We start from the raw sequence: 106,814 nt of genomic DNA, 5'->3' as shown, positions 1-106,814 counted from the left end.
CTGTCAAATAGCGCGATTAACCCTCAATTTTGGATCGTAAACAAAAATAATATTTTCGGAAAACGATTGCGGAAAAGAAGGAAGGATTTTAATACATAACAGAGAAGACCAAATATATCAGATGAGTATAAATTAATAACAAAAAATGAAAATTATTGTGAATTTATAAGGAAATATACTTTGTGGTTATTTTATTTCTGTTACAGGCTAAATCCTATTCTTCATGAGTTTAAATCGCAGGAAAGAAATACTTAAAGACCAATGAATGAAAAAGGACTGATTTATAAAGCATTTCTGTGTGGCCCAGTCATTTCTATAATTGTGACATAATGTTGTAATAGTGAATGTGTAAGCGATTACTGTGTATACAAAGAAATTTTATTACAAAATAATAATAATGTATGATAATATTTTTATTTCTATTATTATAAATTAAAGCTAGTTCAATTAAAATTTATTATTTTAATTTCTTCCTTAACCATACACAAATTCTATACGTACATTGTAATTACATATTCTTGTAGAATGTATCTTTAAGCTACCTTAACAAAATTGTAACTATTTTAAATCTACATGTCATAACTATTTGCTTCAATGATTTTTATTATTCAATGTGAGACAAATTGCGTAGAGGTTCTGCAAATTTCTTATGAGTCTGTCACATCCTTCGACATATTACCTTGTATGATATTTATATGCCTCCTTTGCACTATTTTCTTCTAGTCTATCGCATATAACAATAATTTTATTATCATTTTTAAATACACGGAGATAAGATGATTATGCTGATTTGTAATTAATTTTGTAAATATTGAAATGATTGTTAAACCATTGTTTTATTAAATTTGGAAAATGGGCATTTCAATGATGCTATTTAAATTGGGTCTCTCTTCTGTGAGATATGTTCTCATAATACTTAGATAGATAAAATTCCTTAAAAGTTATGTATATAATACTGAGTTCATCTTATTTTTTAGCTTCAAGTAGTTTTCCAGCAACGTGTTTGAATATACATTTTGAATATAGAATACTCTTATTTCCTTACTCTTATTATAATGTTGTCAAGGTTTAATAGAAAGATGTGTCAATCATCTGAAAATGAGAGGATATACACATGGCGACTGGATAAATTAAGGTTTTAGGAAAGATAAGTTTCATGAACAAATAGGAATAATAAAATAAGTATTGCATATTGGGAATGGATACCCAAATATGTAGCTGGAAAATATAATTTGAAGTTGAAAACAAGATGATCTCAGCAGTATACATAAACATATTGGTCGACAATATCCTCTCGAATGGAAGGAAAAGATATCATGTGGATGAGATGCCAAACATATTTAAGTACAATAAGTCCAGTGTCCATTCTTTAAATTTAATACAGCAATAGTTTATCAATCATCCTAATTATTATAGAAACAATTAGACAGTAGAATAAGCATATCTGAGCATATTTGAAAATATCTAGAGAATTATTGGTATAATGTGTTGAAAACTAGATGAAGGAAGAATCAAGGCAAATAAGTGTCATACGAGATGTAGAAGCATGTGACTGATCAATAAGAAATTAGCAGCACCTCTACACAATTTGTTTCACATTGAATAATAAAAATCATTGAAGCAAATAGTTATGACATGTAGATTTAAAATAGTTACAATTTTGTGAGGGTAGCTTAAAGATACATTCTACAAGAATATGTAATTACAATGTACGTATAGAATTTGTGTATGGTTAAGGAAGAAATTAAAATAATACATTTTAATTGAACTAGCTTTAATTTATAATAATAGGAATAAAAACATTATCATACATTATTATTATTTTGTAATAAAATTTCTTTGTATACACAGTAATCGCTTACACATTAACTATTACAATATTATGTCACAATTATAGAAATGACTGGGCCACACAGAAATGCTTTATAAATCAGTCCTTTTTCATTCATTGGTCTTTAAGTATTTCTTTCCTGCGATTTAAACTCATGAAGAATAGGATTTAGCCTGTAACAGAAATAAAATAACCACAAAGTATATTTCCTTATAAATTCACAATAATTTTAATTTTTTGTTATTAATTTATACTCATCTGATATATTTTGTCTTCTCTGTTATGTATTAAAATCCTTCCTTCTTTTCCGCAATCGTTTTCCGAAAATATTATTTTTGTTTACGATCCAAAATTGAGGGTTAATCGCGCTATTTGACAGCTACGGACGGACAAACTCCCGAGAAATCCCTTCACCTCTCTGATTCCTACTTCACCTCGCCTGACACGTGCACGTATGACAGCTACATCCCCTACATCCAGTACAGCGTTGCCAGCTCCTCAAATTTAAAAATTTATACGATTCGGTCGGTAATCTGCAATACCGACTTTTGACCAATGTGAAGTTAGCGTTTTTTGGCGAAAATATCATTTGGTCATATTATCATTTGGCCATTTTCTATACTACCCATTGTCGCCTGTAATGTCGGTACTGTCGGTAACCTACCGAATCCTACCGAATAAACGTACCTTTCATTTTTAAGAAAACTCTCAGTTCAATCTTAGTTAAGCGACGGAGTTAAGAACAATTGAAGTTAATATAAATTGTACTAAACCGAATCATTTAGCTGAGAATTGATATTTCACTGAGTTTTCTATTGAAAGGAAAACTAATAATATCGTTATAACTTAACAACGACCGAGATAGATGTCGCTAGAGGTTCAACGGTACTAATATAAAATTTATCCGACGAATAACTTTAATAAACCTTTGCTTTTATTCCTTGGACGCATTCCACCAAAAACTCACAATGCTCATAATAAATAATATATATCACATCAACTATAATATTGTGAGTGTTTTTTGCCTTAAGTGGGTCAAACCCCTTACGACAGCTGTCGATATGGTAGGGGTCCATTTTGCCAAAAATTTTTCAGAAACACGTGCACCTCTCTAGATAATTACATGAATATGGCAACATTTTGACAGCTCGGTACAGTCTGTTCAAAAAGGCAATCAAAACATTGAAATGGAAAGGTTAAATATATTGCACAGAAGAGTATAAGATGAAAAATACTAAATGTATTTTATATAGTACATTTCACAAAAACAAATGGAAAATATGTCAGATAAGTATTTTGTTAAATAAATGCGCTAATAATAAATACAATAAGGATGAAATACTTTGTTGGTGATACTTATTACAGATATAAGTCAGAAAGTATGTTAACTCAGAGTGATAAAATTCAGAAGGATTAGTTCTCTACAATAATTGAATATTGCACTAGAAACCTAAAGCGTAAAGGACTGAAGCACGAACAATACATTGGGGAACCTCTCAACACACTATCATGCTGTAAGATGTAAGCAATATAAAAGACATGATATGTATATAAATGCTGCTTTTTATAATATTTTATGATTGTTTTATTTAATAATATTAAGTTATTTTTGAAAATAGTAGGTAATATTTGCGTATCACTGCAGAGGAACTAATGAAAATATATTTTTTAATTGTATAAAATTACTAAACAGGTTTCGAAGCATCTCTAACAAATATGACTTTATTTTCAGGCAAGGAAAATCTGTACAAATTGCTTATTACTTTATAGACGAAGGTTGAGGAAATGATTTATAAATTAAACTAAATATCAATGGAATATGTAAGGAAGGGATGAAAAAACAGAACAACAAGAGTACATTACTGATATGCAAAGAAAGGATGAGCTTCCCAAGGCTGTTGGGTGATATATGTAGGAAAGCACAGATGTAAAGAAGAAATTAAGTACAAAACGATTGTGTAAGGAAAAGTAATCATCTTTGTGATATAAGATGCAAGAATCTATGTCACGTGCTACCTACCTTAATTATTAATTTCTTATTTTTATTTTATTCAAAATCATTTAATTATTCCTGAATATGGTATATAATATTTAAATTACATTAGAATAAGTGAACTTGATTTTTTCATAGTAGAAAATCATTTAGCAGACATCCAAAACATCTATAATATAAATAAGATTTATTTTTGGGCCAAGTCCAAACTAGATATGACTTACATAATGGGTGAAGACTAGGGGAAAGATTTGGGCATAAATATATGTATACAAAAGCAAGTTGAAGGACGAAAAAAGGCAGGAAAGAAAATGAATCATTTTCATGCAAGAATTTTAATAATAATTGATAAGGCTAAACAAAGTTGGATATAGAATAGGATGGGATAACACTTCTCTTTCTCTCTTAAGCAATTCATAAGGTAATGATTCCTCCTGCTTCTACTTTTATGTCTTTGCAAAGTTTAGAAATTGGAGCATTCTTCTGAATGAACTCATCTCGATCTAATTGTATAATTCAGATAATATAGTTATAAAAGAATAATTTTCATAATATTATTAAATATTGTAATTTCAACTATGCCCATACAGCACACTTGACTAAAAGTTGTCTTATAGACATCTTTTAGTCATCCAAATGACTAGAGGACATCTAAAGGATGTCTTTAAGTCACTAGGTGCTCTATGGGTGCTTACTTATTAGAAGATACAAAGCTTTAATTTTGTTCATAAAATTTTTATTTTTGTATAATGTCAGGTTTAGAAAATCAATATTATCTTTAATGTTGCTTTCATAAGCATTGTTAAGCCACAATTGGTACGATTTGTCATTTGATAAAATATTAGGTGATATTTCTGGTTGATCAAATTCTAATATTGATAATTTTATCAGTTTCTTCAAGTTAACTGAAATTATGGTAAGAATATACAATAAAAATTGTAACTGTTAATAATATATATTAAACTAAATATTTCTTCACAAATAATTCGAGATATTAAAATTACTGAAAAAATGGGACACTTAAGACATATTACACAATATATAAAGCAGAGATGAAACGGGAGATTGCTCATGCCACATGCCGCAATTATCACATAAGGATCTTGGATTGAGATTGAAAAGTTGATGGAGGCTTAGGCTTATACGTGGCTCTATAAAATAGCTAAAATGGTTTATTGTGTTTTTAAATTCGAACCAAAGAGAGAAATAGTAGAAATTTACTGAAGGTAAAATGATAAACAATTTTTAAAAAAGTAAGAAATATGTAAAATAATATAATTAACTATAAGTATAATTATAACTAAATGAAATTAATAAAAATATAATTTATTTCTCATGGTTAAATATTATAGCAATAATATTTTAATTTATCAAATAATTTGAACTTATATTTTACTTCCCTTGTTTAAATCTTATCATTTTTATGATTATTAATTTTATTTAGTTTTTATTATACTTATTTAATTATATTGCAGCGCATATTTCCATTAAAAATATATAATCATATTACCTTGAATGAATTTCCATTATTTCTCATCATCCATTAAATTAATTTAAAAGCATGATAAACCAATCTAGTTAGTCTTTAGCTACGAGCAAGCCTAAACCTTCCATCAACTTCTCAATCTCCATTCGAAATCGAATTGTGGTTAACGAGAAAAGTTTAGGATAAGAATATAGGGATTTTTTGTTATACGTTTCATGTCAGTTGTATCACTGCAGCTAGTACAATTCGAATCCAAAATCCGATTATTTCAACAACGCTCTGATGTACATATGTATCGATAGTTTTGATATTGGAGCATTTGTATCGATACTGTCCTATATCGAAGAGTAAAGTATCGATACAAAAATCGATGGTATCGTCATGAAAATATCGATACCGACCGACAAATATCGATACAATGGACGTTTATTTTCAGGGATTTGATTCAGATCTCGGATCAGACTTACCGCAGTGTCGCAACTTACGAAAAAAAAATACTATATCACCCTAGAGTAATCCGGATCTAGTGAGGAGGCTTTCGCGAGAGTGAATCCGGATCCAGATTTAAGTAAAGTAATTAGGGCCTATTCAGGTGTGGAAATTTTAGCTGTCATTAGTGGCATTATTCTAATCAACAAAAGGTAAATATTAAATTTCCAATTTGTTTTGCTAAAGATAAAGAAAGAAGTATAATAATCATTAATAATTTTCACTTTTTATATAATATATTAATTTTCTTACATAATTTCTCTTAATAACATATTATTTACAGATTAAACAATGGATTATATGAATTTATGGAATATTTTATTTAAAAATAATGAGGAGGAAGATGATGTATTATTATCTTCCTCCTCCTTATTTTCAAATAAAATATTCCATAAATTCATATAATCCATTGTTTAATCTGTAAATAATATGTTATTAAGAGAAATTATGTAAGAAAATTAATATATTATATAAAAAGTGAAAATTATTAATGATTATTATACTTCTTTCTTTATCTTTAGCAAAACAAATTGGAAATTTAATATTTACCTTTTGTTCATTAGAATAATGCCACTAATGACAGCTAAAATTTCCACATCTGAATAGGCCCTAATTACTCTACTTAAATCTGGATCCGGATTCACTCTCGCGAAAGCCTCCTCACTAGATCCGGATTAGTCTAGGGTCATCTAGTTTTTTTTTCGTAAGTTGCGACACTGCGGTAAGTTTCATCCGAGATCTGGATCTAATCCCTGAAAATAAACGTCCAATATCGCCATCACTAGCCGTGTCCCGAAGCAATCCTTGCCGGTAGGCGGCGCTTCGATCCCATCGTTTAGCTTCCAGGGCCGGTATTCATAGTCGTTACTTATATTTAAGACCGACTTAAGCATAGGTTATCTTTTTCTATTACTGTTAGGTGAAAAAGGACAATCGATACTTTAAGTCAGACTTAAATATAAGCAACGACTATGAATACCGGCCCAGATGATTATGCCCTCGCGCCATCTATCGAAACTGATGCGAAACAACACGGCAGAGCTTCGAATAGGGTAAAACAGATCTACATTAGATAATTTTATAATTTAAGAAAATATTTTTATTTTAGCGTAGAAAGATACACGAAAATAGCATTAATTTGTTAACATACGAAATTAATAAAATTATTATACATATACCCTACATTATTATTACAATATCCTTCTTAAATTTAAATATATGTCTTCCAGATGATTTGTTTGATATATATATATATATATATATATATATATATGCTAATCAGGTATATACGGGGACCAAATCTTGTGTAAAATGGTATTTAGCGGTACATCTGGTAAAAGTAAGGACGGTCCCCATAGCTTCAATAAGTCTGAAGGTATACAGGGTCTTTTCCTAACAGCGGAGCATAGGAGATTCGTGTTAGTTGACTATAGCACTCGGAAAGATGGAATCTGAGAGCGCTGATTGGTCAATATTACGTAGTACCAACAGATAATAGGCCGTTACCAATAGTTGGGTACAAAAAATGAGATTCATCCGCCATATTGGTGTGGAGAAATGTTTAAATGCTAATCCTAGCAGAAAGAGGTGTAAAAATGGAGAAATGTCAAATGGTAAGGTTACTAAAGTAAAAATTGAAAATAATTAATGGAAAGTATGAATATTCTTCATTGTCCTTCAAAGTATTCAATTTTTACTTTAGTAACGACAACATTTGACATTTTTCCATTTTACACATCTTTCTGCTACGATTAGCATGTAAACATTTCTCCACACCAAAATGGCAGATGAATCTCATTTTTCGTATCCAACTATTGGTAATGGCCTATTATATGTTGGTACTACGCAATATTGACCAATCAGCTCTCTCAGATTCCATCATTCCGAGTGCTATAGTCAACTAACACGAATCTCCTATGCTCCGCTGTTAGGAAAAGACCCTGTATACGAGGACGGTCCCCACAAATTTAAGTTTTTACCAGCCCTATCCAACTCCTTTATTATTTCGTGTCATTACTGACACCATTTTATTATTATGATTCCCTCCTATTTACTAGCGCCACCCGTGACAATCGAAAGAAGTACTCGAATAATGATAACAATTTTTAGTATTCGTGGAACTCTGTTCTTTTGTATGTATATTTCATATCATTATAATGACATGTTACAAAAATATGTAAAGTTAACGCTTCAGTACATGCAAAAGGTTTATTAACAATAATTAACAAAAACAGAATTGCATAATATATGGAAATACATATTAAGTTTTATAGAATTTGAAATGCTTCTTTTTTAGCTGGTTTTCTTTTAAACGGTTTTGATTAAGTGTAGCCACATTTTTCTGCATTCGCATCCTAATAAAAATGTTTATAATATTAAATAAAATTTCATGCGCATGCATATCACATGGAAAGATTAATAACCCTCTATTCAAAAAATATCTTCCATCCTGTTTTCATAAACAAAATCTGAATTAATATGCTTATCAAGAATTTTGTCTAATTCTTTAATAAAATTTTGGAAACCTATATTGTTGTCAAGAGAATGTTGACAAGTAGAACATTTAATATTTTTCTTTAAATTATTACAAATATGATCAACCCAACATTGAAATAAAGAATCATTTAAGTGAAAAAGAGAATAGTCGTGATCAGGAATATTATTCTCCACTTCCCAGTCTTCAGACTTTACAAATAACTGCATTTTCTCTTTTAATTGTTGATTGTAGTTATTATTATTGCTGTACGCATCCCTAAAAATGTCTTTTAATTCAGCCATAGTTAGGATAGATTTGGAGTGGACATCATTTTCAATAATACAATTTCCAGCTTTGGGAGGTTTTAATATTGTGTACAAGGAAAGGATTTTATACGTCTGCAGGAATGTAGGAGCGGTAGGATGATCATTACACCCGTTCGCTTGTCTTACTGACCCAAAAAATCGCTAAATAAATCAAGCAAGATTAATGTATAATTACCGGATTTTATAAGCATTATATATTTCCTATTCTTATTTTCTATTAAATAGTTAAAGGCAGACCTCAAGAGCATCCTGATTGATTTTCCCAGTTAATATACCATTAAAACCGATACTGGATAAATAATTTATTAAGTCTAAAGTCGAACGTAAAGTTGTTCTTAAACCTTCTGCTGTTTGTTTAGTAAGGAATAAAGTCTCTGATAAACTACCATTCTCAACATGTTCTTCCCACTCATCTAATTTTGTTAAAGATGACTGTATGTACTGTAAAATGTGAATCGTGATTTAAATCCATAAACTTTCTCTTAGCATTAATTTAACCTACCATAAAATCGTTGTCATGTGGCTGTATACCTATATATGGAGGTTTTCGATTCAAGACATCGAAAAGGTCATTCATCCACTGACAAAATTCAATAGTTTCAGTAGCATCTTTTAGTTCTGGCAAAAAGTGGGCATAAAATTCTAGAGCTTTGGCCATACTGCTACTTAATACCTAAAATATGATCGCTATTTAGGAAATAAATACACGTTAAGATGAAAATTCATACCTGCACTGCTAGGCGAACCCTCATTTTAGCAGAATTGTTTAAGTTAATATGGTTGATGGTGATTCTGGGACACAATCGGACTTTGGTAGAAACTGTCTGATCTTTTTCGTATACTAGACGAAAATGGTTCCATTGAATAAAGGGTTTCTGAGGATTTATCTAAAAATAAATAATATTAGACAATTATATACGTACAAATGATAATATTTGTGAATAAGCAATGAATAATATTCAATAAATGTTAACCTGCAGCATTCCATTATTGAATAATCTATTCCTAATAGTTTTTATTAAGTGAGGAGTATCAGAAAAAACGAAAACTTTTCTGGTTGTATCCACAGGGTGTTGAAAATGAGTTTTTAAATTATTTTTTTTTCCACTCACTCCCATTTCCGACCAAAATTTTCGATTTGTGGCAGCTCCGTCACTGATGACACCGTGAACTTTTGCGCCAGCTTTTTCAAGCAGGATTATTGACTTCACAATTAATTTTACGAGAGTTATACCATCTGTAGGACCTCTAGCTGCAAATACGCCAATTGGTTGTGTAAATAATCCTGATGCTGATTGAAACATAAAAACTAAGCCGTGGTTAGCTTGTTGATTTAATGAATGGGGTTCGCCTCCTTTGGGTTTGTCGTCACCAAAATCAATTAAGCCAACATAAGTGAGAGTTTTTGAATTAACTGCAATACTCTCCCTTATAGACATTTCGTCAAATAGCAAGTAGCCATGTTTATCTTGCTCCGGCTTATTTTTTAAAAAATTTTCAAAAACTTGGAAAAAATCAGTATCAAATCCACATTTGGTATTTATATTGGAAAGCTTTCTTAAAATAATACATAATAAAGATTTTACTATATCAGAATTTTTAAAAATATAGATGGAAAAAATTAAATATTAATAGTTACCTCTTAATTGTATTTATGCAAGGTAAAGGTAAAATATTATTATTTCATAAACAATTATAATTGGATGGAGAACGCATATGTAGTATCACGCATAACATCATCCAATCTTCTGAATACCGATGCCCATTAGAGAGCTTGCACTTTGATGATTTTAACATTTCTAAAACAGCGTTTTGCTGGAAAGTAGAAACATTAGAATTTTTTAAAGTATCAAGTATAGCCTTTTCATCAATTTGTGATATTTTTTTGTAACATTCTGCTATTGATTTAGATAATGTTTTATTTCTTGGCCGAAGATGCGTCATTCTTTTTCTGCAATATGATATTTGCTTTTGCAATTTACTATTTCTTCTTATCTTCATTTGTGTGGCATTTTCTATTACCTTGTTTTTACAAGATTTTTTATTTCGTTGTATTTTTCGTCTTAATAGCTTTTTTACTGTACTGCAAAACATGCATTGTACAGATTTATTTAACAATGTGCACTTTTTATGTCTAATTGTTTCATCGATGATACTGATAATAGCGCTATCAATGTTTTTCAAATTTTCTGGCAGTTTTACTCCACAACATATGTTTAGTGCATTGATACTTAAAATGGTGTTTTCTAACATTTGTAAATTCTTAACAAATTTTTCATCAACATAATCTATAATATTTAATGATACACCATTAATTAGTAGTTGCAATTCTAAGTTTGGAAGTACAAATATTTTTTTGGATTGAAAGACTTTGAACATTCCGTTTGATTGTTTGTACGTTGTTTTGAAAAATATAACACATTTAATGTCTTCGTATATTTGCTTAAACCAAGAAGCTGGTAGCCTTATTTCACAAGTTAAGATTTGATTGAAAGTACAGGTATTATCTTCGGTGTCTTTACATTTATTTGATGATTGTTCCAGTTGTTTTAATCTGAAATATTAAGATAATCAAACTTTTAGTGATTAGTGGTAAATAATATAACAATTAATAAATTCTACGTTAAAAATAGAAAGTTACCAGAAAGAGAATTTATTATAAGATCACACAACACGAGGATACAAAGATAATCTCAAAGAAATTAAAAATTGTATGAAGAAATAAGAAGACGAAAAATTGTGGAGTATGCGGGAAATTAAAAGGTTGAAACCATATATAATAAATAAATAGGATTTCAAAAAATAAAATTTAGAAAAAAGAAAGTAATTTATCATTGAATTTTCGTGCATCACCTGTTAAGAAGCAATTTCATCTTAATTTCTAAGTAAAAGCAGTAAACAAGCATAAATAATTAAGTAAACTTATAAATCCTATAGAACTACTTCTATATTATATTTCAGTGTGATTTTTAATTTAATTTCATTATACTTACAAGTCAACATCACTGGTTTCAATGTAAGTTTGACTTAAACCCTGTTTAATCTTAGCAATCGTAGGTAATGCTTCCATTACTTCCACTGTTTCCAATAATTGGACACTTTGTATATCACTAAAGTTATGTGTACTTTCTGCATATTCTATGCTTTTACTTTGTAAATCACAAAATTGTGAAACTTGCTGTGCCTATTGATTATTACAATTATATAAATTTAAATAAAGAAGTCAATGTAGAATAAACAACAAAAGTTTATATTATTTTCTTATTAGAATTACGTATGTAACTAATTGTACTGCTTACAGTATGTGATTCTTCATCTATTATTGTAGACTTTGTATATTGGGAGCATTCCATTTGAATACATAATTTTGGTACAGTATTTGGCTTTAACTGTAACCTTTTATAAGGAATCTAAAATCAAAAAGTAAATTCAACCCAATAATTAAAATTAATCCTTACATCTCTATATGAACATACAATTTCAAATAAAAAATCATTATATTTTATTTATATATAGCGAACAACTATTCATATTTACCTCTTGAACTACAGTTCCATCCAAACTTATGAATTTTTTACTTCGCAGTATGTCATCTTCTTCAAAATGTTTTTCACATATTCTGTGCCTACTATTTAATGTAAGATCTTTTCGATGAATTGCATTTTGCCATTTTTCTCTCAGTTGTAGATCACTCGGTACAGAAAAAAAGTGGACTTTTCCTTCACTGGGTTTATTCCCTTCCATACGTTGTTTGCACCCACGCACAATGCAATGAATCGTCATTGTCATTCCATAAAAAAACAGCAGACTATTAACGAATTATCTTGATATATATCATTTACTGTAGTTAGGTTATGACTGTATAATGACATCGGCACGATCGGTACCATCGATACATCCGCGTTTCTTTTTCGCGCTCTTTTTTGCCCTCTAAACCACTATAGACATCTAGCGGTTTAATGTCTGGTTGGAGTCAGAAACGGAAACATCGGCAGTATAACAGGTAACGTTCGTTTATACATTGCAGTGCGCTTTTACGGTACTGTGAAGTTTTTATGACGTAATGATTTTGATGTCATTTCCTACTGCGGGTACTGCAGCCAATGAGAACCGCTTAGTCGCAGATATTCAACATTTGAAAACTTCAATGTTTTTATAACTTTTTATGTCACTTCCTACTGCGAATACTGTGCCTGAAAAGGTAGTGTAGCTGCAGTACAGCAGACGACACCAGCCAAAACACGAGTAAAGGGCATTACATACACGGCAATACACGCAAATAAATGCCATCAACGCAGACCTTCTTATTAATGTGTATGTTGCCGCTCATTTTGATTTCTAGTTGTAGGCTACTCCAGTTAAATTCAGGTTAAAATGCTCAAATATATATGTTAACGGTCAGATGGCATATGATATAGGAAGTGATAAGAGAAAACTATCATGCAATATCGTTGTAGATTATTAAGTGAAGAGCGATGCCAAAGTAGTCCGTAGAGTACGGAATTGCCGGTAAGGAATTCTGTGGCTTCAAACCCCCCTGATAAGAATGATCTAGTCATTCTTAGGCTGCATTGACCCCGATAGGGAGCTAGCTCCATGGTATATGAGGGTCCCACGTTGCACGGGAAAGCCGAAAGGCGGGCCGTGGCACGTCACGGGTTATCGAACGAAATGGCATAAATGGAGCTCAATAGATGATATTGGAAAAAATGTATTGATCATAGTATAGTGTTCTCTTGTTTTTTCCTCCTTTATAAATTTAATCTAAATGCTCTTAGCAATAACATTAATGTGAATTTAGAAGTAGAGGGGACAATTTCATGGTCTCTTTCTTTGCAAATTTGTTTTATGTTACTAAGGTAACTGAGTTGTTATTTTAATAGTATGAAGATTGTATTAAGTTATGAATTGTAACGAGCGGACGTGTTGTCTATAACGTTAAATTAATTTGTTGAAAAGTTATTATAAAATTGTAAACTGCACGTTGTGATTAAGACTGTATTAAACTATTGTTATTATGCAAAGTGACCATTTATTTATGAATAATCATCAATTGTAACTTAATAAATAACAATATATGTATAAAAATACTTAAGTTTACGTTTCTTTATTTTTTGTTTAACGACGGTCTACTTAAGAAAATAAATTTCGCAAATTTTGAAGTCTTAGGGTATGAGCTTAGGGGGGATATATAAGTAAAATTTGCTTTTGACTACTTTTTTTCATTAATATGAACGACGGTGGGATGAAAGAAGGGTAAATAATTATATCTCGACTTCTGTTGACTGAAAAATATGTTTTTTATTTTTTATATTACTCAAAAAAATATCTAAAAATTTTATTTAAAAAGTTATAAATCAAAATGCGAAAAATTGGTATAAGTTAACTTATTTAATTTACAATCTCTTAAGCTAAAATGGTTTTGATTGGACAAATATTCATATGGTTTTTATACATCTAATAATTTACTAGAACAGTTTGATTAATTAAATTCTATAATTTTACGCAAATAGAGCATGGACATATGGCGGTTAAGTTGATTTTGTTCGATCACGTATACACATACAGTGCTTTTAACTATAGTGTAGTATATCATTTTCCATGTTAAATTACAGAGTGAAACTAGCCGAACCATACACGATTCAATTTCCCACTGTGTACATACTACTGACACCTCTTCAAATAACCAATTAATATACGAAGTTATAAATAAAATACGTATGATAATTGTCCAAAAGCTAAATGATATGGGTTACCATGGATTACCTATATACCATCTAGGCAAGAATGGTAACCGGACATTTGGCCTAAAAATTTTTTGGTCAGGCGCATCCACTCTACATAGTCACGTGAAAATGGCTAAAGTTCGCGCAGCCTATTAGCACCTCTAGCGGAGGATATTTTAATTAATATTCACAATCCGGCAACGTTGATATAAACTGTCAGATTGCATGTTATTGTTGTTTGGCGATAACAATAAATGTCAGGTCAGTAATAATTATTTAATTGAATTACAATTTTCTTAATGCAAAGGAAAACGATGCTTTGTGTAAAATATTTGTTGCAGGTTGCTGGTAAATTTTTCATTATTCTTTTAAATATATATATAGGAAAAGGAGGCACACGTAGAGCCACATTCAGATGAATTATTATTGTGCAATTGACATATTAAATATTAAAGTGATATCCCTTTTCGCTTAAAAAGATCTAGGAATTCAAAAATGCAATTGTAACAACTGCGGGCAAATACAAATGAACTATTTTGCCTTATATGTGTCCTTAACATTAACTATCTTAAAATTATATGAAGTAGATATGTTCAGCAGTACAAGCTGATATGCATTAAGGTAAACAACTTCGCATATTATTCAATATCCCTAGCATTTTACACAATATAATTATTACATGTAGTGTTTCCAATTTAGGTATTGTAAATGCAAGTAGTGATAAGCTAGTGGTAGAGTAAGAACCGTTGAGAGACTGCGAAGAAGCTGGATACTGTGATAAAAAGGCTTGAGTTCACAGAATAATTTTATCTTCAATCAATAGTTACTATGTGCATAATAAGCTTTTCAAATCCTGAATAGAGCGCACTGTTGAAATCATTGTTTAATCTAAGTCAAAAACTGCTTCTCATCATAGTAAGATCTTTGCCTAAATATTATGTTATATATCACTTCTTTAAATCAACAAATATAATATTTTATTTGCAGAATCATTGCAATGGTCACCTAATTAGGGGGACACTAACAAGATTGTTATCTTGAATGTATGTCAATAGCAGACTTGAAGGAACCCATAGATTTATTGAGTGCTGTGCCGTTAATTCCTGAAGCATGTGGACTGATGCTCATTATTAGTAGTCAGACATTTTCATTAAGACTACCTTAATGCAAATGACTCGTCATGAAGCAAGAAACAATTACAGAAAGGCCTAACTCGTCAATTATAAGGAAAGATTAATAAGTCCATCACTGATTCTTTCGATAAAGCTGAAACAGCTCTGTTGTAAGTAAATTATCACAACTTTATACAATAATTTTACCAATAATTTGCACTAAAAATTGCATATACTTATAGATCACCTTTAAAATGCAAAGTCGACTAAAATGACATTTATGAAGAGATACTCTCCAGTACTTGGTTTATGATGCTGTAGGTTTAATTTTGTATTTAACATATATTGTTTATGATCATTAAATTTTATTAGTATTAAACATTTACAAATACCTGGCAAGAGAATATTTTCTACAATATTTTTAAGCTACAAGTGACCGTCTGTATTCCTTAAATTATTGTACTGGAAAGTGTGTGCATACACAGGATGGCCGGCTAAATGTGTAGAAAAATACAAAAATGGATTAGTTTACAATTTGTCAGGAAGATTTGTCTGTTAAATTTTAAATCTAATCTCGCCTGAAGAATTTATTAAATTATTTAATTAAAGAAAAGCACATTTTTAATATATTTTTATTATTCATATAAATTTCTTGCAAACTTAACGGTTAATATATATATTTATTACCAACAATTTAAGTAACTAAGCATTCAAAATCAATATTTTATATTGCAGTTATTGCTTCAGTAAATATCTCCTGTATGACGCTACTGATGATAGCAGTAGATTATATACAGTTAAAATCAGTCATTATATATTAGTAATATTTTAAAGTATACAATTGCTTTTTTGTAAGTACAGAAATTGTTTACTGTTATATATATGTTGTAAGCTTAAATTATTTCATTTCACATGACTTTATTGAAAGTATTTTTTTTTTAATGTTTGAAGAAATGAATTTTATAGTCTCTCTATTGCTTGATATAAATGGCTGATTTATATTTGGTTGAACTACTTTTTGCGATACTTACACAGATGCTTTCAGAGCAATATAACTTGCCTTTCCGGTTTTATACTTATAATGAAATACTGACTTGTATTACTGTAAGGAGTTATATTTATTTTTTATATAGTTATAGGCATTTTTTAAATTTTAAAAGCCAACATCGTATTATTACAATTTAATAATACTATCCGTGAAATATTGAATGAACTTATTCAAAATGAGGATAGATATAAATATTTCAGTGTGTCTTAAATCGAATATTATTTTGTAGACTATGTATATATGTATATATATATCCTCATGTCTACTTTATTTCACTGAGAAAGGAAACAGCGCGTGTATACTTTGTTTATTGTAAATCCATTTTTTAAATAAATAATTTATATATAGAGAATTGTATAGGAATGTTGTATATAAATTTAAAGAGCAACTATGTCATGTTTTGGTGAAAGTGAATCCCCCCCCTCCCTCCTACATATTTATAATTTGGTTATTTAAATAATATAATCACTTTTGATCATGGATTGGAGAAGGAAATAAAAGTCAAACTAAAAGTAATTTTTATATAATTTCCTTGAATATAAGTAATTATGCATGATAAACCTGGTTCGCAAGCCCCACTAGGTTTATTTCCTTGAAAATATTTCTTACGCCAATTGGAAATTAGTTTATGAATTTTCAGAGCTTTTCATTTATAAATTGCTGCAAAAATGATCAAGTTTGCAAGCGGGATATTTAACGTTTCTATTTTTCCAAATACTATAGATTTGAAAAAACAAAAAGGAATTTTAAACGATGCATAAATAATTTTTTCGTCTTTGTTACAAAATCTTCCTACTTTAACTTCTATTAATATTTAACATTACTTCTTTACAAAATGTAAATTCCACGTTATACTAAAATAGTAAATGAATTTATTTCTATATATTTTTAAATAGTTCTATTTCCTATTATCGTACGTTTTTCTTTTGTGGTATGATTTGTATGGGTTAAATCAAATCTATTTCTTAATGTATTTCAAAGATTACTGTAGGAATATTACACATTTTTTAATATTATTTTCAAAAGAAATCATATTTGTTATAAAATATAATATGTAATTATATCATTACTACAAATGATGTTAATTTGTAAAATCAGTCTTCCTTTTCTGAAAAAGGTCAATTCTAAGATGATGTTAATTGGAATAATGCAAAAATTAATGAAAACATTAACAAAATTTAGTATAAGCCTTTAGCATAAATGTCATACAGTGTCTATTTAACTACGCCAAGAAGCTTTATCGGCATTTTTTTAAAGCTTTGGCGGTATCATCAAACAAGTCGTGCAGCACTTGTTCTCTGAAGCGGTTAAGATGAGAAAAACCAAAATGTAAACAATATCTACAATAAGTTTAATAATATACCAAAGGCATAGTTCCCAGTCTTCATTCAACATTCAGAAGGTGCACATAGAATATTTAGCCACAAAATGTCTCTTGAAAACGCAGACAATTTTCCAGACGAATATTCTTATCACAAGGTAAGATGTTATACTCAAAAGAATGGTGCTACCATAATGTAAGTAATATGTATAAATATCCTAACAACTATTCAAGTAATTTTTATTTGCAAACAGTTTTGTAAATTATATATTTATTATATTTTTAATAGATATTTTAGATGTAGCTTGAAAAATATATGCCCAGGTAGGGCAAAAATTGTCAAAAGAATGGGATGCGCGGACCAATTCACTGTCAGCAAAGCACACAATCATGTGGTTGATGAAAATAAAAAAATTTCAAAAACTTTTAAAGTACAAGTGAAAAAATTTGCACACTCTGCAAAAATAATGCCATCGACAAAAACAAGAGATATTTATAATCACTGTGCTTTACAGTTCGTATCTATAAATTTGCCCGATTTCAAACCTACGTTACAACAATTTTCTTTTCACATGCGTACATTCCTCTCACTTAACGTAGAAGCCCTGCAGCAGCCAAGGTAATTTCTTTTAGAAAACTTGACAAATCTATCAGAAGATGGAAGGGACAACAATATCCAACTGTAAAAATTAAATTACATGGCTTAGAACAAGTTCTTAAAACCAGTCAGTTTAGAAAATTTTTACGATTTAAGATTGGTGATGAAATACATAAGTTATCAATTTTACAATACGAGGAAGGTGATATTGTTCTCGTCTTTTTATTTGATAAAAGACTCATCCAACAAATTGGACATTTTTTAACAATTTATATAGACGGTACTTTTGAAACCACACCGAGGATAAAAGGACTTTATCAAATTATTACTTTAACCCTTTGCGGCACAGTGGCACGGTACGGTGCCACCTTTTTAAAAACAGTTTTTTACAATTTTGATGTAGTTTAAATTCAATTAAACCAATGCTTTTTGTTTTTTTATGATCGTGAGATGTTACACAATTAAAATCTATGCAAAAAAGGTATAAATTTGTTTGTTAATTTATTTGTAATAATCAATAAATTAAAAAAAGATCCTTTTTTTTTTAAAAAAAATCATTATTGAAGAAATGGGTAGCTATATTCGTAAGGAAAAAATGATACAGGGGTTTTCGGGGTCGCTGATTACGAATCTGATGTCAAAATTTAGAAATTCAAAATGGCGGATCCAAGATGGTGGACAAAAATTTCAATTATTACCGTATTTCAAAAAGAATTGGTATACAATAGTTTTCGGGGTCGCTGATTACGAATCTGATGTCAGAATTTAGAAATTCAAAATGGCGGATTCAAGATGGTGGACAAAAATTTAGATTATTACCGTATTTCAAAAAGAATTGGTATACAATAGTTTTCGGGGTCGCTGATTACGAATCTGATGTCAGAATTTAGAAATTCAAAATGGCGGATCCAAGATGGTGGACAAAAATTTAGATTATTACCGTATTTCAAAAAGAATTGGTATACAATAGTTTTCGGGGTCCCTGATTACGAATCTGATGTCAGAATGTAGAAATTCAAAATGGCGGATTCAAGATGGTGGACAAAAATTTAGATTATTTCCGTATTTCAAAAAAAATTGGTATACAACAATTTTCGGGGTCGCTGATTACGAATCTGAACTCAGATATTTGTGAAAAGTGATTTGGAATAATCAGAAATTCAGTATAGTAAAATAAATAAAGAAATCCGCTCTTAGCCTAACCCAGAGATACGAACGAGGACGTGGCGGTTATCATCTCCATTTTTTCCATTTTTTTTTTTTACTTTTTTCAGTATTTTTTTTTATTTTTATAATTTTTATTTTTATAATGTTTTTTATATTTATATAAATATTATTGTTTTTATTTTCAACATCATTTTCAAACAATTTCTCACAACTTTTTCATATTAATTTTTTTGTACTTATTCACGAATGATAGATCAAGAAGCAATTTCTGTCCGATTGTAGACATAAAGGTACATTGCACAAATTACACATCCAATGAGTCCGTGTATTATTTGTTTTTGAACTGCAATGTGTACATCGTCTCTTATTTTCAATATGTATAGGCATATGAGCTGATTGAAAACGCCTTTTTTCAATAGATACTTGTGGTTTTTGAGAACCGATAATTGAAGGCTGTCGCTTCCTTCCTTTTTTAGTTGGAACGGTTCTAGAAACTAATCCATCTACTAAATGTAGTCGAAACTTTTTCAAAGTCACAGACTTATCGGTATTTATTTTTTTATATATGATAAATGAATTTACAACCGCCACATCAATGAAATACCAAAATATTCTGTGCCACCATTTTTTAGATTTTCGATCAATTTTGTATGTGGATATCAAGCGGTCTGCGCTATCAACGAAACCCATGTATTTATTGTAATCAGAGCATATAACAGGACAATCTACTTTTACTAAAGTGCCATCTCTTTGCCTTCGATTTACAGTTGTGACTTCAGATGGATCATGGTAATTTGATAGAAAGTGTACACCTTTTTTATCCATCCACTTTATCCAACTAATACCAGTCTTGGATGTTCGAAAATCATATTGTCCACGTTCCATTTCTTTGTCAGATATTACAGATTTTGGTAGTCCAGCTCGATTAGACCGTACCGTTCCACAAGCGAATATGTTATCTTTCTTTAGTGAAATCAATAAGTCAACAGCAGTAAAAAAATTATCAAAATAGACGTGATGATTCTTGCCAACAAGTTCACGGGTCAGATCCTTGACAACGCGTGCTCCTAACTGTTTTTCACAACTTTCCGTTTTACCGGTATAGACTTGAAATTCACAAACGAAACTAGATTCATCTGCTCGAATCCAACATTTATATCCACGTTTTATCGGCTTAGCTGGTAAATATTGTTTTAGGCTACTACGACCTTTGAATTTTATCATAGACTCATCGATTGACTGATATTTACTTGGTTTCCAATATGTTTTGAAATTTTTTTCAAGACTATTTAGTAATGGCCTCAACTTATATAATTTATCGTAGTTCGGTTTACCTTTCTTAGGTTCTGTCCGATTATCAGAGATATGTAAATTACCTAAAATAAATCCAAAACGAACAACAGGCATCAATGATTGCATAAATGAATCATTCAATTTTGGATCAGATGACCAGTAATCACGATATGAAGGTAGTTTTTTTATTCCCATCATAATATTGATTCCTATAAAAATACGTAATTCATCTTTCGTTATCAATGTCGCATTAGGTTTATTGTTTTGTATATAAATATTTGTTTGTTGAACTATAATATCTAAAATATCTTCTGAAACAAGACATGAAAAAATTTCCAATGGAGATTTTACATTATCAGGGATATTTGGTCCAAAATCAGCTGTGAATGGTCCGCCTGTTCTCTCTTTTCCTTTTTTCGTCCATGTTTCATTGCCAGAATATTCTTGTTCATCTTCATCTAAATCATTCTCACTTTCATCCTCTTCTACATACTCATTTTCTACATCAATCAGATTATACTCATTCTCATCAATATCTGAGTCAGCAAGTCCATCTATAGACTCCCCATCACTAGGAATATCAGTAATTTCCATTTCAAAAGACAGATAATAAGCAATAATTTATTAACTTTAGGATTGAAGGAAGAAGAATAATAACACCACCAAAGGGCTGTGCACATCAAAATATCATCAATGAATTTTAAAAAGTGATACCAAATTTAGATACCCCAAATTATAAATGTATAATAAAAAATGAAAAGTATTTAAACCATCCCGTAACAGTTATATTGAGACACAAAAGATAAAAATAGACATAAAATTTGTATCAACAAGAAATCATAATTATGAAATTCTGAAAACAATACAATGAAAATAATACCCTCGGTAATACGCGGTAACTGAATAATAATAGTATATGATTCAGCATGTGTAATTTACTTGCATAGGTACGTGGAGAAAGCAACTACTTATAATATAGTAATACTAAATCTTCAATCAATAATTCAACATATTGCACTGAGTATTCTTATATACTTATATATCATTTACACAGTACCTATATACTTGGAAATGATTGTTTTGAGAAAAAATGAGGTAAAAACTATTTTCAATCACGAATTATCGAGGATCCATTGGATTAGCTACTCAAAACCCAGAAAAGAATATAAGCCACCCAAAATATCTGTCTCATACGTCCAAGTTCACCGCTACACTTCTGTAGAAATAAAATCGTTATTACAAGCATATGGGCACCACTAAAAATTCGAAATTACTAACTCCGATAGCTACATATCTAAACTTTGGAATGAATTATCGATCTAAAAAATCTCTGTACATTAGTTTTTACTGGAATTTGATATTATTTAAAAATTTTGTCCGTCAAATCTGATCGGCAATTTTGAATTTCTAACATTCTGACATCAGATTCGTAATAAGCGACCCCGAAAACTATTGTATACCAATTCTTTTTGAAATACGGTAATAATCTAAATTTTTGTCCACCATCTTGGATCCGCCATTTTGAATTTCTAAATTCTGACATCAGATTCGTAATCAGCGACCCCGAAAACTATTGTATACCAATTCTTTTTGAAATACGGTAATAATCTAAATTTTTGTCCACCATCTTGGATCCGCCATTTTGAATTTCTAAATTCTGACATCAGATTCGTAATCAGCGACCCCGAAAACTATTGTATACCAATTCTTTTTGAAATACGGTAATAATTGAAATTTTTGTCCACCATCTTGGATCCGCCATTTTGAATTTCTAAATTCTGACATCAGATTCGTAATCAGCGACCCCGAAAACTATTGTATACCAATTCTTTTTGAAATACGGTAATAATTGAAATTTTTGTCCACCATCTTGGATCCGCCATTTTGAATTTCTAAATTCTGACATCAGATTCGTAATCAGCGACCCCGAAAACTATTGTATACCAATTTTTACGAGAAACCGATTATGTAAAAAATGTGTGCCGCAAAGGGTTAATGGCCAATCATAATGGAAAGGTAACAATTTTTAGTTCTTGATTTAATTTTTACCACAGTACATATGCATATATGTATATTTTAATACTTTCGTTGACATATATTTTTTATTACAGGCGATTCCATTCTTGTGGGCAATAGCTAACAAAAAAACAGGCAATTTATACAATAAAATGTTCAGTTTTATTAAGCTGAAGATAGTACATTTGTCTCCAAATACAATTCACGTGGACTTCGAGAAAGCACTTCAAAATTCACTAAAATATCATTTTCCTTCTGCACAAATTGTTGGTTGCTACTTCCACTATATACATGTATGTATAATTTAACTTTTATTACAGTTTATTATTTTAAATAGTTTATATACTACTCGAAAGAAAAAGGGCATTACATTCTGAAGAGTAGAATAATCGATGTGTTTGAAATCTTTAGCTCTATGGTAGCGCTAGGCAAAATATGTGTCATAATTGGTCAAACTGATTCTACTGACCAATCATGATATAGCGCTACCTTAGAGCTTAGCATTTGGAACGCAACCAATGTTAGCTATAAAAGAGCTAAAACTTCGTATAAAGAAAAGCACTTAAAAATTTCCTATTCAATTAAGCATAAAATATCCTTTCTTCACCAAATGCTCGAAAAAAATTGTTTTCGACTTGCGTTGCAATTCTACGAAAATGATGATATATATTTTTATCTAATATTACAAAAATGAAAAGTGCAGGATTTTTTTCTATTAATATTTAAACTTTCTGCGATGTTACCATTTTTTAAACTTTGACACGAAGAAGAAAGTAATACCTATATTTAATTTTTGTTTAATCTTACACATCAGGAATAATAAAAAATCAAAATAGGAGCCGTTTCTAAAGTCGAGCTATCATACTTATAAATAAAATAATAATATTTTGCAATATTTTTCTCATGAAACTACACCTCTATAAAAATTATACACTATACCGAAAGATAATGAAAGTAGTTATGGATTAATTTCTTAAATATATAATATAATTTAAATTTTTTTAATTTTCAGAATATTCAAAAAAAAGCAAAGAAATTTTTAATTTTTACTAAATATTCAAAATCACCAAATTTGGAAAGAACGCGAATTTTATTAATAATGAGGCACATATATAATTTGCCGCTTCTTCCATCGTTTTTAATGGCCGAAGGACTTCAAATAATTATTGGACAAATAAAGAAATATGATTTATTTGAAATATTTGAAAGATTTATAAAATATATAGAAAATTATTGGATAAATAAAGTAGATGCTGATATACTATCAGTTTTTAATAGAGAAGAGCAAACGAATAATTTTATTGAAAGATATCATAGGAGCCTCAAAGAAATGTTTGGACCACATCCAGATATTTTCAAGTTTTTAGGTAAATATATAATATATATATATATATATGCTAAATGGCTAGTTTTTCTAATTCACACACACAAGCAATTTTATTTCAATATATTTATGTATATAATATTTTTTATGTTTATAGATAAATTGACACAACTCATATCCTTATATATAATTGAAAATATAAATAAAATTAACACTAAACACCAAAGAAAAAAAGCAAAGCAGTATGAGGATTCTATAAACAATTTGTGGCAAAGATCATTTAAAAATATTAATAACAAAAATGAAAGAAAAATCATTTTTGAATTTTTAAATTCCTCAGCTAATGCAAATAACAAATTAATGACAAAGATTGAATATATTCTAATGGTAAATTTTATTTTAAAAATAATATATTTCACTAATATAATTTATATATATATATATATACATGCATCATAACCATTTATTAATATGGTATATTTAGTAAGTGTGTATAATTGTTTTTTAACAGGATGAAGCCAATTAAATTAATTTTCAACTTCATACAGGAGATATTTACTGAAGCAATAACTGCAATATAAAATATTGATTTTGAATGCTTAGTTTACTTAAATTGTTGGTAATAAATATATATATTAACCGTTGAGTTTGCAAGAAATTTATATGAATAATAAAAATATATTAAAAATGTGCTTTTCTTTAATTAAATAATTTAATAAATTCTTCAGGCGAGATTAGATTTAAAATTTAACAGACAAATCTTCCTGACAAATTGTAAACTAATCCATTTTTGTATTTTTCTACACATTTAGCCGGCCATCCTGTGTATGCACACACTTTCCAGTACAATAATTTAAGGAATACAGACGGTCACTTGTAGCTTAAAAATATTGTAGAAAATATTCTCTTGCCAGGTATTTGTAAATGTTTAATACTAATAAAATTTAATGATCATAAACAATATATGTTAAATACAAAATTAAACCTACAGCATCATAAACCAAGTACTGGAGAGTATCTCTTCATAAATGTCATTTTAGTCGACTTTGCATTTTAAAGGTGATCTATAAGTATATGCAATTTTTAGTGAAAATTATTGGTAAAATTATTGTATAAAGTTGTGATAATTTACTTACAACAGAGCTGTTTCAGCTTTATCGAAAGAATCAGTGATGGACTTATTAATCTTTCCTTATAATTGACGAGTTAGGCCTTTCTGTAATTGTTTCTTGCTTCATGACGAGTCATTTGCATTAAGGTAGTCTTAATGAAAATGTCTGACTACTAATAATGAGCATCAGTCCACATGCTTCAGGAATCAACGGCACAGCACTCAATAAATCTATGGGTTCCTTCAAGTCTGCTATTGACATACGTTCAAGATAACAATCTTGTTAGTGTCCCCCTAATTAGGTGACCATTGCAATGATTCTGCAAATAAAATATTATATTTGTTGATTTAAAGAAGTGATATATAACATAATATTTAGGCAAAGATCTTACTATGATGAGAAGCAGTTTTTGACTTAGATTAAACAATGATTTCAACAGTGCGCTCTATTCAGGATTTGAAAAGCTTATTATGCACATAGTAACTATTGATTGAAGATAAAATTATTCTGTGAACTCAAGCCTTTTTATCACAGTATCCAGCTTCTTCGCAGTCTCTCAACGGTTCTTACTCTACCACTAGCTTATCACTACTTGCATTTACAATACCTAAATTGGAAACACTACATGTAATAATTATATTGTGTAAAATGCTAGGGATATTGAATAATATGCGAAGTTGTTTACCTTAATGCATATCAGCTTGTACTGCTGAACATATCTACTTCATATAATTTTAAGATAGTTAATGTTAAGGACACATATAAGGCAAAATAGTTCATTTGTATTTGCCCGCAGTTGTTACAATTGCATTTTTGAATTCCTAGATCTTTTTAAGCGAAAAGGGATATCACTTTAATATTTAATATGTCAATTGCACAATAATAATTCATCTGAATGTGGCTCTACGTGTGCCTCCTTTTCCTATATATATATTTAAAAGAATAATGAAAAATTTACCAGCAACCTGCAACAAATATTTTACACAAAGCATCGTTTTCCTTTGCATTAAGAAAATTGTAATTCAATTAAATAATTATTACTGACCTGACATTTATTGTTATCGCCAAACAACAATAACATGCAATCTGACAGTTTATATCAACGTTGCCGGATTGTGAATATTAATTAAAATATCCTCCGCTAGAGGTGCTAATAGGCTGCGCGAACTTTAGCCATTTTCACGTGACTATGTAGAGTGGATGCGCCTGACCAAAAAATTTTTAGGCCAAATGTCCGGTTACCGCAAGAATACCATGCATTTTAAAAAAACTGTGCTTACAAATTTATTCGCAAGATGGTGTGGAATACAGTTTATTTCAAACTATTTTCATTAAACAAATGTAAAGTCTTTTCCAATCGATCAGAATATCAGTATTCAAGATATTCAGTTAACGGGATCCATCACGTGTGCTTTACCGACAGTACAAGTCAATAAACAATTCGTTTAATAAAAGTCAAATGCGAAGCAAATTGCAAAAACGGGCTTCTTTATGACAAGGTGCCAATTATAACGAGTCAATCGAGCTTAAAAAAACTCAAATCGAATGAAGAATAACGCTGTACCACTGTCCCGCGTTCTTGAAGTGGAAATAACCAAACGTAACCTCTCTTCAAGAACGTGGCACAATGGTACAGGGTTATTTTTCAACTAATTTGAGTGTTTTTAAGTTCCTTTGACTCGTTAGGACTGGCACATTGTCCTACAAACCCACGATTGTTCAATACGCTTTGCATTTGAATTTTATTAAACTAATTGTTTATTGACTTGAACTGTCGATAAAGTAGGCGTGAGGGATCCCGTTAACTTATTAATTTCCCAAATTTTTCAGACTTTTTCAGTATTACTTTAACCACACTGAATACAAAAAATGTTATCAGTTTTTTTTTCAAGCAAAGTAAAAAAAAAGATCTATTCTAATGATCAATCCGAATTACTATAGACCTCTCCCCTTCTTCCTTTCTGATAGCTCACGTAAATACTCGATGTGATAAGCTGCTATTTCCCACCCCACGGTAACTGGCACTAAACTGCTGTCAACCATTCGAAAATACAGTATGCAGTACGCAATGCAGCACGCTTATTAAAAAAAGGAACGTTAATTGCAATACACTGTGATGACGTAGTACTGCCAGTACTGCCAGCACAAAAACGAACGCACCCTGTAACTTCCCAGCGATGATTGTCGGTATCGCTAACTACCGATAGTTGTCGCTTGCAGTAACGGAAAAGAAGCATTCCCAAAAAATAAACCTGAAAAAGGGTGACGGCGACACTTTAGTGTTAGTCACTTTACCACCCTTTAGAGGAACTTTTCGTCTACAAGGTTGGCAGCACTGAGAGCACAAAGAGTTTTATTCAAGTTATAGGATTAGGGATGGGCGATGTTAGAAAAAAGTATCGATGTTAACTAAATCGACTTTTGAATAAATCGATTTAAATCTATGTTTAAAATTTTATATTTTTCTCAATTATATATTGAATTATTATTATACAATACTTAGGATAATCAGATAAAAATAAAATAAATAAATAATTATTCATTAATTTTATTTACCATTATCATCGCGTGAACAAAACAAATATATTATTTTCATATAATATAGTATATGTATAAATACTATATAGTAATAATATCTGAAATACATTTGTTTTCCATTTCTATTCTGTGGAAATAATTAAATACAAAAATACTTACAAGTTATTGATGTAATCATTATTACAAATTAATATATACCTAGCCAGGCTCTGTACTGCTACATAGTCGATTTTCAAAAAAATATAATGGCCAAGTCAATGTATAGTTAACGAATTTAAAAATCACTTATTTATAATTTATGTAACGTGTATTATACATTTTGCTGCTAGGAGCCATTACGCTCCGCTTCACAAAACATCGAAGAGAAGGTATCTAAAAATCGATGTAAAGTCGATTAATCGGATTTAGAAAGATCGATTAATCGACTTTATATCGATTTTTAGATACCTTCTCTTCGATGTTTTGTGAAGCGGAGCGTAATGGCTCCTAGCAGCAAAATGTATAATACACGTTACATAAATTATAAATAAGTGATTTTTAAATTCGTTAACTATACATTGACTTGGCCATTATATTTTTTTGAAAATCGACTATGTAGCAGTACAGAGCCTGGCTAGGTATATATTAATTTGTAATAATGATTACATCAATAACTTGTAAGTATTTTTGTATTTAATTATTTCCACAGAATAGAAATGGAAAACAAATGTAATTCAGATATTATTACTATATAGTATTTATCCATATACTATATTATATGAAAATAATATATTTGTTTTGTTCACGCGATGATAATGGTAAATAAAATTAATGAATAATTATTTATTTATTTTATTTTTATCTGTTTATCCTAAGTGTTTTATAATAATAATTCAATATATAATTCAGAAAAATATAAAATTTTAAACATAGATTTAAATCGATTTATTCAAAAGTCGATTTATTAAACATCGATACTTTTTTCTAACATCGCCCATCCCTATAATCCACAGTGGGAAATTGAATCGTGTGTGCTTTTAACTATGGGTGCGTTCCGACTTCCGAGTCACGCATATGCGGGCAGTAAGCACTTAAATTCTATAATAAATGTGACATAAACTGTACATTCTATGCGCTTCATGCGTAATTTGGAATGCACCCTATAGTGTAGTATATCATTTTCCATGTTAAATTACAGGGTGAAACTAGCCGAACCACACACGATTCAATTTCCCACTGGTCCTATCAGAGATGAAACGGGAGATTGCTCATGCCGTGTCCCGAAGCAATCCTTGCCGGTAGGCGGCGCTTCGATCCCATCGTTTAGCTTCCTGCAGCTTCCAGATGATTATCCCCTCGCGCCATCTATCGAAACTGATGCGAAACAACACGGCAGAGCTTCGAATAGGGTAAAACAGGTCTACATTAGATAATTTTATAATTTAAGAAAATATTTTTATTTTAGCGTAGAAAGATACACGAAAATAGCATTAATTTGTTAACAAACGAAATTAATAAAAGTATTATACATATACCCTACATTATTATTACAATATCCTTCTTAAATTTAAATATATGACTTCCAGATGATTTGTTTGATATATATATATATATATCAAACAAATCATCTGGAAGTCATATATTTAAATTTAAGAAGGATATTGTAATAATAATGTAGGGTATATGTATAATACTTTTATTAATTTCGTTTGTTAACAAATTAATGCTATTTTCGTGTATCTTTCTACGCTAAAATAAAAATATTTTCTTAAATTATAAAATTATCTAATGTAGACCTGTTTTACCCTATTCGAAGCTCTGCCGTGTTGTTTCGCATCAGTTTCGATAGATGGCGCGAGGGCATAATCATCTGGAAGCTGCAGGAAGCTAAACAATGGGATCGAAGCGCCGCCTACCGGCAAGGATTGCTTCGGGACACGGCATGAGCAATCTCCCGTTTCATCTCTGGTCCTATATATCTACTGCCGATACTGGCAGTACAAAAACGAACACAGCCACAGAATCCCAGCCAATCCCAGCACAGTTCAGTCCATCAGTATTTCAGTCCTCCGAGATTCCGACAATTCTGTAATTCCGTACGGCGCCGTACATACGCCGCATTAAAGGTACGATTTCACTTGTCGCTCGTCGCTAGCGACAAACATAAGATGGTATAGTATATGCATTCCAAGATAGACAATGACCGCCACCAGAGATGAAACGGGAGATTGCTCATGCGAGGTCCCGAGGCAATCCCTACCGGTAGGCGGCGCTGGTGTTGGCAAACGCGCAAGGTTGCCAAGTCCGCCATCTTGAATAGTACTACGCTCTATAGTAAGTGAATTTTGATATAAGGAATGCAGACTGCACAAAGTATACTGCCAGCGGAAATACGTCAGTAGCCATCTTAAATGCAGAACGTAATATATCAAAAATTATATATATTATATTCACAGCCTGTCACCGTGAACGGCGTGAACGAAGACAAATGTTTATTATACGGAAAAATAAAGTGTAATAAAGAAATAAGGAGTAGTGACAGCTTTGATCTATCTGACAGCTGATGTACTTATGGTATAAGTGAATAAATAAAATAAAAATGCTTTTCCTAAATTGATTTTTAATTTTGATAAAATGGTCAAATGTAGCCATTAATTAATTAGATTTGGTAATAAATACAACAAATGCGGTTAATTATAACAAATGATTTGAGGTAAAATAAACTCAATGTTTTTATATTAATCTGTTAACAAATGCATTTTTTTATTTATTATTGAGTCCAATAAATTAATGGTTATTAAAAAAAAAATTCCTTGTAATGAAAAAAAAATGAAAAAATTTTAAACTTCACCAAGACTCGAACACGAGCCCACCGCATGACAAACGGCAACCTTACCGCCTGCGCTACATCGCTCACCTGATGTACCAAGAGCAAAACAGCCTTTTAAAGACTGACTACAATTCTTTCACTAACTCGTCATAAACGATCAAGAATTAGCTGTAATAATAAATACATTTATCTACATAGCATTATTGTACTAAATTTATTGTTTTTAATTTGAAGCATACATTTTGCATGAAGATATGATAATTTAAGGGTAACCATTCAGTACTCTATATACAAAACTATTCATATGCTCAACTATCATAAATAAATTAAGTAATATTATAATATTTGTTATATGTAGTTGAATAACTATGATAAACGAGCATATGAATAGTTTTGTATTTAGAGTATTGCATGAACACCCTTAAAGTATCGTATCTTCATGTAAAATGTATGCTTCAAATTAGAAACATAATAAATTTAGTGCAATAATGCTGTGGAGATAAATGTATTTATTATCGCAGCTAATTCTTGATCGTTTATGACGAGTTAGTGAAAGAATTGTAGTCAGTTTTTAAAAGGCTGTTTTGCTCTTAGTACATCAAGTGAGCGCTGTAGCGCAGGCGGTAAGGTTGCCGTTTGTCATGCGGTGGGCTCGTGTTCGAGTCTTGGTGAAGTTTAAAATTTTTTCATTTTTTTTTTCATTACAAGGAATTTTTTTTTTAATAACCATTAATTTATTGGACTCAATAATAAATAAAAAAATGCATTTGTTAACAGATTAATATAAAAACATTGAGTTTATTTTACCTCAACTCATTTGTTATAATAAAACGCATTTTCTGTATTTATTACCAAATCTAATTAATTAATGGCTACATTTGACCATTTTATCAATATTAAAAATCAATTTAGGAAAAGCATTTTTATTTGCTTTGAGTTTTTAGGTAAACGCAGCACCACTTCACTCGGATGACACGTAAAAATGTCACGGTTAGCGGTAGTCGCTCTTCTTCTGACGCCAATGTTGCCTGAAGTCCAAATCACACCTATGCTCTCCAGGCATAGTTGTGTTTGTACCGCTTCCCTTTAAATTTTCTATACTGCTGCTGGCTAGCGCTTATCTTCATTTTTGTTGCTAAAAGCTTGATTCTGGCATCACTGCCGTGTGGAACTATTAGTTTGCTAATAAAAGCAGAGGCTTAATTTTAAGAGATTGCAACATATAGTAATTAATATAGATACAATTGTAAAAAGAAAACAAAAATTTTATTTTACATATATTAACTTTAAATAAAATCCCACAAAGTACTGTAAAATATCTAACATGTTATATTATATATCTAATCTGTCAGCTTTTTTATTTTAATATTCATCTCAATTATCACAGTTTGATCCTCAGCGATGACACAGTAACCACATTATAGTGAATCTATTCTTTTTTTTTAATGTTCGATCCACATAGCTTCATCCTCAGCAGTGATACAGTAAACACACGTACATTACTATAATTTAATCTGAAACAAAATCCCACAAAGTACTATAAAACATCTTACATTTTATATTATATATCTATTCTGTCATTTTCTTTATTTATTATTGCATTTACCTAAATTGCTGACTCATTTATTTTAATATCTGTCTCAATTAACACAGTTTGATCCTCATCAGCGATGACACAGAAATAACATTATGGTGAATCTATTCTTTTTGTTTTAATGTTCAATCCACATAGCTCCATTCTCAGCATTGACATAGTAAAAACTTTACAATAATTTAATCTGAAACAAAATCCCAAAAAGTACTATATAAAATCTTACATTTGAAATTACAAATGTAATCTGTCAGCTTCTTTATTTGTATCGTATTTACCCAATGTGTTGACTTGTTTATTTTAATATTCATCTCAATTAACACAGTTTGATCCTCAGCGATGACACAGTAACCATAATATGGTGAATCTATTCCTTTCATTTTAATGTTCAATCCACATAGCTCCATCCTCAGTAGTGACATAGTAAACACATTACTATAATTTAATCTGAAATAAAATCCCAGAAAGTACTATAAAATATCTTACATTAATATTATATATCTAATTTGTCAGCTTCTTTATTTATTATTGTATTTACCCAGTTTATTCACTCATTTATTTTATTATCCGTCTCAATTAACATAGTTTGAATCTCAACGATGACACAATAACCACATTATGTTTAGTCTATTCCTTTATTTTAATTTTGAAAATCCGCACAGCTCCATCCTCAGCACAGTGACATAGTAAACACATTACTATAATTTAATCTGAAATAAAATCCCACAAAGTACCACAAAATATTTATATCTTACATTTTATATTATAAACTTTATTGTTATACTTATCTAAAATGTTCAGTCCTTTATATACTTTTAAAAATTATTTTTTTGTACATTTTACAAATTTCGTCACTTTATTTATTCACTTATACCATCAGTATATCAGCTGTCAGTAAGATTAAAACTGTCACTTTATTTCTTTATATTACTTTATAACTTGCGGTATGTATATTGTATGTACGATACAATAATACTAACATTTGTCTTGGCTCACGGACCATGCATTATGTATTTTGAAATTACGAGGATTAGATTTTCAATCCGGATTCAGCCAACCGCAGTCATGCAGTTCCTGGCGGGAATACGAAGAAATTCCCTAGGTTAATCCGAATTATATCTGAGCTTTTCGATGAAACTAATCTGATTAAGTGGAAGATCTGAGTTATTTTAATAAGATTATCCACTAACCGCGAGTTTACAATTTGTATTAACTAAAATTATTTGAAAAAAGTAAGTTGTAATAATAAGCTGCTGGTAGTGCTGATTATACTGTTTTGAATGGCAAATCAAAATAAATGTCAATAATCACAATCGGTTAACCGTTGGTTTAAAATTATATACTTATTTGACAGATATGGCATTAAATAATAGCATTATTTCGATTATATTCGGTGATGACGAAGAAGAAGATGCAGTGATTCCAATTCAGAGGAGGGAGGATCATATAAGAATTGAAAATTACTTTTTATACATTGCTTGCAATTACTCTTTGTCCGGTATATTTAAACTTCAAGCTGCCTTTGTTTTAATATCATGACATTTTTATTCAAATATATTAATTTTTATGCCTTTAATATATGAACATTTTTATTTTGCTACACAGATTTCAAATCCCATTTCCGTTTAAAAAGAGAAACTTTTGAAATATTATTACAACAAATAGGAGGAGAATTATTACGAAAACATCATGCTCCTAAAGTTGATCCTGCTAAACAATTGGCCATAACTTTATGGGTTTTTGGCAATCAAGAAGTTTATAGGTTGGCAATTATTGAGTAGTAAACAAAATCAATTTAAGTGTAATCTAAATAAAAAAATAATTAATTATAGATCTGTTGCGGATAGATTTGGTCTTAGCAAGAGCACTGTATGGGAATGTGTTTTTAATGTAGCTTATGTATTAGAAGAACATGTAGGAAATTATATTAAATGGCCAGAAAGACAGGAATTATTGCATAATCAAAGGCAGTTTCAAGCGATCAGTAATTTTCCGGGTGTCATTGGTGCAATTGATGGATGTCACATAAAAATCAGTGCACCTTCTTATCATCCAAATAGCTATATAAATCGTAAAGGCTTTCATTCCATTATACTTCAAGGCATATGCAACGCTAATTTAAAATTTATACATGTGTTTGCTGGTTTTTGTGGAAGCGTTCATGACGCTCGTGTTTGGAATGAGAGCGATATTAAACGATTAATTGAAACCGAAAAAAATAGATATTTTCCTGAAAATAGCCATTTATTAGGAGACTCTGCTTACCCATTATCAACTTATTTGCTGGTACCTTATAGAGATAATGGGCATTTAAATGAATTGCAAATAAATTACAATACCAAACTGTCATCAACAAGAATAGTCATCGAAAGAACATTCGGAATGTTGAAAGGCAGATTCAGGAAATTACGAAATATTTATATGTTTAATACTGAAATGATCCCTTTAGTTATAATGACTTGCTGTATTTTGCATAACATATGCATTGATGTTGGAGATGATCCTATTGATTTTGCTGTCAGCGAAGAAATAGAAGATAATAATGATTTCTATGGTGATGAAGATGTAATTCTGGACGCAAATATGAAGAGAGACATCATTGCTAATCTAATAAATTAAGGTAATAATTAACCTGTTCGTAAATGATAATTATTTATATCTTAATTTATTTGAACAGAAAATAATTCTTATATTGAAACTATATGTATAAAACAATTTGGAAAGTATTCATAGCAATTGTATGAGTTCAAGGAATATTTTAAAGTGCTTAAATAAATACATACTTTTAAACTTGATAACAAGAAACGTATCTTAATGTATTAAATGCTATCATTTAATTTATATAAGAGTATAAACCTTTAGCCTAAAATAATAGATTTAAAATTATTCTTCCCTGAATGTGGTACAGGGATATTTTTTTAATAATTCAAGAAACTCTTTTTTAATGGTGATATTTTCCTTATGGTGTCTTTCTCGTTGTTGAAGTAAGTTTGTATATAATTCTTTTGAAGAATTAATAGAACGCTGTCTTACATTTCTTTTATCTATATTACATCTACATGCATTTTCATTAATGTTTAAGCAAGAAGGATCATCATTATCCATTTCAGGATTACTTTCAATTCGAACAATATTTTTATTCATTCGGAAACCTGATGTGCTTGAAGCTGTTGATATAGGGTTCATTTCAGGCATGGGATCAAGAATTTCATGCATTATGTCATAATACTCCCAATTATCTGTGTTTTGTCCTGTTTGATTATTATTCTTTTTTACATGTTTATACCTTTGCTTCAAATTTTTCCATTTCATTGCACATTGCTCGCCACTTATGGAATAACCTTTGGCAGAAAAAATATTTGATACTTTGTTCCAAATCCTTTTTTGAAAGCATTTTTTTTCTCCTAACTTGTTAATGTTATCTCTAACTGCTTCTATCAATAGTTTCGTTGTTTCAGTACTCCAAGCAAATCTTTGAATAGCTGCAAAAAGCAAAAAGATAATTAAAATAATTATTTTTCTTATATTACTTTTGCTTATATATTTTAAATAGAAAATCTTCATTACCTGGTTCATCCATACTGATAATATGAATAGTCATACAGTTATTTTATGTCACTACTTATGATAATTTCATTGTTTAACCATATGACAGTTTTTTCACCACAGTTGCCTATAATCTTTATTAATTTTGTAATGATAGTTCTTTAGCAGTAAAGTCCACAGTGATCCGCAGAAATAAAACGTTCTAATTCAGATTTATTATGTTTATTAAGCATCTCTATTAATAACGATATCAAACCTAACCAAGAAAGATAAGTTAGATATTTTATTCTTTTATTAACTTTTAAAAATGGTGCGATTATAAAAAGAATAATTATCAAAAACTCACAGACAACTTTTTGCAGATAATGATTACAAATTTACACAATTGTTAACCGTTCTCGATTAGTAATTAATACTCTCACTAAACGTCAATCCTTGATCCCACTCAATTCAATCCGGTTCAGATTCATCGAACAGCTCGGATATAATTCGGATTAACCTAGGGAATTTCTTCGTATTCCCGCCAGGAACTGCATGACTGCGGTTGGCTGAATCCGGATTGAAAATCTAATCCTCGATCGTAAGCAACCAATTAGAAATATCTATATTGCGGTCCCTCTACAGTCTCTACCCTCTGACGTATTTCCGCCGACCAGTAGTATCAGCAGCGACTATAGCGTAGTACCCAAAATAGTACTACGCTATAGGATATGTCGCTTTTGGGTACTACGGTAGTACCGAAAGCAGAGATGAAACGGGAGATTGCTCATGCGAGGTCCCGAGGCAATCCCTACCGGTAGGCGGCGCTGGTGTTGGCAAACGCGTGTCTCAGGTCCATCTAACCCCTAACGCCATCTATCGGAAGAGACCACGAAGCACGAGCGTTAAGCTTAGAATAGGGTAAAACATATATGCATTGTTGCCAGAAAGCGGAATAAAGAGAGAGCGGAGATATTTTCTCGGACCTCTCTGTCTTTCTCGCTGTTAGCTTCTAGCAGAAGAGTCGAGGCAAAATCTTTCCGTTTCGCTTTGCCGAAAATCTACCAATATTCGATGTCATTTATATTTGCAGGCCAATGCCTTTATACATGATTTTTTCAGCATATTTATTTATCAGCATTGACTTATTTAAATCAATAATAAATTAAGGAAATGCGTATTTGATATATAATAATTATTTTAACTATAATTTCATCGTTATATTTCGCTTATTTCCGTAAAATCTGAATTTCTTTAGTTTATTATTGATTATTGTAAGTCAATGGCCATTAAAAAAATTTAATCTTAAAAAAAAAAAGAAAAGTACCGTTCAGGAACCGAACCCGGACCCACAAATCGCCACGCTATTACCTTACCGCCTAGACCACGAGGCTTCTTCAGTGCACCGTAAACAGATAGTCTTTTTAAGTGCTTGAAATCTTCTTTTAAACCATATAAATAAACGAGCAACCGACAGCTTTATTCATTATTATTCTGTCATAATGGTACACAAATTAAGGAATAATTATATTTTGAATAGTTTTCAAAAGCTTTTCCAATAGCCAAGAACGAAGATAAATAATCAACGCTCGCAGTTTCCGTTCTTGGTTATTGGAAAAGCTTTTGAAAATCTACATTATATAATTATTCTTTAATTTGTGTACCATTATGATAGAATAATAATGAATAAAGATGTCGGTTCTTCGTTTATTTATATGGTTTAAAAGAAGATTTCAAGCCCTTAAAAAGACTATCTGTTTACGGTGCACTGAAGAAGCCTCGTGGTCTAGGCAGTAAGGTAATAGCGTGGCGATTTGTGGGTCCGGGTTCGATTCCTGAACGGTACTTTTCTTTTTTTTTTAAGATTAAATTTTTTTTAATGGCCATTGACTTACAATAATCAATAATAAACTAAAGAAATTCAGATTTTACGGAAATAAGCGAAATATAACGATAAAATTATAGTTAAAATAATTATTATATATCAAATACGCATTTCCTTAATTTATTATTGATTTAAATAAGTCAATGCTGATAAATAAATATGCTGAAAAAATCATGTATAAAGGCATTGGCCTGCAAATATAAATGACATCGAATATTGGTAGATTTTCGGCAAAGCGAAACGGAAAGATTTTGCCTCGACTCTTCTGCTAGAAGCTAACAGCGAGAAAGACAGAGAGGTCCGAGAAAATATCTCCGCTCTCTCTTTATTCCGCTTTCTGGCAACAATGCATATATGTTTTACCCTATTCTAAGCTTAACGCTCGTGCTTCGTGGTCTCTTCCGATAGATGGCGTTACGGGTTAGATGGACCTGAGACACGCGTTTGCCAACACCAGCGCCGCCTACCGGTAGGGATTGCCTCGGGACCTCGCATGAGCAATCTCCCGTTTCATCTCTGCCGAAAGTACTACACTTGGCAACCTTGCAAACGCGTGTCTCAGGTCCATCTAACCCGTAACGCCATCTATCGGAAGAGACCACGAAGCACGAGCGTTAAGCTTAGAATAGGGTAAAACATATATGCATTGTTGCCAGAAAGCGGAATAAAGAGAGAGCGGAGATATTTTCTCGGACCTCTCTGTCTTTCTCGCTGTTAGCTTCTAGCAGAAGAGTCGAGGCAAAATCTTTCCGTTTCGCTTTGCCGAAAATCTACCAATATTCGATGTCATTTATATTTGCAGGCCAATGCCTTTATACATGATTTTTTCAGCATATTTATTTATCAGCATTGACTTATTTAAATCAATAATAAATTAAGGAAATGCGTATTTGATATATAATAATTATTTTAACTATAATTTCATCGTTATATTTCGCTTATTTCCGTAAAATCTGAATTTCTTTAGTTTATTATTGATTATTGTAAGTCAATGGCCATTAAAAAAAATTTAATCTTAAAAAAAAAAAGAAAAGTACCGTTCAGGAATCGAACCCGGACCCACAAATCGCCACGCTATTACCTTACCGCCTAGACCACGAGGCTTCTTCAGTGCACCGTAAACAGATAGTCTTTTTAAGGGCTTGAAATCTTCTTCTAAACCATATAAATAAACGAGCAACCGACAGCTTTATTCATTATTATTCTGTCATAATGGTACACAAATTAAGGAATAATTATATTTTGAATAGTTTTCAAAAGCTTTTCCAATAGCCAAGAACGAAGATAAATAATCAACGCTCGCAGTTTCCGTTCTTGGTTATTGGAAAAGCTTTTGAAAATCTACATTATATAATTATTCTTTAATTTGTGTACCATTATGATAGAATAATAATGAATAAAGATGTCGGTTCTTCGTTTATTTATATGGTTTAAAAGAAGATTTCAAGCCCTTAAAAAGACTATCTGTTTACGGTGCACTGAAGAAGCCTCGTGGTCTAGGCGGTAAGGTAATAGCGTGGCGATTTGTGGGTCCGGGTTCGATTCCTGAACGGTACTTTTCTTTTTTTTTTTAAGATTAAATTTTTTTTAATGGCCATTGACTTACAATAATCAATAATAAACTAAAGAAATTCAGATTTTACGGAAATAAGCGAAATATAACGATGAAATTATAGTTAAAATAATTATTATATATCAAATACGCATTTCCTTAATTTATTATTGATTTAAATAAGTCAATGCTGATAAATAAATATGCTGAAAAAATCATGTATAAAGGCATTGGCCTGCAAATATAAATGACATCGAATATTGGTAGATTTTCGGCAAAGCGAAACGGAAAGATTTTGCCTCGACTCTTCTGCTAGAAGCTAACAGCGAGAAAGACAGAGAGGTCCGAGAAAATATCTCCGCTCTCTCTTTATTCCGCTTTCTGGCAACAATGCATATATGTTTTACCCTATTCTAAGCTTAACGCTCGTGCTTCGTGGTCTCTTCCGATAGATGGCGTTACGGGTTAGATGGACCTGAGACACGCGTTTGCCAACACCAGCGCCGCCTACCGGTAGGGATTGCCTCGGGACCTCGCATGAGCAATCTCCCGTTTCATCTCTGCCGCCACTAATGGCCTGCAAGATTTTTTTGATGCGTTTAGGAACCATACTTCCTCATGGATTTTTCCCCGCCTGGACTGAGCGACTGGAAAGAGTATAGGATGTGTATGATAGGCTATCCTTGTTTAAATGCCTTAAAGAGAAAGAGAGAGCCTTATACCGCGTTCAACGTGGTTTCTCCAGGCCTTCGTTTCTTATTTTCCTATCTCGGACGTCGCCATTGCTCTTCTCTCTCTAACTCATAGATTTCTATCTGCGTCTTTGTCTAAAATAATTCTACGCCACTGGGTGATTTTTTGGTGAGTCTATACCACTGGACCTATCTGTGAGTCTTGTGAGAGTGTGAAAAGTGCAGAAATGTCAGTTTGGCAGCGCGGATTTTTAATCAAACGAGTGTTAGTATAAATTGTTAAAGAGTTTTAATTTGTTGGAAAATGTTAACCAGTTATAGTGAAGTTATAAAATTTTTAATGACTTTTCTGGATTATCGAAAAAAACAGGTATAATAAATTTTTTATACTTTTAAAAACTTACATTACGTATTAAGGAAATATATTAAGTTAATTCTTGTCAAAATTAACTTAATATATAAATGTATGAAACAAATAGATTCATGAATTTAAATAAGAAATACATAATAAAAAATATTATTATAAATTTTTAAATAAAATGCAGATCCTAGTGTATTTATTATCATGTATAGTTAATTGGTAAAATTACTGCTAATTATAATGTCTCTTTTTCCTAGGTGTAAAGGTTCTATGGAAGGTCCTACCAGGAGTAAAGTGCATACGTCATACTGATTTCAACCAGAGGAATTAAGCAACGCTAAGGAATGGAACACAGATTCAGATCACGCAGCATGCTCTCCACATCTATAATAAGCCAACCTGTTTTCTTAGATAAATAATATTACTGATAACCATATATAAAATGTATTCAAACATGATCCTTTGTGGTTTCCCTTATGTTTCGCAGGTCAAATGTTCTATTAAGGCTGATGAGCTGCATCCAATTGGTGAATAAAAATGAGGCCAGGCTATGTGTCAATTCTGCTGCTTCAAATTTGGAATCTCCATGCAGAAGCCAAATGGAAATATTAAAAAAAGATTTGTTATTCAGGTATTATTTAAAAATGATCTAAATGCATCAATATGGCTATTACTGGTAGTCATTTTTCAAACTTGTTTATATCTAAACTTATTTTCTTTGCTGATTTAGGTCCAGTAAATATTAATAGATTTGGCTGTCAGTATTTGGTCTCAATAACTGTCCTGCATTATAATAAATGGAGACTAGTAAAGTTGATGAACTGCATCCAAGTGGTGAATAAAAATGAGGCCAGGCTATGTGTAAATGCTGCTGCTTCGAATCTGGAATCTCCATGCAGAAACGAAATTGGAAAGATTAAGAAAAGATTTGTTATTCAGGTATTATTTAACAATGATCTAAATGCATCAATATGGCTATTACTGATAGTCATTTTTCAAACTTGTTTATATCTAAACTTATTTTCTTTGCTGTTTTAGGTACAGTAAATATTAATAGATTTGGCTATCAGTATTTGCTTTGAATAACTGTCCTAGATTATAAATGGAGATGAAAGAAAATCTTATATATAAAAAGTAGGGTACAGGATAATGAATTAATTTTTCAAAATATTTTTCTTTTCTTTATTTAGATTACGTTTATATATTATACTGTGAATTATAAAAGATTTATTGCAATAGGTTCAAGAGCAATATACCTTTTTCTGACGATTTTAATTAGCTTCTTATTACTTTTTGTCCTTCTTATGTTTAAACGTCGTCATTTGTCATGAATCCCACAGATAAATCTATATTTTTACTTTCCTATGGGTAATTCTACTTTGCATATGTATTTGCATCCATGCTCAAAATAATTATAATCATAGTAAATGAATGTATTTATTGTGTTCGGGAAGTAAAGCTTTGTAGATTATGGTAAAATGTATTAGTTTATTGAAATATTATTAATTGATAAATGAAATTATTACTATTTTATAAGGTATTAACTATATGTAATTTTAATAAAATAAAATGCATTGTATAAAGATTATTTCAATTTTATTTATTATAAATAATCGTAGTTTATTAGTGTATATTAATAAATTGTTTTTACAAATAATATTAATTAAAAGAGACTATCCATTCAGGGAATATCAATCACTTATTTCAAATTGAAAAGTGTAAGATAAAGAGGATAAGTTTACTTAAATTTGTAAATGAAATTAGCCATATTGATGCATTTAGATCATTGTAAAATAATACCTGAATAACAAATCTTTTTTTAATATTTCCATTTGGCTTCTGCATGGAGATTCCAGATTCGAAGCAGCAGCATTTACACGTAGCCTGGCCTCATTTTTATTCAACACTTGGATGCAGTTGATCAGCTTTACTAGTCTCCATTTATTATAATGCAGGACAGTTATTGAGACCAAATACTGACAGCCAAATCTATTAATATTTACTGGACCTAAATCAGCAAAGAAAATAAGTTTAGATATAAACAAGTTTGAAAAATGACTACCAGTAATAGCCATATTGATGCATTTAGATCATTTTTAAATAATACCTGAATAACAAATCTTTTTTTAATATTTCCATTTGGCTTCTGCATGGAGATTCCAAATTTGAAGCAGCAGAATTGACACATAGCCTGGCCTCATTTTTATTCACCAATTGGATGCAGCTCATCAGCCTTATTAGAACATTTGACTTTCGAAACATAAGAGAAACCACAAAGGATCATGTTTGAATACATTTTATATATGATTATCAGTAATATTACTTATCTAAGAAAACAGGTTGGCTTATTATAGATGTGGAGAGCATGCTGCGTGATCTGAATCTGTGTTCCATTCCTTAGCGTTGCTTAATTCCTCTGGTTGAAATCAGTATGACATATGCACATTACTCCTGGTAGGACCTTCCATAGAACCTTTACACCTAGGAAAAAGAGACATTATAATTAGCAGTAATTTTACCAATTAACTATACATGATAATAAATACACTAGGATCTGCATTTTATTTAAAAAATTATAATAATATTTTTTATTATGTATTTCTTATTTAAATTCATGAATCTATTTGTTTCATACATTTATATATTAAGTTAATTTTGACAAGAATTAACTTAATATATTTCCTTAATACGTAATGCAAGTTTTTAAAAGTATAAAAAATTTATTATACCTGTTTTTTTCGATAATCCAGAAAAGTCATTAAAAATTTTATAACTTCACTATAACTGGATAACATTTTCCAACAAATTAAAACTCTTTAACAATTTATACTAACACTCGTTTGATTAAAAATCCGCGCTGCCAAACTGACATTTCTGCACTTTTCACACTCTCACAAGACTCACAGATAGGTCCAGTGGTATAGACTCACCAAAAAATCACCCAGTGGCGTAGAATTATTTTAGACAAAGACGCAGATAGAAATCTATGAGTTAGAGAGAGAAGAGCAATGGCGACGTCCGAGATAGGAAAATAAGAAACGAAGGCCTGGAGAAACCACGTTGAACGCGGTATAAGGCTCTCTCTTTCTCTTTAAGGCATTTAAACAAGGATAGCCTATCATACACATCCTATACTCTTTCCAGTCGCTCAGTCCAGGCGGGGAAAAATCCATGAGGAAGTATGGTTCCTAAACGCATCACAAAAATCTTGCAGGCCATTAGTGGCGGTCATTAGACACCAGCGACAGAATATGCAGTTTATCTCTCCTATGTTTTCACTTGTCGCTTGTCGCTCGTCGCTAGCAGCGACATATTCTGAAGCGGGTTCTGAATGTAGGAACGAAGGAAACGGGTGGTTGTTATTTGGCATCTGGCGTCCGCTTGTCATCACTTCGTGGTTTTTTGGGTAGCGTCATTGTTGTGGTGTACTCCAATTGAATTTTAATTTGAATATATTTCAAAAAAAATTGTGAAATTGATTAAAATAAAATTAAAACCTTGTAAGGTATGTATATATATTGAATGACTAATTAATAAAGATATCATACATTCGAAATATATGTTTTTTCTTAAATCATAACCAAAATATTCCCTTCACTTTCCTTTATCGCATGGTGGATGAAAAGTATATGATTGTTACAAAATTTTCATCTGGAATAAATTAACTTGGCATTCGAAGTTTATATCTATGTATAAATATTTATTTTATATTAGTGTGTGTCTTGTATTCTTTACAGAGTTTAAATTAAGACAACGGACATGTCTTACGAAGACAAATATATTAAATGGCTCCATCAATGCACGCATATCATTGATAAAAGGCGTGACGAAGAGATGAAACGTAGGAAGGCCGCAGCAGCTGCAATATGCATGATAATAAATAAGCAGGAAGAAAAAATACAAAAATATAAAAAGAAACGGTTTTGGGTGAACAATATTTTTGAAGAGAGAAATAAGTATGGATTTTATCATGCCACAATACCAAAATTTAGTCCAGATATTTTTAAAAATTATTATCGCATGAGTGCTACTCAAATTGAGGATCTTTTAAGAATTGTGGCTCCAATAATAGCAAAAGACACTTCAAGAAGAGATCCCATACAACCTGCAGAACGTTTATCGCTTACATTAAAGTTAGGTAATTGCTCTTTATATGTGTACGTACTTATATTACAAAATTATTGAAAATTATAAATTATAAGCTACGTTAAATTGTACAATAAGCGGAACATATAGTGTCCCTCGATTGATGCATTTAGGAACCACATTTTAAGACATCTCACCATTAGTAACTCAAGATGGAAATCGCAAGTTAGCATACATTTTACATTAAACAAACTTTGAATAATAAAATTTTAAATATATTTAATCAAAATGTGTATGCTTACTCGCGCTTCTCTCTATTGAGTTATTGGTAGTGGGAGGTCCTCTAGCGTGGTTCCTAAATGCATCAAGAAACGACATATATGCCGATCCGTGTACTTGACGCACTATATATTATAAACTTATTAATTATATATGACGCTTTCTTTTTCCTACTATTCTTCAATATTACTTTGTTTATTTTAAACATTTGTTTTAATTCTTCAGATTCTTAGCAACTGGAGATTCAATGCATAGTATATCCTATCATTATTTAGTTGGTGTTATAATTATCGGAAGGAAAGAGAGACGATAGGACTTAACAGAAAGATAAACTTTAGTTTTGGTATGCTTTATTGGCAATGCTTCTTCGTTACACACGCTACGTGGGCAACGATCACGGAGTTACAACTACTGTACAATACTGTTTACGCAAGTAGTGCGCTCCGGCGCCTTAATACAATGTTTGGCTCACGGCTCACACATGAGCAGTGAGCATATCGACGTACGATAACTTTGTTTCTCAACACTCCCGCCGTTTGAGTGCGTCGAGAACCCTATGCCTAAACCGTTACATAGATGCTGAAACTGTCTCTTTGGAAGTGCTTTGGTGAATATATCAGCTAGCTGCTGATCCGTAGGAACATATTCTACCGCTATCTCCCCACTTTCCACAGTCTCGCGAACGTAGTGATGCTTAATGTCTATATGTTTGGTTCGCTTGTGGAACTCCGGATTTTTGATTAACCGGATTGCACTTTGATTGTCTATTTGTAAAACTGTCGCAGTTACCGGTAGACACCCGAGATCATTTAACAGTTTCCTCAGCCAAATGGCCTCTTTCGCAGCTGCGGCTGCCGCAACGTACTCAGCTTCCGTTGTGCTTAGTGTGACTAGCTTTTGTCGTTGAGACGACCACGTCACGACTCCGTTTGATAGACAAAACGCATACCCTGTGGTAGATCTACGCGTCTCCACGTCGCTTGCGAAATCTGAGTCTGAGAACCCCTGTAACTCCGAGTTACTCCCGCCGCTTTTGTACATTATTCCGACTTTTGTTGTTCCGACCAAGTACCGGAAAATTCGTTTCGCCGCTTGCCAGTGGCTCTCATTGTGATTGCTAAGAAATTTACTAACTGAACTCACCGAATACGCGATATCCGGCCGCGTCACAACCGCAAGAAACATTAAGGAACCCACTGCTTCTCGAAACGGTATTTTACTTGGGTTTTCATTGTCTTGATCGTTTGGAACTAGTCGCGCGTGCGGGTCGGCAGGAACACTTGCTGCTTTTGCATCGATCATCTTAAATTTATTAAGGATTTTCTTTACGTACGCTTGTTGATGCAAGAATATGGTTTTCTTTGTTCGATCTCGTTCTATTTGTACCCCGACAAATAATTTTCCATCCCCGATCGTAATATCGAACGCTTTTCCTAACGATTTTATTACTGACTCGAGGGCTTCACTTGTTTTTGCTGCGATGAGTCCGTCATCTACAAAAAGTGCTAGAAATACATCTACACCGTCTACCCGTCCTCGAAAGATACATTTGTCGGCTTCCGTTTCGCGAAACTGATATTTTTCTAGGAACTCGCGAAATTTTTCGTTCCAGCACCTGGGTGCTTGTTTCAAGCCGTACAACGATTTGTTTAATTTACACACGAAATCACGTTTTTCTTCTTTCTTGGTGTTGAGTCCCTCCGGTATTTCCATGTAGATCTCTTCCTTCAGCTCACCGTGAAGAAAGGCTGTTCTCACATCGAATTGTGTGAGCTCCAAGTCCTGTTCTGCCACCATGGCCAATAGAACTCTCAATGAGTCATATCTCACGACTGGCGAGAAGGTCTCCGTGTAGTCAAGTCCCTCTTTCTGTTGAAAACCTCGTGCACAGAGTCTCGCTTTGTACCGGTATACGTCGCCTGATGTGTCTCGTACAACCTTGAACACCCATTTTGAGTCTATGGGCTTTCGATCCGTTTTTCTTGGTACGATCGACCAAGTCTTGTTCTGCTCGTGCGCGTCGAACTCTTCCTGAATCGCCTTGGCCCAGTTTTCTGCCTCGGCACTGTTCATCGCCTCCTGAAATGTGTTTGGCGGATTATATTCGGCGAAGTCGACCTCATACCTTATGGGTCGTCGGATGTTTGCACGGTCCCGCAGTTGTCTGTTATCTCCTGGTTGCTGCCGATCTTCTTCTCGAGGATCTTCTCTTTGTTCGTTTCTTTCAGGTTCTTCCTGAGCATCCTGGTACTCTTCCTCTGGTTGCTGCTCGAGCGGTTCTGCCACTTCTTCACTTTCGTCCGCTCGAAGATTAAATTCGAGTTCTTCCTCTTTTTCTGCCCCAAGTTGCGACCTCTCGTTGAATGTGACGTCTCTCGACACGGATATCTTCTTATTCTGTGGATTGTACAGACGGTAGTTCATCGAGTCGTTCTGGTATCCAACTAGGATCAACTTTGTGGCCTTCGGATCTAATTTCTTGCGAAATTGTTTGTCGATATGCATGTACGCATCCGACCCGAACACTCGAAAATGGGACACATCTGGTGTTTTCCCAAACCAGATCTCGTATGGAGTTTTCTCCTTACCTGTAGCCAGAACTCGGTTGAGCACGGTCACTGCTGTTCTGACTGCTTCCGCCCATAGTGACAGAGGAAGTTTCTTTGCCGTTATCATTGTGCGCGCACTCTCGATGATCGTTCTGTTGTCGCGCTCGGCTTTCCCGTTCTGTTGGGGAGTGTAAGGTGCCGTGGTTACCAGCTCGATTCCACGAGCCTCGAGATATCGCTTCATTTCACGGTTGCAATACTCTCGACCATTGTCCGTACGTAGCACCTTCATCGGTTTGCCGAATTTGTTGTCGATCAGCTTTTCGTATTTCTTGAAAATTTCGAAAACATCAGATTTGTGTTTCATGAAGTACACATACCGAAATCCTGATGCATCGTCCTTGAAGATTATGCAGAATCTTGCACCACCGATCGACTCTGTTGAGAATGGTCCACATACGTCCGAATGTATGTATTCTCCCGGTTTTGTGTTTCTTCTAGTCTCGTTCCTTTTGAACGGAAGTCTGTGTGCTTTTCCGAAGGCACACGATTCACAGAAGAAATTGTCAATGTCCGCTAATTTCACACCGCGAATTAGCCCCTTTTGCGTCATTTCGCGCAAAACTTTATTGTTTACGTGTCCCATTCGTTCATGCCAGACACGCAAGTTGACAGTTGACACATTTGCCTCTTTTTTACTACTTGGTTTTCTTGCTCTGAAGAGCATTCGGTAAATTTGATTGTCTTGTTGCACACCGACACCGAAAACCTCACCATCACGGTTAATTGTCACTAGTTTTCTTTTGAACAAGACATCGAAACCTTTTTCAGTGCATACGCCAACTGAAAACAGGTTCTTTCGAATCTTCGGAACGTAGAGCACGTTTTCGATTCGAGCCTCACACCATTTTCCGTTCACAAGTCTATCGATGAGCACAGTGCCGCTACCGTTTACGTGGCACACGCCATTGTCCCCGAGCGATATGGACTCGCCACTGCTTGGCTCGAATTCACTGTACCAGTCTCGTCGGTAAGTGATATGCCTGGACGCACCGCTGTCTGTAATCCAGACATCGCTTGTGTCGATTGTCATGAACCGTTCTACGACCTCACCACTCGGCACTGTCTCTGACCTTACTTGTCGCTGTTTTTGTTCACTTGTCGAAGCGACGAATGCACACTCGCGAGGACTTTCACCGGTGTGATCTCTGTCCCTTTTCTTTTTCCGGCAATCGCGAGCAAGGTGTCCTTTCCTCTTACAATAGAAACACTCGACACTCGTATTTCTACTCTCGCGGGGTTTCTCACTGTTATTGTTTTGATTTGCGGCGAACTTTTTCTTTTTGTTCCCGACAAGACTAACAGCGGCTAACGCTCGAGTGACGTCATCGTCACCTTCGAGTCTTCTTTCTTCCTTTAATAACCGTTCTAATAGATTATCAAGGGTTTGCCTTTCTTCTGGTACACTGTCCCACGCTGTCTGGAGAGCGTTATACTTTACCGGTAGGCTGCCAAGAACCTTCGCCATTATGGCCGTGTCCGAGATTGCTTCTCCTAGATCCTTCAGCTGAGACGCCATGTTTTGTACCCGGGAAACGTGTTGTACAACCGACTCATTTGATTCCATGTGATGTCCGTGGAACTTTTGTAGCAAGAGCATCTTGTTTGACGCTGATTTTTGCTCGTGAATTCTCACCAATTTGTCCCACATTTGCTTCGCTGTATTGCAGTCGAGCATACAGTCGAGCTGGGAATCCTCTATCGACGAGGAAATTATGCACATGGCCGTCGCGTTGTCTTTCACCCACTTTTTGCCATCGGCAGAGTCTGCGCTTGCCGGCATCACTCGCTCGCCCGCTACGACGTCTTTTATCGCGTTCGCGATAAGCATCGAATTCATTCGAAATTTCCACGCTTGAAAATTCGAGCCATCAAACTTCTTGATGTTCTTTATCAGAGTTGATTCCGCCATTTCCGTTCGATTATTTTCCCGTACGCGTTTACTGGTACACTATGATGGCGACCACGTGTCGGCCACAAAGGAGGAAAGAATCGAGATAACCGTTTTCTCTCTCTATCGTTCTCTCTCTGACCTCGATAATCCAGTGTTACGCAGGCTGCTTGCCTGGGCCCATAACCTGTTATAATTATCGGAAGGAAAGAGAGACGATAGGACTTAACAGAAAGATAAACTTTAGTTTTGGTATGCTTTATTGGCAATGCTTCTTCGTTACACACGCTACGTGGGCAACGATCACGGAGTTACAACTACTGTACAATACTGTTTACGCAAGTAGTGCGCTCCGGCGCCTTAATACAATGTTTGGCTCACGGCTCACACATGAGCAGTGAGCATATCGACGTACGATAACTTTGTTTCTCAACAGTTGGAGTAACCACTGTTAGCAATATAGTAAAGGAGACTTGCGAAGCAATTTGGAGCATGACATGTGAAGCAGTAATGCCATCGGTTAGAACTGCAGATGATTGGCTAAAAATAGCAAATACATTTGAAAAAAAATGGAACTTCAATCACTGCATAGGAGCTATAGATGGCAAACATGTGGTTATTCAGGTAAAAAAGATTTAAATGTGTATAAAAATATATTTTATTACTCAATAATTATTTTGTTACAGTGTCCTCCTAAAGCTGGGTCGTCATATTTTAATTATAAACACTCCCACAGCATTGTACTTCTAGCCATATGTGATGCAAACTATAAATTCACCTACGTAGATATAGGAGCCTATGGTCGACGCAGTGACGGCGGAGTTTTTAGAGACTCTTTGATAGGTACCAAATTTGCAAATAAGTAGCTGAATGTACCACCACCGCAACAAATTAGTCCAGCTGGGGCATATTTGCCATACGTTTTAGTAGGTGACGAAGCTTTTCAGCTGACTAATTATTTATTAAGACCATATCCTGGTAAATCAGAATTAAATGACGACAGACGAGTATTTAACTATAGACTAAGTAGAGCAAGGAGAACTATTGAGAACACGTTTGGTATATTAGTCAGTCAGTGGAGAATTTTAAAAAGGCCAATAAATTGTACGGTTGACAAAACAATTTCTATTGTGAAAGCTATAGTTTGTCTGCACAATTTTTTAAGAACTAATGACGATAATGATGAAAATGACGAAAATACTTTGCATAATACATACACTTCAGAATATTTTAATAATAGCGCTTTCCGAAACGTATCCTCTTTGGGCTCTAATAATAGCACTCGAAATGCGATAATAATTCGAGAAGAATTTTGTAAATTTTTTAATAGCGAGGGTGCTGTTCCTTGGCAATTTGAGCATTATTAATTTTTTATATAATACATTGACTATATTAATATTATAATTTGACGACACAGAGAGAATATAAATTATGCATGTAGTGTAAAAGACGATATGTTATCTTCGACAAATCATAGAAAAAAACATTTTACAAATTTTTGTGACCATATTATTTATTATTCTGTTATTTATTTTAACCAATGTGTACTTAAAGCAATTATTATACATGGTAACTCCAAAAACAATATTAAAGTATATAATAACGATTAATTGTTATAGTCAATAGTTAAAAATAAATAAATAAATATATAATGTATAATAACGATTGTTATAGTCAATAGTTAAAAATAAATAAATAAATAAATATATAATGTATAATAACAATTGTTATAGTCAATATAGTTTAAAATAAATAAACAAATACATAATATACACTAACTATCGTTATAGTCACTTAATAATTAAACATTTAATTGCAGAGCTGTATTTTACCAATCTAATCTTCTAATTGTTCTATTATAGCTTCGTGTGTCATTGTCAGCATATTTTGCATTAATTGCAATTGTTTTTTTCTAGGCAATTCCCTTAACGGGATCCCTCAAGCCCTCTGTAGCCAACATTACGGAACGAAAAACGAGGGAGAATTGTCCAGCGCTATTTTTCAACCGATTTCAATGTTTTTGGGCTTATTGGAATCGTTAGGACTCGCCTTTCGTCATAAATAAAGCCGTATTTTCTAAAAAACGTAAAAAAATAAAATTGTTTAAAAATTCGCATTAATAATATTTAAACGCAAAACAAATCGAAAAATCGGGCTTCTTTATGACGAGGTGCCAGACCTAACGATTCCAACAAGCCCAAAAACATTGAAATCGGTTGAGAAATAGAGCCGTACCATTGTCCCGCGTTTCTGAGGTGGACGAAAACCAAAAATTTGTAGGAAGGCAGCTAGGCTTCCGCCCCTCTCGTGGCTCACGCTAACGTGTTCCCCCACTCCAGCATCCAAACTTACTGCGAAGCTTTCCTCATATTTACGCTATTCCCCTATCTGTAGCTATACACATATAAATACCGTTAAAATAATGTTGAGAACATTTCATTTCACCGATATAATGAAATTGCTAAAAATGCAATTATCATTTTGAAATAAAATTGTAGAAAAGGAGATTTCGTAATGCTTGAAATATAGGGCATACGGCGAAACGCGGGACAATGGTACAGTCGTATTTTTCAAAAGAATTTGATGAGACTAATAATAATTAAAGCCATTCTTCATGTAGATTGTCCTAAAAAGCTCGCATTTTCGATAAAGCTTATAGTTTTTCAGCTATGAACGATTGAAGTTGCACGGCGCACAAATACATATTTCTTCTCTCGCGTAGATCAGCTGTTGTGCACGTCCATCTTCAATCGTTCATAATTAGAAAACTATAAGCTTTATCGAAAATGCGAGCTCTTTAGGACAATCTACATGAAGAATGGCTTTAGTTATGACTAGTCTCATCAAATTCTATTGAGAAATACGCCTGTACCATTGTCCCGCGTTTTGCCGTAATTTCACCTCTTCAATCGTCCTGACTCGTTCATTCTGCAATTTATTTCGGAACAAATAAAAGTACGATTGCACATTGAAAAATTACATTAGAAGTTCTCGATAATGTACATGCTGCTATGAGTATTTCTTAATCTTATAAAGCTTGTCGTAGAAGGTGCAATGCAATAAATTTAGAAGGGCAATTTCGCGATTGAAAATAAGACGCACATACATACATGGTAAACGCAATGTGTGTTTGTTTACAGTACACTCACGAGTCACTAACACAGTCGCACCCGTATGTAAGTAGGCCTACTATGCTGGTGTACATACGCTGGACGAGGCAACAAGCTGCAGAGGGGAGAGGGGAAGCTAATTTTATTTACTTCGAGTATGCATCTTTTTACAGTTCACGTTGTAATGACCAAAAGAAGCGTTGCAAAATTATGAAAATATAAAAGCGTCTCCCCTTTTCACGCTCTATTCAATGATGCCACCCAACTTGTTGATGCATTTTTACTTTGCTCGAAATAAATTGCAGCATGAACGAGTCAGGACGCTTGAAGACCAGAAATTACGTTAAAACGCTGGACAATGGTACAGGCGTATTTCTCAATAGAATTTGATGAGACTAGTCATAACTAAAACCATTCTTCATGTAGATTGTCCTAAAGAGCTCACATTTTCGATAAAGCTTATAGTTTTCTAATTATGAACGATTGAAGATGGACGTGCACAACAGCTGATCTACGCGAGAGAAGAAATATGTATTTGTGCGCCGTGCAACTTCAATCGTTCATAGCTGAAAAACTATAAGCTTTATCTAAAATGCGAGCTCTTTAGGACAATCTACATGAAGAATGGCTTTAATTATTATTAGTCTCATCAAATTCTTTTGAAAAATACGACTGTACCATTGTCCCGCGTTTCGCCGTATGCCCTATATTTCAAGCATTACGAAATCTCCTTTTCTACAATTTTATTTCAAAATGATAATTGCATTTTTAGCAATTTCATTATATCGGCGAAATGAAATGTTCTCAACATTATTTTAACGGTATTTATATGTGTATAGCTACAGATAGGGGAATAGCGTAAATATGAGGAAAGCTTCGCAGTAAGTTTGGATGCTGGAGTGGGGGAACACGTTAGCGTGAGCCAAGAGAGGGGCGGAAGCCTAGCTGCCTTCCTACAAATTTTTGGTTTTCGCCCACCTCAGAAACGCGGGACAATGGTACGGCTCTATTTCTCAACCGATTTCAATCTTTTTGGGCTTGTTGGAATCGTTAGGTCTGGCACCTCGTCATAAAGAAGCCCGATTTTTCGATTTATTTTGCGTTTAAATATTATTAATGCGAATTTTTAAACAATTTTATTTTTTTACATTTTTTAGAAAATACGGCTTTATTTATGACGAAAGGCGAGTCCTAACGATTCCAATAAGCCCAAAAACATTGAAATCGGTTGAAAAATAGCGCTGGACAATTCTCCCTCGTTTTTCATTCCGTAATGTTGGCTACAGAGGGCTTGAGGGATCCCGTTAAGCGATGTCCTATTACACCCAGGAAGGAATCAATTTCGTCTCTTTCAGGAAGGGGTGGTAAGACGACAGGATCCGCTGGCTTGCTCAGTGATTCTGCAATACGCTCTAATGCACTGGTGGTACATAGTACTATTACTTGCAGCTCTGTCAGTCCTTTTGCGTTTATTCGAATGATCTGCAATATAAAGATATATATTTAAAAACATATAATATTGAATATAGTTATAACATTGCTCGTACTATAGTACGTACACTGAAATATTCAGAAATGGTACTATGTAAGATCGTAGTTGCTATAAACTACAAGATTTTAATAATATAAACTGATCAGAGCATGTATGTCATACCTAGATGCTTTTAGGAACCGCGCTATAGGGCACTTCATTATCGATATCTTGAGATAGAAAAGCACCAGTTAGCATACATTTTGGAATATAAAAGCTTTGAATAATAAAATTAAAAGTTGTTTAATAAAATATGTATCCTAATTCGCGCTCCTTCGTCTTCAGTAATTGGTGGTGGGAGCTGTGTAGTGCGGTTCCTAAATGCATCGAGGAATGCCATTCATGTCGATCAGTATACAATACAATAGTAATTATTAAAATCACTGAACAATATAAATACATATTTACCAATTGATTGTGGCTCAAGGGAGTCAATGTTTTCTTCATTAAAACATTCTGAAACGTCATCTCTTATATTGGATGCTATTCCCCTAGAAATATTAGTATTAATTTAAATATATTATTATATATTTATTTTGTCATGCAACTATTACTTTTTAACAAGGCATGAGTCGCGTAAAAACTCCATGGACTCATAATGTTTCCATTTTCGTTGAGCTGATATTCTTGCTGATCCAGACGGAAGGGATTCGGCTTGGATCATCCTTCGATAGGCATCATGCAGGTTTTTAAATTTTTTTTTACAGTCTTCTGCTGTCAAATTTCCTATAAAAGCATATTTTTTTATATTTCTTAGTTGCCTTAATTTATTAACACTTACCTCCTACTGTTTTTGCCACTTCTTCCCATAAATCTTTAATTATACTGGGCCTTCTCATTTGCAGTGGCAACCTGTAGTTCCACAATGGCTCCCTTTCTTGCACCGTTAAAATAATAGCTTCCTCCGTATCATAGTTTACAGTTTGAGGAGCCTTTCTCTTATTAATTTGATTCCCTGTTATAAAAAATATAAAATTAGTATACATATTTTCTTAACATAATAATATTTGAAATATGGTAAATATTATTATTTATTTAAGTTAAAAATGCAGTTTTACCAATATTATTGCTACAGGAAGGAAGTAATAAATTACTAGACCCATCTTCCGTAATGCTGGTCATTTCATTTTCATCTATATAAATAATAATGATATTTATATAATTATCTAATAGAGGCTTCTATAAATATAAAATGTTTATATTAAATTTTTGTTTTCCATATTTACCTTCAACTCGCTGCAAAATTGTGGCATTTGCAGATTCCTCTTCATCTACAAAAATCGTTTAAATTTTTTTATAATAATTTGTAATACGTTGTATTTAATAAGGTTGTTTACCCATATTGCAGTAAAAAAATGAAAAAAAAAAGTAATAATTGGGCTCGAACCCAGGACCATCGGTCCAGCAAGCCATTACTTTACCGCTTGCGCTACGACAACTTTCGGGATGTCCGTAATAAAATATTGGGAATAATTGGACTATTTTTTCTGGACAATTAGTTTATTAAAAATTGGGTCCTATTCTATTGTTGATTTGTTTCTATTTTAACTGCATACTTTACAGATCTAAAATTTTATTAAATCCCGTGATCCTAAGTTTACGCATATTCCTTTTAACTACAACCATTATTTAATATTAATATTTATATACCTAGTAGAGGATAAAAAACTCTGTTCTCATCCGTGTAAAATTTATTATATCCCTCCAAGCAAGGATGCCAGGCAACATTGCATTGTGCTGTCGATCGTTGGCAAATTCCACAGGTTAATAAGATCATCTATAAGAAATATTTTACATTAGTAAAATTATAGTTATCCATATTTTGATCATTTTATTTGTTAAATGTGTTAACGCTACATCATATATTAAATCTTAATATTATATTGTTTTTTAGCTTCATATTTATAGGCTTTCTCCAAATGTGACAAGTGTATTTTAAACTTACATCCCCCTCCATATCTCAATTTCAAATTTGCTGCTTTAATAACACGAGAGTCGAGGTAAAGTTCCGCCCGTTCCGTTCCGTTGTTTACATACGAGTAGCGATGTCGCTGACAAGTTAGATAAATCCAACTTTACTTCGGTGTCGCTAGCGATAGAATATGTAAGGGAAAAGGGTATACTTTATCCTTATAATTCTGTCGCTAGCGACACTGAAATAAAGTTGGATTTATCCAACTTTTCAGCGACATCGCTAGTATCGCCCGTATCGCCTGTATCGCTGCTCGTATGTATTCAACGGAATGGAACAGGCGGATCGTGTGAATTTTAAATTTGAAAAATGGATGGAAATTCAAATTGAAAATACATTTGTCACATTTATAGCAAGCCGATACATATGAAGCTAAAAAATAATATAATGAATAATTATTGTAATTAATATATAAGAAACGTTGAATATAATTAACCCAAAAAACAGGCTTTGCTTGTAAAATAATACGGCATATATACAGAGTGAAGCTGTTATACCGCCCTAGAATATAGATGCAAAAAGACGAGTATCTCTTTAATTATAAAAGATATTCAATTTGTGCATAGGACCTTCTCAAATTCTCTTGTTATTTGCTTTCGCAAAGGTCATATATAAAAATTGAATATCTCTTATATAATTAAAAAGATATGCATCTTTTTCTACTAATGTTTTGGGGCGGTTTAAGTTCCTTACCCTGTATAGATTTCTTACTAAAAACAGAATCTTAAATTGTAACATTTTTATTACAAAATAAATTCAATTAAGTTTTATTATGAGTAACATGTAGCAACAATTAATTTTACTAATAAAATTATCAAACTAGGGATAATCATAACTTTACTAATGTAAATTATTATTTTCTGATATATGAACTATATAATTTTCATCCTCTCATGCTATATAGGAAAATGAAGGAATTATTTTCATAACAAGGATTTAAGAAAACATTCATTTCAAATATATATGAAACCTTTATTAATTCCTCATTCAATATATGTGCATACCTCATAACTTTTGATTATTATTATAATATTCACAATTTTTTTATACATATGCAAATTAAATTCAAATGTCATATACCATAACACGACACCACAGTCACTACACCTAAGAAACCATTATGCGATTGCTGCTAGCGATTACCCGTTTCCTTCGTTCCTACATTCAGAACCCGCCTCAGAATATGTCGCTGCTAGCGACGAGCGAGTGAAAACATAGGGCTTGAGCAGAGAAGAAGACGTAGAGACGTACGTCAAAAAAATGACGTCATGAACGACACGAAGTTGGCTTTTTGACGTGGACGTAAAAGTAGTTAAGGCAGAGAAATCTGTAAACTGTAAGACGTAAGAGAAAGCAGCTAACTGCTACTTTTAGTTAATCTGGTTGTAGAGAAGCATGATTCGTTGACACGAATGGAAATTGGGTTAAAATATTTTTAATTTATTTAAAACTAAATAATAGCGAAGTGCTTTCGTTATTTTACGTTGTTCTCAGTATTATTATTATACCGCATTGTGATATTAAATAGGGTAAGTTTAAAAGTTACTTCATTACTTATTATTTTTATAAATTTATACAAAAATAATTTATTGAAATAATCCTTTATTTTCTAAAAGTATTCAATCATTTTCTTTCATTTTTCAATTATTTTAAGATGTGTGATCATCAAATATATACAAAAAGTCTTTTATACGCAGAAGAAGAGGACGAACTAGAAATATTTACTAATGAAAAAAAGGGCGATGAACTATTGATAGAATTATTTAAAGAACGTCCATATTTGTATGATAAGAGTAATATTAATTTTAAAGATTCTATTATGAGAAATAATGCTTGGGTTGAGATTTCTACTATTATGATTGAAGTTAATCATGGTGAATATATATTTACTATTATTAATAACACATTGAAAAATAGTATTGCAATTAGAAACATAAATATTTTGATATTTTTAATCCTTTATTTACAGACAAAAAGTATACGCCACAATACTGTCAAAAGAGATGTACCTCCCTAAGAGACCAATATACTAATGTAAAGAGAATTAACAACTGTCCTAGTGGAAGTGGAGCAGTGAAGCAAACAAAGTTTGCATTTTTTTCTCAATTGTCATTTTTGGATGACGTTATTAAAAGGCGAAAGTATGATTATTTTTATCATTAATAAATATTTTTAATTAACAAGAATCAAAAAGTTGCTAATTGCTCTTATTACAGAAGTTATACAAACTGTCCCAAACCGAGTACCAGTGGAAGATCACAGTTGCCGGAGTCCATAAATACATATGAGTTTTCAGATATATTGAAAGATAAAGAAAACGTTATTCCCTTTAAAGAAAAAAAACGAAAGATTGATGAAACAAGGGAGTTAGAGGCTACAATATTGCAAATGAGTTCAAAAATTTGTAATTTTATGGAAGAGAAAAAAACGTCATCATCGCCCGATGATGCTTTTATTGAATTCTTAATTTCTTCTTATAAGGCAATTCCAGAGGAAGATATATATTACAGACGAAAAATGTTGATGGAGGCACTGAATGCACCATTACAAAAGTAATTCTTTCTCTAATTAAGTTGACTGATTTATATTACTAAATACATTTAAATGCTTGTTATGTTTTTTTTATTTTTACGTATAGTTAATATAAAATTTTAAAATATGCTGTATTAAAGACTTATATTAACACTAAACAAAAAAGTGTGAGGTAATGCAATACTAGTATTATTATTATATTAAAACTTAATTGCAAATTGTTGCGTGATTATTCAATAAATGTACGAAAATAGTAGAAGTTTCAGAAACTGTGTCTTGTTTATTATAAAATAACCTAATATAATTAACAAAATAGTATAAATAAGAAACAAATGTTTATCAATGCATATATTTAGTTATTATGTTAATATCGTTTTAAAAATAAACATCAATTTTAATTATAGCAACGACATGTATTAAAAACCAAATGGAAATGAGAATAGTATACAAAATGAATTTGTATTTTTTCATTAATGACTTCTTCAGCGTTAATTGATTCTCTTTATATTTTGTGGTTTTGAATGGCTACTTGCATAACGTAAATTTATATGATGAAATAATATAAACATTTATGCATAACGTAAGTAAATTATTAATTAAATTGTAGTCTGTGAGTTACCAACATCATCTCATAAAAATATTAATGGCAGGTTATATATACCCTAGTCCTGAACTTCCTATTTGCTATTCCATTGTTAAAGTTTCTGCATTCTTCATCTAAAACTAGATTGGAGTATTTTAAAATATTTGAATTAAAATCATATTAAATAAAGCATCACTTACCACTAGTACTTCAACAACATTTTACTTTTTAAATGCTCCAATGTCAATCCACAGTATATGTTTTAGCAAATCCATTTATAAATGATAAGACTTTACTGTAACCTTGAAATATTTTCCATATGTGCTGAATTGTCACTTGCTTCCATATAATTTGTCTCAATTATATCATTAATTGTATTTGGTATTTGTGAACTGAATAAAAATGGAACACGATTAAGAAAACTTGTTTCTGTAAAGATAATTGTTTAAACTTTTTTACTGGATTTTTGATATCATTATATTCATGACTAAATTGTCATCTAATATTCATAATATAAAATCAAACATTGATGATTATTTATACCTTACAATTTTGCATTATTCATCTCTATATTTCCCACGTTGAATATACTCATGTTGCCACATAACTTTTCCATCCTCACTAAGAAAATAATTACTTAAAACTTGTCTCTGAATTTCCCCATTTGTGATTTCATTTTCTGTTTGCGACGAATTAGGTATATTAATCCATGTAAAATCCTAAAATATAGAAATTATCAGCTGCTTAACAATTTATATGAATTACATACTGTTAAACACTTTTATACTATTTTTACCATATTATCTGTATTTACAGTATTATCAGAAACAATTTCTCTGCTGTAATTTTTATATTGACTGTTTTCTTCTTCTTTTAATATAAAATTATGCAGGCATACTGAAGCAGTCACTATAATATCTGCTGTTTCTGGGAGAACACTCATAACTGTATGACAAATCCTCCACTTGTTTGATAATATTCCAAATGCACTCTCTACGGTTAGCCTGGCTCTGGATATACGGTAGTTGAATATTCTTTTGTCATACGATAAATTGGTACCTGAATACGGCTTCATAATTCTTTTTGAAAGTTTAAAGGCATCATCAGCTATAAAGTAAGTACTTGTTCTGAGGCTACTATTGGGAAGCTTGATTTCATTTTGTGGTAAATTTAAATTATTATTGATAAGATTGATGCCAATATTACTCTCATTAAAAATTCCACCATCGCTATTTCCTTTAAATGTAAAATATTTTATGTGATATACACTGCCATAAATAAGAAATATATAAGTATAATAAAATTACCTCCATAACCTCCAATATCCACTAAAGTAAAGCGGTACACATGATCAGATATTGCCATCAGTACTATACTATAGTATTTCTTGTAGTTAAAATAAAGACTTCCTGAATTAGGGGGGCATCGGATTCTTATGTGCTTTCCATCTATTGCACCAATGCAGTTAGGTAAGTTCCACCTGTTCCAGTAACCATTTGCTATATGTCTCCAATCCTCTTCGTTAGGTAATGCAAGATATAGGGGCTCTAATACTTTTATTAACACAGAACACACTTCTTTTACAAGAGATCTTACAGTAGATTCACCTACTCTGAATGATAGTGCAATTGTTAATGGAGAGTCTCCTGTAGCGAGGTATCTACAATAATAAAACGTATTACAACTGATATTGATTAATAAATTTAATTGGTTTCAACAGCTCTTAATTTGTTGGAATAAAATTAATAAGTTTTTACATACAAGGTTCTCTATATATCATTGCCTATATTGACATTCAAATCAGAATACGTTTAAATTGAAAATTCATTCTCATATATTGTTTTGATTTGGAAATAAAAGTTTGAAATAAATGTATTTCATATACAATATTTACCTTAATACTATTATGAGCCTCAACTCTGGAGGCAAAGCACGTCCACTTTTCTTTTTTAAAAAGGGGGCTGTCATTTTTAATAATTCATTAAACTGCTTTAATGTCATTCTAGTATATCTGTAAAACTTATTATCATCTCTTTTCAACTCTTGGAACAATGTGGTGTAGTCTCCATAAAGGTCACGTAACTCATTAATTGGGCTAACGAGCCACCGTCTATTTTTCCATCGCTTTTGTCTTATTTTTCGTTTTAATAAGAAATACATCAGCAAACATGAATTGAAAACTGTAAGCATATCAGTGTCATTTTTTATGCAGATGCTTTGAACGTTTAACATTTTTTAAATAAGGTGTTTAATTTTTATTAAAAATATTTTGCAAATTTCAATAACTATTATCACTGATAAAAATAGAAAATTGATGTAGTAATTTGTAGTCTAACAAAAAAGATACAAACCACGAATGTACTTCGCAATTATTTAGTTTTAAATAAATTAAAAATATTTTAACCCAATTTCCATTCGTGTCAACGAATCATGCTTCTCTACAACCAGATTAACTAAAAGTAGCGGTTAGCTGCTTTCTCTTACGTCTTACAGTTTACAGATTTCTCTGCCTTAACTACTTTTACGTCCACGTCAAAAAGCCAACTTCGTATCGTTCATGACGTCATTTTTTTGACGTACGTCTCTACGTCTTCTTCTCTGCTCAAGCCCTCAAGCCCATAGGAGAGATAAACTGCATATTCTGTCGCTAGTGTCCATCTTGGATTGCATATGGGTGCGTTCCGTTTCATGCATGACCTGCATAATTAACCAATGCAGGACATGGACTATAGGATCCGTTCCGTTTCTTTTGTATTCGTCATGTACGTTTAATAACGGAACAAACTTCCTGCATTCTATGCATGCATGTGGTAAGAAAGCAAGATTGAAAATTTGTTTCCATTTAAATCAGCTCGCTGTAACCAATTTTTATTTAACATTGGAGCTATTAAAATAATGGATTTACAAGATAATTATGTTACTATTTTCGCAACATCTTTTTTAATGAATGATAATTCATTAATTTTAAGTAATAGCGAATCAAGCAGTAGTGATGAAAGCGATATTTCGATCGATGAAGAAATAGATGAATCTATTTTATATGGCATACTTATGATAGGAAATACAAGAGGGGAAAATATTCAACGTGAAATATTGTCAGATTATGTTGAACGAGTTGTACCAGGCTATTCAAGAGTTAATTTCAAACAACACTTTAGGAAAGTTGCAAATAGTTTCGAATTTAAAGTTCAACATACATTTATATATTATAAATTAGTATTATTTTTATTATAGGATGTTTCCTGAAACGTATGAAATCATTTTAAATTTAATTGGGCCATGTTTATCACAAACCAATCTAACTGGAAGAAAACAAATTCACCCAGGGAAGCAGCTATTGATTACCTTATGGTTTTTGGCTACTCCAGATTCTTATAGGTTTGCTAATTGCCACTTACTTTTTAATAGTGTATTATATACTAGATCATGTGCTTTAATTTATATTGCTACATATTGTATATTTTTATGTACAGATCAATACACGTTCAGTTTGGAGTTGGAAAAGCAACTGCGTTTAGAGCAGTCAGGCGGGTGACATATGCCTTACATTGTATAGCACCAAGATTTATTAAATGGCCAGAAGGTGATTCAGTTAATAATACTGTTACAGAGTTTTCAAAATTGAGAGGTTTTCCAAACGTGATTGGATCTCTGGATGGTTCATTTATTAGAATTAAAGCTCCAAAAGAAGATAGCGCTTCATATGTGTGTAGAAAGCAATTTCATGCTATACAGTTGCAAGCTGTGTATGTAATGCAAAATCTATTTTTACTCATTGCTATGCAGGACATGTTGGTTCGGTTCATGATGCCAGAATATTTAGAAATTCCCCACTTGCAGAATATATTGCAAAGCCACGTAAATATTTTCCGTCAGATACACATATTATAGCAGATGCTGCATATGCCATACATCCAAATGTTATGGTTCCATTCAGAGATAATGGCCATCTCACAGCTCATCAAAAAAATTATAATTTTGTTTTATCCTCCACTAGAATGACCATAGAGAGAGCCTTTGGCTTACTCAAGGTGCGATTTCGCATTTTATTGGATTGTTTACCGCTAACCGATGTTAAGAAGATACCACAGGTTATAATTGCCTGTTGTGTACTTCATAATATCTGTATGCAAAGAAATGATGACTTTCCTATTGCTGTATGTGCTTCTTATGAAAATATTATACCAGATACAATAGGAAATGGTGCTGAATTGGGTAATATAAAAAGAAATAGGATAATGAATGAATTAAGAATATATAATAGAAACTAAATATTTATTTGTAATATCACATATGTATTAAGTAATTACATTTTTTTAATAAAATTAAGAAAACTGACTAATTGTTTAAATAGAAACCACAAAATATTACTATACTTAAAATGTTTTTAGCAATGCAAAAATAATAAATAATATTTATATGTAAGAAAAAAAAAGTATATAAATTTTAAATAGTTTTAACGAAATTGAAAGTATATTATGCATATTATCAATGTAATACGTTATTAAACTCTTAGGATATTAATGATAGTAATATATTGGTAATATAAACTAATGTTCTTTGTGTTAGGAATCAATTAAACAATATAATTTTAATTTTTCCGTTCTTACAAAACTAATTGCAATGTCTATCTACAAGTTTACTTAGAAGACTTATAAAAGATTTCTGAATTTCAATAGTGTCTTGATGCATTTGCTTTCTCTCTTCCCACCTTTGTTGCTTTTTTTCTTCCTTTTAAAGTTTTTCTATCTTTTTTTCCTCTCTAGTGTCATTTTTAGTTTTATTTAAATCTGATATAAAAGATTCTAATATAGTTTCAACTCTTCTTTTTTTTGGCTTAGAAGAAATATCCTGGCCATCCGAACTACCTAACGATATAGCATGGCTTGTTAATCGTAAATTGGATAAGTTGGTAGGCTCAGTTGGTCCTTCGCTACTTGCTACTGCTGGAGGGGATATCCAGCCTTTATTACCAAATAATGAATCCATTATTCCATAGTAGGCCCAGCAACTATTATTATTTCCACTTTTTGCATTAGCATCTTTGGTTTTCTTATATGTCCTTTTTAAACTTGACACTTTATTTTGAACTTGTATACCAGAAACATTATAATTTGACTTTTGCATCTCAGATGCAATTTCTTGCCATAATTTGGTGTGACGTTTCATGCCTGAAATAAACTCTTCTTCTCTTTCACGATATAGCTCTAAAAACAGCAACACAGCTTTTTCTGGCCATGAGAAATTTCCGGTGTTTTTATATACATCTTCATTATTATTATTATCACAGCTTGCAGATGATTCCAAACTCTCTGGGTCATCAACATCTTCTTCCTTGTCTTCATTGACATTCATATTACTACATCCCTTATTATAAACGTTTAACCTTTCTTTTTCTTTCAAAACTATCTGATGAAGAAGGTTTTGATCTAAGAAGAAAATAGAGAAAACCATTCAGTCACTTAAAAAAGAGATTAATCGGATATATTGTACCATTTTCAATAGTCATTTTTTTTTAATAAAGTCTAATAAAATAAGTGTATATGTATTTACCTCCATTCATAATCTGGTCATATTCATTTTTTGATACGTTTAAATTATACAAATCTTCTTTTTCCCCAAAAAGAACAGGAAGAATTATTTCTTTATTTGCCATAACACTTGAGATGTAAAAATAAGCTAGTTTAAATAAAAAACTTTATGTTTTAAGGATTTTCCTTCAGGCCGTGTTCCAGAATTCACTGCCAGTACTGCGGATATCGTTATATCTTTGTCAAGAATGAAGCATTGAAAGAAGACAGAAGGATATTCCGTAGTATTGCCAGTGAATTTTGAAACACGATCAATAACATATAGCAGAGATGAAACGGGAGATTGCTCATGCGAGGTCCCGAGGCAATCCCTACCGGTAGGCGGCGCTGGTGTTGGCAAACGCGTGTCTCAGGTCCATCTAACCCCTAACGCCATCTATCGGAAGAGACCACGAAGCACGAGCGTTAAGCTTAGAATAGGGTAAAACATATATGCATTGTTGCCAGAAAGCGGAATAAAGAGAGAGCGGAGATATTTTCTCGGACCTCTCTGTCTTTCTCGCTGTTAGCTTCTAGCAGAAGAGTCGAGGCAAAATCTTTCCGTTTCGCTTTGCCGAAAATCTACCAATATTCGATGTCATTTATATTTGCAGGCCAATGCCTTTATACATGATTTTTTCAGCATATTTATTTATCAGCATTGACTTATTTAAATCAATAATAAATTAAGGAAATGCGTATTTGATATATAATAATTATTTTAACTATAATTTCATCGTTATATTTCGCCTATTTCCGTAAAATCTGCATTTCTTTAGTTTATTATTGATTATTGTAAGTCAATGGCAATTTAAAAAAATTTAATCTTAAAAAAAAAAGAAAAGTACCGATCAGGAATCGAACCCGGACCCACGAATCGCCACGCTATTACCTTACCGCCTAGACCACGAGGCTTCTTCAGTGCACCGTAAACAGATAGTCTTTTTAAGGGCTTGAAATCTTCTTTTAAACCATATAAATAAACGAGCAACCGACAGCTTTATTCATTATTATTCTGTCATAATGGTACACAAATGAAGGAATAATTATATTTTGAATAGTTTTCAAAAGCTTTTCCAATAGCCAAGAACGAAGATAAATAATCAACGCTCGCAGTTTCCGTTCTTGGTTATTGGAAAAGCTTTTGAAAATCTACATTATATAATTATTCTTTAATTTGTGTACCATTATGATAGAATAATAATGAATAAAGATGTCGGTTCTTCGTTTATTTATATGGTTCAATAGAAGATTTCAAGCCCTTAAAAAGACTATCTGTTTACGGTGCACTGAAGAAGCCTCGTGGTCTAAGAGGTAAGGTAATCGCGTGGCGATTCGTGGGTCCGGGTTCGATTCCTGATCGGTACTTTTCTTTTTTTTTTAAGATTAAATTTTTTTAAATTGCCATTGACTTACAATAATCAATAATAAACTAAAGAAATGCAGATTTTACGGAAATAGGCGAAATATAACGATGAAATTATAGTTAAAATAATTATTATATATCAAATACGCATTTCCTTAATTTATTATTGATTTAAATAAGTCAATGCTGATAAATAAATATGCTGAAAAAATCATGTATAAAGGCATTGGCCTGCAAATATAAATGACATCGAATATTGGTAGATTTTCGGCAAAGCGAAACGGAAAGATTTTGCCTCGACTCTTCTGCTAGAAGCTAACAGCGAGAAAGACAGAGAGGTCCGAGAAAATATCTCCGCTCTCTCTTTATTCCGCTTTCTGGCAACAATGCATATATGTTTTACCCTATTCTAAGCTTAACGCTCGTGCTTCGTGGTCTCTTCCGATAGATGGCGTTACGGGTTAGATGGACCTGAGACACGCGTTTGCCAACACCAGCGCCGCCTACCGGTAGGGATTGCTTCGGGACCTCGCATGAGCAATCTCCCGTTTCATCTCTGCATATAGTATATATGTGAGAGTGATATTTGAGAGAGTTCTGATTTTTATTCAAATTTGGTGCACAAAAAATTCGCTATACAATACTATGCATGACAAATGCATGATATGCTTCAGCTTGTTAGGTGAGACACCCCATGCAGCTCCTGCATAGGGACATTGCATTTAATATAGTCAAATTTATGTTAGTCCATGCGTGCAGCATGTGCGCATGAAGAATAACGGAATGCTCTATTTGTTGGCTTTGCGCATCATGCATGAAACGGAACGCACCCTATATCATCTTATATTTATCGCTAGCGACGAGCGACAAGTGAAATCGTACCTTAACACGCATTAATGCTGATTAATGCAGATTAATGATTGGTGAGAATATAACACAAGTGTTTGTGTTCAGTGTATAATTTATTTATCAATACATAATAAAATTCAATAATATTTTTAATCATTTTATAAAACTTCTGATCTACCCATTCTTACATGCTGCATTATTAATCATTTGGATGTTAGGTTGGTATATGAATTTCGTCAAATATTTTACAATTGCTCTTGCTCTCTCTCCGAATTACTTATCAGAAATGAAATTTATAGGTTAACTGAGTTACGTTGCGTATGCCTTATTTTTAAATGATTGTTGTTACAGGTTTATTATGCTTTTCGTAGCTGTAAGATTATACATAACATTAAAATGTGTGATAATTTAAATAGTAATCCGTTCGCCGGATTGTTCACAACGATTAATGATGCTGTATCATTTTCGTCCCAAGATCAACCAATCATCAACGATAGTAGTAATGTTAATCATATAAAACAGGCTGCGGAAAATAGCATATGTGATAATCAAAATTCTGTTAATTTTGAAACAAGTGAAGTTTTGGAAAATAACATTGAAGTTAAACTTCTTGAAGAAGCATTTGGCATAACACTAAAATGGAACAATGACAGTAAACTGCCAAGCAATCTTGTATTTATTGATACAGATTCAGTGGAACACGCTATTTTTGAAAGATTGATGTTACCTGATCCAGAATCAAAATTAACCCTCAACAAAAGTACTGCTCCCAAAGTTTCTCATGCCACAGAAAAGAAAATTGTACCATATCTATTCAAAAGCTATAGTCATTTACAGAAATATCGAGAAAAGGTTAATTTATCAAATACAATTAGTAATTTATGTCAAATTATATTAAGAAATATAAGTACAGCATTACAAGAGCCAGAATTATTTCAAGGGCAAGAGGTAGTTTTGATAATATCAGTATTGTTGAATTTAAATTAATATTTATATTAAATTGCTTTTAAATATGTATTCATTCTTTAATAGGTGTATAATCAGCTATATCACATAATAGTAAACGAGGAAGTAAGTGTAGTAAATTCTTTTATCAATGGTATAATAACAGAAATCAAAGCTACAAATGAAGATTCAAATGATGATGTAATCTCAGTATCATTTAATCCCATACTTGATATTATCTATAAAGAGGCTGAGGGAAGCACTTTACTTTTTTTAAACCAGAATTGGTTCTCCTGTTTATTACTATTCTCAACAATAGAGCCATTAGCAAAATTAATAATTTATCATAGTACACCAAAAGTAGTACAAGGAAAAGCTTATGGAGAAACATTATTAGGAGTATTGCTTAGAATAAGCTGTTTACCAAAAACAGCCATTGGCCCGTTTGAGTTTTTTGACAAACCTCATCAACAAGTAAATAATTATCACATTGAAAAAATATACTGTAATTTATCCATGCTAAGCAATAAATTCTTTTACTTTTTTTAGCACAATGACACAGGCATAGAGGGAAGTATATGGAGAATGTTAAATGATCTAACTGAATCATTGTACAAAGTTTTTCACTCTCTATTAAAGTGCTCCTCAGAGGTACGACATTTAACATTAGAATGGATAGGAAATTGCCTTCATACAAATGCCAGTAGAGGACAAATTTGGAATTATCATAATGACAATGAATTAAATACTATTTTATGCACTTCTGATGGTTTCATGGTAAATTTAGGAAATGTTTTGCTGAGATTGTGTCAGCCTTTCTGTGTTGGTTCAAATTCGAACCTTGATAAAGTACCAAAAATTGACCCTACATACTGTGCTGCTGAGGTGTAAATTTGTTTTAATTGCAGAATTTAAATTATATTTTACTTGTTAAACATTTCCTAAAATACACAATTATTTTAAGGCAAAAGATGAGGAAGAAAGTAGAGCTAGAGGGTTACATTTGAAAGGGATGACTACAGTAACATGTTTAATACCGAATTCAGAAGGCAAAACAAGACCTATAGCAAAGTCTTTTGGTTTTATTACTGAATGCTTTTTTTTAACCCATAGAGCCTTAGACCTTGGATATCGAGTAGTTTTAGATAAATTCTTGCGGTATGTAATAATATCATGAATAAAAATGTATCCAATTTAATTATTTTTAATGGTTCTTACTATTTTATATTATTACTTTATAGGACCAATCAGAGTTTAGCGAGAATACAAAGAGTTTACAATGACGCTCGGACTGGTGGTAGTTCAGAAGTTTTAGATATGATAAGACAGAAGATGGAGGAGGAAATGACAAAGTAAAATGATCTAGTTAAAACTTTTATAAATTTGCACAAGTGTTTCCAGAAGTTATGGCCCATGCTGAGAACTCTACATAGAAAGCCCGATTCGAATAGAAAATATTATACGATTTCTTAACGAGATCCCTCATACGCACATTATAGAACAAATCGCGTATTAGTGGTATGTCGTTATTTGATGACCGACTTCAAACTCATTATACTATTTCAGTGATACCGCGAACTGCTTTTTCTAGTAAATTAGTCAAATTTTCGAATAAACGAATAAAAGTAATTTCAAAATCGTCTTTTTTAATTTTTCAAAAATGTGTTTGTTTTACTAGAAATAGCCATTCGCGACATCACTGAGAGGTATAATGAATTTGTAGCAGTCGTCAAATAGCACCATTTTGCTGATACGCGTTGTCAGATTTTTCTCTCTAATGTCGGTATGAATAAGAAATCCCGATAATACGTAATTATTTACGGAATTATATAAACATATGTTTGGACCAAGTGTTTTTAGAAATTGTTATGTAGCTCGATGAATTTTAATAATATTCTACAAATTTATAAGTGTTTCTAAAGATAATAATAATAGTGAAACAGTCTAATTTATTTGCATGTTGTTAATATTTTTTAAATTACATAGATAAGAGCTCATTTGGGTGTAAATTCATTAAGTCGATAGCTTGAAACTTAATTATTTAACTCGTTAAATATTAACAAATTCAAAAAAAGGTTTTAATACTTTCAGATGGACATTGGAGAGTACGCAGAAAAAACTAATACATTTTTTAACATTATTGATACTTATTGAGTCACATTACAGTGCACGTAACATAAACATATATATGTTATGTAACTTAATAAACATCAAATATATGAAAATTAGCAATTAGTTTCTATAGTATATATTATCATATGCACAACAAATATATTCTACACTGTTTTTCATATTATTCATATTTATTGGGATACATAATTTTTTAGGATATCAACCTAACAATTTTTCATCTATACAGGCTCTTATGTAATTTAAAAAACATTAGCAATATAAAAAAATGTTATTAGACTATTTTCATTATTAACGTCACATCTGCATTGAACTCTTAAAACATTTGTTTAATATTATTAATTCTTACCGAGCTGTTTAATGATTTATGCACAACCTTGGCTTAAATATTATGTTACATAACTCGGAAAATATCAACGATATTAAAAGATTGTATAAAAGTTTTTCTTAGAATCAAGTTTTGTATACAAAAAGTGCTTGGTTTGGACATCAATTCTGGAATAACCTGTATATTATTCGCATAATAGTATTTAACACATATTTCTTATAACAGGTATTTATCATTAAGAGCCAGTTTATTATCACCATCTTTGTTGAATCTTTTAACAAAATTCCATGCAACAACAGCTTTTTGGTTGATGCAGGTTAATGCAAATGTAATTAAGGATGAAGATAGAGAACAAATGGACTATGCACCAAAACAAGCAAAAATGATTACATTCCCACTTTCAGAAATAGCCCCGACTACTTGGAGGTAATATAAAAGAGTAATGATAGAAACACACAAGATTTTATTTCAAGATTAATTTAATATTTTAGATGCATTCCTGAATTTGTAGTTGATAATACTATTGGCTTTGTATGCCTTTTACGACGTTTAAGCCCTCATACTTTTGAGGAGCAAGGTTCAAGTTTCCTGAATCCTATATTAACAGAAATCATTGTACTTATGGAATCCCAGCAACGACTGTACAATCCTCATTTGCGAGCACGTTTGGCTGAAGGCTTAGAAGCTTTATTACCAACGACTGACGAAAATCATAGCCCTGGATTGCCAGACTTAGGGACATTTCACAGACAACAGCTATTTATTTACCATCCGTGTAGACATAAAGTTAGTAAAATTTAAACTAGATTAATTAGTCTCTACTATATTTAATATTACTTCATTGATAAAATAAATCATTGTCGCACAAAGATAGTCGTAAATCTGCTTCAAGTTTTTGTATGCATCGAGATGACTGGTCAGAGTGTCCAATTTGAGCAAAAATTCAATTATCGTCGACCCATGTACGTCGTAATGGATTACTTATGGAAGATACCTGAATATCGAGAAAATTTTGTGTAAGTATATTAATAATAATAAAAAAAAAACAATAATTTTAATTAAATATATTCGTTATAACAGAACTTTGGCGCAGGAAGCTGAAAGTAATATGGAAGCTGTACAGCCGCCATTGTTTCTACGTTTCATTAATTTACTAATGAATGATGCTGTATTTTTACTGGATGAAGCTTTTTCTAATATGGCACAACTTAAAATGATGTTATTGGCCAGGTACTTTGATAATGAATGCTTAATTAATTCATGAAAGTAATACATTTTTTAATTTATAAATAAAATTTGCTCTTTTTTTAGAGAAAATGGAGAATGGAATAAATTACCTCCACACGAACGTGATCAGCAGACCGAAGCTCTATATAATATCAGAATGAGTGCTAGATTCGATAATATTTTAGGCAGAAAGACAATACGCACATTAAAAATGCTCACCAGTGAGATTAAGACTATATTTTGTCACTCGACCATGGTTGATCGTATTGCGTCTATGTTAAATTATTTGTTAATTCAACTCGTTGGACCTAACAAAAAAAACCTGAAGGTATTTTACATAGATTAACTTTAAGTGCTAATATATCGGGTTCGGTAATAGTCACAAAAGAATCAAATGTTTCAATAACTGTGGATTTTAGAAAAAAGTCTCTAATGGATTTTTAAAAAGTGCTGTTAAAAATCTATAGACGATGTACTGGGTTTAGCCTTACATGGAATGTTGAAGGTTACAAGAAATTTTAAGTTCTAAAATCGACCCCCCTATTTTTTATTGCATATCTTGTATTAACTTAAGAGTTTTTCAAAACCCCTTTTTCATTTTTTTATTTTATCTAGTCGCTTCCAATATATAAGGTAACCCATTTTAACACATTTGCTCAAATATCTTGAAAACCTATTATCCAAAAAAAATAACAAACGAGTTGTTTGACTACGAGAGGGGCGCAATATGGTATCCTAGGCTTAACCTTGAGACATTTAAAAGTCAAACGAATGTCCCTTTGATTCTTTTTAAATAGAAATCTATATATTTTATGGTATATTTTTGTAGCTTATCTGAGGGTTTTTCCAAAACCCTATACTAATGTTCAATTTCATTTAGTCGTTTACGAGATATTTCGATTTAAAATAATAAGTGAGCGAACATGCGTGAGTATGTGTAGCAATTACTTATACTGCTTCAGTCAAGCCAACAACTGTTTTCATAATTAAATTAAACAAGTAAGTGAAATTGAATATTAGTTCAGGGTTTTGCAAAGCTTTGAGATAAGCAACAAGAATATACCATAAAAAATATGAGTTTCCATTTTAACAAATCAAGGGAGCATTCATGTAGCGTTCAAATGATGTATGAAGAACAAACCAAGGGTACCATCTTGCATCCCCCTCAAAGACAAACAAATTTAGTTGGACAGTTTATGACACTGAAGTTAGCCACAAGTTCCAACCACAAGTTGGAGAAAAATAAAAAATAAAGCAAATAAAATAAGAAAAAATGTTATAGTAATTATAAACCATTGGAAACATATGTCGCTACTATAATAAACATTTATTTAAATAAATAATAAAAAAAAATTTAACATTTGCCAGTGAATTTTTCTAAATTTCTTCGATTAAGAAGCCTTGAAGAACATGAAATTCTGGGTAGAATAATGTTAGTTTTACGAAAGAGCAAGATCCTCTTAATGTTTTTTATAAAGAACATAGACAGAAATGCATCACGAGCGAAACCACGTTTTTCAACGATATCTCTAAAATGTATGATATCAGTGAATTTTTTTAATTAATCTCACCCATACAGTTAGAAAGGCAACAAAATTCTGAACAGAATAGTGCAAAATTTGTGAAGGTGCAAGAACCCCTTAATGTTTTTTTATAAACATTTTAAGGAGATATGCATCAGCGAAACCACGTTTTTCAACGATATCTCTAAAATGTTTATAAAAAAACATTAAGGGGTTCTTGCTCCTTCACGAATTTTGCACTATTCTGTTCAGAATTTTGTTGCCTTTCTAACTGTATGGGTGAGATTAATTAAAAAAATTCACTGATATACTACATTTTAGAGATATCGTTGAAAAACGTTGTTTCGCTGTGATGCATTTCTGTCTATGTTCTTTATAAAAAACATTAAGGGGATCTTGCTCTTTCGTAAAACTAACATTATTCTACTCAGAATTTCATGTTCTTCAAGGCTCCTTAATCGAAGAAATTTAGAAAAATTCACTGGCAAATGTTAAATTTTTTTTTGTAAGTGTAGTGTTGTGACTTCCTCGTTTAATTTTGTTTTATTATTTATTTAAATAAATATTTATTATAGTAGCGACATATGTTTCCAATGGTTTATAATTATTATAACATTTTTTCTTATTTTATATTTGCTTTATTTTTTATTTTTCTCCAACTTGTGGTTGGAACTTGTGGCTAACTTCTGTGTCGTGGACAGTTTTATTTTATTATTTTTATAGTAAAATTTACTTTCTGGATATTTAAGTAGATGGTTTAAAATGAGATATTTTGCATACCGATTTAATAGCATTGGTAGATGAATGATTCTGCGTGGGTATTACGTATATCAGTCACGCACACTACTGCAGTCAAGCTCACACATATTTGCGCATTCAAATGGAAATATCTTACGAGCAATTGGATGAAAGAATAAATTCATATAGTGTTTTGGAAAACTCGTGGGATAAACTTCAAGTTTATGTAATAAAAAATATGGTTTCCATTGAAAAACTCAAGGTGACCTTCGTGTAACCTTCAACACCACCCAAGGTTATACCTAATGGCCAATATTCCATTGTGTAAATTTTTCCACGTATTTTTTAAAAGTTCATTAGAGGTTTTTTCCTACAATATTTAATTTTCAAAATATTGCTTTATTCTAGGAAGCTTAATGGACTCTCCATATTACCTTAATATGATTTATATTAATAAGTGTGTTGAATACTTTTTAGGTTAAAGATCAGAAAGAGTATGATTTTAATCCAGCTAATCTGGTTTTAAATATCTGCGAAATTTATATAAATCTTAGTCAAAGTGAATCATTCACACTTGCTGTATCTCAGGATGGAAGATCATATTCTCCAGATCTTTTTAAGTTGGCCGATAATGTGCTTGGTAAGAAAGTTTGGAAATCGAAATTTGTTTGCAATGCTTTTTGTAACAAATGTAAGTCAAGCTAATCCATTTATTTTTTGCATATTCTCAGTTCGAATAGGTGGTGTAGGAATTTTAAATGAATTGGATCAATTTGCCAAGAATGTGGAGAAAGCTGCGTATCAAAAACGCGAAGAGGATGAAATATTAAATGGAGCTCCAGAAGAATTTCTTGATCCTATTATGTCAACTCTCATGACGGATCCTGTTATTCTCCCATCATCCAGGATAACTATCGACCGTCAAACGATAGCAAGGTACTTAAACATTTGTAAATTTTATCTCATTAATTTTTATTTTATTAATGTCCAGTGGTAGACGCAAGTTAAGGATCACCGATTTTTTCAACATTTCATCCACAAATAATGCTATAAAATAATTAAAAAGAGTAATTTTAGGAAAGGTCAACTTATTAGTTTACATGTTTTTTTTTTCAATAAATTGTTTTTTTTTATGAAAGTATGATTACTTAAAAAAATGGACAATTTAAAAAATGCAGGAAAATTTTTTCTATAAAAAATTGAATATATACATTTTTTCGAATGGCTATAAACTGAATATATTCTACAAAAAATCTAACTATAATCGGTTTTATATTTTAGACGATACCATAGTTAGGTTACGCTATTTTAAGAAAATTGATGCAAACTAGTAAAGCTACTGTTTTTCGTTATTTTAACTGTTATACCTTGTAAACATACCACCGAGTATGAAGCTGAAGCTAGTAGACCAAAACTAGCAGACCAAACGGCGGAAGGATGAGAACCACTGCTATCGCAAAATCCCAATAATAATGGGAAATAGATATATTTTCAAACGGAACACGCTATAATTTCGTTTAACAAGTATTGCTACAATTAAAAAATTATTAATTAAAGTAATTTATATCATTATTAAAAAAAAAACATTACTTTAATATTATTTACACATATCTAATTTTCATACGCAGGAAATTTTTTAAAAACATAAGAGTGGTATCAAAAGAAATGTTTTTTTATGCACTAAACAATAAACATAAATTCGTGATGCAGGAAAAATTTCGTCATGGCGAAAAATGCCATAAGACTTCCATTATCGTGCTGCTCGATGTACTTTCTCACGTATGATTCTATATTACTATGTCAGGGAAATTTTTTTAAAAAGATGAGAGTGGTACCAAAAGAAAGGATTTTTTATGTACTATAGAAAGAAGTAACTTTTGACAGGCAGTAAATATTCTGTCATGGCGAGAAACGCCATAAGACTTCCATTATCGTGCAGCTCGATGTATTTTCTCATGTATAATTCTATATTACTATGTCAGAGAATTTTTTTTAATAGATGAAAGTGGTACCAAAAGAAAGGATTTTTATGCACTATAGTAAGAAGTGACTTTTGACAGGCAGCAAAAATTCTGTCATGGCAAGAAACGCCATAAGACTTTCATTATCGTGATGCTCGATGTACTTTCTCACGTATGATTCTATATTACTATGTCAGGGAAATTTTTTAAAAAGATGAGAGTGGTACCAAAAGAACGGATTTTTTATGCACTATACAATGAAGTGACTTTTGACAGACAGCAAAAATTCTGTCATGGCGAGAAACGCCATAAGACTTCCATTATCGTGCTGCTCGATGTACTTTCTCATGTATAATTCTATATTACTATGTCAGGGAATTTTTTTTAATAGATGAAAGTGGTACCAAAAGAAAGGATTTTTATGCACTATAGTAAGAAGTGACTTTTGACAGGCAGCAAAAATTCTGTCATGGCAAGAAACGCCATAAGACTTCCATTATCGTGATGCTCGATGTACTTTCTCACGTATGATTCTATATTACTATGTCAGGGAAATTTTTTAAAAAGATGAGAGTGGTACCAAAAGAACGGATTTTTTATGCACTATACAATGAAGTGACTTTTGACAGGCAGCAAAAATTCTGTCATGGCGAGAAACGCCATAAGACTTCCATTATCGTGCAGCTCGATGTACTTTCTCACGTATGATTCTATATTACTATGTCAGGGGAATTTTTTAAAAAGATGAGAATACTATGAAATCTAGTGCTTTTGAAGCAAAATAAAATGCATTGATTTTTGTGAAGCAGCAAATATTCCTTCGTAGTGAAAACTGCATTATGATGTATAACCTGCTATCGAGAAGAACCACGATATTTTGCAGGTTATAGAGTTTTTCACCATGAAAGATTTTTACTGCCTCACAGATATCAAAGAATTTTATTCTACTTGTAAAAACTTTTCTTTTTATATCAATCTGATCGTTTTAATAAATTTCCCTCACATAGTAATAGGGATTCATAAGTCTGGAAGCATTTAGGGCAATACAAAAATAAATGTTTTTGGGTTTTTGGCCATAAAATAATTTTTGCTGCGTTACAAAAGTCAATGCATTTGGCTGGGTTTGGAAAAACCTTTCTTTTCATTCCACTTATATATTTCTAACAATTTTCCTGGTTTGATAGTAATCCTTCAAACGTGTGAGAAGTCTTTTTCAATAGTACATATTAATTTGCTTTATGGATTATTGTACCTTGAAGGAGTTTCTGTTGCCGTACAGTTAGTGGTGCATTTTATTTGGCTCTATTTAGATAAAATATGTTTATGACATATGAGTTTTTTTTATCGAGTACTTTACTTGCTTTCATAAGGAAAAATGCATTAGCGCATACCGCTAGCCTACGTTAGAAGTCGGCTGGAGGTTATGTGGGGCTCCCTTACCCCTGATGCTGTGTAACACCAAAAGGGATAAGTATATCCACTAATAAACTTTACGGGATAGATTAAAGGTTTCTCTTCCCTAAGATGTCATTCTGCAGAGTATTGAATAGCTAAAATGATAATTTAATAAATGTCTTAACGTTTAAAGAAAATACTGGAAACACATGGAACGATGAAGTGTTTGAGAAAGGATGTCAAATAAATAATAAAATTATATGTAAATTCATATTTAAATGTAAAATTAACTAGTTTTATGGAAGTTTTGTTAAGAGTTTGGAGCAGTAGTCTATTGTTGGAATTGGTAAATTTTTTAAGCTTAAAATTTTATACGGTTTTTCTTTTTAAGCATTTAGGATACCTTCAATAAATATTTTTCTATTATTGGTTGTTTCCGTTTCTAAACTTGTAGAAATATTGGCTTCATAAATAATTTTTGCTATGGACTTTCTTGCTTGCTTTAAATCTGTGTCCTTGAATAGTACATTCAATCCTGTTGAAACTATGGACCACCACACACAAACGTGTACTCCACAATTTCCAGATGTAGGAGTGAATAGTTTCCATTCATGCCAGTTTACTTTTTCGTTTTTTATAATATCAATAATCCAACAATATTTGTCGATTAAAGATGTTGGTGGTTTTTTATGTAGTGAGTCCAAATATAAAAATGTTTTGTCAGCAAAGTTAATAACTAATAATGTCCAGTGGCTTCTGAAAAATACAGGGACAAGCCATACTTTAAACGTGTTGAGGTTTGCTATTGCCCATTTCTGGAAACCTGTACTAATTCTTCCTTTCAACAACATCTCAGTTAAAAAGGTTTCTATTGTTGTAATTTTTTCAGGGGCATAGGATTTTATAATTAAAAAGAAACTATTAATAATAGTATCGTCAAGCCATTTATTATCAGTTAATGTCGTAAAAGACTTGATCAAGGATTATTCCTGCTATATTTGTGTTAATATTTGGAAAATATTCGGGATATTTCAAGTCTTTATCCAAAAGATTGATGTAAGTCTGCAGAATTTTTTCTTCCGTACTTTCAGTTAAAATTATTTGTTGCTCATTATAATCAGAATCATTACCATCTTTAGTATGCAATACATTTCTTTTCTTCTTATAATTGCTTTCTTCATTTACTTCTTTCTGTATATTATCTTTATTTCCCTTATTTTCGATTTGTTTAGAAGAAATATATTTAGGTAACTTAAAATAACTGTTTTTAGAAGCTTCCTTTGTTGATTTTCTTTTCCAAATTTCTTCTACAGTTTATAACTTATTTAAAATATTAGCACAGTTTTTTCTTTGACGCGTTGTCTTTAGGTTATAATTCAAATTCCTTAATCTCCCTTCTAACAGTTCTTCAGATCTCTGTATAAACCGAGGTACTATTATTTGTTTTTTCTTTATTAAATAAGTTCTCGTTTAATATTTTGAAATAATTTTCTATGGGTGCATTACTATCACGTAAAAGATTTAATTCAAAAATTAGCATTGCTGACCACATAGAATAGAACGGCATTATATAATTTAAAAAAGATATATTATAAATGGTTGAGAGTAATACGGATTAGATTCGTTTGCACCAACTTTTGTAGCTAAAATATTTTCATACGTTTTAAAAAATTCTTTATAAAATGGTGATTGCGCACGAAGCGTATCATTATTATTATCCTCTTTGTCATTATCACAGGGTGATATATTTAAAAATTCCGGATCAATATCATAGTCCAATGAATTTTCAGATGCTATATCTGATAAGGAATTTAAACTGATTTCAAAATATTCATTTTTCCTCTCTATACCGAGAACCAAACAGATATTTTTGAAAATTATTGATGCCTCCTCCAGTGTATAACTATGTATCAGTTGCGACATAGCTTTTATGGTGAGATTGATATGCTCAGTGTGAGTGAAAACTGTACGTGCTTTTCTCTGTATGTGCTTTTCTCTGTACAGTTTTGAGCATATGCGATGAACAAATGTGCAATATAGTAATATTTTCTTTATCTATTCTTTTACTGACACACACATCATATGTATAGTTCAAATATTCTAAAACAGACAAATTATTAAAAGCTCTTAATATCGAAGTAATAAGCGCTAAGCTGAAATCTGTCTATATTTTGGTAATGATGGTTTTGTTATTTAATCCAGAAATTTTTCTCAAATTAAAATTAAACGTGGACAAGAAATGTGTAATATTAGGGATGTTGTGAACAGAAGAAATATATTCCGCTGAGGGAAAAGGAGTGCTGGACCTAGGAGCAATTATTAACGCATAATAATAAATTGGTTTATCAGTTTGTGTTGGGCGGTCCATAATAGAGCCCGTTGCGTCAAGGTAACAAAAGACAGTTTCTGTTTTGGATAATGAAATTAAGTACTTTATTTGCTTTTCCGTAAAAAGTATACATGAGAAAGGATATACGGTGTAGTTTTGTATATAGCCACTTATATTTTGTCCTGATCATGTATCGTTATACTTATCAATCAATTTTAAAATGAAAGTAATACAGTCCCTGTCTAAATCATTTGTGCTTTTACTTTCACTAGATATTTTTTGTAACAAGCTTAAGGTAGGAGCGCTATTAAAATTATTAGCTCTTAATGAGTTTTCTGAGGATGGTTTTAAAAGCAATAATGTCTTTTTTAGGGGTTTACAGGAATTTAATTAGAAATTTTAATATATTCCGTTTTTTATGTTTAATGAATTGACGGCATGCTTCCTTTTCGATGTTATGGTTAATACTACCAATAGTTGCTACTGAAATTTCGCAGTCCTTATATGGAGGACTGATCGGACTAAAATATCGAAAAACAAATTTTGCACAGTCCGTAAATTTACAGCTAGCAGTAGCATAGAAAAATATTTTTGTTCTTTTTAAAATGTTCTTACAAAAATGATATTTGAAAGATAGCACGCACGTCTCACTAACTCTTTGGAAATATTCATTAAATTCATCGGTCCATCCTACCTTTAGTTTGTCCCCATTATTCCAAAATGCTTTCCAAAATTCTCTGGGAATAATAAATGTTTGTTTATTGCACTTTTCTTCAGCGTTTTCTCCATCTATGATATTTTCTTCGTCTGAATCATCGAAATGTTGGCTGACTTCCTTATAACAAATATGTGTTATATTTTCACTTTTATGTGTTGAAAGAATTTCTGGTTTTAAGTAGGTTCGGTTAGTATATTCCTTCTTTCTCTTATTTTGCACAAGTTTTTGAATCACAGAAAAATTGCGTTTAAAATTATAATAACACGAACAAACATGTTTAATAATGGTTTTGTCGGAATATTCAGAAAACATAGTTTTCAATATCTTTTCCCACATTGAATCTTTTTTCGTATATGATTCCTTTAATAGTATTTCCAATATATTATCCTCAAAATCCGTATAGTACAAAGATAAAATAGCTTTTGTTATGCCTTCCGGTGTAATAAGCATTTTTTTATTAAATAATAGGAAAGAATTATATATTGTATGTATACTACGAAAAGAGATTTCGTGAGAAACAGTTATTTTTGCACGTTGAAAACTCTCGGAAGAAATCTGACTAACAACTGTGACAGTCGAAATACGGAAAATGGCTCAACACTTAAAAACAAATGCACAGCTACATCAGTAATAGCACATTAACGGGATCCCTCACGCGTGCTTTACCGACAGTACAAGTCAATAAACATTTCGTTTAATAAAAGTCAAATGCGAACCAAATTGCAAAAACGGGCTTCTTTATGACAAGGTGCCAATTCTAACCAGTCAATCCAGCTTAAAAAAACTCAAATCGGATGAAGAATAACGCTGTACCACTGTCCCGGGTTCTTGAAGTGGAAATAACCAAAAGTAACCTCTCTTCAAGAACGCGGCACAATGGTACAGCGTTATTTTTCAACTAATTTAAGTGTTTTTAAGTTCGTTTGACTCGTTAGGACTGGTACATTATCCTACAAATGCCCGATTGTTCAATTTGCTTCGCATTTGAATTATATTAACTTAATTGTTTATTGACTTGTACTGTCGGTAAAGCACGCGTGAGGGATCCCGTTAACGGGATCCCTCAAGCCCTCTGTAGCCAACATTACGGAACAAAAAACGAAGGAGAAGTGTCCAGCGCTATTTTTCAACCGATTTCAATGTTTTTGGGCTTGTTGGAGTCGTTAGGACTTGCACCGTGTCATAAATAAAGCCGTATTTTCCAAAAAACGTAAAAAAATAAAATTGTTTAAAAAATCGCATTAATAATATTTAAACGCAAAACAAATCGAAAAATCGGGCTTCTTTATGACGAGGTGCCAGACCAAACGATTCCAACAAGCCCAAAAACATTGAAATCGGTTGAGAAATAGAGCCGTACCATTGTCCCGCGTTTTTGAGGTGGACGAAAACCAAAAATTTTTAGAAAGAAAGCTAGGCTTCCTCCCCTCTCGCGGCTCACGCTAACGTGTTCCCCCACTCCAGCATCGAAACTTACTGCAAAGCTTTCCTCATATTTACGCTATTCCCCTATCTGTAGCTATACACATATAAATACCGCTAAAATAATGTTGAGAACATTTCATTTCGCCGATATAATGAAATTGCTAAAAATGCAATTATCATTTTGAAATAAAATTGTAGAAAAGGAGATTTCGTAATGCTTGAAATATAAGGCATACGGCGAAACGCGGGACAATGGTACATGCGTATTTCTCAATAGAATTTCATGAGACTAGTCATAACTAAAGCCATTCTTCATGTAGATTGTCCTAAAGAGCTCGCAGTTTCGATAAAGCTTATAGTTTTCCAGTTATGAACGATTGAAGATGGACGTGCGCAACAGCTGATCTAAGCGGGAGAGGAAATATGTATTTGTGCGCCGTGCAACTTCAATCGTTCATAGCTGAAAAACTATAAGCTTTACCGAAAATGCGAGCTCTTTAGGACAATCTACATGAAGAATGGCTTTAATTATTACTAGTTTCATCAAATTATGTTGAAAAATACGACTTTACCATTGTCCCGCGTTTCGCCGTATGCCCTATATTTCAAGCATTACAAAATCTCCTTTTCTACAATTTTATTTCAAAATGATAATTGCATTTTTAGCAATTTCATTATATTGGAAAGATGAAATGTTCTCAACATTATTTTAGCAGTATTTATATATGTATAGCTACAGATAGGAGAATAGCGTAAATATGAGGAAAGCTTTGCAGTAAGTTTCGATGCTGGAGTGGGGGAACACGTTAGCGTGAGCCGCGAGAGGGGAGGAAGCCTAGCTTTCTTTCTAAAAATTTTTGGTTTTCGTCCACCTCAAAAACGCGGGACAATGGTACGGCTCTATTTCTCAACCGATTTCAATGTTTTTGGGCTCGTTGGAATCGTTAGGTTTGGCACCTCGTCATAAAGAAGCTCGATTTTTCAATTTGTTTTGCGTTTAAATATTATTAATGCAAATTTTTAAACAATTTTATTTTTTTTACGTTTTTTGGAAAATACGGCTTTATTTATGACACGGTGCGAGTCCTAACAATTCCAACAAGCCAAAAAACATTGAAATCGGTCGAAAAATAGCGCTGGACAATTCTCTCTCGTTTTTCGTTCCGTAATGTTGGCTACAGAGGGCTTGAGGGATCCCGTTAACAGTACGGGTAGTAACAAAAAAGACTGTGACATATCGCGGGGCGGGAATTAAGCTCTCCCCCACTATACTACTCACGACTCAGCTCTGCTGTAGTGCATGAGAGACATCGTGGAGGAACAAACGACCCACCGAATCGCAGCAGCGATGAAAAACTTATTTTCCTGGAAATTAACATTAACAACAAGAATTTTTGTTGCCTAACAAGAGTCATTTCATTGTATAGTGCATAAAAAATCCGTTCTTTTGGTACCACTCTCATCTTTTTAAAAAATTTCTCTGACATAGTAATATAGAATTATACATGAGAAAATACATCGAGCAGCACGATAATGGAAGTCTTATGGCGTTTCTCGCCATGACAGAATATTTACTGCCTGTCAAAAGTTACTTCTTTCTATAGTGCATAAAAAATCCTTTCTTTTGGTACCACTCTCATCTTTTTAAAAAATTTCCCTGACATAGTAATATAGAATCATACGTGAGAAAGTACATCGAGCATCACGATAATGGAAGTCTTATGGCGTTTCTTGCCATGACAGAATTTTTGCTGCCTGTCAAAAGTCACTTCTTACTATAGTGCATAAAAATCCTTTCTTTTGGTACCACTTTCATCTATTAAAAAAAATTCTCTGACATAGTAATATAGAATTATACATGAGAAAATACATCGAGCTGCACGATAATGGAAGTCTTATGGCGTTTCTCGCCATGACAGAATATTTACTGCCTGTCAAAAGTTACTTCTTTCTATAGTGCATAAAAAATCCTTTCTTTTGGTACCACTCTCATCTTTTTAAAAAATTTCCCTGACATAGTAATATAGAATCATACGTGAGAAAGTACATCGAGCATCACGATAATGGAAGTCTTATGGCGTTTCTTGCCATGACAGAATTTTTGCTGCCTGTCAAAAGTCACTTCTTACTATAGTGCATAAAAATCCTTTCTTTTGGTACCACTTTCATCTATTAAAAAAAATTCTCTGACATAGTAATATAGAATTATACATGAGAAAATACATCGAGCTGCACGATAATGGAAGTCTTATGGCGTTTCTCGCCATGACAGAATTTTTGCTGTCTGTCAAAAGTCACTTCATTGTATAGTGCATAAAAAATCCGTTCTTTTGGTACCACTCTCATCTTTTTAAAAAATTTCCCTGACATAGTAATATAGAATCATACGTGAGAAAGTACATCGAGCATCACGATAATGAAAGTCTTATGGCGTTTCTTGCCATGACAGAATTTTTGCTGCCTGTCAAAAGTCACTTCTTACTATAGTGCATAAAAATCCTTTCTTTTGATACCACTTTCATCTATTAAAAAAAATTCCCTGACATAGTAATATAGAATTATACATGAGAAAGTACATCGAGCAGCACGATAATGGAAGTCTTATGGCGTTTCTCGCCATGACAGAATTTTTGCTGTCTGTCAAAAGTCACTTCATTGTATAGTGCATAAAAAATCCGTTCTTTTGGTACCACTCTCATCTTTTTAAAAAATTTCCCTGACATAGTAATATAGAATCATACGTGAGAAAGTACATCGAGCAGCACGATAATGGAAGTCTTATGGCGTTTTTCGCCATGACGAAATTTTTCCTGCATCACGAATTTATGTTTATTGTTTAGTGCATAAAAAAACATTTCTTTTGATACCACTCTTATGTTTTTAAAAAATTTCCTGCGTTTGAAAATTAGATATGTGTAAATAATATTAAAGTAATGTTTTTTTTTTAATAATGATATAAATTACTTTAATTAATAATTTTTTAATTGTAGCAATACTTGTTAAACGAAATTATAGCGTGTTCCGTTTGAAAATATATCTATTTCCCATTATTATTGGGATTTTGCGATAGCAGTGGTTCTCAATCTCATCCTTCCGCCATTTGGTCCGCTAGTTTTGGTCTGCTAGCTTCAGCTTCATCCACCGAGTTTGATTAAATTTTTTGAAAAGTATTCAGTTGATAACTCTCCAGTAAACGTACACTGTCTGTTAAAAGTTTAAAATTACTTGAGGAATTTGGCTCAAAAACAGTTCCTTCTTTAAATGTGCTTAACTTCATAATAAGAAAAGATAGAAAAATAGAAAAATACCATTGGAAAGATGATGAAATTCTACATATGATGAAATTAGTTTAATTCATGAGAAGATTATAATTATCGAATTGCATTTAAATGTAATAGATGCTAAATTTTCAAATTTCAATGTTCAGTTTTCAGTCTTCAGTTTTCAGTTTTTTCCGTGAACTCAATTGTTTGCAGCACTTTCAAGAATTATGGTAGCTATCTGAAACTTTGGTGACATATACTTCAAAGTTTTAGCTTTAATTTAAGCCACCAAACACAATGAAATTCACATTATTTCCTTTTTTTCATTACGTTTTCTGAGCAATGTCGAAAAAGACTTTTCACCAAAAAGTAGTTGCCCAAACATTTCAAACAGTTTCAGGTCGAATCAGCTGCTGGTATTGAATGGAGGTTTTCACTTGCTTTATACTGCAATTTTATTCAATGAAAAGCAAGGTGGATACCGACATTACAGGGCGGCTCCACCTGAAATCTTAGTTTTCAAAACACAAAGGTATTTTAAAATAGATTTCAATTTTTGTATCAGTTTTTAAGTACTTGGAGAGGCCTCTTTTGAATAAAATAAAGTATTTCTCGATTAAAAAAAAAACGGAACAATAAAATTGTTATATTTTAGAAATAAAGACGAAGACCGAAAACGAATTTCTTTATTGAATAGAGTTTCCTTCATCGATTGCAAAAAGTCCAGAAACATTTCGATTTATTCTGAAATATGGCTAAACTTTAAGAATTAGTAATTTTTATAAAATTTCATATCGTAACGTTGAGACTGAACATAAAAAGTTATTCAATTTTCTAAAAACTAGATGGCGCTATTGAGATGCTATAGGTGCTATGTAGAGAGTGAAAGAGAAACAGAAAGAAACAAAAGCAATTAAATATATTGTTTGAATGTTTCTTTGTTACTCTCCCCTCCCCCCCCTCTCTCTCTCTCTACGTAGCACCTACAGCATCTCACAAGCGTTATCTAGTTTTTATAAAATAGAATAACTTTTATATTCAGTCTTATCGTTACGGTATAGCATTTTATAAAAACTATTCATTCTCACATTTTGGTCTTATTTCAGAATGAATCGAAGTGTTTTTGAACTTTTTACAATCGTTGAAGGAAACTCTTTTGAATAAAGAAGCTCGTTTTCGCAATTTCGTTTTTATTTCTAAAATATATACAATTTTTTGTTTCCAATATTTTTTATTTTAATCAAGAAATACTTTATTTTGTTGAAAAGAGACTTCTCCGAACAGTTAAAAGCCGTTGCAAAAATTGAAATCTGTTTTAAAATACCATAGTATTTTAAAAACTAAGATTTCGGGTGAAGCCGCACTTTAATGTCGGTATACGCCTTCTCGTCAAACAGAGCAACATTAATTTCTAAGTTAAATGAGGAAAAATGTCACGAAATTCCAATAATTCATGCAATTATTATGCAATTTCTTTTGGTTTACAAATAATTCGTTTATGAAACATTGTTCAACAAGAATATGTTCTATCGTGAGGAATTGGGTGGACCCATGCATTCTTCAACAACCTTTCTTTTCAGCAGAAGATAAGTCATATTGCACTGTTGCGCTGCAATCTCATACCAGCAGAGATATTAATAAGCAAGATTTATTAATGTACTTATGCTGTGAATAGAAGGGGGAAGATGGATGCTCCCAATATACTATCGAAATAACTAATACACGCCTGACCTTGCCTAAGGACCAATTGCATCAACCTGATTTAGTTTAACCTTTAACACTAGATTGCCTGAAGAAGTCATTTTGACTGCTTTTTGATTTCTGTTAGAGAAAAATATGTATATAATAATAGAATTTCTTAGGATTTTAAGACTTTATACAAACTTATGTATAAAAAGTCTTAATATTCTAAGAAATTCTATTATTATAAACACTTTTTTTCTAACTGAAATTAAAAAGCAGTCAAAATGACTTTATTTCTTTAGGCAATTTAGTGTTAACCCCTTAACGCGCACAAACGTATTAATACGGGCGCCCAAAAGCGGCCAAAATGTGCAGACCCATATATATACGGTCGGCGTCGCAATTTATATTGCTAAAAATAGTAACTGGAAATTGAAAAAAAGTACGATGGGTACAAAATTCGATCTGCAATGCGATTCAATATTCACTCTAATTATTTATCCACTATTTTTATTGAATTTTTAACCATTTTTGCATTTTTTAACAATATTTATTGAAATTAAGGTCCAAATATGTATTTTCTTAAAGAAAAAAAATTGATTTTTTTTTGTCGTTTTTTTTTTAATTGTGCGTTAAGAGGTTAAAGGACCGGATTTTTTTAGTTCAAAAAATTTATCACAGATATGGTCAATTCATTCATATGTAGGCCTAACATGTTCAACTGAACCCCCCCCCCCCCTCCTTTAATAGCCACTAAAGTGGCCAGTCCGGCCGGGAAAGTTTGGACCAATAAATTTAAATATAAACAAAAATTAATTATCTTTTAAAAATCAAAAATATCATTTTCGGGGAATTTTGATATCGTTGATTACGCATATCCACTGAAAAATGAAAAATTTTTACATTCAAGATGGCTGACTAGTACATATAATAGTTTCTACTTGATGAATTTGAATGCTTCCCTTTAGAGTTACCAAGAGCTAACGGCGAAGACGTCGCCCAGTGGGCAAAATCGGTAAAAACATGATCGAAAATGAAATATTCGATTTCTTCTAATGAGTACAAACAAATTTTGTTTGTGGATCTACACTACATAATTTATATTATACTCCACAAAATTATTTCTGAGAAGGATGTATCGTGATTTTGTTGTTCTACAAAATATCTGTGCATAAAAATTATTGCGGAGTAAAGCTGAAAAAATGTACATCATTCTAGTATCATGTCAATAAATTCATTGTATTGTTTAATGTTCCTCTTTTAAATACAACCTAAAGTGACATGCAGTAAATACCGATAACAATTTTATCATATTTGCTATTACTTTTCCAAATTTTGCTTCTAAAATAATTTTTTGTTTAGTAATTTCTACATAAGTTTTTTGCTAACAAAGACTAACTCACTAAATCTGTCAGAATCTCTTTGGAAATATATATGAAAGACTACAAACAAAAAGTCGTTTGCATCTAGTTGCAACCTTTAGAGTAAAGTACATCATAAGTATAGCGTGCATTGTACAAGTATACTATTTAGACGAATATATCAAATTCAGTTTATTATATTCCCATTATAATGACTAAGGAGTCTATAACATGTTTAAGCCTTCATAATATCATGAGACAATGCCGAAACACGGACGACAAAAAAAGTAAGGTAGAAGAATTTTTAATCCCACAAAAAACAGACTTCGCCTGTAAAAAAAAGACGGCAAGTACATAAATCGTCCAGCGTAAATAATATAGTGAAATAATATTTACAATTAAGAGGGGAGACTAAAAAAAAAAAAAAATTTCTGCGTTTTTTTTATGGCTTAAAAATTTTATTTAATATGTAAAGAATGTATTCCCAAAGTCTGAGACTCCAAAAAATATTATAAAGGTCTTTTTGGAGACATCAAAGCTATGTGCTTGAAAAGCGCTCAGCTCAAGAATACGTTTAAGAACTTTTCAGTTCGAAAACTTTAAACGCGTTTTTCTGAAAACGTAAAATTTTCCGCGCTGTAGAATGTAACTCAAAAACTAATTGACCGATTTAGTTCCAATTTGGCACAGATATTTGTCAATTGACTAGCCTCAGCATGAAGCAAATAATTTGTTAAAAAATAATTATAAATAAATATTTTAACCTATTATTTAACAAAAAAAGAGATTTATTTTTACCAAACGTCTTAAAATATTTCTTTTTTTGTATTTCTTGCTAATTTGAGGTTCATGCTAAGCAGGAGAGTATACATTAACCTGCAGGCGGCCGGAAAGTGCCGATCGGCACACTTCAAGGTTAAGCCTTTATGTCAGGTCCATTGGGAACTTTTTCTATAGAAAAATAATTCAAAGTATGATTTATGCACGCTCACCAAAATGCCGACCGCCTACAGGTTAAAGAATATTTTTTTTTTAAGTTTCGTCGATTACAAGGAGGTGGACGTTCCACGGCGCAAATCGAAGGAGCCAAGTTTGACCAGCTATTGCGAAGCCATTTTTTTTTCTTTCTTGTTCTTAACGAAGTTGATCCTTTTTCATTGCAATGTCAATATAATCATAAGCTTTACTAGAAAATAATAACTGGAATCATTCATTTGCAATAACCTTTTCAAATATTAGCATTTTATATGAGTCTCCCACCTTATGAAAATTAGTGAAATCCAAATGTTAGGTAAGTATATATTTTTATTGTGGCAAAAGTTAGAATTTTGAAAAAAATAATAACACAAAAAAGTTACTCGCCGGACCCGTAATGTTCATACGTAAGTCGCTACCTTACAATACAAGCGTTGCTTCTCATAATTTTAAAATGTGGCTATTTTATGCCATTGCGTATAACGGGTCCGGCAGTAACTTTTTTGTGTTACTATTTTTTTCAAAATTTTAACTTTTGCCACAATAAAAATATATACTTGCCTAACATTTGGATTTCACTAATTTTTTTAATTGTAAATATTATTTCACTATATTATTTACGCTGGACGATTTATGTACTTGTAGTCTTTATTTTACAGGCGAAGTCTGTTTTTTGTGGGATTAAAAATTCTTCTACCTTACGTTTTTTGTCGTCCGTGCTTCAGCATTTTCTCATGATATTATGAAGGCTTAAACGTGTTATAGGCTCCTTAGTCATTATAATGGGAATATAATAAACTGAATTTGATATATTCGTCTAAATAGTATACTTGTACAATGCACGCTATACTTATGATGTACTTTACTCTAAAGGTTGCAACTAGATGCAAACGACTTTTTGTTTGTAGTCTTTTATATATATTTCCAAAGAGATTCTGACAGATTTAGTAAGTTAGTCTTTGTTAGCAAAAAACTTATGTAGAAATTACTAAACAAAAAAATATTTTAGAAGCAAAATTTGGAAAAGTAACAGCAAATATGATAAAATTGTTATCGGTATGTACTGTATGTCACTGTAGGCTGTATTTAAAAGAGGAATATTAAACAATACAATGAATTTATTGACATGAAACTAGAATTATGTACATTTTTTCAGTATTATTCCGCAATAATTTTTATGCACAGATATTTTGTAGAACAACAAAATCACGATACATCCTTCTCGGAAATAATTTTATAGAGTATAATATAAACTATGTAGTGTAGATCTACAAACAAAATTTTGTTTGTACTCATTGGAAGAAATCGAAAATTTCATTTTCGATCATGTTTTTACCGATTTTGCCCACTGTGCGTCGCAAGTTTCTTAGGATATTACTGATCATTTCTTAAAACCAATTCTGATGACACCTCGTATTCAATGATATTAAAAATGATATTTACAAACTTTTTACAAATTTTAATGATTCTGTATTAACATTTCGAAATATTAGAAAAGCAGCCACTAAAGTGGCCAGGCCGATCCTGTAAAGTTAACCTCTTGTTAAAATAACATAGATTATGTGACGGAAACTATTATTTAACCAGAGCTTAAGGAGTTAAGCTTTAGTTAAACTGTTGGTGCAACTGGCCTTAACCCATTAACGTCCAAAATGTCAAAATTTCTTGCACGTTTTCAAAGTGATTTTTTCCTATGTAATTGGCGTTGAAAAAATTCTTGAGCCACATATTCTGATGTAAAATTGCATGCTCTTTCAGAATCCGTTGCCAGAATCATGATAAAACTCACAGGAAAAGAGATATGCTCGATTGAAACATAAAAAACACCTAAATTTTCGAAAAAAAAAATTTTTAGGATTTTTTTTCGAAGTGTTACGGTGAAGATATCACCTTGCGACCGTGATCAAAGGTGATCATGGGAGTTGAAGTTTAACAGGGAATTTTTTTGTTGACCTTGAACCATCGCTTCTTTACAAAATGGCGGAAAAAACGAATTTTTTTTTCAATCTTCATCAACTTTTTTCTCGAAATCTATGGTCTTTAGAAAAAAATTCATAAAAACAAAAATGCCTTAGAATCGCTCGAGGAACATTCTCAATTTTTTTCAGAATTTTTTGAGACAATTTTTGATTTTCCGGGAAACTTGTGAAATGGAATTTTCAAAAATTGTCTCAAAAAATTCTGAAAAAATTTGAGAATGTTCCTCGAGCGATTCTAAGGCATTTTTGTTTTTATGAATTTTTTTCTAAAGACCATAGATTTCGAGAAAAAAGTTGATGAAGATTGAAAAAAAAAATTCGTTTTTTCCGCCATTTTGTAAAGAAGCGATGGTTCAAGGTCAACAAAAAAATTCCCTGTTAAACTTCAACTCCCATGATCACCTTTGATCACGGTCGCAAGGTGATATCTTCACCGTAACACTTCGAAAAAAAATCCTAAAAATTTTTTTTCGAAAATTTAGGTGTTTTTTATGTTTCAATCGAGCATATCTCTTTTCCTGTGAGTTTTATCATGATTCTCGCAACGGATTCTGAAAGAGCATGCAATTTTACATCTGAATATGTGGTTCAAGAATTTTTTCAACGCCAATTACATAGGAAAAAATCACTTTGAAAACGTGCAAGAAATTTTGACATTTTGGACGTTAATGGGTTAATATATTGCTATGCGTTTTCGTCGGTAAAACAGTTTCAAGTCTGTTCTTAATCTAGCTATATTGGTTTTAGCCCAAAATTTTCTATAATTTAGGCATATAAGCTTGTTTTTGGTCTCAAATTACTCATTACACTATGGCCCATAGTCGTAAAGCTTATTTTTAAAATGAATTTAGTAATTTTGTTCACTGAGTAAATTATATTAGTTGTTATTCTTTATTTGTCTTATTTTTGAAAAACGGGCTTCTTACCATTATAGGATGTATCTCAACGAATAAGTTAAGTCCTTACAAAAATGTTAATATTTCTATAATTTTAGAAGATGATTTGAAGATAAAATATTCGCCCTCAATGGATTCCCTTAAACTTTTGACCGACAGTGTATATCTTAAATTTTTATAAATCACAATTTTTTTAAGTTTTTATATTGTTTTAGAAAAAGTCACATTGAAATACGTAAACTAGTAAATTAATAATTTTAAAACAACTTTTTCTCATTATTTTCACGTATTATTTGTGGATATTATTATAAAAAAGACGTATTTAAACTCACGTCCACTACTATATGTATGTTTGATTTGAATCAATTTATAGACATTTGCTGAGTGATCAAATAGATCCCTTCAATCGCTCACCCCTTACAATGGATATGGTAAAATCAGACACTGAGCTTAATAAAAAAATAAAAGAATGGATTTTACTAAAAAAACAGGAACGAGCGTCAAGCAGCCAAGAACCATAAAATATAATGAGTATAAAATAAACTAAGTGATTATGGCAATAAAAATTTGTTTGATAAGTAATAAAAATATTATGAATAGTGTTGGCTTGTATAATAAATGGCTATTATTTGTTTCTATTATTTTCCGTTTATTCAGTTATTTTATAATACACTTTTTGGACCATGCTTCCTTTCGCACGCCATGCTGAGCAACTACACTAAGAGCCTCTGTCGACCTAAAAAGAAAGAGGAACAACAGTGCTGGCACCATGGACGATCTCTGGAACTAGTCTTATACTTATGCGTTTACCAACCCAACAAATAGGAATCACATTATTACTTCTTTTCTAATATACAGTGAGTTACAAGTTAATCGTGGTCAATCGTAAAAAGGAGTTAGCAGGCTATGATATGGCGGTTGGCCTCTAGAGGAATTAGGTACTACCCAGACTAGCACTTTATTAATTGCTATTTAAAAACAGTTTCTATATAATTTAAGGGGATGTATTCAGCGGAGAAAAAGTACTTCCAAATAGTCTTCTACAATTTTCGAAATTTCAATATTTTCATAAGGACCAAATTGGTTTGTATTGATTTATTTAATTAACGTAAAGGATTGTTTTTGGATTAAAAAGAAAAATAATTGAATATTAATAATTATATTTTATTTCCTATCAATAATTTAGAAAAAGGGAGCCTTTACGATGCTTCGCCAAACTTCAACGTGTAATTTAAGACTGAAGAAATAAATATTCCTATAAATGTAGAACATTTTCTGGAAAAACTATAATAGCGCAACAAAGACAATTTTTAAATCTGTTTCAAATTAATCTTTATTGCGTTATTACAGTTTATCCAAAAAATATTCTATATTTATAGGAATATTTGTTTCTTCTTGATCTCAAATTACTTGTTCAAGTTTGGCGAAGCATCATAAAGGCTTTCTTTCTCTAAATATTATTGATAGGAAATAAAATATTATTAACATCAGATTTTTTTTAATCCAAAAAATAAGCCTTTACGTCAGTTAAGCAGATCAATACGAGCCAATTTGGTCCCTATGAAAATATTCAAATCTCTAAAATTGTAGAATATAATTTGAAAGTACTTTTTCCATGTGCAATGCATCCCCTTAAGGACGTTCCAGCGGCATAGGCGTATTTATACAAAATAAAGCTACTGCCCCGCCACTGCATTTTCAAACACCATAGTCCATATTGTTGAAATAATTTATGATTTTTTTATTTTAGAAGAATAATTATTTCTTTTGTTCTGGCATTTTATCATATAGAATAGCGCATGCGCATGCTTATACAGGGTGTATCTCTAACGGCGGCATATAGGAGATTCGTGTTAGTTGACTATAGCGCTCAGGAAGATGGTAACTGAGAGCGCTGATTGGTCAATATCATGTAGTGCCAACTTGAAATGGTCCGTTACCAATAGATGAATACGAAAAATGAGACCCATCCGCCATTTTGGAGTGGAGAAGTGTTTACATGCTAGTTGTAGCAGAAAGAGGTGTGAAATGTAAAAATGTCAAATAGTGAGGTTACTAAAGTAAAAATGGAAAATAATGAATGGAAAGTAAGAATATTCGAACTGTCCATTCATTATTTTCCATTTTTACTTTAGTAACCTCACTATTTGACATTTTTCCATTTCACACCTCTTTCTGCTACAACTAGCATGTAAACACTTCTCCACTCCAAAATGGCGGATGGGTCTCATTTTTCGTATTCATCTATTGGTAACGGACCATTTCAAGTTGGCACTACATGATATTGACCAATCAGCGCTCTCAGTTACTATCGTCCTGAGCGCTATAGTCAACTAACACGAATCTCCTATATGCCGCCGTTAGAGATACACCCTGTATATAATCCTAACGAGACATTACTAAATTGCTACACCTGGTGCATTCAAAGCGTTAAAACTTTTAAAAAAGGTCCGCTTGCCCATATCGTAAAAAATGATAAATGTTCCTGAGATCTTCATTAATAACATATTTAAATTGCAGCTATAGTTTGGAAAAACTCGTTTCACAATAACAAGAAATGTCGCTCTGAGAGGAGTTTTTTCCATAAGAAGCAATGCTAAATTTTAAAGAATTTAACTTCGAATATCTCATAAAATCACCCCGCTTGGCTTATTACGACCGTAATAAATTTTATTCAGGAGTCTTAGGAGATATTATTTTTCATGTTTATAAAAAAAAATTAGGAACATTTGTTTTTATGCTGGAACGTCCTTAAGGGGAATCTGTATATTGACATTACAGAGTGCAATTTGAGCCCAACGTAACGGCCTCATTTCTTAACTAATTTTTGTGTTTATATACCTTTTGTAAAACGCCAGAAGATTATCTAGCGATCTTCGTTGGCAGATTTAGAAGAAATGAAAAGCTGAAATAAGTAGTGAAAAATGAAAAATCGGCCAACGAAGATCGCTAGATAATCTTCTGGCGTTTTATAAAAGGTATATAAACGTAAAAATCGGTTAAGAAATGAGGCCGTTAGGTTTGCCTCAAATTCCGCTCTGTAATGTCAATATACAGATTTCCCTTAATCGATTCACCATCACACGGCGCAAAAAACTGTTTCTTCTCTATCACGATCATAATCGGAATACTAATTTAAAAGTCTCATGGGTACTCGTATGCGTGTAAATATATACGTATTTAGTCCTTTAGGCTGTAATGACACACAAACACAGTTTGGCCCGAATTTATAAACGAAACTTAAGCTTAGCACGGTCTTAGCTAAGATCAATTGTCTCACTTTAACTTTTAATACAGTGCCAACCTTGGCCTTTGTCTTAAGTAATTTCTAAGCTGAAATTCGAGCTTAGAAGGTTTATAAATTCGAGCCTTTGTTCTGCTGTCAGCCGATAAAGCAGTTATTCTGTAGAAGCACTCAAAATAGTTTTGGCCAATATTTTATCAGCTAATGACACCTAGTGACAGTATTTTCCCGCTTATTGTTAAAAATTAATGTTTTTGGTAGGAGTGGCACCCACTTGCGCACAATTTTATTTGCCCACATACCCAATTGTGCACATACCCGTTTGGACACCGCAAATTTTACTAAACCGATTGCACACATACCCTCTTGCGCACATACCCACACGATTAGAGACCCAATTGTGCTCATACCCATTTATACACCTAACCGTTTGCCCACTTACCCATTTGCACACATAGTCGTTTGCGCACATACCCATTTACACACATAACCGTTTGCCCAAAAAACCCATTTACACACATAATCGTTTGCCCAAAAAACCCATTTAATCACATCACATATTTTAGATTGAAACCCACTTGCACACAAATTTATTTGCACACATACCCAATTATACGCATACCCGTTTGCACACCAGGAGTTTAATAACCCGATTGCACACAAACCCTCTTGCGCACATACACATTTACACACATAACCGTTTGCCCACTTTCCCATTTGAACACATCACAAATTTTGAATTGAGACCCGCCTGCACACAAATTTATTTTTTCACACATACCCAATTGTGCGTATACCCGTCCGAACACCGGGAGTTTACTAACCCGATTGTAAACATACCCTCTGGCGCACATATATATATACCCATATAATCACACACCTAATTGCACACATACCCATTTGCGCACATATCCATTTACACTCATATAACCGCTTGTCCACATACCCATTTGAACGCATCACAAATTTTGTATTGAAACCCACTTTCACACAAACCCGTTTGCGCACAGAGAATTATATCTTATTATCTAAGAGCATTTATCTTTAATGATATTTTGGTCTTTTCAAACGCTCATGTTTCCTTGCTGAACTACCGGGGATTGCATACACACACACACACACACAACCCATTCGTGCACATACCTATCTGCACACATTCCCACTTACGCACATACCCGTTTACTCACAGACCCAAAAGCGGACGAAGCCGTTTACACACATATCTATATTATCATAAACCCATTTGACACATACCCAGTGATGCCAGAATGTAGCCCTCAGCAACGAAAATGAAATTAGTCGTTAGTCAGCAGCACTATCGAGAATTTGAAGGAAAGGGGTACAAATACAGCTATGCCTGGTCAGCATATATAGGTGTGATTTGGACTTCAGGCAACTTCGGCTTTAGAAGAACAGCGACTACCGCTAATCAACACATTTTTAAGTGTCATCCGTGTGAAGTGATGCAGCGTTTATCTAAAAACTCGAAGGAAATCAAAATCCTTTTCCTAAATTAGTTTTTAATTTTTATAAAATGCTTATATGTCGCCATTAATTAATTGGATTTGGTAATAAATACAAGAAATGCGTTCTTAATATAACAAATAATGAGTTGAGGTATAATAAAAACATTGTTTCTATATTGACATGCTAACAAATGCATTTTCTTATTTATTATTGCGTCCAATAAGTTAATGGCTATTGAAAAAAAAAATCCCTTGCAATGAAACAAAAAAATGAAAACATTTTAAACTCCGTCAAAAATCGAACCCGAGCCCGCCGTGTGACAAAACGGCAACCTTACCGTCTACGCTACATAATATACTTTTCTACCAATCAAGAAACACGGGTTACCCGACGGCAAGTATATAGAAGCAAGGACGGTATACCCTTTTAAAATAAATTTCGCCATTACAATCTAAAAATGATGTCATACATTATTAGAATGCATTAATGCTATCCTGAGATTATTCAGTATCAATGTATCACTTTTCAAATGTTTCTGTTAATTATTTTTCTCCGTATTATTTTACCATACATCTCGTATGTCTCAATCTGCAGTTAGTTAAGGACCAATGTAAGTCACCAAGGCCGATGTAAGGACCGTTGTAAAGTGGAAAGCAGCATCCCCAACAAAAAAAAATAAACCTGAAAAAGGTCAATTTGAGTTGGCAGCTCTGCGAAGTAGGTACGCTGCAAGTTCTACTTGCTGATTACGGCTGACTTGTGTGATTAAGTAGTAAACGGTTTATTTAAATACAAATTTGACAGGTCAACTGAATGGTTATGTTCAAATCAGTTTCAGATAAGTAAAAATTTATCTTTATGTAGAAAAAGCATTGGAACGCGATGCTTTCTGAATAATATCATTTGTTACAGATACTTTGGTTAAAATTGGTTGGTCCGCAAAATCAATATGAAGAGAACATGCAAAGTAAAATGTGTTGGCTAGCAGATTAGGTACTTCTTAGCAAGCACATGATGGCTGGGATGACAAATCGTCAGATTTAAGGATTGCAATGGATATACCATAAAAGTATATTTACCCTCATCTATTAAGTTACAATCAGTTGAGTGTATCCTCCGCTCTGCTGATCTGTAAAGATGCAGAAACATCAATGTACATATCACACTATTTAGACTCAGGTATCTTCAAACATTTTGTGAAAAGCGACTCTGTAAGTATTTTTATAAAATGTTTTCTGCAGCCTTGACATTTCTTATGATTCAGGTAATATTGGATTATACTATTATGCAGATAATTCATAATTGCAAAAAGGAAAGGTAGACACGTCATTGAATACAAGTGAACTCAATGATGATATTGGTACGTTAAATTCTCTCCAAGTGACTTGAAATTAGTAGCAGTGTTAAGAGACACGGCTGTTATGGTTTGTGATGTTGATCCAGCAAACCACCTTTATCAAATTGCAGCAACTTAAAGTGTCCTTTTGCTTTTGGCTTAATGTCAAATTTGTTTCTTTACATAGGAAACGCAGAAACCGTTTAGCCCTTGCAGCTTGGAATTACAGAATGTAGTCACTTGGTAGTTTTTGCTCCAAAAATTGTCCATGACCCATTATACGCAAAATACGGATGGCAGTGTCTCCTATTCCTAGGAAGAAGTATGCGTAAAGTGTCTGGGACGTAAAAAAGATTGAAAATCCACTTCAGCTCCATATTCTCATCACAAAACTGAGTATACCATTGAATTTGAACATTGTCTGAGAATATAATTATTACATTTATTAAATTTTCTTTTGTTGATAAATTACTCAATTTCCATGGATCTTTCAGATTGTAAGAATATCAACGATTAATGTCATTCATAATTTACAAAGCTGTTGAACTGATTTTATTAAATGTAGCATTTCAAGCCAATGACTTATGGGACTTGCAATAGTAATGCATAATAAGATTTTGAGATTACACTTAAGAACGCTTCACAGTTTATTGCTGCTTTGGGGGCATCAATCAAGGTTTCGTCATTATAAACTAATTTTATGATAGATTAAAATACATTTTTTTCCAGATTAATATAAGAAAAATCCCGTTAACGCTGTACGTGCTATACGTCAAAGAAAATTAAGGGATATCCATTTAAAAAAGTATTAACGTGTTTCCTTGTATAAGTCCTACTATATATATACATATATATATATATATATATTTTTAAACATTAATAAAACATAAATTTTAAGAATTTGCTAAACCCATTTCTTTATATAATTTGATTTAATCCTTCGTTCCAAGTATAAATATTAGAATCAAAGTATGTAGAAAAGCTATAAGATCTATATTCCTATATTGATTTTAAAATAAAATATTTGTTGTTCAGAAATCTCAATTTATATAATTAGTTAAAACTACATGAGACTTGAGATTTCCTTTACAACAGTCTCTTCGTGTATCTAACTTAATTTCACATTATTATTTCACCGCATTCACAACCTTATGAGACTCGGTATGCTAGTATAACAGCTACATTTTGGTAATTATAATCCGTATTCGTCGGTACCAGTTATTATCATAGCAAATATCCTAAATGAACTCTTTTTAAACTAAATTATCGTAGTCATTTAGCATTTTTTAATTGTTTTATCATCTAATACTGCTGCCATCGTTTGACGATACACAAGATTCCATGCAAAACAATTTATATTTCTCTTGTATCCTCTTAAAACTGCTGTGCTGGTAGTCCACTCTTTTGCGCAACACATACACATTGTTACCTAAAAAAATGAAATATTTAATAAAGAAGTCATAAAAAATGCGAATAAATTCATGGATCTATATTAATATTTAAAACATTCTCAAAGCGAGCTATACCTTTGTTACTATAGTAGTGCCAAATACTGATTGATGCTCCCAAAGCAGCAGTAAACTGTGCAGCGTCCTTAAGTACCATCTCAAAATCTTATTATGTAGTACATTTGCAAGTCCCATAAGTCATTGGCTTGAATTGCTACATTTAATAAAACCAGTTCAACAGCTTTGTAAATTATGAATGACATTAACCGTTGATATTCTTACAATCTGAAAAATCAATGGAAATTGAGTAATTTATCAACAAAAGGAATTTTAAGAAATGGAATGGTTATATTCTCAGACGATGTTCAAATTCAAAGGTATACTCAGTTTTGTGATGAGAATATGGAGCTGAAATGGATTTTTAATCGTTTTTACGTCCCAGACACTTTACGCATACTTCTTCATAGGAATAGGAGAAACTGCCATCCGTATTTTGCGTATAATGGGTCATGGACAGTTTTTGGAACAAAAACTACCAAATGACTACATTCTGTAATTCCAAGCTGGAAGGGCTAAACGGTTTCTGCATTTCGTATGTTAAAGAAACAAATTTGACATTAAGCCAAAAACAAAAAGACACTTTGAATTGCTGCAATTTGATAAAGGTGGTTTGCTGGATCAACATCACAAACCATAACAGCCGTGTCTCTTAACACTGCTGCTAATTTCAAGTCACTTGGAGAGAATTTAACGTACCAATATGATCATTGAGTTCACTTGTATTCAATGACGTGTCTACCATTCCTTTTTGCAGTTATGAATTATCTGTATAATAGCATAATCCAATATTACCTGAATCTTAAGAAATTTCAAGGCTGCAGAAAACATTTTATAAAAATACTTACTGAGTCTCTTTTTACCAAATTTTTGAAGATTACCTGAGTCTAAATAATTTGATATGTACATTGATGTTTCTGCATCTTTACAGATACGCAGAGCGGAGGATACACTCAACTGGTGGTGACTTAATAGATGAGGGTAAATATACTTTTATGGTATATCCATTGCAATCCTTAAATCAGATGATTTGTTATCCCAGCCATCATGTGCTTGCTAAGAAGTACCTAATCTGCTAGCCAAAACATTTTATACTTTGCGTATACTCTTCATATTGACTTTGCGGACCAACCAAATTAAACCAAAGTATCTGTAACAAATGATATTATTCACAAAACATCGCGTTCCAATGCTTTTTATACATAAAGATTAATTTTTACTTATCTGAAACAAATTTAAACAACCATCCAGTTGACCTGTCAAATTTGTATCTACATAACCCTTTTATTACTTAATCACACAAGCAGGGGGGTGCATGTGCTTATAAGTTCTAGGCTTTTCGTATGCCAACGATTGTGTCACCATCGTAACTAATCCGCTAGGTGCGCTCAATGTCTTCTGGCCGGTGGGGCGGTCAAATACGTAATCAACTTATAACCGCGAAGAAAATCTAAATTATTTTATAAGTTTTATAATAATTTCTTATAAATGCATTGAAAGATAAATAATACTAATTGAAATAGGTCTCATATAATGACAAAAGTTAAATATGAAATAATTACATTTTTTTTATAAATTTCATATAACATTTATTATTATAAAAAATAACAAAACGCGCGCTTATGTTTGATAAAATTTCGCAAGTTTCTTCTTAATTTGACTTTTTTTCGAAAAATCTCTATTAACTTTATTACAAAACTGTCGCATCCTTATTTGCAAATAATAAGTAATAATGCGTGATACAACGTCGGTTTTGTGTTCTGTGCAAGGAAAACTCAGGACATTATTCTCTACAAACCTATTAAGTAATTTGTCAAATACGTATGGGGAATTACAATGTTCTTTAAATACTTCCTCTAATTTCAAAATAAAATGATATAATTTTATATTCGGGTGGCCGAAACTATTTGGTATCACATCGGCGGAAGCGCTACTTGGCAATGACAAAATATTATTTGATGTGATTGAAATAAAATTTAAATATTGCTTACAAGAAACTTTTGATATCTGTTTCGCAACGTAACTTGTCAAACAATACACTGCACAATTCAGTATTTCTGGACTAAAATAATCATGACCATTATCTACGATGTCATAAAAATCCCAATTGTCATCCAATATAGAATTTTCAATTTTTTCTCTTATTTTTGTAGTTAAAGGAACTTGTGATTTGGATTTATGGAAAATATTAGTAATTTCACTTAAAGAAAATAATGGAGTAGGATCGTTTGAAGAAATAGAACAATTGCCTTTCTTCGGTGGTTTTAAAATACTAAAAATGCTATGAATTTTGTACAGCTGCAGGAAGGTTGGATTTGTAGGATGGTCATTGGAACTAGAGGTTTAACGAATATTCCCCAAAAATCTCTGTTGACATAATAGTAATAATAGAAAAAATATTACTAAAGCAATATATATTTCCAGATTTGAAAATCTAACTTCAATTTTGCAGTAAAGAGAATAATTTATAATTAACAGGCACACCAAGCATATACCTAAAACCCCTAAAATTGATAACATTAAATGGCTGCTAGAAAAAAATCCTAAAATAATAATATTACAAACACTATATGTACATATGATCGTAGTCTCGATGTATAAATTCTTTATAAAAGTCGATATAATTTGAGAATTAATCTTATAAATAACTTAGATTATGCTACTTATATCTTAAAAATACTAAAGAATATTAATATTTATTAATTCATACCTCAATAGGATCTTGATTTATTCTAAGAGTAGGGATAGAAATAAAATTGAACCTATTGGTTAAATAATTGATCATTTCTATCGTGGAATGTAAAGATACCCTCAAACCATGAGCAGTTTGTTTTGTTAAAAAGTTATCTTCGAAATAACACCTTTATCGATAAGTTTTTCCCATGCGTTTAATTTTTCTAAACTTTCTTGTAAAACCTACACAAAATATAATAAATTATAAGAGGAAAAGACAATTATTATTATAGGTTTAATAAACTCAAGTTACTTTGTAATCAGCACTATGTGCAGTCACACCCTGTGATGGCGGTCTATTCAAAGCGTCAAATAGATCATTCATCCATTGACAAAACGATATGGTTGATTGAAATTGGCTAATTCTAGGCATGAATTCTTATAAAAGGTCAGTGCTTTTGCAACGGAATTACTAAATACCTACAAAATTATATCAAAAAGTTGTTTTTCCTAAACAAGTTTAATTTGAAAAGTATTTAGTATAAGAAAAACCTGAACGGCTAATGAGACCCTCATTTTCGCAACATTATTTAAATTAACGTGGTGCGAAGTTAATTTATTAGCCAAAGTTTGATGGTCTTTTTCTTGAAGAATCTGTATATGTTTCCATTGTATCAAGGGTTCATCCTTATTCATCTAAAATCAAAAGAAGTAAATGAAATATATATTTTTATAAAAAATTATACAGTTGAATGTGGTGAAAACAGATTAATCACCTGCAGGTCGACGGATACTAAGCGATTTCTGATACATTTAATTAAATATGGAGTGTCGAAGAAAACGAAGACTTTTCGGTTTTCATTTAAAGGATGATTAAAGAAACAAGAAACTGTTTCCCCATTGGAAATGTTTCCGTTTATACCGCAAACATCCCAAAATTTTCTGTTTGTAGATGCGCCGTCCGTAATAACTCCGTGTATGTAAACGCCTGCTTGTTCCAAATGTATAATACACTTCATAATTAATTAAGATAAAGTCACACCTGGTACAGGGCCGTGTGAAGCGAATACACAAACTGATTGTGAATATGAATCGTTTATTGGCTGGAATAACAATATTAGGCCATGATTAGCTCTTTTAGTAAAATCATTTTCAGTTGAAACTTCGTTTCCAAAATCAACAAGACCTTGATAACTTAAATTTGTTGAATTGACACTTATACTTTCTCTCATTCTCATTTCGTCGATCATTAGGACACCGTGTTTTTTATCCTCACTTTTTGTTGCTATAAATTTTTTGAAAATTTCGAAAAATGATGAATCGAAGCCACAGGAAATATTAATTGATGATAAGGACCTAAGTTAAATTATTTTATGGTTGTTATATTTTTATAATTATGAAAAAAATCGTATAACAATGCAGTAACTTACTTTCTTATTGTTCTAATACAAGGAAGAGGTAAATATTTGTTGTCCCTTAGAAAAATATAACATTTTGGAGACTTCATGTGTACGAGCAAAGATAATAAAAGCCTAGCATCTGAATATCTTCGACCTTTTAGACTTTTAGTTTTTGACAAATGTATTATTTCATTTAAAACGACATATTCGTTTTGTGTCGATTTATTTATTTTTATAATATCATTTAATGTACTTTCGCTAACATTTTTTAGTTCCAATCGTTTTCTCTTCAATACAGATTTTAACTTTGCTACCTGGTTTATTAATCGATGTTTTGCTTTTTGTTCGACGTATACTTTTTACGTATTTGTTCATTTTTCTTATGCTCATACGAAGATAAACCATGCAATCTTATTTTATGAGAAGCGCCTTTTTGATTTCTCCGAAACTTTTGGTTTATATTTTTTCGTATTTTCTCACAATATGTACATCTATGTAAAGGCGATAAGGCATATAATTTAGAATATACGGACATAGAACGTGTCGATAATTGAATTGGGAGTCTTTAAAAGATTTTTTACTTTTATATTCAAATTGTGAAAAATAGCCGGAACAAACTTTTACAGAATTAATTTTGTCAATAGCCAATTGAAGATCATCATAGCTTTCTATTACACTTGACAATCCAAAGTTAGAACTAACAAAAGTTTTGCTTTCTAATGCAATGTCTAGCTTTAGGTGCACATTAACAGTTACGCGTTTATGTGGTAATAGTTTCAATTCATTGTTCACTATTTTACCAATCATTTGAACAAAATGAAGAGAAAGCTCAGGATCAGTTATTGTTATTCTAGACCAATTGTTAGGAGTCTTTATATACTTATTAATATCATAAAAATATATTTTGCGATCTACTATTTTTGAAACAGAGAAGCTTGTGTTATCCGTGCTGATAGCTACTTCTTGAACAGTTGCATATATATTAACAGAATTATTAACATTAATAATGTTTGTCTCTTCAGTATTTTCCACAATATGATTCCCTGAATTAGTTTGCGTATTCAAACTTGACGTAGGCGTATCCAAATGATCCAGATTGTTTTGACAAAATGTATTTGATTTAGGCAAACTCAATGTGGGTACACTGCCATCTTTTAGTCTTGGTCTTTTATATATTGACTAGAAAAAAGTGAATGCCATTATTCCATAAGTCTATTATTGTTTTAACATAAAGTGATGAATATTTAAATAATTTGCTTAAACAATTATAACTCGGCATATAATAATCCTGCAGTTTGTATAGTATATATTAGAGCAGTTATTAATTCTTATAATATTATACAAAATTATATACTGTTTGATCGTAATTAATTGCCCTAACAATAAATTTAGAAAATAATTTATTAAGCTTATTACCACTACTAAAACATGGCCAGTCGTTAAGTCTAGCAACTCACGTTTCCGTAATATATTCTCTTCTTCAAAATGTTTCTCACATACAAAATGAGAAGAAGAAATTGATTTGTCTCTATTGCCTATAGCTTTTCGCCATTGCTTTAAAAGTATAGAATTCTTTGGGGCTGAAAATATATGAGCTTTCACTGTTGAGCTATAAGTCGTTTTACAACCTACAATACAACACCGAGGCATTCTTTTTCTGAGATTATTTATTGGTTAAAAATATCAGAAAATATAATCAAAAATGCTATATAATTCAAATAACCAAATTTTGCTGTAAAGACGTTGGAATTATTTGAATTCCTATTAAATGAAGTCACTGTTATATTAGCGCTATTTGGCGCTATTTCGTAGAGAAAATTACTTATTATATCTGCACATTAGCGCTAGTAGCGTCTCCGTAACCTCCGTAAACACACTCTCGACAGTACATACGTGTAAGAAACGGAGGGGGCAGGAAATTACGTCATTCAGAAACAGAACACTCAGCGCCTCTAGTGTGAATTTGGAGCGGAAACAAAACTGTGGTTATTTTTCAGAGCCAGATGCACCCCCGGTAGGGTCCCATTTGACCTAAAATATTTTTCATATGCGTGTTCTAATCTAGATAATCGTATGAATATGGCGGTCACTGACAGATAGGTACAGGCTGTGTAAAAATGTAATAAAGTAAATATTGAAACTATTGGAGTGAGGTGAAATTGCTAAATTAATTAGAAAAAAATAATTTGAGAAAAACTGTGCAGGTTGGATAATATTAATGTAAAATACTTTAGGATATATCAGATAAGTATTTTTATGAAAGAAGTGCAAAGTTTAATTATATATAAACAAGAATAAAAAACTTTGTGAATTTTTATCATTATTTAGGCTGAAATTAGAAAGGAGGATATCTTTGAAATGAATATGATTTCTTCTCATTACATTACACGCTGCTTTCCTATTAAAAACATTTATATGTAGCTATAGAGGTTATATTGTTATCCCTGACAAAAATAATTAATGCAGAAGTAGAAGAAATATCTAACCGAAGAAAGGACAATCTATAGGGTAATAAAGAATCAATGATGGTTTATCAGAGCAATATTGTACTTTATTAATTTTAAACTAATTTTTGTAAACTCAGAATAAAAATTATTGAATGTTTTACTTTTCCCAGGTTGATCGACTTTTCCAACTAAAGTGAAGTGTCCATAACTGTGGTTTTAATAAACAACATATAGTACAGTTTAAGGTGACATGGATGAAGACGTTTATAGTTAACAACATAATTAGGACTAAAAATTCCTTACATACAAGAAAATAGATGTCTTCTATAATTTAGATTTTTAATAAAATGTACATTTGAATGCAGAAATTAATATATATTTCACTTATATCTGTCTATACCGTTTGTAATATACCTGATAGAATAGTTGTTGAAACGATTTATAAATCTGGAGGAAAAAAACACTCTTCAGTATATCTATACATTTAATGAAAATATTAGCTATTGCAAAATAACTTCAACAGTCTGGAATATTTTGTTTACGTAGCTAGAGTGAAAGAAACCATTCTTATTGTTAAAATGTGATTTGTAAGTTTATTTAAACTCGTAAGAAATAATACTTGATCGTTAAAAAATTGTTCATGACTGTTGAGGAAATTTACAAAATTCCGTATGGTATTCAGAAAAGAAACAAATGCAAAAATAGGGATGTATACCTTATCTCATTGCGTTTGTAGAATTGAATTAATACTAAATTGTCAAATAATTTTCTTAAAATTTACATATTTAAGTTCGTGTTGAAATATTTTATTAATCGTAAAATCGCACAAAGCGAGGGCAATGCTAATTTAAAGTTCGTACATTCAATTCAATGCTCTTCTTGATACAAAACAGTGTAATTAACGATTTAAAAGAAGTATATATATATATCATTTACATATGTTGCTGTGTCCGAAGATAAATATAACAAAAAGGAAAATTATGAAATGGAAGGGATTTAAAAATATAAATTAATTACGCTACTGGTTTTTAACTTAATTTTCATTAAAAGTAGCTTCAGTAACATAACAATATATATATATATATATATATATATGTTTATATAAATGTTATTATTAAACAATGTCTAAAAATTTATTTTATTTTCAGTATTTGTTGACATAACTGATTTGTTCCAGCTTTATACGAACATTGTATCAGCATGTACTTCTTAATAAT

At 31.7% G+C, this 106,814-nt stretch overlaps 7 protein-coding genes and 2 long non-coding RNA genes across 10 annotated transcripts; 5 read left to right on the top strand and 4 right to left on the bottom strand.

Annotated features, from left to right (window-relative positions):
• Nucleotides 1–19,813: 19,813 nt before the first annotated feature.
• LOC136776172 (piggyBac transposable element-derived protein 4-like) lies at nt 19,814–21,460 on the bottom strand. The gene has a single exon (XM_066731550.1). The coding sequence runs from the start codon at nt 21,458–21,460 to the stop codon at nt 19,814–19,816; it is 1,647 nt and encodes a 548-aa protein (XP_066587647.1).
• Nucleotides 21,461–32,344: 10,884 nt separating this feature from the next.
• On the bottom strand, nt 32,345–33,172 carry LOC136776419 (uncharacterized). The gene is made up of 3 exons (XR_010823068.1): nt 32,795–33,172; nt 32,535–32,703; nt 32,345–32,443 (listed from the first exon to the last, which is right to left on the bottom strand). It is a non-coding gene; the product is annotated as an uncharacterized lncRNA (long non-coding RNA).
• A 440-nt stretch (nt 33,173–33,612) lies between these two features.
• LOC136776171 (putative nuclease HARBI1) lies at nt 33,613–34,875 on the top strand. Its single transcript, XM_066731549.1, has 3 exons — nt 33,613–33,754; nt 33,862–34,018; nt 34,089–34,875. The coding sequence occupies exons 1-3, from the start codon at nt 33,613–33,615 to the stop codon at nt 34,873–34,875; spliced, it is 1,086 nt and encodes a 361-aa protein (XP_066587646.1).
• Nucleotides 34,876–35,621: 746 nt separating this feature from the next.
• LOC136776402 (uncharacterized) lies at nt 35,622–36,261 on the bottom strand. The gene is made up of 3 exons (XR_010823064.1): nt 36,149–36,261; nt 35,824–36,058; nt 35,622–35,738 (listed from the first exon to the last, which is right to left on the bottom strand). It is a non-coding gene; the product is annotated as an uncharacterized lncRNA (long non-coding RNA).
• Nucleotides 36,262–49,628: 13,367 nt separating this feature from the next.
• Nucleotides 49,629–50,503, top strand: LOC136776170 (uncharacterized). Its single transcript, XM_066731548.1, has 3 exons — nt 49,629–49,760; nt 49,823–49,979; nt 50,067–50,503. The coding sequence occupies exons 1-3, from the start codon at nt 49,629–49,631 to the stop codon at nt 50,501–50,503; spliced, it is 726 nt and encodes a 241-aa protein (XP_066587645.1).
• Nucleotides 50,504–57,201: 6,698 nt separating this feature from the next.
• Nucleotides 57,202–58,445, top strand: LOC136776417 (uncharacterized). The gene is made up of 4 exons (XM_066731935.1): nt 57,202–57,278; nt 57,447–57,623; nt 57,719–57,890; nt 57,966–58,445. The coding sequence occupies exons 2-4, from the start codon at nt 57,569–57,571 to the stop codon at nt 58,303–58,305; spliced, it is 567 nt and encodes a 188-aa protein (XP_066588032.1). The 5' UTR covers nt 57,202–57,278; nt 57,447–57,568; the 3' UTR covers nt 58,306–58,445.
• A 211-nt stretch (nt 58,446–58,656) lies between these two features.
• Nucleotides 58,657–60,958, bottom strand: LOC136776348 (uncharacterized). 2 transcript variants are annotated; one of them, XM_066731800.1, is made up of 6 exons: nt 60,759–60,958; nt 60,172–60,524; nt 59,661–60,100; nt 59,408–59,583; nt 59,065–59,293; nt 58,657–59,004 (listed from the first exon to the last, which is right to left on the bottom strand). In XM_066731800.1, exons 1-4 carry the CDS (start codon nt 60,863–60,865, stop codon nt 59,422–59,424), a joined length of 1,062 nt encoding a protein of 353 aa, XP_066587897.1. In that variant the 5' UTR covers nt 60,866–60,958; the 3' UTR covers nt 58,657–59,004; nt 59,065–59,293; nt 59,408–59,421. The 2 variants fall into 2 exon arrangements, with proteins under 2 accessions (XP_066587897.1, XP_066587898.1); XM_066731801.1 differs by having other exon boundaries at nt 59,065–59,256.
• An 801-nt stretch (nt 60,959–61,759) lies between these two features.
• LOC136776169 (putative nuclease HARBI1) lies at nt 61,760–63,135 on the top strand. The gene is made up of 4 exons (XM_066731547.1): nt 61,760–61,959; nt 62,099–62,242; nt 62,338–62,522; nt 62,651–63,135. The coding sequence occupies exons 1-4, from the start codon at nt 61,760–61,762 to the stop codon at nt 63,133–63,135; spliced, it is 1,014 nt and encodes a 337-aa protein (XP_066587644.1).
• A 3,506-nt stretch (nt 63,136–66,641) lies between these two features.
• On the top strand, nt 66,642–92,166 carry Ube4A (Ubiquitination factor E4A). Its single transcript, XM_066731881.1, has 14 exons — nt 66,642–66,867; nt 67,001–67,597; nt 67,682–68,068; nt 68,144–68,479; nt 68,559–68,752; nt 68,836–68,946; nt 70,278–70,478; nt 70,544–70,838; nt 70,923–71,068; nt 71,133–71,282; nt 71,364–71,607; nt 74,018–74,180; nt 74,272–74,476; nt 91,899–92,166. Exons 2-14 carry the CDS (start codon nt 67,046–67,048, stop codon nt 92,044–92,046), a joined length of 3,132 nt encoding a protein of 1,043 aa, XP_066587978.1. The 5' UTR covers nt 66,642–66,867; nt 67,001–67,045; the 3' UTR covers nt 92,047–92,166.
• Nucleotides 92,167–106,814: the final 14,648 nt, after the last annotated feature.

The sequence above is a fragment of the Prorops nasuta genome, unplaced genomic scaffold (genome assembly GCF_024137725.1).
Source record: "Prorops nasuta isolate Cenicafe-Biocafe unplaced genomic scaffold, Cenicafe_Pnas_1.2 PNAS00009, whole genome shotgun sequence".
In the NCBI taxonomy this organism is placed as follows: domain Eukaryota; kingdom Metazoa; phylum Arthropoda; class Insecta; order Hymenoptera; family Bethylidae; genus Prorops; species Prorops nasuta.
This window is presented reverse-complemented; position numbering and strand designations above follow the sequence as displayed.

Coding starts and splice junctions, on each gene's coding strand:
- LOC136776172 (XM_066731550.1), bottom strand. CDS start 21,460: ATGGAAATTACTGATATTCCTAGTGATGGGGAGTCTATAGATGGACTT.
- LOC136776171 (XM_066731549.1), top strand. CDS start 33,613: ATGGCATTAAATAATAGCATTATTTCGATTATATTCGGTGATGACGAA. Junction 33,755..33,861: donor TTGCAATTACTCTTTGTCCG/GTATATTTAAAC, acceptor TTTGCTACACAG/ATTTCAAATCCCATTTCCGT. Junction 34,019..34,088: donor GGCAATCAAGAAGTTTATAG/GTTGGCAATTAT, acceptor AATTAATTATAG/ATCTGTTGCGGATAGATTTG.
- LOC136776170 (XM_066731548.1), top strand. CDS start 49,629: ATGACATGTGAAGCAGTAATGCCATCGGTTAGAACTGCAGATGATTGG. Junction 49,761..49,822: donor GCAAACATGTGGTTATTCAG/GTAAAAAAGATT, acceptor ATTTTGTTACAG/TGTCCTCCTAAAGCTGGGTC. Junction 49,980..50,066: donor TTTTAGAGACTCTTTGATAG/GTACCAAATTTG, acceptor ACGTTTTAGTAG/GTGACGAAGCTTTTCAGCTG.
- LOC136776417 (XM_066731935.1), top strand. CDS start 57,569: ATGAGAAATAATGCTTGGGTTGAGATTTCTACTATTATGATTGAAGTT. Junction 57,624..57,718: donor TATGATTGAAGTTAATCATG/GTGAATATATAT, acceptor CTTTATTTACAG/ACAAAAAGTATACGCCACAA. Junction 57,891..57,965: donor GACGTTATTAAAAGGCGAAA/GTATGATTATTT, acceptor CTCTTATTACAG/AAGTTATACAAACTGTCCCA.
- LOC136776348 (XM_066731800.1), bottom strand. CDS start 60,865: ATGACATTAAAGCAGTTTAATGAATTATTAAAAATGACAGCCCCCTTT. Junction 60,525..60,758: donor AGGCTCATAATAGTATTAAG/GTAAATATTGTA, acceptor TTATTATTGTAG/ATACCTCGCTACAGGAGACT. Junction 59,584..59,660: donor CTGTAAATACAGATAATATG/GTAAAAATAGTA, acceptor TCTATATTTTAG/GATTTTACATGGATTAATAT.
- LOC136776169 (XM_066731547.1), top strand. CDS start 61,760: ATGGATTTACAAGATAATTATGTTACTATTTTCGCAACATCTTTTTTA. Junction 61,960..62,098: donor AATATTCAACGTGAAATATT/GTCAGATTATGT, acceptor TTTTTATTATAG/GATGTTTCCTGAAACGTATG. Junction 62,243..62,337: donor GCTACTCCAGATTCTTATAG/GTTTGCTAATTG, acceptor TTTTATGTACAG/ATCAATACACGTTCAGTTTG.
- Ube4A (XM_066731881.1), top strand. CDS start 67,046: ATGTGTGATAATTTAAATAGTAATCCGTTCGCCGGATTGTTCACAACG. Junction 70,839..70,922: donor ACCATCCGTGTAGACATAAA/GTTAGTAAAATT, acceptor TGTCGCACAAAG/ATAGTCGTAAATCTGCTTCA. Junction 74,477..91,898: donor GACCGTCAAACGATAGCAAG/GTACTTAAACAT, acceptor ATCAATTTATAG/ACATTTGCTGAGTGATCAAA.